Here is a 144,179-nt window from a genome sequence, read left to right as displayed (position 1 = left end):
CAATCTGAAGATGAGGAAGTACAAGCTCCTGCATCTAAAGACTCCAAGAAAAACAGAAATTGGGCTCAGGCCATGACAGAGCTCAAAAAAGACTTTGAAAATCAAGTGAGGGGAGATAGAGGGAAAATGGGGAAAAGAAATGAGAAAGATGCAGGAAAAGCATGAAAATGAAATCAGCAGTTTGGTCAAGGAAATCCAAAAAAATGCTGAAGAAAATAACATGTTAAAAACCAGCATAGGTCAAATGGATAAAACAGTTCAAAAAGTTACTGAGGAAGACTCAGTTCATATACACTCATTTGTACATCAACATTTTCTTTGCAACCTTCTGCTTTAGTTTTCTTCAGTCTCCTTTGCAATCATGTTCATTCCTCAACTGTTTCCAGAATAGTATTTATATAGTCCACTGTGGAAGAGGCTACAAAAGATCTCCTAATGTTTGTAGGCCAACTCACTCATCTTGCCTACTGGAAAAGATAAACAAATGAAGATAGAAAAATGTGGCAAAAGATGCTAGGATACATTCATTTCAGAAACTAAACATTCAGTTTCCTTGGTGACATGCCCATCATGAAGTTTCAAAGCTAGAATTAGTCATTAATATTTCTTACATTTTTTATTTTTGTTTGCTTTGTAGAGATACTTGACCATGTAAAAATTTACAAATAATGTTTCTCTGAAAACTGTGAAATGATGGCTTTTTGTCTTCTACTTAAAACTATTCTCAATTTTTTTCCCCTAAGAAAATTTAAGGGAACTGCCTTTTTCTCCTTCCACCCCTTCTGAGTATACTCAGTAACAAGTAAGTGCTAGTAATTTGAAACAAGATCTGTTGTCTGGCCCCAGCAATTTGTATGTGACCTGCCTCTCTGACTGATACTTTGCCAAACTAAATTCTCAATATAAACTACAGTTATTGAGGAGAAGAATGCTTTAAAAAGCAGAATTGGCCAGATGGAAAAGGAGTTAAGAAAGCTCTCAGAGGAAAACAAATCTTTCAGACAAAGAATAGAACTCAGGGAGATTGATGATTTTACGAGAAATCAGGATTCAATACTTCAAAACCAAAAGAATGAAAAATTAGAAGAAAATGTTGAAAAAACAACTGATATGGAAAACAGATTTAGGAAAGATAATTTACAAATTATTGGAATACCTGAAAGTCATGACAAGGAAAAAGAGCCTTGACATCATTTTCAAAGAATTATTACAGGAAAATTGCCCTGATATCCTACAAGCAGAGGGAAAAATAGAAATAGAGAGAATCCACAGATCTCCCCAAGAAAGAGATCCAAAAAAAAAAACAACCCAGGAATATTATAGCCAAGTTCCAGAACTCCCAAGTCAAAGAGAAAATATTGCAAGCATCCAGAAGGACACAACTCAAATATCGTGGAGCTGCAGTCAGGATCTCCCAGGACATAGCAGCAACTACATTAAAAGCTTGTAGGTCTTGGAATATAATATGCTGGAAGGCAAAAGAGGTTAGAATGCAACTGAGAATCAACTACTTAGCAAAACTGAAGTCCTCTTCCAGGGAAAAAGATTGACTTTCAATGAACCAGGGGAATTTCAAAGGTTCCTGTTGGAATGTCCAGAGCTGCACAGAAGGTTTCATCTTCAAATACAGGATTCAGGTGAAGCATAGAGAGTGGAGGAGAAGGGGAAAATATGAGGGACTTAATGATGATGAACTGCATGTATTCCTGTAGAGAAAAATGACACTGATAATGCTCATATGAACCTTCTCAGTTAATAGAGCAGGTAGAGGGAGCTTTTATAGTTGAAGCACAGGAGGAAACTGAATTTGAAGATATATTGTGGTGTAAAAATGGAATCAATAGATAAAAGGGAAATGTAATGGGAGAAAGAAAAAGGAGAGGAGGAATAGGCTATTTCATATAATAAGATTTTTCTTTATTACAATGAGCTATTGCAATGAAATGGAAGGGAGGCAGGCAAGGGGGAATGAGGGAATCTTTGCCCTCATCAGAGGTGGCTAGGAAAGGAAACAGCATGTATACTCAATGGGGTATAGACATCTGTAGTAAGGAGAGAAGGGGGACAGGGGGAAGGGGGGGATGTGAGTGATGGAGGAGAGAATGGACCATGGGGGGAGAGTGGTCAGATATAACACATCTTTTTTACTTCTTGCAAGGAGCTGGGATTGGATTGCCTGTCTGGGACCATAGGGCTGGGTGGATGCTGGGTAAGGGGTGGTATGTGGGTTCAGGGCCTCTTGGCCCCAGGGCTGGGGATCTGTCTGCTGTGCCACTCAGCTACCCTACAGCAGAGTCAGAATGAAAGGAGAGAGAAAATATAGTTCATGGTAGTAGAGAAGTATGAATGGAGGGAGGTACAATCAGCAATGTCAATGGTGGAAAAATATGGAAGTAATTTTTGTGATGGACTTATCCTAAAGAATGTGATCCACCCGCGCCAGAGCTGGCAGTGTTGGAACACAGACTGAAGCACATTTTTTTATTATTATTATCACCCAGCTGTGTGACTGTTGGGTGTCTGGGGCGGGATTTAGGCTTGGGTGCTCCTGGCTCCAGGGTGGTCAGTGCTCCATCCACTGTGCCACCTGGTCATACCTACTATTATTATAATTATTATAATAATTATTATTATAATTATAATTATTATTATTATTTCTCTCCCTTTTACTTTATTGCTTATACAGGTCTATATTTTCTTGGAGGGAGGGGTATTATGTTTACTCTTAAATAAGAATATTTTAGTACTGTATAAAAAACATTATTTGTACAAAATAAGAATTAATAAATAAAATAAATAAATGTGCTATTATTACAACTAATATTACTGCTACTCATCATCCTCTACTTCCTCCATCCTTCATCATCATAATTGTTATTACCCTCCACACATACTTTTGAGTAGATACTTCTGGTTCCTCAAGTCTCCATGGAACTGATTCCAGTGAGACACAGTGATACAATCTATTCTGAGACCAGGGTTGCATACCTATACAAAAGCTAAGATTCTTTTTTTAAAAGTTTTATTTATTTAAGGCAATGGGATTAAGTGACATGTCCAAAGTCACACAGCTAGATAATTATTAAGTGTCTGAAACCAGTTTTGAACTTAAGTCCTACTGACGCCAGGGCTGGTGCTCTAACCACTGAACCACCCAGCTGCCCCCAAAGCTAAAATTCTTAAAGTGAATAGGTTTTAAGTAGAAGTGCTCAGACACCAGTCAGAGTTATTGATCTCAATTAACCTCATTTCTGAAACTCTTTTTATTTACTTTCTTTTTTGGGGTTAATTTATTTTATATTATTACAATAATCTTGTGAAAATAATTATAACCCCCTCCCTGCTAAAATAAGATAAGAAACCTCAAGAATAGTGAGAGAGAAAAAAAAAGTGTACTTCAGTCTGTGTTTAGATCCCAATGGCTCTACCTCTGGGATGAGTTGCCTTCCCCATCATAGACACCAGAGAAGTTGCTTCATATTTTTCCCACAGTTGCTATCACTAACTGTATTTTCCTCCACTCTATTCCTCCCCACTCTCATCTATTCCATTCTCCCTCTCTCCTTTCATCCTGTCCCTGTTCAGAAGTGTCTTGTATCTGAATACTCTCTTTTATCACCTACTCCCCTCCCCCCAATTCTCCCTTATCCCATCCCTTTCCTCTTACTTTGCTCTAGGGTAAGATAGATTTCTAATACTCTATTAAGTGTGCATGTTATTTCCTCTCTGAGCCATTTCTGATCAGAATGAAGCCTCACTCATTCCCCTCACCTTCCCCCATTCCACTCTATTGTAAAAGCTTTTTCTTGATTCTTATGTGAACTAAAGTAGCCCCTTCTTCCTCTCCTTTCTCTTCCTCCCAGTACTTTGCTTTATCACCACACTGACTCCATCTTTTTACTATGGTATATCATTATATTAAGCTCATCCTATGCCCTGTTTATTTATACTCCTCCTAACTGCTCTTATAAATAAGAAAGTTCATATGAGCTATCAGTGTCTTCTTCCCATACAGGAATACGAGCAGTTCAACATCATTAAGTTCCTCCATGGTTAATCCATCTCGTACTCCCTCCTATGGTTCCCCTGAGTCTTGTATTTAGAGATCAAATTTTCTGTTCAACTCTGGGTATTTCAATAGAAAAGTTTGAAAGTCCCCTGTTTTACTGAAAGTCCATTTTTTTCCCCTGAAAGAGGATGTTCAGTTTTGCTGGGTAGTTGATTCTAGTTGTAAAACAAGATCTTTTGGCTTCTGGAATATAATACTCCAAGTCTTATGTGCCCCTAATGTAGATGCTGCCAAATCCTGTGTAATCCTGGCTATAGAGCCATGGTATTTGAATTGCTTGTTTCTAGTAGGTTTTAGTATTTTCTCTTTGACTTGGGAGTTTTGAAGTTTGGCTATAATCCTGGAATTTTTCTTTTGGGATTCCTTTCAGGGGATGATCAGTGAATTCTCTCAATTTCTATTTTATCCTGTCCTCCTAGGATCTCAAGGAAATTTTGTAGTATTATTTTTTTTAATATTTATTTATTTTTTGTACAAATAATGTTTTTTATACATTAATAAAATATTCTTGTTTAAGAGTAAACAGAATACCCCCTTCCCCCACAAAATATAGACTCACTTGAGCAATAAAGTAAAGGGGAGAGAAAAAAATTAAAATTTAAAAAATAGTAATAATTGTAGGTATGGCCAGGTGGCACAATGGACAGAGCCCCAGCCCTGGAGCCAGGAGCACCCGAGCCCATATCTGGCCCCATACACTCAACAATCACCCAGCTGTGTGACATGCAAGTCACCCCAACCCCAATGCCCTGCAAAAACCAAAAAAAAGGAAAAAAAAAGACCCAAAATAAAATAAAATAGTAATAATAGTAGGGGTGGCTGGGTGGTGGACAGAGCATTGGCCCTTGAGCCAGGAGCACCCAGGTCCAAATCTGGCCTCAGACACCCAAAGATCACCCTGCTATGCAGCTCCAGGCAGGCCACCCAGCCCCATTTGCCCTGCACCCCCCCAAATAATAATAATAATAATAATAATAATAATAATAATAATAATAATAAATGTGCTTCAGTCTTTGTTCCAACACCAACAACTCTGTCACGGGTGGATCACATTCTTTATGGTAAGTCCATCACAAAAGTTACTTCCATATTTTTCCACCATTGCCATTGCTGATCACAACTCCCTCCTTTTACTCTAACTCTGCTGTAGGGTAGCTGAGTGGCTCAGCAGACAGATCCCTGGTCCTGGGGCCAAAAGGCCCTGAGCCCCCCTACCACCCGTTAGGCCCAGCATCCACCTGGCCCTATGGTCCCGGACAGGCTATCCAATCCCAGCCCCTTGCTAGAAGTAAAAAGGAAAATGTGTTATATCTGACCACTCTCCCCCCCATGGTCCATCCTCTCCTCCATCACTCACATCCCCCCCTTCCCCCTGTCCCCTCCCTCCTTCTTACTCCAGATGCCTATTTCCCATTGAGTATATATGCTGTTTCCTCTCCTAGCCACCTCTGATGAGAGCAAAGATTCCCTTATTCCCCCTTGCCTTCCTCTCTTCCATGTTATTGCAATAGCTCATTGTAATAAAGAAAAAACTTATTATATGAGATATCTTGACCTATTCCCCCCTCTCCTTTTTCTTTCTCCCATATTTCCCTTTTTTCCTATTGACTCCATTTTTACACCATATTTTATCTTCAAATTCAGCTTTCTCCTGTGCTTCAACTATAAAAGCTCCTTCTACCTGCTCTAATACTGAGAAGGTTCATATGAGTATTATCAGTGTCATTTTTCTATGCAGGAATACATGCAGTTCATCATCGTCACTAAGTCCCTTATATTTTCCACTTCTCCTCCAATCTCCATGCTTCATCTGAGTCCTGTATTTGAAGATGAAACCTTCTGTTCAGCTCTGGCCATTCCAACAGAAACATTTGAAATTCCCCTGGTTCATTGAAAATCCATCTTTTTCCCTGGAAGAGAACATTCAGCCTTGCTGGGTAGTTGATTCTCAGTTGCATTCAAAGGTCTTTTGCCTTCCAGAATATTATATTCCAAGCCCTACGAGCTTCCAGTCTAGTTGCTGCTAAGTACTGTGTGATCCTGACTGTAGCTCCATGATATTTGAATTGAGTCCTTCTGGCTGCTTGTAATATTTTCTCTTTGACTTGGGAGTTTTGGAACTTGGCTATAATATTTCTAGGGGTTGGGTTTTTTTGGGCTCTCTTTCTTGGGGGGATCGGTGGATTCTCTCCATTTCTATTTTGCCCCCTGCTTCTAGAATATCAGGGCAATTTTCCTGTAGTAATTCTTTGAAAATGATGTCAAGGCTCTTTTCCTGATCATGACTTTCAGATATTCCAATAATTTTTAAATTATCTTTTCTAAGTCTGTTTTCCATATCAGCTGTTTTTTCAATGAGATATTTCACATTTTCTTCTAATTTTTCATTTTTTTGGTTTCAAAGTAATGAATACTGGTTTCTTGTAAATTCATCAATCTTCCTCAGTGCCATTCTTTGTCTGAAGGATTTGTTCTCCTCAGAGAGTTTTTCTTATTTCTTTTTCCATCAGGCCAATTTTGCTTTTTAAAGCATTCTTCTCCTCAGTAACTTTTTGAACTGTTTTATCCATTTGACCTAAGCTGGTTTTTAGCATGCTATTTTCTTCAGCATTTTTTTTGGATAGCTCAGGAGACTCCCCCATTGATGTGAGCAGTGGCTCCCAGCGCCCTGGGGCTGCCTCTCATAGGCTGAAGTTCTTTCCCTCTGGCAGGCCACCCCTATGGTGGGCCGCCCCTCCGACCCCAGGGAGTAGAGCCTTTCTGCTCTTTTCCAGGTTACCTTGAGTAGGAGAACTGCCTCACTGGGTCCCTCTGTGGGTTCTGTCTCTCGAAAGTTTAGTTAGAGTCCTTAGCTTATAAGTTTTATGAGAGTGCTTCTAAGAGATGTTGCTCTATTGTCACCATCTTGGCTCCGCCCCCATAGTATTATTTCTTGAAAAATGAAGTCTAGGCTCTTTTCCTAGTCATGACTTTCAGGTAGCCCAATAATTTTTAAACTACCCCTCCTGGATCTGTTTTCCAGGTCAGTTGTTTTTTTCAATGAGATATTTCACATTTTCTTCTAATTTTTGTAGGTTTTTTGGTATAGTTTTATTTCTTCCTGAATTCTCATAAGGTTCTCAGTTTCCTTTAGTTCTATTCTGTAGTTGAAGGAGGTTTTTTTTTGCAAGGCAGTGGGGCTAAGTGACTTGCCTAAGGTCACATAGCTAGGTAATTATTTGAACTCAGGTCCTCCTGACTCCAGAGCCTGTGCTCCATCCACTGCATCATCTAGCTGCCCCAGGAATTATTTTCTTCAGAGAGCTTATCTCCTTTTCCTGCTGACTAATTCTGCTTTTTAAGGCATTCTCACTTGCCTTTTGTGTTACCTTTTCCATTTAGCCTAAACTGGTTTTTAATATGTTCTTTTCTCCAGAATTTTTATGTATTTCTTTCATCAAGGTGCTGACTTGGTTTTCATGATTTATCTGCAATGCTCTCATTTCTCCTCCCAATTTTTCCTCTACCTCCTTTAATTGCCTTTCAAAGTCTTTTTTGAGCTCATCCATAACCCAAGCCCACTTTCTATTTCTCTTGGAAGTTTTGGATACAGAAGCTTCAACTTTGTCATCTTCTAAATCTTCCATGGGACCACAGTAATTTTCTATGGTCAGATTCTTCTTTTTCTATTGTTTGCTCATTTCCTCAGTCTAAGACCAATTTACCATACTTCCAAGGCTTTGGGGGGGGGGTTGGGACAACCCATAGGGACTTTAATTCCTCCAAGGTCTTATGAGAGGCTCTGACTGTTCTCTTGCCTGTGTTCAAGCCCTCTAATCTGCCCTGGAGCTGTGAGGATGGTTCCCGCTTGGCTATAGTGGTATTGTGGGGGCCCAGACTGCAATCTGGATCTAAGTGTGGGCAAACAGCTGACTCTGGTCCTAGGGAGAGTAAAGAGACCTCTGCAGCCTCCCCCATCCCCCTTACCATCCGTGAGCTGAGAGCTCTGGACATGCTAGATGGCCCTGCTAACTCTCACTGCAGGTTCTCATCGCAGGGCTGCTCTGAGGCTGGACCTCCACTCCACACTCACTCTGGTGTGACAGAGTTCTCTCATCAACCCTTCCAGCTGTTCCTGATGATTAAACCACCCTCTGCCATGGACCCAGGCATCTGACCTAGCTGTGCTGCACTGTGGCTATGCTGCAACTTTTCCTAACTCCTGGTCCTGGTGGAATAGACCTTTCCTGCAGAACTTCTAAATGGTCTTAGACTTGGAAATTGTGTCACTCAGTCTTTCTGTGGATTCTGCCCTCTAAATTTTGACTAGAGTCATAATTTGATGATTTTTGGAATTTTGGGGGGAATGAGTTTCTGGGAATTCCTGCCTTCACACAGCCATCTTGGGTCATGCCCCCTTTTACTTTCTTCAGTCTGTATGTCCAGATCACCTGCCTTTGAATAACTATTTGAATCTTCAAGTATGAGAGTTTGCAATACATTGGTAGGTGCGTGAGTCATTGGAAAGAGGGAAAGCTAGAAACTTATAGTCTGGTAATAGGCAATCAATAATAAAGGACTGAACTCCTAGGGTTCTGGCTTTAGGGATAAGATGTAAGGAATGAATAGAAGAGATGTTATTTCTATTAAAGCAGTGTGTCAGGCACTGCTTAGCCCTGGCAATACAAAAAGAGGCAAAAGATAGTTCCTACCCTCTAGGATCTTACAATCTACCCGGAAAGACAAAATACAAAGAAATTTATACAGATTGACCTATACGCAAGGTAAATAAGAGATAATTAACAGACTGGAAATATATTGGAATTAAGAAGATTGGGAAAGGATTCTGGGAAGATGGTGGAGTAGGTCAGAAAACTTTCAGCTCTCCAAATTTCCTAGATAAGAAAAGACAGAATTTTGCCTCAGAAAAGATGTAGAGCAACAAAAATAAAATAAACAAAGAAACAAAACTTTTAAGACAACTTGAGGAGACCCCCCGCCCTCCACAAAAGACCTGATGACCTCTAGAGGCAGAAATTTAGCCTGAATGAAATGCAAATGCCTACAGGCTTACCCCATAGAATCAACAAACAACAATCTCTAAGGGTAATTGAGTTCGGAAGTAGCCTCAGCCTTAGAAACAGTCATCTCCCAGTTAGTGTGGGGGATCTGGTGGCTGAGTAGAAGACTGAAGTACCACTTCCAAGGGACACCAAACAGAGCTGTGTTGGTCAATCTCATAGCTATTGCTGTGGGAGAGAAGGAGCTAATACATACCTGGTGAGTTCAGTAGCAGAAGGGCAGGGACCTTGCTGACCATGGGCACTTACAGGAGACCAGAGTCCCTGATTTCAGTTCCATGGCAGGAGGGCAGCTGTAGTTTGCAGTCATTTGAAGAACTGGAGCAAGATCATTTGTGGGATAGAGTGGCTAGGGGCCCTAAATTTGCCTTAGGAGTGGAGAGGAGAACCCAAGTTTGATCTCCCTCCCTCCCCATGACAGACCTCAAAAAAATAACAGTAAGAAGGACCTGAGACTGGGGGCATCATTCCCTATACCTCAGGGGTATAATTCGATTATACTAATAGCTGCTAAAAACAAAAATAAATTAAAATTAATAAACTAAAGAGAAAGAACTTAACCATAGATAGATACTATGGGGATAGAGGAGATCTGGGTTCAGATTCAGAGGAAGCTGACAGAGGCCAAAAAAAAAGCCAATTCTTTTAAAAAAAAAATAGGTTTTTGCAAGGCAATGGGGTTAAGTAACTTGCCCAAGGTCATACAGGTGTCTGAAGCCAATTTTGAATTCAGGTCCTGCTGACTCCAGGGTAGATGCTCTGTCCACTACCACCTAGCTGCCCCTCCCACTTTTTTTCAATGAGAAACATCAAATAGTTGCAGATTTTTAAAAAAGTCCTTGTATTTCCACTGGTTTCTTGGGTTTGGTTCTGCCTGTGATGAATCACCACTCAGACCAGGGAATGCAAGAGTGAGAAAGAAGTTTAACACATAAGAAAAACGATAGAAAAGTTAAGAGTTTAAAGAGAAATCCATGTGGGTTGCTGATTAAATTGGTCAGGCCAGCTGACCAAGGTAGTTGAAAAAAAAAGGCTTGGGCTTAACTATGTATGCTGAGGTGATTTTAATAAAAAAAAACTGTGTATAAAGAAATATAAAAGTGATTATGTCATACAATTGAGGCACAAAAGGAAAAACTGATGTAGAAGAAGTTGGGGGGGGAGGGCAGGAAATGATAAAACCTTACTTTGGGAATGGGTTAAAGGGGGAACCACACATATATCTAGACAGGTATAAAAGTCTTCTACAGAGAGAAATAAGAGGACAAGGAGTTAAGGCAAGGGGAGCTTACTAGGAAGAGACTTGGAGGGGTGGGTTAGGTTAAGGAATAGGAGGGCAAAGTAGTGGGCTGAAGTAAAGGAGAAGAGTAAGGAGGGACAAGAATAGGGTGAGAAGGAAAATGAAGAAAAATAGGAATAAATAATTATAGCTTAAAATGTGAATGGTATGAATGTACCCATAAAATGGAACCTGATGGCAGATTCAAAACTTGGATTCATTACATTGCTTTCAGGAAATGCTATTAAAAATGAAAGATACAAAGAGAAATAAAATAAAGGTCAGAATAGAATGTATTATATAAAAAAGCATGAGTAATAATCATGATTTCAAAGTTAAAGCTAAAATATATTTACTCAAGAGAAAAAGGGAAACTGAAGCATGTGTCAGCAATATTATTATAATATTATTTTAGACCATTTACAATAACTAGACAATAGAAAATACTTGATAGTATATTTGCCAGAACAGTCACAGCAACTATATGAACATAAACATAACTTTTTTTTAAGAGAAAGATTTTAGGGGTGGCTAGGTGGCACAGTGGATAAAATACCAGCCTTCGAGTCAGGAGTACCTGGGTTCAAATCCTGTCTCAGACACTTAATAATTACCTATCTGTGTAGCCTTGGGCAAGCCATTTAACCCCATTTGACTTGCAAAAACCTAAAAAAATTTTTTTTAATTTATTTTTAGTTTTACGATTATTCCCCTCTTCTTGCTTCCCCATCCCCCACCCCCACAGAAGGCAGTCTGTTAGTCTTTACATTGTTTCCATGGTATACATTGATCTAAGCTGAATGTGATAAGAGAGAAATCATATCCTTAAGGAAGAAAAATAAAGTATAAGAGATAACAAAATTACATAAGATAAGGGGTTTTTTCCCTAAATTGAAGGGTGAGTTTTTGGTCTTTGTTCTAACTCCACAATTCTTTCTCTGGATACAGATGGTATTCTCCATTCCAGATAGCCCAAAACTGTTCCTGATTCTTGCACTGATGGAAAGAGGGAGTCCATCAAGGTTGAACATCACCCCCATGTTGCTGTTAGGGTGTACAATGTTTTTCTAGTTCTGCTCATCTCACTCAGCATCAGTTCATGCAAATCCCTCCAGGCTTCTCTGAATTCCCATCCCTCCTGGTTTCTAATAGAATAATAATTAAACATAATATTTTTTATATAAAGTCAGTTCTAAATAATTGAAGTAATATAATTGTACTTGATTTATTCAATGCCTTCCAAATTAGATAATTAAAAATTATTTTACTGAGTTATAAAAAGTAATATCAAAGTTTATATAGAAGAACAAAAGATCAGGGACTCCAAAGAAACCAGGAGAAAAAAGATGTAAAAGATCTTAAACTGTATATAATTAGGAAATTAGTAAGAGAGGGAAGACCCTAGAATTTTTTTAAAACAGGGATAATTATATTTTATTTCCCTCTGTAAATACATGTAAATTTTTTTTAAGTTTGTTTTTTTTAAATTCTAAGTTCCAAATTCTCTCCTATACTTCTCCCTCACTAAAAAGACAAGCAACTTAGGGGTGGCTAGGTGGTGCAGTGAATAGAGCACCGGCCCTGGAGTCAGGGGTACCTGAGTTAAAATCCGGTTTCAGACATTTAATAATTACCTAGCTGTGTGGCTTTGGGCAAGCCACTTAACCTCATTGCCTTGCAAAACAAAAAAATTGTTTACAAAAAAAAAGACAAGCTACTTTGATAGAGGTTTCAACCATCATTTCCCTTTGGCTAAAATGAAACAACAAAGTTACTTTTATAAATGAAGTTTAATTCTCTAGGATCTTACCAAAACCCATGGGTGAATGGCATCCTTACAAATGCCAACATTGACCCAACATTTTGGGGAATTTTTATACAATTTAGACAAAGAGAAGTAAAATTTTAGGTAGCCAACCTACGAGATTTCATATAGATGACATGGGGTATTACAATTATAATTCTCTCAAATCTTACAATATTTACTGAAAATTCCTATTGACAAGAATTTCACTTATGCTGAAGAGTAACTGTTTACAAACAACAATAGGATTTTCTCTCAGCTCATCCAGGACTTCCCTTATCTTAAAGTTTGTTGAACAAGGTGATAACCAGATAGAATTGACACAGGTATAGTTAACTTGGAGGAGACAGGCCTTACATAGCTGCATTTTATACTCCATAGTTAAAGGTTAAGAGACAAACTTCAAATTAGAAATATATTACTCAAGAAATATTGATTCCATCTTAAAGAATATCAGGTTAGACAAATGGTATACATGGAAAGGCACTAGGATTAAAATGGGTTGGGAAAGGATCCTTGCCTTCCTTCAATATATTCAATATTCCTTTTAGAATATTGCTGTGATGAAAGAAATGAGTTGGTTTATTTAGAAAAACATGGGAAGACTTGGATTCGTAAAGGAAGATACTACCCACCTTCAGAGAAACAAATGACAAGAGGAAATAAATATAGTATGGTCTTTATTTTTGGTGGGGGTGGGGCAGATTTGCAAGACAAAAAGGTCACACAGGTAGGTAATTATTAAGTGTCTGAGGGCTGGTGCTTTATCCATTGTGTCATCTGGTTGACCCTATATGTATGTTTCAGAATAGGTGTGTGTGTGTGTGTGTGTGTGTGTGTGTGTGTGTGTTTATAGATATATATGAATTAAATATACATTTATATATGCAACTATATCTATGTGTGTGTGTATATATATATATATATATATATATACATATATATATATACATATATATATATATATATACTGTAGTCTTCTTTAGGAAGTGGATGGAGGGGAGGAGGAGAAAAATAAAGTAAGAGATCAAAAGAAAACAGAGAAAAAGAAAAATTGGGCAACTTTGAAAACAAAGTATAGTATTATATATAGGTTTTCTTGACATGGAAATTTATTGCTTTAACATTGAATCCGGGGCAGCTAGGTGGTGCAGGGAACAAAGCACCAGCCTTGGAGTCAGGAGTACCTGGGTTCAAATCCGGTCTCAGACACTTAATAATTCCCTAGCTGTGTGGCCTTGGGCAAGCCACTTAACCCCATTTGCCTGGCAAAAAAAAAAAACACCTATAAAAGATATTGAATCCTCTTTTACCTTCTGCTATATAAATAGTAATTTTTTTCTTTTCTCATTTTATATTTAAGTTAAAAAAAAAAACTTTAACCCCAAAAAATGGAATTAAGGGAGACTGGGGAAGGTTTCCTATAGAAGGTGATATTTTAGTTGGTAATTGAAGGAAACCAGGGAGGTCAGTAGACTAAATGGAGTAGAGAAAGCATTCTAGGCATGAGGAGAGCTAGAGAAAATTCCTGGAGCTGAGATATATAGTATCTTGTCTGTAGAATGTCCAGGAGACCATTGTCATTGGATTAAAGAGTATGTAATGGGGAGTAAGGTATAAGAAGCAGGGAAAGAAGGAGACTAGGTTGTACAGGACTTTGAATGACAAATGAAGCATTTTGTATTTATTCCTGGAAGTGATAGGAAGCTACTGAAATTTATTAAGTAGGTGGGTGATATGATAAAATCTGTGCTATAGTAAAATCACTTTAGTGATTGAATGGTGGATATATTGGAATAATAAAAGACTTGATGCAGAGATATTTCATTTTCACCAACAACCCATTGCAATAATGAAGATATGAGGTGATGGGGGCCTATACCAGAGTGGGGCAATGTCAAAGAAAGGAAGCAACCATATTTGAGAGTTGTTCTAAAGGTGAAATCATCAGGTCTTTGCAACAGATTGGATATGATGAGTGAGAGATAGTGAGGAATCCAGAATGATTCCTAGATTGGGAGTCTGAGAGACTAAGAGGATAATCTTAGCCTCAGCTATAATAGGAAAGGAAGGAAAGGGGAAGTGTTTAGATAATGAATTCCATTGTGGACATATTTATTTATTTGTTTATTTATTTATTTTTAGGTTTTTGCGAGGCAAATGGGCTTAAGTGGCTTGCCCAAGGCCACACAGCTAGGTAATTATTAAGTGTCTGAGAACGGATTTGAACCCAGGTACTCCTGACTCCAAGGCCGGTGCTTTATCCACTACACCACCTAGCCACCCTGGACATATTTATTTTAAGTTATCTCTTGGACATCCATTTTGAGAAGTCTGAAAGGCAGTAGGAGATTGGAGAGCAGCAGAGTCTGGGGTAGGATAGATATGTTAGAGGATCCAGTCAATAAGCCTGAGAAGCATTGATCAGATGAGTAGGAGGAGAACCAGGAGAGAGTGGGGTTCCAAGAAATTAAAAGGAAGAGAGTATCAAGAGGTGTCAAAGTCTGCAGAGAAGTCAGTCAGTTAGGACTGAGAAAAGACCATTAGATTTGGTAACTAAAAGATCATTAACAACTTTGAAGAGAGTAGTTTTGGTGGAATAAGATCAGAAACCAGAATGTAAGTTAAGAAGAGAGTGAGAGAAGAGAAACTGAAGACATGGCTGACTTTTTGAGAAGTTTAGCTGCAAAAGGCAGGAGAGATATAGAATAATCATTAGTTGGGAATGGAAGGATTAAGTGAGAATTTTTCCAAGGTAGGGGAGAAATGAGTGTTTATAGTAAGTAGAAAATGAACTGGTAAATAGGAAGAGACTGAAAATAAATGAAAGAGGAAGGATGACAGAAAAGGCAATATATTGGAGGAGATGGGATGGAATGGGATGACTTGAACAAAAGTAGAAGAGTTGGCCTTGATAAAGAAGAGGAGTGGCAGAAAGTGATAAGATAGAAGGAAAAGGACTTTGTGGGAAATGGTCTCTATCTCCCCCACCAAAAAATATGAGATAGAATTTACAAGCCTTGGCAGTTGGGTAGATCTGGGGATAGCAGGGAAGGAGAGAAAAGAGTTGAGGACAATGTAAGATTGCAAACTTAGGTTACTGGAAGGATCTGATCATTTCATTTAGGGAAGTCTCTCTTGATTCCTTTAGGTTTTAGTGTTTACTCCCAAGAGGGGGAGGGGAATTCAACAAGTCAATTTGAAGAAAAAAGGTTTCCTGGTCATAGGAAAGAATATGAGCAAGCATGCAGAAAATGGGGAAATGGTAGATATCTTGCAGAAGCAGAATTTACTGGATTTGGTAACTGATTGGATGTTCGAGAAATGTAACTCATTAATTTCCACCCTAAATTCTCTTTCAAATTTCCATATTTTGAATGAGGTCACCACCATCCTTCCAGTCACCCAGTTTTGCAACCTCAGCAGCAAAACATGCTTTACTCTTCCCTAACCTTCATTCTTTCCCTATAATCCAATTACTTGACATGTTTTGTCCACCTTACTTCTACAACATCTCAAGTATTTTTTTTCTTTTCTCTTTACTTACATAGTCAACCCACTATTTCAGTTTCTCACTGAGCCCTCTTGTCTGAATTATTACAAATAAATTCCTAAATGGATTTCCTGCTTCCGGTCTCTTTTTCTACCTACATATGCTTGCAAGATTAATATATTTTTTAAGGTTTTTGCAAGGCAATGGGGTTAAGTGGCTTGCCCAAGGCCACACAGCTAAGTAACTATTAAGTGACTGAGGCCGAATTTGAACTCAGGTACTCCTGACTCCAGGGTCAGAGCTCTATCCACTGCGCCACCTAGCTGCCCCAGATTAATATTTCTAAAATATAGAATTGACTGCGATATTCCTCTTCTCAAGGATCTTCAGGAACTCCCTATTTCCTCAAAAATTAAGTGTAAACTCTTTTACTTGCTATTTAAGATCCCTCAGAGTGTGGCCCCAGCCAACTGTAGGCTGTATTCAACCCAAACTAGTCAGCTTACTGTTTTTTCATTTCAGCATTCCATCTATTTCATATTTTTAATTTTAAAATTCAGTCAATAAACAATTATTAAGCACTTATTACATACCATAAAGTAAGATACTAAAAGAGACAAAAGGCAATTCTTGTTTTCAAGAAGCTTACAATCTAATGGGGGAAACAATAAGTAAATATATACAAATAAGTTATGTTTAGGATAAATAGGAAATAAGTAAGAGAAGAAAGACACTAAATTTTTTTTAAACAACAGGGATAATTATATTTTATTTTTATCCCTAATTACATTTTTTTAACATTTACTTTTTAAAATTCTGAGTTCCAAAGTCTACCCCATACTCCCCCCCCCATCCCCTTACTGAAAAGGTAAAAAGGGGGTTGGGAAAAGATCCTTGCCTTCCTTCAAATGCAACTCATTTGCTTCCCTTATTTACTGTTCACTCCCTTCTCCAGGAATGAGGGCAGATAAAGAGAGAAGATAACCGTAACTTGGAACACATTTAAGAGGGAGGATGCTGTTGCTGCTAATAGAAACACTGAAGTCAAAAAGAGAAGCAAGTTTAGAGAACAAAATGATATTCTCTGCTTTGGATATATTTCAGTTAAGATGTCTAAAAGAAGAGAATGGAACCTCCAGCTTGAGACATCCTGTAGACTAAGGAAGGTGCTGTTTGGGAGCTCAAAAGAGAGATCCTGGCTATAGAAGATCTATGTTCCAGATATTCTTGTCTTCAACTATTGGGATGGATGAATCTTCATTGCAGAAATACAGTGTTACTCTATTGTGTGCAGCCTATAGATAAAACAGTACAGAGTGTACCATGAAGTCAAAGTTAGTCATTTCAAGATGTGGATACTAATAGCCTTCAACCAGCTTTTAGGAAATGGTATGTGTGTGTGTGTGTGTGTCACTTTGTATTTTTATTCAGAAATCATTCCAGCAAAATAAGATATATTTGTAGGTCTGCAATTTGGGATGGGATCACAGATTCAGAGACCTTCAAGGTCATCAAGTCCAATCTCTTCATTTTATAGATGGGACCACTGGGGCCCAGAGAAGCTTAGTAACTTGACCCAGGTCTTTCAGTTAGTAAGTATTACATAGCTAGGGCTTGAATTCTGAGGCCAGATCCTTTGCTGGAAAATAATTACAGTGTTCAAAATAACAAGAATTTGATATTTGTACAGTTTTATCATCACAATTATCAGAGATTCAGAGCTTGAAAGGCAGTTAGAGGTCATCTAGATCAACCCCCCTCATCTTGCAGATGAGAAATTAAGACTTGTCTAAGACCATGGAGGTGGCTGAGACTAATTTAAATCCAGCTCTGCTGATTTCAAATTCCATGTTCTCTATGAAAGAAAAGCCTTGAGAATTACAGATTTGAATTCTTAAAATCTAAGCTGAATTTCAAAAATCACAGGAACCACAATTAATAAGGGATTCCCCACCATACGAGTTGGGGTAGGATTAAATGACTTCTAGGTTTCTTTCCAGAGATTCTGTTGGTCTGTCATTCAATTACTGTGTATTCATGCAGTCTTTTGTTCTGTTTCATTGTGGTACATATCAGCCACTAAATAAATGCTTGTTAAGTTAAGTTGACTGTACGTTATTCAGAAAAAATTCCTATTGGAAGGCACTTTCTAAGGGTTACATGTCATTCCCAAAAAAGATACTAGTCATTGATGATACTTGCTACTATAAGAGGAAAACTGTCTGGTCTGGCTTTAACATCTTGCTTCATCATTGGGATTGTGGGTTATTGATGCTTTATAATCCAGGAGCAATTTAAATTGTACAGAAGGAAGCAAAAGGTACCTCCAGTGAGGGATATATTGCCACATGGACTTTTGTGTTCTATTGAGTTCAGTTTTGTGTTAAATGAATATCAGCTAGGATCAGAAAGAATTCATCAGTGCCAAGTCTTAAGAGGGAGGGAGGGAGAGAGCCAAATGAGGGAATGTAATCTAAATGACAAATGAAGACAAGTGAAATCACCAGAGTGTTTTAAAGCATATTCCACAAGCCATGTATATTTGATATGAAATTTTCAGACTCTGCCCTGACTTACTTTAGTTGCCTTGAGAGCCCTGTTGGCACCATGGGGAAGGAGATGTGCCTTGTGTTACCTCAGTGAAAAGGAAACTTGAGGGAGTTATGATCTGTTGTCTTCGAGTATTTAAAAAGTTGTCAACAGAAAAGGGATGAGATCTGTATTTCTAGACCCCAGAGAGTAGAACTAGGAGCAATAGAGAGAAGATAGAAAGAGGTATATTTAGGCTTGAGGTAAGGAAAAACTGCTTAATAATTCCTACCCCCCACCCAATGGAATAGGCTACCTCATCTCCCTCACTGCAAATTTTTTAGCAATGTTGAAATCACCATTTGGACTAATTTCTTCATTCTAATTGCCCTATTTTCAGGAGTGTGCTGGTAAATATTTAATAACTGATTCCCCCTCCCCCTAGTGTATGTACAATGTGCTTTTAAATTTGATCTTTATTAATATATTCTCCACCACTGTGTTGTCTAGAAAATTAACATAACAATAAATCAAGCCCTGATTTGTGGCATTTGCTGATTTTTTATCACACTGAAAAAATCTAACTATCAGCTCTTGAGAAAACAGTTTGAGCTGGCCCCATCACACTTCTGCTTACTTTTGGCCATTCACTCCTCTAACAGGATGGTGGAAGAGGGGGAAAAGAGAAATTCAATCTTTTTCTATTTGTGGCTGGGCAGCTAGACAGCACAGTGGTTATAATGCTGGGCCTGGAGTCAGGAAGCTCTGAGTTCAAATTTGACCTCAGATACTTGCTGGCTATGTGACTCTGGGCAAGTCATTTAACTTTGCCTCAGTTTCCTCATTTGTAGAATGAGCTGGAGAAGGAAATAGTAAACCATTACAGTATCCAAACAGTATCCGAAGAGCTCATAAAGGATCAGATACAGCTGTAAACAGTTAAACAACACAATCATAAACAGCTAAACAGCAACAACAACAAAGAATGGGGGGGGAGTTTGATGAGGAAGAATCATAGAATAATAGAAGAACTGAAAGCACCTTAAAAATAATTTAGTCCATTGCTTCATTTTGTGGGGGGAAACTGATATCTACATTCTTAGGCCATTTCCAAGGGTTACTTTTTGAGTCATAGAGTAGCAATCAGAGAACTGAAAGGAACTTGAGAAGTTTGAGCCCAGTCTCCCTTTAACGAATTCCCTCTAGAAGCCCCCTAGAGATATGCTTCACTGCATACTCCATCAGATGTCTGTTCTCCTGGATATGATCCATATAAGTTCCTCCATGTTGTGGTCGACTATTAATCTTGTGAGAGATTTTCTGTATTCTTGTTATTCTGAGAATGTTAAACTCTGGGTAAGGGCTGTGAGAACGGGTCATTAGACTCAGATGAATTGGACACAGAAATTGAAGCATGGGGTTAAATTATTCTCTTAATGCTACATAGATGATAAATCTTTTCAGGTTTGCTTAACAAGCCTGGGGAATCAGACTAAAGGTCAAGAAGTCTTGGACAGCTAAACAGAACTTTTGACTTCTAGACTCAAGTCTGCTTCTAACTCGTTCTCTCTCTCTCCCCCTCTCTGGGACTCAATTTCTATCTATGTAAAATGAAGGGGGAAAAGTTGAATTAACTATCATTTGAAGGGTTTTTTTTAGGCAAGGCAAATGGGGTTAAGTGGCCACACAGCTAAGTAATTATTAAGTGTCTGAGACCGGATTTGAACCCAGGTGTTCCTGACTCCAAGGCCAGTGCTTTATCCACTATGCCACCTAGCCACCCCTTGAAGTACCTTTTTGCTGTGACATTCTCATGGTGTCTATAATTTTGTTGTCTAATCCAATATTTTTTTAAATTATACTAATGCCTTTTTTAAAAAAAATGTATTCCAGTCATTTCTGGATATTCCCTGTACCTCCATTCTTTACAATACCCTTATAAAAAAAAAGAAAACAGCTAAGAAAAACAACCCATATGCATAGTTTCCCAACTTTTGCTGAGAGGAGGGGAATATGTTTAATTATCTGTTCTTTTAGATCAAGATTGAATATTACAGTTACTGAAATGTTTGGTTTTGTTTAATAATTCTTTTATTTTTATTATTATTATTAATTATTATTATAGTCAGGTAATATTCTAATTGTGTCAATTTGTACAAATCTTTCTGTAGTTCTCTGAACTCATCATAGTCCTCATTTAAAAAATAATATTCCATTATATTCATATAGCAAAGATCATATGGTCATTTTCCAATTCATGCACACTTAATTTGTCTCCAGTTCTTAACTACTAAATTAGAGTTGCTATAACTCTTTCCATGTATGCTTATTATTTCTCTCTTGTATTTGATAAGTAATCACTGGTTTAGGACAAAAGTTTTTCTCCTTTTCTACCTCCTCATCCAGAAATCAACCAGTGTTGGAAATCCTGGTCAAAAGCTTATTCAACCACGATGGCTAATATCCAGTCAAAGACAGGAAAAATTCTAAATTTAGGCCAATACATGGATTCTTGCTCATCGTGTTTACTCAGACAGGTCTAGAAAAATGTGGATTCTCTCTTTTGTCGGATGTATGATTAGGGAAATTAAAAAATCTCTTTTATCAAGATTTGGGTGCTCAGTATTGTACCTAAAGATCCTCATTGAATTAAGCTCACCTCACTTTATAATGTTCATTCTTTCTTTAATCATTACCAATCAGAGCTGATTCTCACCCTCAGGTGCACCCCCCTCTTCAAATTACAGATTTATAAATATTGAAGGCTGGACAGGTGCTGTCTCTTTGCTACTGAGCAGACTATGAGCAAGTTTGTTGCTGCTTTATAGATGTATCAATAAAATTGATTTTAATTTACTAGGAAGTTCTGTCCTTAGGAAATTTTCAATGATCACAGACCTCTTTCTGTCATTGACCTTATCAGTACCTTCCTATATACATACTGACCACATCTTCAGAACCAAAAATTAAGGCACATTACTGACATAGGATACTACTCTGCAAAGTTTCATGGGAAATGTATTGTTTTCTTAACACCTAGGCTGTCCTTGCATATTGATACATATTGTTCATTAAGAACAGAGACAGCAGAAGAGAGAGGATAGAAGATTGGCATTGGACTTGGGAAATCCTGGATTCAAGTTCTGTCTTTTACAGTTACTTATTGTTTTGACTCTGGTACATCACTTAACTTCTCCATGAGCCAATAAATTCTCCAAGACTAGAAGTTATATAGAGTCTATCTGCATGGGAACAAGAACTTCTACACTTGCAGTTCCACACAAATGATATATGATCCTATATGTTGTACCTCAGCTAGCCTGAGGACTTTTGGCCACATCCATACATAATACCTGACTCAGGAGCAGAGTTGAGAATCCCAGGATATATGGTTCCATGTAGACATGATATCTCACTTAGAGGACCTTGAATGAATAGTTCTAGGTATCTAAAGCCTCAACTAAGGAATCCCACCCCAAACACTCACACATATACTATCAGACAAGAGAATTTGAGTGGTTTCACCAGGAATGTTCTGGTAGATATTTAACAACTGGCTATCTAAAAATGCTTGACTTACCTTTAAATTTAATTTGCATTCTTAACATTTCCCCCACTACCTTTTAACTTGCCCAGTTACTTATTAAGTGTAGACCAAATTTGAACTCAGATCCTCCTGACTCCAAAGTCAATGCTCTATCTATTGTACCACCCAGTTGCCCATAGACACTCGCCCTCCCCCATCACTTTCATAATTCTGAGGTGTATGGGTGGTCAGGGAGAACTAGCCCCTCTGGGGTGAGGGCTTGCTGGGGCCTTTTCAGGACTGCTTTCAGGACAAAGGTAGATAGCTTTGGTGTCTACCTGATTCACTAAACTTTCATCTGGGGCTCCAAGGAGCCACAGATCATAGTGATCTGTGATCCTACCCTGGTAAAACCATTTGGGCAGTCTGACTTATTCAAGTTTAGGGTAGCTTTCAGATCTCCAACCTATCAATGAATTAAGGGTCTCACAAGTGAAGATTTTCCCCAGAAGAACTGGCAGATGAGAACAATTTGTTCCAATGTCCATGAAGGAGGCTGTAGCAGGCAACATAAAAGGCTTAAAGACTGATTGGATATTGAAGATACCGTACTGCATCCTGGGTCATTGCCAATCATCTTGACTTTTAGCATGCCACTGGATTTCAAGATTCAGGAGAAAGCAAGGCTGATAGCTTTATGCAACTGCTCATTTAAATCTAATTGCTGTATAAGTCTAGACATTACCATGTGATGTCATTGATCCTCTTTGAAAACAAAGGACAAACAACAATATTCTTAAGTCTAGACAATCAACAAAATAATAAATCAAGCCCTGATTTATAGGATTTGCTGATTTCGGAGGTGCAAATGCTCACACAGAAAACTTGACTATCTGTAGCCAGTTCAAACTGACTCATGCAACTCTTTGAGGTACAATCTGAGATATAAAGAAACACTTCATATCATCTCAAATTAGAGGATGTGGTCATTTGTTACCATTTTGACACAGTACTTCATACATCCTCAAAATGTAGGATCCAAAATCTATCCTAAAGAATTTGGATTCTGTGTATCACAGACTGAAAGGATATGGAATATGTTATTTCTCACACGTACCTCATAACCTTTGCATTTGGGGGTGGTAGTGGTAAATTTGTAAAAGTGAACCTAATAATGAACAAATATGAACAATTCAGTTTGCAAAACTAAAAACGTGTATCAGAAGCAACCAGATTAGTAAGTCAATTTCTAATTTTTTTGTTTCTTAAAATGTTTTCAAATTTAACATGTAATAATATTACCATATTTATGTCCTCTTTTGAACTTCTTGTTTTCTATATAACTTTAAACTGTTTTGTTGATTTTTCTTTCTTTTTTAAAATCTCTTTTACTTCTACCCTTACCAGCAGAAACCTTCCCTTATAACAAAATAAGAATAGTCAAACAAAATAATTCAGTATATTGGTCTTATCCAAAAGTGTATGCATCAATTTCTATACCTAGAGGTGACTGGCATAGGCACAGATTTTCAATACATATTTTCAATTCAATTCAACCAATATTTATCCAGAGCCTGGTATGTGTAATGCTTTGAGATATAAAAACAGAAAAATGATATAGTTTCTGCCATCAGGGAGGGCAAAGGTGGGAAAGCATGTATATAACTGTCATTAAGAGAGACAATGAAAGGGACATGGGGGGGGGGGGAAATAGAGCACCGGCCCTGGAGTCAGGAGTACCTGAGTTCAAATCCAGGCTCAGTCACTTAATAATTACCTAGCTGTGTGGCCTTGGGCAAGCCACTTAACCACACTGCCTTGCAAAAAAAAAAAAAAGAAAAAAGAAAGGGACATCAGACAGGTCTAGTTGTTTTAGGGGGAGGTTTTTTTGGGAAAGTTTCCAAGAGGAGATGGCACCAGAGTCTTGAAGAAAGAGAAGGGACTTCCCTGGAGAGGTGGTTAGAGTAAGGACAGCTGTTTATTACAAGTGTAAACAGTCTTAGCAAAAGCAGGAGACAAAAAATGGACAAAAAAGGGTGTTTCATTTTGATGGAAAAAGATCATGTGAAGGAGAATAGTATGAGATCAATCTGGATAAATGATATTGGTTTCAGTGTCAAAGAACTCAAAAGGCAGTATCCCAAGTGTATTTATTCTTCAGTCACTGAGATGCCGCAGAGAAGCACCTTGGTCAGAGCAAGAACATTAGGAAGATGACCTGGGTAACAATGTCCAAGATGGTTTTTGAGGGGGCCAGAGTCAAATCAATGTGGCAAGACCATTAGCATAGTCAAAGTGGGACTAGATGAGGGCCTGATTTAGGAATGGGTGAGAGTGAAGAGAAGACAAACCTCTATCAAGTTGCTTGTCTGTTTTTTGTAAACAATTTTTTTTTTTGCAAGGCAATGGGGTTAAGTGGCTTCCCCAAGGCCACACAGCTAGGTAATTATTAAGTGTCTGAGGCCAGATTTGAACTCAGGTACTCCTGACTCCAGGGCCAGTGCTCTATCCACTGTGCCACCTAGCCACCCAAAACATATCAATTGCTTAAAAAATACTTCTTGATTAATTGTTTAACAATGTCTTACTCCGGTCTTAATGTCATCAACATCCTATCAACACAAGACTTGCATATAGATGGTCCCTAATCAATACTTCTGGATTGGTTCTAGGAAGAAAATAACATTGCATAAAAAGTGCATATATGAATTAATTGGTCACAACCCCTTAGTTCCATATGTATATACACATGTGTTTGCATATCCATGCATCTGTCTATCATCTATCATCTCTATCTATCTACTTTTGTTCATGAAAGAAGAAAATATACAAAGGCTGTCAGCTAAAGACTCAGTTGTCTGATAGACTGTTTTCTAGACAGACCTGAATGCATGCTAGTCTTATCAAGTAAGTGTCCCCTGTTAGGAAAATGACCAGTGAAACAGTGATTACATCAAAATAACTCTATCCAGACAAGAGGGAAGAAAACCTCAAGCAGAAGTGGGCAGCAAAATAGGGACTTTTTTGGGTTAAATATACAGAATTAATCTTCTGATTCATGACCAATTGGAGAAAAATATCACAAGATCAGAAAAAAACAAGCAAAGCAATTTTCTTCATATTTTACTCTAGGAAAGACATAGAAAGAGTGGGAATCACTTAAGATCTTCCTCGCTGTTAATAACAATCCAAAACAATCATAATCCTTACCCTCACATTTATAAAGCTCTTTGAGATTTGTAAAATGCTTTCCTCACAGCACTCTTGGGAGGTAAATAGTAGAAGTCCATATGGGGTTTTCTTGGCAAAGACACTGGAATGGTTTTCCATTTCCTTCTCTTGCTCATTTTAGAGATGAGGAAACTAAAGCAGACAAGGTAAATGTTTTGTCCATGCTCTCACAGTTTGTAAGTGTCTGAGACCAGATTTGAACTCAGAAGGATGAGTCTGACATTCTATCCACTGTGCTACCAAACTGCCTTTATCTTCATCTCACAGAGGAGGTAACTGAAGTTCCACAAGGTTAAATGATTTACCTATCCCCTTCCTACTAAGTATACAATGGGAGATTTGAACCTATGGCTGCAGACTCTCATGTACAGCTGTCTGCTATATTATCCTGTCTTTCATAGCAAAGAAGTCTAGGTTAGTCCAAATGATGAACAAGTATTAATTAATTGCAGAGGGAAGTTTTAAGTGTCACATGTTCCTACTGCAGAACCAAATCAACTAGCTGAGAGAGTTGGGGACTACCAGAAATTCAAACTACAAAGAGAATTGTAAATTAAGCTGGGTGAACACCAGTACTTTAATTATATAATGTTTTCAAAATTGGGGAATTATAAGTAGGAGACCCCAGTGAGGCATTGTTTCTTTTATGTATTAGATATTTGGATGGATCCATGATATTCTTTGCTCCGGTGTAATTCACAGTTACTTTGAGTCTTCCCATCTTGGGCAAAACTTGCCCATGTCCTCCAGTAAAACCTCTACAAAGGATTCATTTAATTCATTGAACACCATCTCACAGTTCTCAGTCAACATATAGAGATTAGATGAGATGTGGCTCCTGTCTTTACTGAACTGAAAGTTTACAATTTACTGAAATGAACCAGCTTTAGAGATTGAGCAACTATGTGTTCCTGGGCAAGCTATTTTACTTTTGTCCACCTCGGGATCTTCATTTGTAAAAATGGGGATAAAGATGGCACCTGCCTCCCAGGATTGTCATGAGAATCAAATGAAATAATATACATAAAGTTCTTTGTAAATCTAAAAGTGTTATAGAAATGCCAGTGATTATTATAATTAGAAAGACAAAAACACAGAACTTTTTAATATTTTTACTGTCTACCTCAGAACTTTTTTAAAGTACTTTGAAAAACCTTGAAGTAATTTAAGAAATGGGAGTTTTTGAAAAAGGTGATGAGATGAAATGCAAAGAGTAATAGCTTTGGCAGTAGAAGAGCTGAGTTCCAGTCATCTACCTGCAGGACACATTTGTTCTCTCTGGGCCTCTTTTCTCTTCTGTAAAATGAGGACATCTGACCAAAGCAGAGGGTCTTTTTTACCTTACAGTAAGTGGTATCTATTTTTTCCAATTACATAAAAAGATAGTTTTCAACATTCAGTTTTTCAAGATTTTGAGTTCCATATTTTCATACTTCTCTTCCTTCTTTCCCTCCTCCCCAAGTCAACAAGTTATCTCATATAGATTATACATTTACAATCCTGTAAATATATTTCCATATTAATCATGATGTGAAAGAAGAATCAGAACAAAAGGGGAAAACCATGAGAAATAAAAAAATAGAAAACAAAATTTTAAAAGTGGAAATAGTATGCTTTGATCTAAATTCAGACATGATGGTTTTTTTCTCTGTATGTGAATGTTATTTTCTGCCACAAGTCTTTTAGAATTGTCTTTGATCGCTCTGTTGCTGTGAAGAGCTAAGTCTATCATAGTTGATCATGACACAGTGTTGCTATGAATGTGTATAATGTTCTCTTCATCAAAGCAGAGGGTCTTACCATGGTTTTTACAGATCCCTCAAGAGATGTTCGGATATAATTCAAGGAGTCTGTGAATCTAGATGGGGAAAAAAATTTTATCTTTACTTACTCTCACTGACCTCTAACAAAAATTTAGCATTTCCTTCAATTATTAATTTAAAAAATATATGTGGGGTGGCTAGGTCCTGGAATCAGGAGGACCTGAGTTCAAATGCGGCCTCAGACACATAATAATTACCTAGCTGTGTGGCCTTGGGCAAATCACTTAACCCCATTGCCTTGCAAAAAAAAAAAAAAACCCTAATATATATATTCTGAGGAAGAAGCTCTAGGCTTCACCAGGTCTTCAAAGGTGTCAATGACAAAGCTAAAACCTCATGATTAGATTATCTTTAAGACCCCTTCCCAATCTATAGTCTATGAATCTGTATTACATAATGTAGTAGAGTGTTGTAAAACTAAATTCTATATGAGATCCAAAGGGCCAGGTTATTACTGAGTTTGAGAAATATCAGAAAAGATGTTCTGGAGGAGATGGCATTTTGAATTATGATTTAAAGTATTGTTAGGTATTCAGCAAATGAAGACAGGAAGGGAGAACATTCCAAATATAGGCAAAATTCAAGCAAATGAATGAAGACAAAATGGTTAAGCAGATAACATTATTAGATAGCAGAGAATATTCCTCTAGGGCATTTGGGTGGTCCAGGGGATAGAGCAGCAAACCTGGATGGAATCAGGAAGATCTGAATTCAAATCTGTCCTCAGACACTTACTACCTGTATGATCCTGAGCAAGTCACTTCCTTCTGTTTGCCTCAGTTTCTTCATCTGTAAAATGAGCTAGAGAAGGAAATAACAAACCATTTTAGTATCTTTATCAAGAAAACCCCAGATGGGGTGATGAAGAGTTGGACGTGACTGAATTGACTGGAAAGGGAAAGACAGAGAGGGCCTATTCCAGTTCAGTATGGAGTAGCATGAAAGTAGATTAATATGAGATAGGGTGTTTAAAAAAAGAGAAAGTAGCCAGATTGTGCAGAGTCTTTAAAAAATAAAAGAAAAAAGTCTAAGTTTTCCTCAAGGAACAATGGGGAATTATGGAAGACTTTTTGGGCAGAAAATTGATATGATCAGCTCTATGTATAAAAATGATTATTCCATTAATGATATGAAGGATAGATTAGATGAGACAGAGAAGCATTAATAATGAAGGTCTCTCTTAGGATAGCCAAGAGTGAAAACAAAGAGGTAAGGAATGACAGAAGAAAAGAAAGTAATAATGTTGGTGTTGATGAAGTAAAATTGACAGGAATTGTAATGTGATTGGATATGACAGATAAGGGAGAGAGGCAAACCCAAAGATAAACTCAAAGTTTGACCATGGTGCCACAGACAAAAATAATGAAGTTAGAAGGAAGAGTATATTTAAGGTAGAAAACAATGAGTTCAATTTTAGACAAAGTGAGTTTGAGGGACTGGTAGGACAGATGGGTTTACTTTTTTAAATTTTATTTATTTTGAACTTAAATAAAACAAACATTTCCATAACATAGCAGAACAGAAAAAAAAAAAAAAGATGATCATAGGGGTGGCTAGGTGGCGTAGTGAATAAAGCACCAGCCTTGGAGTCAGGAGTACCTGAGTTCAAATCCGACCTCAGACACTTAATAATTACCTATCTGTGTGGCCTTGGGAAAGCCACTTAACCCCATTTGCCTTGCTAAAACCTAAAAAAAAAAAAAAGATGATCATACATGAAACTGGTAATAATTATGTATAACTTGCTATTCTTTTTAAATACATAATGAAGTTATCATATAGTTTTCTTTTTTCTTTTTTCTTCCATTCCTCTCCTGCCCTAGAGATGGCCACCATTAGACACAAATATGTATAAGTATATGTAAAACCATTCTATTCATAGCTGTATAGGTTTAGAGTTCCAGTAAATATATATAGGTTCCAGTAAACAAGATCTGAATCTCATTGTGGTACAATGCAAAGTCCTACATTTGGAAGGAGACAAATAAGAAATTCTGGATACTGTGGACTGAATAGACTTGTGATATCAAAGAGCCTTAAGGAAGATATAAAGTGAGAACAATGAGGAAAACCACCACATTTTCATAGGAAATTAAAAATTATGCATGCTTTAAAGGTTGAGAAGATTGTTGCTTGTCCTTTGTTCTCAAAGAGGATCATAATATTAGGGATGTGATACCATGACCTTTAGGTGAATTGGACTTAAGTAAGGGAGGGCTGTGAAAAGTCACCAGCCTCACTTTCTCTTCTAGAGTCATCTGGGTCCACTGGCCAGATAAGAGAATGTGAAAGAATGGCTAAGAAAGCAATCAGAAGAATATGGTATCTCTGAATCGAGGGAAGAGAGACTATTGAACCAATAGCAATGGAGTGGATGATAGCTCCCCCTAATACAGCTGGCTACATCTCCCCTAAGGATTCTAATAAATCTGAGGCGCCCTGGAGTTCCCCTTATGTTATAGGCTGCAGTTTCCATTCTCAAACCTAGGGTCATTTTCATTCATACTGATCTTTATCTGGCCAATGGACCCAGATGACTCTAAAAGAGAAAATTTTAAGAAAGAGGGAAACATAAAAAGACAACAAATTTGATTAGGAGAGCATTATAAGTTTTTTGGGGGGGGAAATACACCATCCCCAGATGCAGATCTTCACCTTATCTAGAATTTAGTGTTTTGGAGAGTTTTCTGAAACACTGAGAGGGTAAATGATGTGCCAATGGTCACACACTTGGTATGTGTTAGAATCAAGACTTGAATCCAGTTTTCCCTGCCTCCAAGGATAGCCATCTCCTTGATAACCTTAGAGACAACAGAGTTTCAGTAGAATGGTAGGACTAGAAATATACAGAGCTGAGACATAAGTAGGTAATAAGGAAGAAGAGGCATCAAATGCAGGAAGCTTTTTCAAGCAAATCTGTTGTTTTAAATTCTTGCTACATTTCCAACCCACTTCCCTTTTTCAATTATATATGTCCTTAATGATGTCTTTTATATCACTTCCGTAGGCAAGTCATCTTTAATAATATGCTATAGTCTACTTATACCTTCCATTTAATCTTCTCAACCTAGGGTCATTTTCATTCATACTGATCTATATCTGGCCAGTAGACCCAGATGACTCTGGAAGAGAAAGTAAGGCTGGTGACTTTGCACAACCCTCACTTACTTAAATCCAATTCACTTAAATGTCATGGTATCACATGCTTTATATCATCATCCTCTTTGAGAACAAAGGACAAGCAACAATCTTCTCAACCATTAAAGCAGGCACAATTTTGATTTCCTGTGAAAATGTGATATTTTCCTCATTGTTCTCTCTTGATCTTTTCCTTAAAGCTCTTTGATATCACAAGTCTATTCAGTCCACAGTATCCAGAATTTCTCTCATTTTTCCATCTATGAGTCTATAAAAATCTCACCTCTCTTCTCAGAGCAAAAATTCTGATGATGAGAGTGAGAATTGGGGCAGGGTCTAGAGCACCAGCCCTGGAGTCAGGAGGACCTGAGTTTAAATCCACCCTCAGACACTTAATAATTACCTAGCTGTGTGACCCTGGACAAGTCCCTTAACCCCATTGCCTTACCAAAAAAAAAAGAGAGAGAGACAGTCAGCCCCCTTCTCATCTCTGACACTGCTATCACTCTGGTACAGGCCCTCATTTTTTCTGTCTCTTCATGGTTTCTGGGCAAGCATTTGATTTTTGTTTCCTACACTGCCACAACAGAATGTTAATGGTGGCACTCATATTCTTCTTGCCTATTTGATAATTCAGTCACACATTTTCACCTTACTGCTATATCGAGACTCTAGATTTATTCTCCCAAACTATACATACATTAGCATGATAGCTCCACCTAATACAGCTGGCTACATCTCCCCTAAGGATTCTAAAAAGTCTGAGGGGCCTTGGAGTTCTTACGTTATAGGCTGCAGTTTCCATTCTCAATGTCCGTCATCAATGCTCAGAATCATTTGCTAGTGCCAATTAGAATCACCCTAGTATCATTCAACCAGTAAGAATCACCCTAGTATCATTCAACCAGCTAATATTTCCCCAATTTCATCAGTGAGCAATTAATGTCAATCAACCTTTTTAAAGTACATTTATTAACACACTCTTCACTCTTGGTTTTCATGACACTACTCTTCCTTGGCTCTCCTTTTATCTGTAGAACTGCTCCTTCTAAGTCTCCTTAGACTTAATCTTCATCTTAGATCTTAGATCCTCATCCTAGTCACACTCCCAAGTGTGGGTTTCCCACATGGCTCTGTTAGGTGTCCTCTTTTCCCTCTATAGTATTTCACTTGGTAATCTCATCAGTTCCCATGGATTCAATTATCATTTCCATGCTGATGATTCTCAAATCTACTTATTCAACCCTAACTTCTCTGATGATCTCTAGTCTTTAATTGCTTATTGGACATCTCAAATTGTATGCTCTATGGACATCTTAAACTCATCATATCCAAAACTGAATCATTATTTGTCCCATTCCCATCCCACCACTTTTCCCAATTTACCTATTACTGTTGAGGAGTACCACCATTTTCCTAGGCACCCATGCACACAGCTTAAATGTCCTTCTTGAGTTTTCATTCTCTTTCAACACATATCTAATCTATTGTCAAAGCCTGATCGTGTTTATTTTCTTTTTTTTTAAATTTCATTTAAGTTTAAGAACAATAGAACTCGCATTCATATATCACAGTTTGTTCAGTCATTCCCCAATTGATGGGCATCTCCTTGATTTCCAATTCTTTGCCACTACAAAAAGAGCTGCTATAAATATTTTTGCACAGAACAAGTTTATTTTCATAATATTTCTAGTAGATGCCCCTTTCTCATCTCTGACACTGCTATCACTCTGGTACAGGCCTTCATCACTTCACACTTGGATCATTGCAATAACTTGGTTTTCTTCCTTCCTCAAGTATTTTCCCACATCCAGTACATTCTCTACTCAGCCACCAAAGTATCTCCTTCCTACTCAATAAACTCCATTACTATGTATCATCTCCAGGACCAATTGCCCCCTTGAACCTTTCCAGTTTTCTTACATCCTACTCCTCAAGCATTCCAACATTACTATAGAATATACAACTATAGTGAGCTGGGAACGTTTTTAGAATGCCAGAAGTAAGCTTGCCAAAAAGACTATTTTATGGAGAACTCATACAGGGCAAGCACTCTCAAGGGGATCAGAAGAAGCAATACTAAGATACCTTAAAGATCTCTCTTAAGGGGGCAGCTAAGTGGCATAGTGGATAAAGCACCAGCCTTGGAGTCAGGAGTACCTGGGTTCAAATCCGGTCTCAGACACTTAATAATTACCTAGCTGTGTGGCCTTGGGCAAGCCACTTAACCCCATTGCCTTGCAAAAACCTAAAAAATTAAAAAAATTTAAAAAAGAATTGATTGTACAGCATGGGAGACACTGGCACAGGACTGCCCAATATAGCATGCCCTTATCAGAGAGAGTGCCCAGCTCTATGAGGAAGGCAGAACTGAAGCAGCTCAAAGGAAATGTGACAAACATAAGTTCAGAGTAAATACCCAGATGTTCACATGTTCAAATGTGGTAGAGTATTCTGAGCCTGCAATGGTCTGTTCAGCCACAATCAGTCACACTGTAATTTGTCTTAAACATAGTGATGTCATTTTGGTCTTCTTTAATAATGAAAGACAAGAACTAACCAAAGAACCAATCAATCCTATTCCCCACCTTCACATACTCTTTGAACAAGTGACTTTGGATTCCTTGATGTTACTTCAATAAAAAACTCCATTTTCCTCCTCTGGGCATTTTTATTGACTTTCTCCTATGCCTAGAGGGCTCTCTCCCCCACCCCCAAACCCCATCTCTACCTCCTGACTTCCTTGGCTTCTTTGAGTCCCAGTTAAAATTTCACCATTTGTAGGAAGTCTTTTCCAATTCTCCTTAATTACAATTCCCTCTCTTTGTTGATTATTTCCAATTCAACTTGTATAAAGCTCCTAGAGGGCAGGGATTATTTTTTTCCTTTCTTTGTATACAGTGCCTAGTGCATAGTATGTTTTATTAACTCTTTATTAAAGATATAGCAAGAACAGAAGAACAACTATATTTCCCTTAAGTAAGATACCTTCTCCTCTCTACCTCTTCAGTCTCTAGGGAGACCAGACTCAAGCTTAAAGCATCTGCCAGTTTGATCTACTGCTGGCTCCTTTCCAGGCTCACCTACTAGAAAACTCTGCTGACAGATTCTTTCCTAGCCTATATGGCCATTCCATTTATAATACTCCTTCCTCTAAGAAAAGGAAAGAACAATCATAAGAGGAACAAAAGAACCATCAGGGCCATGGTCAATATGACAGTATGAGTATTAGGATAAGGATCTGAAGCCTCATTTCCTACCCAAAAGACTCACAGTCTTTCTTTTCATTCATACCTGGAAAAACAGAAATATTAATTCTGATGGGGCCTTTTGCATGTATTCTTAGATGTAGAAACCAATTAAAAGATTTTCTGTCATCACAAAATAAACAGACAGAACATGGTCACAAAATATTTCTATAAGCTCTGCATCATGGGCAGGGTCCCTCTATTAAATGTTATCATGGACTTGTAGAATTAGGTTGTCCAAACCACCTATATGCAATATGCAGAACTTTCTATTTGTGCCCTGAAAATCGACTCTCTGTTGCCCAGTGCTCTGTAGCTGCCTTCACATTAGATATAATAGGTAGTTTCTACATCAACAGCTCTTTCATCACTACCTTTTCTCTGATCATATAACTTATACATAACTATGAGTAAGGCCCTCTTCTTACCTAAAATACTTCTTCAAGCTCCCAATTACTCTCTCTGCCTCAGTCTCTCCTGCTCCAGAATATTAGTTCCTTAGGAGACAGGATTATTTCATTCTTTCTACTTATATCCCAAATGCCCAGCACAATTTTTGGCACATGATAAGCAACTAATAGATAGATAGATAGATAGATTGATTAATCCTCTCCCCAGCTGCCAAAGTGATTTTCATTAAGTACAAATCTTACCAGATCACTCTGCTACTACTCAATCAGTTCCCATAGCTTCTCATTGCTTGTACGTTAAAACATCAATCCCTCTTTCTAGCTTTTAAAACCCTTCACAATCTGTCCCTGATCTATCTTTCCAACCTCACTGGACCTTCTTTCCCAACCCCCCACTATGTGACTCAGTCACACTAGCCTTCTCTCTAATATCTTACTCAGAGTATTTCATTTCTCATTTCCATATTTTTATCATGAGCAGGTCTGCAATGTGTTCCCTCTTTACTTTTACCTTAAAGAATCCCCCTCTTTCTTCAAGGTGTAGTTCAAGTAATACCTCCTATAGGAAGTGTTTCTACCCCTCCCTAGTTGCTTATACTGTACCTTCCTTCTAAAGTCATCTGTATTCACCTAGCTTATTTTGATATATTTATCTATTTTATCCATATTCTCTATATATTTATATGTATACTTGTTATCTTTCCTATTACAGTACAGATTCTGAGAATAGGGATGGATTTTTGTTTTTTATATCTCAGGATATATATGTCTACTTAATATATGCTTTTTTTTTAGGTTTTTGCAAAGCAATGGGGTTAAGTGGCTTGCCCAAGGCCACACAGCTAGGTAATTATTAAGTATCTGAGGTCAAATTTGAACTCAGGTCCTCCTGACTCCAGGGCTGGTGCTCTATCCACTTTGCCACCTAGCCGCCCCTTAATATATACTTTTTATCCATCTAGTTTAAAAAAATGTTCTGAATTGTGAATCAGAAGACCTGTTTAATAGGAATTAAAGCTGAAAGGAAACTTAGAGATCACTCAGTCTAGCCCCTTTATTTTACAAATAAGGCAACTGAGGCACTGAGAGGTCAAGTGGCATAAACAAAATCATAAGCTTAGAGCTGGAAGAGACTTCTTGCTATGTTGTCCAAATTCCTTGTTTTACAGATGAGAACACTGAATCGCATAGACAGCTCAAGGGAAACAGGGAGGATCATGGATTTTGAGATGGAGTGGACTAAATGTTTTACAATTCAATGAACTTCATTTTCGGCCCGGACAGGTAAAGTCCTAGTGCCCAAAGTCACATAGATAATAAGTCATAGATCTGGAATTTGAGAACAGGTCCCCAGTTTTCTTTCCTCTGTATTATTGTTGCAGGACACAGGAAATGACTTATGTTAAACTTGAAGGACAGGAAATGAACAATGAGTACCGTCTTAACCACTCCTTGGAGGGCTGCCCCTGTGGCATATGTATTGGAGAATACTGGAGCCAGGTGCTAAACCACTCCTCAAGAGCCACCCTTGTCCAACCCACTATGGAAATGTATTTAAATAAAGCCTCTGGGAGGATGGTCACTTTCTCTCTCTAATCTAGAACCACATGCTCCTGGCCTAGACCACTGGAGAACCATGGCCTCTGCTCCACGTGGCTGGACTCACTCAAGTCTAAGCTACCCAGCTTTTATAACTACTTTCCTTTCTCCTTTTCCCTCAGATACTCTTGCCTAGAACTTTGTTATTCAGTCTGTCCTCAAGCTGCTAGGAAAAAGTTTTGATCTGAGAAATTTGCAGGCTTGTGGAAAAAAAAAATTATGAACTCTCTCCTTCATGGGCCAGTGTGAATTTTTCACTTTCAACAGCTCTCATCTTTATGATAGCAAGATCAATTTCTCCCATAATATCATTACCCTCTTCAGTAATTCATGCTTTCAAAACACTTTAAGATTTTACAAACCCTTGCTGTTTCACAACAAAAATCTTGTAATTTAATTAGTACGAATATGATTAAGTATTATCCTCATGTAATTTCGAGTTTTTCCTACCAATAGAACATATACCCTATAAAAATAGGGACCACATCTTCCCTAAACTCTCCATCATCAGCCTGAGGGTTGATTTATATCCTGCCTTTCCCAGTCATTAAGTCTCTAAAGTTGGGAGTTGGGCTTCCTGAAATCTAAGGTCCCTCCTAGTCTTGAAGTTAGGGCCATTTTTTGAAAAGTTTTTAGACAAAGAAGCTCCCTGCCCCAAACCCAGGTCTCATTATCTGTCTAGTGCCTGAGGCTTAGCACTGTTTCAAAACTGTGTCATATGTCCTTAAGCAGGTATTTGGCCAGCAGTGCCTTGGCCTGGAAACCCTGCAACCTAAATATTCATTGATTTCCCCCAGTGCTGGCATTCACTTCCTAAGGGCGTCAGTGCTGGGCATGCTCATATTTGCATAGACCTTTATGATTACAAAGTGTTTTTACCCTCATCATTTCATTTGATCTTTGCAGTACCTCTCTGGGAAAAATGCAGAGGGAAGTGATGACAGCTTAGGGTTTGTATAATAATCATCATTAGCTTCGCAAAGGTGAGTTTCAAATCAGTGGGACTTTTTTTTCCTACACTTTTATGAGAAAGACAAGAAATGACAGGAAAACCAGTTGGGATTTGGAATATTTAGGAGGTTTTGTATTGTTTTGTTTTGCCTACTCTAGCAAATATTTTAAAAGAGTATATCCCAGAACTTTGTGTGGCTGCATGTTTAGAGATAGGATTGTAAAACTACAAAGGTTTCTACTTAAGGCAAAAACAGTTAGAGAGGAGTGCTATGGAATCTGATAATGTTTGTCCTTCATTTTCTTTTTTTATTTTAAATTTATTTATTTATTCTCATTTTGTACAAATAATGTTTTTTATACATTAATAAAATATTCTTATTTAAGAGTAAACAAAATACCCCCTCTGCCCCCAAAAATATAGACTTGCTTGAGCAATAAAGTAAAGGGGAGAGAAAAAATTAAAATTAAAATAATAATAGTAATAAGTGTAGGTATGGTCAGGTGGCTCAGTGGACAGAGTACCAGCCCTAGAGCCAGGAGCACCTGAGCCCATATCCAGCCCTGTACACCCAACAATCACCCAGCTGTGTGACATGCAAGCCACCCCAACCCCACTGCCCACCAAAAACCAAAAAAATAAAAAAAAGACCCAAAATAAAATAAAATAGTAATAATAGTAGGGGCAGTTGGGTGGCAGACAGAGTACTGGCCCTTGAGCCCAGAGCACCTGGGTCCAAATCCTGCCTCAGACACTCAATGGTTACCCTGCTATGCGGCCCCAGGCAGGCCACCCAGCCCCATTTGCCCTGTACCCCCCCCAAAATAATAATAATAATAATAAATGTGCTTCAGTCTGTGTTCCAACACCACCAACTCTGTCATGGGTGGATCAAATTCTTTATGATAAGTCCATCACAAAAGTTACTTCCATATTTTTCTACCATTGACATTGCTGATCACAACTCCCTCCTTTCATATTTCTCCACTACCATGTACTATATTTTCTCTCTCCTTTCACTCTGACTCTGCTGTAGGGTAGCTAAGTGGCACAGCAGACAGAACCCTGGCCCTGGGGCCAAGAGGCCCCGAGTCCCCATACCACCCCTTAGACCCAGCATCTCCCTGGCCCTGTGGTCCCAGACAGGCTATCCAATCCCAGTCCCTTGCAAGAAGAAAAAAAATGTGTTATATCTGACCACTCTCCCCCCATGGTCCATGCTCTCCTCCATCACTCACATTCCCCCCTTTCACCTGTCCCCCCTGCTTCTTACTCCAGATGTCTATACCCCATTGAGTATATATGCTGTTTCCTCTCCTAGCCACCTCTGATGAGAGCAAAGATTCCCTCTTTCCCCCCTTGCCTTCCCCCCTTCCATTTCATTGCAATAGCTCATTGTAATAAAGAAAAAATGTTATTATATGAAATATCTTAGCCTATTCCTCCTCTCCTTTTTCTTTTTCCCATTACATTTTCCTTTTATCTATTGATTCCATTTTTACACCACAATATATCTTCAAATTCAGTTTTCTCCTGTGCTTCATCTATAAAAGCTCCTTCTACCTGCTCTGTTAATTGAGAAGGTTCATATGAGTATTATCAGTATCATTTTTCTATGCAGGAATACATGCAGTTCATTATCATTAAGTCCCTCATATTTTCCCCTTCTCCTCCAATCTCCTCCATGCTTCACCTGAGTCCTGTATCTGAAGATCAAACCTTCTGTTCAGCTCTGGCCATTCCAACAGGAACCTTTGAAATTCCCCTGGTTCATTCAAAGTCCATCTTTTTCCCTGGAAGAGGACATTCAGTTTTGCTGGATTGTTGATTCTCGGTTGCATTCTAAGCTCTTTTGCCTTCCGATATATTATATTCCAAGCCCTACGAGCTTTTAATGTAGTTGCTGCTAAGTCCTGTGAGATCCTGACTGCAGCTCCATGATATTTGAATTGTGTCCTTCCGGCTGCTTGTAATATTTTCTCTTTGGCTTGGAAGTTCTGGAGCTTGGCTATAATATTCCTGGGGGTTGTTTTTTTTTAATCTCTTTCTCGGGGAGATCAGTGGATTCTTTCCATTTCTATTTTGCCCTCTACTTCTAGGATATCAGGGCAATTTTCCTGTAGTAATTCTTTGAAAATGATGTCAAGGCTCTTTTCCTGATCATGACTTTCAGGTATTCCAATAATTTTTAAATTATCTTTCCTAAGTCTGTTTTCCATATCAGTTGTTTTTTCAATGAGATGTTTCACATTTTCTTCTAATTTTTCATTCTTTTGGTTTTGAAGTATTGAGTCCTGATTTCTCATAAATTCATCAATCTCCCTGAGTTCTATTCTTTATCTGAAGGATTTGTTTTCCTCAGAGAGCTTTCTTATCTCTTTTTCCATCTGGCCAATTCTGCTTTTTAAAGCATTCTTCTCCTCAATAACTTTTTGAATTGTTGACCTAAGCTGGTTTTTAGCATGCTATTTTCTTCAGCATTTTTTTGGATTTCCTGCTGACTTTATCTTCATGTTTTTCCTGCATCTCTCTCATTTCTTTTCCAAGATTTTCTTTTATCTCCCTCATTTGATTTTCAAAGTCTTTTTTGAGCTCTGTCATAGCCTGAGCCCAGTTCCTGTTTTTCTTGGAGTCTTTAGATGCAGGAGCTTGTGCTTCCTCATCTTCAGACTGAGTATTTTGATCCTTCTTGGGCTCACAGGGAAAATATTTCTCAATGGTGTTCCTCTTGTTTCTCTGCTTGCTCATTTTCTCAGCCTAAGCCTATTTGGGGGGTGCTTCCTGAGCTTTTGGGACACTACCACAAGGATCTCAGTATGTGAGACTCTGTCCTCCCTCCTGGTCTGTGAATGACCATATGTGGCCCCCTCTGCCATGGGGCTGAGGTGGGGGGTGCCTGCTGTTCTATTGGGGGGGGGGCTAGACTATGATCAGGATCTGAATGTGGTCAGAACCCCAGAGTCCCATTCCAGGGATAGAGCTCTGCAGTATCTCTTTCTCTTCACTCCCCTCCCTAGGTTCAATGGGCTCATGCCCTGGGAGCACCTGCTTATGGGCTCGCCTGCTTCTGTTTCCTGGATCTGGGCTGCAGCAAGACCATACTGTGTGCCCTGAGGGCTGGGCTTCACCGTGCTCTCTCTGGCAGAGGTCCTCCTGCTGTTCCCCCAGGTTGTGCCTGGTGCTCCCCAAGGTATAGCTCAGGAGACTCCCCCCGCTGCTGTGAGCTGGGGCTCCCAGTGCCCTGGGACTGCCTCTGAGTGGCTGAAGTTCTTTCACTCTAGCGGGCCACCCCTCTGGCAGGCTGCCTCTCCACCCCCGGGGGAGTAGAACCTTTCTGCTCTTTTCCAGGTTACCTTGAGTAGGAGAACTGCCTCACTGGGTCCTTCTGTGGGTTCTGTCTCTCAAAAATTTAGTTAGAGTCCTTAGTTTATAAGTTTTATGAGAGAGTGCCTAAGAGATGTTCCTCTCTTGTCACCATCTTGGCTCTGCCCCTCTCTGTCCTTCATCTTCAAAGAAGACCATGACATCAAGGAGATACCATGATAAGCACATGAATTGGATTTGAGTGAGAGGGGGCTGTGCTACATCACCAACCTCACTTTCTCCTCCAGTGTCATCTAGGTCTAATGGTCAGATATGAATCAGGATGACTGGAAATCACCCTGGATGCAAGGCAATCAGGCTTTGTCTTGGTAATAGGATCTGAGAAGTGAGAGCTCCAGGATTTGGTAGTACCATGTGGTGGCATCTTGAGTTTGAGGAGAGAACCAATCCATCAACAAGTATTTTTTTTTATTTTAGGGTGGGGGTTTTTTTAGGTTTTTTTGCAAGGCAATGGAGTTAAGTAGCTTGCCCAAGGCCACACAGCTAGGCAATCATTAAGTATCTGAGGCTGGATTTGAACCCAGGTATTCCTGACTCCAGGGCCAGTGCTCTATCCACTGTGCTACTTAGCCACCTTCAACAAGTAATTTTATTTATTTTAATGTTATTTTATTTCTTCCATTACATGCAAAGATAATTTCCAACATTTGTCTTTTTGTAACCTTTTGAATTCTACCTTTTCCTACCATCCCCCTCCCTATGATTGAAAATAGTCTGATATTTATTTAACATATCTCTCTATTAGTCATGTTGTGAAAGAAGAATCAGAACTAATGGGATAAACTATGAGAAAGGAAAAACATAAAGCAAATTTTAAAAAGTAAAAATAGCACATTTTGGTCTTCATTCAAACTCCATAATTTTTTCCTCTGGGTGTGGCCATTTTCTTTTTTTTTGTTTGTTTGTTTTTTTGCAAGGCAATGGGGCTAAGTGACTTGCCCAAAGTCATCCAACTATTAAGTCTGAGGCTGGATTTTAACTCAGGTTCTCCTGACTCCAGGGCTGGTGTTCTATCCACTTCGACACTAGCTGCCCCTAGATATGGCCATTTTCAATTACAAGTCTTTTAGAATTGTTTTTAAAACATCACTTGTATAAAAACATTCATACCCACTCTGTTTGTGATGACAAAGAACTGGAAATTGAGTGAATGTCCATCAGTTGGGGAATGGCTGAACAAATGGTGGTATAGGTATGTTATGGAACACTATTGTTCTATTAGAAACCAGAAGTGATGTGAATTCAGAGAAACCTGAAAGGATTTGCATGAACTGATGCTGAGTGAGATGAGCAGAACCAGAAGAACACTGTATACCCTAACAGCAACATGGGGTTGATGATCAATCTTTTTTTTTTGCAAGGCAGTGGGGTTAAGTGGCTTGGCCAAGGCCACACAGCTAGGTAATTATTAAGTGTCTGAGACCAGATTTGAACTCAGGTCCTCCTGACTCCGGGGCCAGTGCTCTATCCACTGCACCACCTAGCTGCCTGGATGGGATCATCAATCTTAATAGACTTCCTCATTCTATCAGTGTAACAATCATGGATAATTTTAGGGTATCTGCAATGGAGAATAACATATATATCCAAAGTAAGAATTATGGAGTTTTAACAAGAGCAAAGATGATTAACTTCAATTTTTTTTTAAAAAAAGGTATCTTATTATGTAATTTTGCTATCTCTCTTATATTTTATTTTTTTCCTTAAGGATATAATTTCTCTCTCAGCACATTCAGTTTTAATCAATGTATAGCATGGAAACAATGTAAAGACTATCAGACTGCCTTCTGGGGGGTTTGGGGTGAGGGAAGTAAGATGGGGGAAAATAGTAAAATTTAAAAAAATTTTTTTTAAAAAGAATTGGTTTTGATCTTGAACTGCTGAGAGGAGCTGATCATGGTTGGTCATTTGTCAAACTTTAGGTCCTTTGATAAAAAAAAATTCAATAAACACAAAAAGGAGCAATATGGGAGACATGGAAAGAGAGGCCTTTCTATTCTATGTCTTATCTCCAAGGTGCAGAAAGATAGAGTGGAAATAGACCAGGATTAGAGTCTCAGAGTACCTTACATTCAAATTTCTATTTTGCTGCATTGTGCTACACACACACACACACACACACACCCAACCCAGATGTGACCCTAGTGTTATAACTTTATCTCTAGTAGACAACTTCATCTTTGAAAGAGGAGAGAAAGTCTTTGCACTGACTTCCACAAAAAGTAAGGTTGTAAGGAAAATGAAGTGTACCATATTTTCCCATGTATTAAGATGCACCTTAATTTTGGGGCCTGGAATTTGAAAAAAATTGTTTTCCAGAAAGTTATTGAATTTAAGTTTTATTCATCATAAAATTCATACAACTCATCACTGTCAAAACTCCCATCTATTAGCTTGTCCTCATCTGTATTTGATGATGAATCACTGTCTTTGGGAGAGGCTCTGACTGCTCTCCTGCTGTGCTCTAGTCTGTGGTTGACCACAAGCACTCCTGGGCAAGTTTTGTGCATGGATGAATGCTTAGTTCATTCTGTTTCATGAACCTGAAGCTCCAGTTGTGTCCTCCTTTGAAATCAGTCACTTCTTTTCCAGCAGCAATTCTTCTGGCCTCCTGCTAAACCATCTTTGTGGTTTCCACTTGCTCTTTGCTCTTCCCTCTCTAACTTAGGCCATTTGGCTAACTTGCCTCTCATAACCTTCTTCTGCAGTATTATTTTCAGTAAGGTTTCTTTTTCCCATAGCTAGTCTGGGATTGTTTTCTCAGTTGAAGGAGGATCAAACTGATGTTCAGCAGCACGATTTCCATTCATTTTTGTCAAATGGATCACTTTGAACTTGAATTCAGTATGGTAAGAAAATCTTTTCTGAACCATTTCTGGGCAGAATGTGGCAAAACATAACCTAATATACTAGTAACCAATGCACAAAAACAACAAGTTTGAAAAACAGGAAATGCAAGTAAAAAATCTTCAACCACTGTCTAAGATATTCCCAGCTTTTAGACCCCAAATTTTTTCAAAAAGGGTGTGTCTTATATATGGGAAAATATGGTCATCTCTCTTTTCTGTATATATATATATATATATATATATATGTAAGCATAACCCTGGGAAAGTCACTTAATAATATTTGCCCCAGTTTCCTCATCTGTAAAATGAACTAGAGAAGGAAATGGCAAACCACTCCAGTATCTTGATCACCTAGAATCAATGAGGACTGAAAAAAGTGAACAACAATTATACGTTAAATGTCTTGAAGGCAAGGATGTCTTTCTTTTTATCGACATTTATATCCTCAGTATCTAACACTACTTGGCAAGTAGAAGGCACAAAAAAATGTTATTGACTATGATTATGGCTGTGACTTTCCTTTTTTTTCTTCCCCCTTTCCAATTTCCTCTTTTCCTTACTTCTTCCTGCCTTTTTTCTTTTCCCTCATCTTTTCACCTCTCTCATCTTCTCTTTGTTCTCTTTCTCCCCTCCTCTTTTATTTCTCTCCTTTCAAGTTCATCCTGTCCTCTCTCCCTCTCTTTCTCCCCAAGTCCAGCAAGGGCTAACATTTATCACATTTAAGATGGATCTCCAGCCCACCTGGCCCTAATTCTAGTCAAACACCTACCCTGAGGCTGATTGTTTTCTTTTACAGATAACTCAGGCTAATCCTTCTGAAGCTGACTTTTTAGCATTCTATTTAAATAAATTATTAACACAAATTTAGTGGCTTTTGAAGTAGAAGCCAGTCTATAAGAAAAGTAAGAAATACCCCTGTGATGGAAAGGATCAAAGTGGCTTCCTCAGGATTCTCAGGGTATGCAATATCATGAGCAGACCAGCCCCTTTCCTCAAGATCTCTGGTTGCAGGTTCCCAGGGTTTCAGAATTACTTATCAGTCACTGCCTCCAACTTGATGTAACAATTTCCCTATGTGACAAGGAGAGAGTTACTTGTAATACTGTTTTTCAACCTTGGAATGATTGAGGGAGAGGCTGGATCCCAAGTGCAGTGTGACCTTGGACAAGTCCTGTCCCTTCTCTGACCTAGATTGTACAATGGGGGTGTTGAACTGGATCAGAGGTGTCAACCAAACGAACTCCCTAGTGCTACTGAACCAGTTTAACATTTGGTTTTATTGAACAAAATCTATAAAAATTCAATGGAAAATAGATAATGTTAACATATGATTTCCTGAATAGATCTGATAGTGGCTCCATTTCTATTTGAGATTGACCTCAAATGATTTCCCAAATCTGTGTTCCAGTCTGAACCTAATCCAGATATGGGGATTCTTAGGTCATAGGATCATAGACCAAGAGCTGGAAGTCATTTAAACCAAGCCCTTCATTTTTCAAAGAAGAAAACTGAGTCTGCCCAAAGCATTTAAGGAACGTTGTCCAGGAACACTCAAAGAATGTGGTAGACTCCAATATTTCAAATTTGTACTCTTTTTCAAAGGAACCACTCTGCCTCATAGTCCCTTTTTCTTTTTTAATATTAATATTTTATTTATGTATTTTTCCAACTACATGCAATGGTAGTTTTCAATTATCATTTTTTTTTGGTAAAGTTTTGAGTTTCATATTATTCTCCCTCCCACCCTTCCCTTCTTCCTCCCCTGACAGAAGGCAATATAATAGAGGCTGTACTCGTATAACCATGCTAAACATAGATCCATATTGTTTCTTTTTATTTTAAATCAGCATCACAAAACCCATTTCAAACAATAGTGAAATAGTGAACACTCAGAGTTGGGAAATTTGGATTCTACTTCCAATCCTATAAGAATGGAATGGGGGCAGAGTTGGGAAATTTGGATTCTAGTTCCAGCCCTACAAACTAAAAGGATGGAATGGAGGCAGCTAAGTGGTTCAGTGGCTAGAGCACTGACCCTGCAGTCAGGAGGACTTGAGTTCAAATCCAGCCTCAGACACTTAATAATTGCCTAACTGTGTGACCTTGGGTAAAAGAGCAACAAAAATCTGTTTAAAAAAGAAGAAAGTGATTACTTTCCCTATCCTTGCCCAGTCTTTGTGGCACTCTCACATAGAAGACCCACAGAATATCAAAGAAGGAAGGTCCCTTAGAGACCATGGAATCCATCTCCCTCATAAATAGATTAGAAAATTTAGAACAAGGGAAAGGCCTGACCAAGCTTACTCAGTCTTCTATTGGGTATTTTTGTTTGTTTGTTTTTTGTTTTTGCAAGGCAATGGGGTTAAGTAACTTGCCCGATATCACATAGCTAGATATTTCTTAAATATCTGAGGTCACTTTTGAACTCAGCCTAACTCCAGGGCTGGTACTTTATCTACTGCACCACCTAGCTGCCCCTCCTATTGTGTATTGACTTTAAAACCCATCTTTCCCAAAGTTTAAATGCATCTATTTTTCATGTACATGATATTAAGCCATATATTGACCAAGGTAGGGGAAATAGGGAAGATTGGTCTACATTATAAATCTATAGCAGTGTATCTGTGGCAACATATACATTGCAGGCAGATGCAAGTTGATAAGGAATGAGATTTGGAGTCAGGAGGTCCCTGAGTTCAAACTTGACTTCAGATTCTCACTAGCTGTGTGATCCTAAGCAAGTCTCTTAATCTCTATCTGCCTTAATTTCCTCAACTATAAAATGATGATAATAATAGCAATTATATCCCAAGGTTCTTATGAGAATAAAATGAGATGATATTTGTAAAGAGATATGCACAGTGAGGGCAAATAGAAGGTCTTAATAAATTACTTAAAACTTGTTCCCTTCCTCAGAGAGCAAGGACTATATCTAGATACTTTTCTGTGTATGCCACCCAGCATCATTACACCCATTTTATACATTACATTTTATTTTTTTGGTGGTTTTTTTTTGCAAGGCAAGTGACTTGCCCAAGGTCACAGGTCACGCTCTATCCAATGCACCACCTAGCTGCCCCCCTGAGTACTAATTTTTTTGACTGCTTCATTTTGCATCAGTTTAAGTCTTTTCTTGCATCTCTGTATTCATCATTTTTGTTGATTCTTATAGCATAACAATATCTCATTACATTCACATACCACAATTTGGTCAGCCATTCCCCAATTGATAAGCATTCACTTTGTTCCCAATTTTTTGCTGCCACATATTTGATGAGAATGAAGTCTTTCTTTTTGTCAGTAATTTGAAGAGGGGGCAGAGGAATTCTGAGTCACAGGACTGTTTAGTCATTTTATTTGCATAATTCCAAATAAACAGTCAATTTAGATAAATCTGAAAAGATGTCTTGGAAATTGCTTGGGACTTTCAGGAGCTTCTTTGCAAATCAGAGAAAAGGGTTGGGAGGGTTCAGTTGTTCTAGATAGTAAAAACAGGATAGCCTGATTCCATTTATTACATGTTCTCTCCTTCTGGAAACCACTTTTTTACTCTTTACACATTTTGATCTATGGAGATGTTACTTTCCCCCAAGGAGAATGTAAGTTCTTTACTACTTGGTTGCTTTCCTGGTTTTTATGATCTTCAGAAAATTCTTAGTTGATTTAGAAAAACATGAGAAACCTGGACTTGTGGTCGTTATTTTTTTGCAAGGCAGTGGGGTTGTGATTTGCCCAAGGTCACACAGCTAGGTAATTATTAAGTGTCTGAATCTGAATTTGAACTCAGGTCCTCCTAACTCCAGGGCTGTATTCATTGTACTACCTAGCTGCCCTGAAACCTGGACTTATGAAGGAATATGCTATCCACCATCTTTACCAAAGTTTCTGAGCTATGATAGTCAACCCTGCCAAACATTTTTGCTAGCCAGGATTTCTAAGAGCTTGGAAGCATCATTTTGTACCTATTTCTCTCATGGTCCAGGTAAAGATGAGAGAGGACAGAGGTAGATGATAGAAGGAGATAAGCATTTCATTTTTTTTTTAGGTTTTTGCAAGGCAAATGGGGTTAAGTGGCTTGCCCAAGGCCACACAGCTAGGTAATTATTAAGTGTCTGAGGCCAGATTTGAACCCAGGTACTCCTGACTCCAGGGCTGGTGCTTTATCTACTGCGCCACCTAGCCACCCCCTAGAAGGAGATAAGCAGAAGACAATCTTGCATATTTGTGTTGAGTATATGTGTGTATATAAATATCTATGTATATGTATATAAATCCATACTTGATTGTGACCTAACAATTATTCTATTTCTGGGAATATACTCTAATGAGGTCAAAAGGCAGGAGGGAAAGTCTCAGCAATTAAAGTAATGGCAAAGCACTGAAACAAGAATAGATGCCCATTCATAATGGGATGGTTAAATAAATGGTGACTGAATCTGAAGATGTTGAAATATTGTGCATACAAAATAGTGAATGTGAAGAGTTCAGATTTGAGTTTGAATGAGTTCACATTTGAATGTGAAGAGTTCAAATTTGAGAAGGCTTGTGTGAACTGATACAGAATGAAATCAACTGAACCAGAGAAACAGTTATCCACAAGGAACACCATAAAGGTAAATTGGATCCATGTAATGTACAATCTTGATTTCAGACTACCAATGGTGAATCATGTTCCCCATCTCTCTTTATAGGGTGGAAGGGTGTTTTGTGTGGAACTGGTCATGAGATATAGAAAATATGTCAAGATGTTTTATTTGACTATACATATTACAAGGGAAGGTTCTACTGGAAGGCATTATTGCCAAGCAAGTGATGTATTTAAAAAGAGCATTCATAAATTATTTTAAAGGGAAAAGTATGCACTATACAAATATAATGAACAAACATAATACAAACATAAGATACATGCATATATTTGTGTGTCAGATACATTATATCTACACAAGGAAATAAGTATTTTGTTTTCTTCTTATTCATCTCCTTAAGAAAGATCTTGAGTCAGCTAGGTGGCACAGTGAATAGAGCACCAACCCTGGAAGTCAGGAGGACCTGAGTTCAAATTTGACCTCAGACACTTAATTACCTAGCTGTGTGACCTTGGACAAGTCACTTGACCCCACTGCCTTGCAAAAATCAAAAATTAAAAATTTAAAAAAAAAGAAAGATCTTACACTGGCCATTGCTTTTCCTTCCTTGACTATAAATTCAAGCTCAGGCTGCCTGCATGCAAGTCCTAATCTCACCTTTAGCTCTGACCCCTACATCATTAGCAGAAGAGTACCTGAAGTGTGTTGCCTATTTCCTTTCTCATCTCTACCTTGGCCATGAGAGAAGTAGGTACAAGGTAATACTTCCGAGTTCTAAGAAGTCCTGGCTAGCAAAACTTTGCCAAAACTTGTCTATTGTAGCTCAGAAACTTTGGTAAAGATGGAGATGAACTATAAGGAAAGGAGAGAAGGAGACAAGTATTGAAGGGCCAAGTTTGGCTCTTGTAGCCTGATTCTGAAATTCCTAGTATCCATCATTAGTAGTATTCGTTCCTATTTCAGAAGAGAACAGCTTTAGTTTTCTTCAGTGTGGAAAGAAAGTTGTTGAGAAGGATTATGATTTTTAAAAAATATCATAAGGCTGATAGAAGGCTTAGCCAAATCATGGATACTAGAACTAAGTGTATGCCTTCTCTGCCCTCTAAACACCCTTGAAGTTTAGGGCAATGCAAATTCTTGCTTCACACAGTAGGACCTCCTTGCTCCAGACAAAGTAGTTAGGCTGAAATGTAAACAGGTTGTCAAAAAAAAGTTTAGATAAATTTATGGATGACAGTTCTATAATGTTTAATTATAGGAGGTGAGGGATAATAATGACCGAAGACTTTATAGGATATAGTCACTTTAAGATTTTACAAAACATTATATCTGTCCTCATTTGATCCTCAAAACCTCTTGATGAGTAAATATTCTCATACCCGTTTTACAGATGGGGAAACTGAAGTTAGTTAAGGTCATATAGCTAATAAGAATTGAGCTCCAGTTTCTTGGTTCCAAATCCAACATTCTTCCTACTATCACAGCTGCCTGCATATTGCTTGATGAAGACTTAAATTCTAGTTGAGGTTCTGCCACTCTGTGGTCTCAAACAAGTTCTTTCCCCTCTTGGAGTGCTCAGTTTTCTCATCTGTAAAATGGAGGGAAGGGGTTACAATTAGATGTCTAAGATTTTTTTTTTTTACAATACAGAAATCTGTAAGATTGAATTTGCTGAGAGGAAGTGTCCTAACCCTGGGTTTGAACCTTATTTTCTGGACCTTGTGTGTGTCCCCCCCCCAGGGAATGAGGTTAAGTGACCGGCCCAAGATCACCCAGCTAGTAAATATCAAATGTCTGAGTGCCTATTTGAACTCAGGTCTCACTGACTACAAGGTGAGCTCTTGTTCTATCCACTGTGCCTCTGAGCTGCCCCTCCGGACCTTGGGGAAGTCACTTCCGGTAGTCGGAGTTTCAATTTTCCCAGCTGAAAATGAGAGTACTTCTCACACCTGCACCTAAAGGTGGTTTTGAGAAAAGTACTTGGTAAACCTGAAAAGCCAGGGGAAATGTGAGCTCTTATTTTGGAGGGCAGTCCTGCTCTGAGTCTGTGTGCCCGCACAAGAGGCCGGGAGATCTCGGTCGGGGGTCTCCTTTGCATGCACCTGCTTAGACCTTAATCTGGAATGAATGGCATCCGTGGGAATATTGCTTCTCTCCTCCGCAGCTCTGTGCCTCACCTTCCTCCCGGTCTTTAGGGCCTTCATGGCCACGGTCACCTTACCTGCACAAGCCCCCTCCCCTGAGCGCCCCGCCCTCTGGAGGCAGCTCCTCATTTCTCAGGCCGCCCCTCCTAGGGCCCCAGAAGCCGCTGCTGCAGGGAGGCTGGGGCTGGGCTGGGCGAGGGGAGGGGTGGGGGCTGGGGAGAAAGGGCGGGGCGGCGGGAGAAGGAAAACTGAGCTCCCAGCTCGGGCCGCAGAAGCCGGCTGGAGCTCCGGCGCCGGTGCCTCAGCCTCGGCCCGGCTCCCGCCGGAGGGGCTGCGCGGGGCTGGCACCACCTGGGACTGGGCTCTAGGGAGGCGGGCGGGTGGGCAGGGAAGGGGCCGAGCTGTGCCCTCCCTCCTCCTCCTCTTCCTCCTCCCTGCTCGTCCCGCTCCTTCCCCTCACTTACTTGGGGCTCCTGCCCGAGCCTGGTGCCCCCGGCGGAGGGGCGCGGAGCCATGCCCGCAGCCACGGCCGCCTCGGGCCTCGATGTGTCCCGGACAGCGGTGCTGGCGGACGACAGCGAGGATCGGGTCCCCAAGAACCGCACAGGTGAGCCGGCTTGGGGGTGGGGTCGGGCCGGCCGGGCTGGCGCCGCGCAGGTGCTGACTGCCCCGGCTAGCCCTAAGTGAGAGAGTGAAGGGGGGGCGCAAATGGTGCGGGATGGAGCCCCGGTCCTGGAGTCGGGAGCCCCTGAGTTCAAACGCGGCCTCAGACACGCGATTCTTAACCCCATTGCCCTGCAAAAAGCCAAAACAGGCTAAACACCCCCCACCCCCCCAAAAGTGAAGGAGGGCGCAGTTACAGGGTGCAGGACAGAGCCCGGCCCGAGAGGCGGAGCACCAGAGTTCCAATTGCACCCTCCGACGCTTGATACTTACTTGGCCCCCATTGCCCTGCAAAAACAAAACCCCAAACCCTCAAAACAAACAAACACCTCCCCCAAAAGTGAACGCCGCTAGGTGGTGCAGGACAGAGCTCTGGAGCGCCTGAGTTCAAGTCCGGCTTCAGACTCTTGAGATTTAACCCCCTTGCCTGCAAAACCAAAATTATAAAAAAAAAAAAGAATGAAGGATGGGGGAGAAAGCAGCTCAGGCAGGTGCAGGAGCCGGGGTTTCGCCCGCCCCCTCTCGGGGGTACTGTGCCCTTGGGTGTCTGTCGGCCCTGGGGAGCTGCGGGCGGGGCGGCCCGAGAGGGGAAGGAAACACCTGGATTTGACCGAGGCGGCCTTTCGGGGAGACTTCACGCCTCCTCTGAAAGGAAAGCTTCGACGTTTGATAGCGAATCCCAGAGAATAAGGGGGGAAGCGATGGCAGAGGTGCCAGGGAAAGCATCTCCCCCTTCAGTTCCGATCATTGGTGGGCCTTTCAGCCCAGCCCTGCCGAAAAGGGCCGGCCTGCGGGACAAGCTCGCTGGAGGCATCTCCCAGGCCAGACTGGGGTCGACACCCGCGGCTCTGGAGGACTGCGGGAGAACCGCTTTGCAGACCCCTCAGAAGCCGACGTTGGGGTGTGCTGAACTTTGTTTTTCAGGCTCGGGCCGGCTCACCGCTCAGGGCTGACAGATCTCTTGGTGGGCGGGAGGAGGTGCGGATGTGTTCGCTTCTGTAACTCTTCCTTTGAGCAGTTTTGAAATAGGAACTTAACCACTCAGTCCCTGTCAAAGCTGGCAAGCCCCAGCCCGAGTGTTAGCGATAGAGCTCCAACGAGAGCCATAGATGCCAATCTCCAGAAATGGCCTTTAGACTGACTTCCAGGACCGTGTCCGATTTTGTTTTGAAACAAGATTTGGTGACAGAACCATTATAATAGTTAAATAGATGTGATTTATCTTAGAAGGGAGTCAAGACAGCCTTCTAAATGACCATTTTTTCCCTTGGGGCTTTATTTCCTACCCAATATTCATTTGTTTTTCCAACTACATGTTTGCCTCAGTTTCCTCATCTGCAAAAAGAGCCGGAAAAGAAAATGGCAAATCACTCCAATATCTTTGCCAAGAAAACCTCAAATGGGTCATACATGACTATCAGACTAAACCACAACAAAAACTGAGAATACCAATATAAGAGAAAAGATAGTTCCAAACTCAAGCAACCAATCATCTTGAGGCAAGGTTTTGAGTTTGACATTTTTCTCCCTCCCTCCCTTTGCCTTCCCCCTCCCCCTGCCAGAGAGCAGTCTAATATTGGCTCTACATGTATAACCATGCTAAACAGAGATCCCTAAATGACCATTTATGAGGGCTGTGACCGGATTCCTAGACTTCCTTACAAAAAGAAAAGGCAAGTTGATTGGAGCCATGAATTTAGAATCATAGGGAGGGAAAAGATCATAAGGTGCATCCATTATAAGGTGACTTGTCTACTGTGGCACAGATAATAAGGGGTAGAGATTCTGACCCTTTTCTCCATATCCAGTACTCTTATTTACTGCACCAGACTTGGAACCTTTTTTTGGGGGAGAGGTCCTGAAATGGATTTCTTTGGTATAGGGAGGCTCTTTAAAAAGTGGTGATTTTTAAAAAAAAAATTATGGAAATCTCCCTCTCAGTCTTAAAATTCTGTGCCTCAGCTCCCATCTCTTAGCAGTGCCAGTGACAGCTGCAGAAGATATTTGAGTCTTTGCTCAGGAAACAGTGACATTCAGAAATCACTCATTCATGTTGCCCTGTCTGTTTTTATTGGTCTTGGTGGCAGTGTTCTGAGAAACAAATGTCTCTTTTCAGAAATTTGTTTTGGGGGACACTTAAATGGATGGAGGCAAGTTACAGTGATACAATTAAATTATTTCTGCTCACTTGATGGGATTTGCCAGAGGACAGTGACTTTAAAAACCACAAAACATAATGCATTCCTGCAAGTCAACTTTACCAAGTAATCTCTGTAAGCAGGAATTCTTCCTCCCACAAAAGAACATAGAATGACTGGAAAGGACTGAAGATAGTTTTTAGTTCTAGGAACATCGAATTAAATGCAGTGCCTGTAAAAAGCACATTGAAAATTTCCAGGGAAAGTGCTCTTCACCGAAATGGCATATTCACTCCCAGCCTTATGCTAGGAAGAGAAATGATACTCTCCTGACAAGTGTGCCACTTGTCTCAAAGGATATGAAGCCAGGACGTTGTTCCTGCCCATTAAAATGGACAGGGTAGAAGGTATGTGAGCATTTTTAAAAAGAAGATTGAAACAAGGGATAGAAACATATTTGGAGATTTTGATTGTTTCATGTCTCCCATTCTCTTGAGAGAATTATCCATTATATGGGTAAAGTGGATATTGTCCTGGGCAGAGAGCCAGGAAGATTCAGGTCCTACCTTTGACACTTAGTAGCTGAGGGACCAAGCACAACTTCTTTGCATCACTGTTTCTTTTTCTGTAAAACGGGGATTGGCTAACTAGCTGAGTTTATTGTGAGGTTCAAATGAGATACAAAACATGCCAGTGCTTTGCAAACTTTATTTGCTATATTCATCAAAGAATTTATTAAACACCTACAAACTTTGTAGATAACTCCAACTGGATTATAAAGAGAAAAGGCAAATGGATTGGAGAGTTTTCATACTAACTGGGGAGACAACCTGTAATTATATGCATGTGAACATACATGTTCTAATTAGCAGTCACATAAATGTTAGCTATTATTAATTGTATTCGCTCTCTTGTGAATTCCTTTCACTCCTAGTCTGTGCCATATAATCCAACACTTTTTATAGATACTCTTACATGTCATGAACAGACTAATTGGGGTCAAACATTAGTATTTTCTTTAAAAATAGGCCATCAGCTAGCTATGCTATTTTCAGGATGAAGACTAATGTCTGTGTTTGTTTTGTATTCCTCATGGCACCTATCTTAACCAAGACTGACCACCACTATAGCGCCTCACTAAAAGCTTATTAATTGTGATTATTTTTGATAACATGATCATTTAAAAAAAAAGAGAGTGACTGGTGAGAAGCTAATGGTGGACCAGATCTCTTGGATCCTTTTCCATTGAATGGAATCCTAGCACTTAGCATTGGATAGGAGTTTTCAAGATTATCTAGTGCAGCTGTCTCATGTTATGCAGGTGTGTTGTCTTTGCACTGACCTAAACAATCATTAAAGATCTCTACACTTTGTAGATGTCTAGAAATTGTTGCTGCTGCTGATTACTCCTATTGGAAATGCAAACTCTACTAACTGGGAGTCTTCTTGGTTAAAGACATAATAATAGCAAAGCAAAGAAAAAAATATAACCATTACTGTTTGGGATCATGATATTAAGAGCTGAAAGAGATCTTAGAGACCAACTGTTCCAATCTCCTCATTTTAAAAATGAGGAAACTGAGCCTCACAGAGCAGAAGGGACTTATAGAAGATCACATAAATCGTATAAGGGAGCTGGAAGGAAAATCGAGCCCCTCTGAAATCAAATCCAATCTGCTCTCCACTATTTCTCATTTTTTGTCCTATATTCAATGTTGAAGTAAATGAAACAGTCTGAACCCCTTTAATATCTGTACTAGAAATGTATTTCATCTCATATAATCCTAAAATTTATATAGCTTATATAGAAGCTAGAAGCTTTTCTCATTTTTTTCCTTCCCCTGTCATCCAATTTTTATTTACTGCCTTATATCCTGAGACCTTTATCTTGATTGACTATGTCTATTCCATATAAATTGAGGGTATATGGAGCAATATGGACAGTGATAAAAGAGCTCCCTGTGATCACTGACCATCCTTTCTCCATCACTTATGAATATTCTTTTTAAGTTACTAAACCAATTTAACATCTGTGCCCCAGACTCTTTGGAATAATGATGGGCCAGCATCAGGAAAGTCAGGAAACTAATGTCCTAAGCAATTCATGCTTCCAGAACTTATTTGTTTCCTCTTCTACTCCTGCTGATTGCACCACTCTTGGGCTCTTGTCAGTTTAGGATGTATAATTACAAATGTGGGGTGTTTTAATTTGCTTTTTTTCCTATCAGTACTTCCTTAAAGGCTTCATGCTTTGGGAAAATGTACAGTGTGTGTGTCATACAAGATGATACTCCTGGTGGCTATTTTTCTATTGGTGGGGATGGATTCCTGGATTTCATTAGCTCATCCCCACTCTGTTTCTTATCCCTCTTCTGAGATACAGCATGGTGTAATGGAAAGAATGCTGGACTTGGCTCCAGGAAACACTTAGGCTTAAATCTTGCACTTAACACTTATAGTTGAACCTTGTGACCCTGAGCAAATTACCCAACCTCCCCAAGTCTCAGATTCCTCATCTGTAAAATGGGTGTAGTAATACTTCCAGTAATTATTGCATCGTTGTATTGTGGGGATCAAAGAATTAAGACATGAACTATATATACATATATTATAATATATATAATGTATGCATTTTAAATATATGTGTATATAATACATATATTTTAGAAATGTAAGCCATTATTGTATAAAGTGCTTTTAAAGCCTTGTATAGTATATAAATGTGAACTTTTATTATTTTTCTTCTTAATTTTTTGTAGAATTCAGATATAAATAATGTTGGAGCAAGTCTTCATTCTGCCATTTTTCTTTTAAATTTAATCTTCTGAAGATTGCATAGATGAATAAATAGCTGCTTTTTTAATTGAATAAAATTATCTGGATATAAACTCACGTTTCATAGACTCACTGAAAGCATCTTCCAATAGGAGACAGGATAATGGGGGTTATTTATCCCCTCATCCTCTTCCTTTATCTCTGATTTCTTCTGCTAGGTTCTTTATATATCAAAAAGTTTTTGGTATCATATAACTTGGAGGTGCTGAGTATTTGGTACAGTGGCATCTATTATTTAAAATGTTGATCTCAATTTTTTATGGAGCAGTGATGTGTTTGGGCAATTTTGGGCAACAATTTGTGGTGATGTTCCAGATCCTATACTGTTTATTTGTTGACCTTTCAAGGATGTTTTGAGGTCTGTGTTTTGGTTTTTTTTTTTTTTGTCATCTGGAAATATGACACATCTCTAGCTTCTGAAATATAATTCTAACCACTTGCCACTACTAGGTATTTGGCAGATAACTATTTTTTTCCAAGCTAATAGTAATACATTGCATGGTTTCTACAATTTCCCATATTGTTCCATTCCTCTCAGATTTTTAGGTGAGGTTTTTAGATAGTCTTGGAATGAGTTGCTATCCTGTTATTCCTTTATATTTTGTATTCTTAGAACTGTTGAACAGATGGATTAAAATGACTGCTTTTTATCATTGAATAAAAGTATTAAAAGAGAAGGGTATCTGTAGATTCATTGAAAGTGTCCTTAAGACAGGAAAAGACAGGAAAATAGAGATGATATAAATAAACTTCATCTTGTTAGATGGTTAAAGAATTTATTAAGTAATATGACATAATGAACAGAGTGCTGGGCCTAGAGTTAGTACCTGAGTTCAAATCTGACCTCAGATACTTACTAGCTGTATGTATCCCTGGGCAAGTCATTTGCCTCAGTTTCCTTATCTATAAAAAGCTGGAGAAGAAAATGGCAAATCACTCCAGTATCTTTTCCAAGAAAACCTCAAATGGGTCACACATGACAACAACAAAAATGGTCCGGTCACTTTGTTGAACACTGAGAATACAAATATAAGGAAAAAGATAGTTCTTACCCTCAAGGAGCTTCTGATGAGAGGTGAAGGTAGAGCTGGAAATCACAGGGGATATATAAAAAAAAAAACTAGATAGTTTCAGATCCAGGAGAGAATTGAACATGATAGGCCTGGGCATATCATTAAATGGAAGTTTTGGACAAGAATTCACCAACTGAGGACAGGGGAATAGGGCCAGAGCAATCTCTAGGGTAAGAAGCCTTGCTGACATGGAAGTAGAAAAGTTTAGAGAATCAGGAGCAAAACTTTCAGAAGAGTTTCCATGCGGTTTTGATTTCTTCCTTTAGGTCACCAGTTTGAAAGTTTTTCATTCAACTTAATTTGGAAATTAAGGCTATATGATATAATTACATATATTAAAAACCATTATTCTTACAGTTTTATGGATAGAGTGTATACCCTGACAACTGTTGGCCATGTTTTATACGTGATAATGGTCTGGATCCAGTGTAGCTTATTAAGTTCTCGAGGATATATAGGGGTCTGTATTTTGTTAAATAAGAATGTGTCATCTGTCCATTGATGTGAGATCACAAACTTCTTATGTATAATTCTTGGCTACTTATTTTATCTTTGTGGCATTGGTTGATGTGAATTTTTTGTAACCTGCAGTGATATGTCACACCATTTCTGCTTTTGCTTTCGTAGTCTTCGCAAGCTGACTTCTGACCTCATCTCTCAGTGGAAGTTGCTCATTCCAAGATTGCCAATAATTTCTTAGTTGCCAAAACAAATTTTTTCTCAGTTCCCCTTTTAAAAAAAAACACATCTGTGCATTTGACACTTTTGACTCCCCTTTCTTTTTTGGGTACTGTCCTCTCTGAATTTTTGTGACACCATTCTTTCCTATTTCTTTTGCCTGTCCATTTGCTCCTGCAGCTCTTTTCCTGGTTGATCATGTAACAACTCCACCCCCCCCAACTGTAGGCATACCTTATCGTTCTGTCCTCGACCCTCTTTTTCTTTGCCCCTAATTAAATTCTCTCAGTTATCTTTTCAGCTCACAAGGGTCTAAGTTCTCCATGCAGATTCACAGATCCATATATCTAACCCTATTCTTTCTTGACCTTCAGTTCATTGTGAATAGTTACCCATTTGATATTTCAAACCAAATGTTCCAGAGACTTCTCAGATTCAATATATCTAAAACTGAGCTCATTATCTTCCAAACCTCCTCTCTTCCAAAATCCACTTTCTGTCAATGATACTAGTTGCCAAATATTTCCATTTCTGTCTCTATGATACCTTTCTCATTCAAACCTTTCTCCCTACTCAGTTACTAGTACCTTAGTTCAGACCCTCCTCATCTTTTACCTGAATCATTTTTCTATTTCTTTTTGTTTTTCTATTAGTTTCCCTGGCTTAAGTCTCCACTCCCTACAGTCTCTTACAGAATTTTCTGTAAATGCTAATTTTCTGTAAATGTTAATCTGACCATGTCATTTCTTCACATTCATGAACTCTGCTTTTAGGGAAAATTGTCTTTCTTGCCTCAGTGGACAAGACTCTTTTCTTCCTCAGGTACTTATAACTCTGAAATCCAGATAAACTGGCCTCTCTTTTTCCCACTAGACATACCACTCCTCCATCACCTGAGGCTATACCTTTGTATCACCTACCTGACCTCCTGCTTGGAATGCCTTCTTTTTTCACTTCTGCCAAATGGAATCTTTTTCTTCCTTTAAGTTACAGTTTAATCACCTAGTTCTAGAGGAAGTCTTTCCTAATTTCCTCTTCTCCAGCTCTGCTTCTCCCTCTTCCCCCACATGCTAATGCCTTTCTCGCAAATAATCTTAGAATTATTCATTCTGTATTTAAGTAGCTTTGTATTTCTATATGTAAACTTGTTATGTATAGGTTTTTCTTACTTATATGTATACTTAGCACCTTATACATTGCCTGAAACATAAACATTTAAATTTAACTCAAGGAAAAAGAGTTTGCTTTTATTGATAGGCAATGGGGAACTTGTTGGTTCTTATGATCCTTAGCCCCACTGTGTCATATATTTGCGAGAGGGACAATTGGAACTGAAATGCAGTTTGTGGTCATGGGATAATTTGTCTTTACCTCTGAACCCTGCAGCTGCTTCACAGGTTGTAGACAGCACAGTGAATAGAGTCTAGTGGAGTCTTGAAAGTTTGAGTTCGAATGGAACCTTAGTTATTTAGCTGTAGGAAAATCACTTAACTTCTCTGTGCCTATTTCCTCTTGCATAAAATAGGGATGAGGGCAGTTAGGTGGCAAAGTGGATAGAGCACTGGCCCTGGAGTCAGGAGTACCTGAGTTCAAATGTGGCCTCAGACACTTAATAATTACCTAGCTGTGTAGCCTTGGGCAAGCCACTTAACCCTTAACCCTTAAGCCTTGCAAAAAAAAAAAAAAGACATCTTAATTAAATATAAAATAGGGATGATAGCACCTGCCTCACAAGGTTGTTTTAAGGATCAAAAGAATTCATTTTGCAAATCCTAAAGTGTTATATAAATGTTAGCCATTATTGTTATTTTTAACCACTATTATAAAAAAAAAAAACTATATCTTAACAAATGGGAAGTTCCTGGTTACTGAAATGGAAGTCCTATCAGATGGACATGAGTCTTTGAGGTCATTCCAGGTTGAAATCTTTGTAATTGTTCTCAGTGACTTCTTTTCTTTAGCTTCTCTTCAAATTTGATTTTGGGTTTGAATCTTGCTCAAATTCTAACAATTACAAAGATTTCAACCTGATCTATTCAAATGAGCTATTGATAACAAGTAAGTTGGAAATAAGCAACAATATTCATCTTAATCTTCACTCTTTCCTTTAAAAACTGAAATGATATGAAGACGTCATCAGAAGTGGAAGAACAAAGGTACCCAGAAACCATTTGCCCTCTTTGCCAAGCAAAAATAAATTACTACTGAGAATAACACTGGCTTAGATTACAAATGGCAACTGAGGGCAACACTAAGACAACTATAAATTCTTTCATGATGGAGAATAGTAAAAGGCTGTGAAAACAGTACCCCTCTTGGGATGGTATGGAATTGTACCTGAAATATCATTGGTACTGAAGACTGGAACCTGTTCCCCAGTTTGGTCTTTTAGAGTTGTCTGAGACATTCAGAGGTTAGGTGACTTTGCCCATAAGACTTCTTGACCTTAAGATCAGGGACCTCTACTCCCCTCTGCCAAGGTTTTTTGTTTTGTTTTGTTTTTTTCTCAGAAGTCTATAAAAAGAAGTGAAGGATAAAGTAAGTCTAAAGAAAGTTTGATGTAAGATTCATCTGAGCAAGTTTTTCTAAGAGATTTCACAAATATATGGATTGAGGAAGTCAAGAAATAGACACATGGAGCAAATTTGTTAACATTTTTAGAACAATCTCTTTTTGGTGTGATTGCCCTGGTCAGTCCTTATCTAGGATACTGTGTACAGTTCTGGTAGAATGCTGATAAATTGAAAAGTGTCCAGAGGAGTGAAACCAGGATAATGAAGAATCTCTTTCATACTATATAGGTTTTGTTGAAGGAACTGGAAATTTTTAGCCCTGAGAAGAGGGAAGTGAAAAAAAAAGGGATGGCTTCTCAGCTATGTTTAAGTACTTAAAGAACTTATATGTGGAAGAGCAAGGGGAATTTTGTTCTTGGAGTTGTTAGTAGTAGTTGAGTGGATACTTACTAGCTATACAAATGTGGGACTGCCTGCTTTAGGACAATTATGGAATCTCTTCCACTTGAGGTTTTGAACCAAAGGTTTAATGGTCATTTATTGACAGAGTAGCAAGCATACTTGAAATTTACTGCTTCAGTCCCTTATGTATCACACAGGGCAGTTGAAATGTTACTTTAAGATGAAGTTGGAAAAAGCAGTTGGACTGGAGCAGAAATACAGTAAAAAGATCCATGTTGGAGATGACACAATCTTGGAACTATTGAGGGATTGTTTTTGTAATCATTAATTAATTCATTAATTAATTTTGCAATCTTATAATTTTTCTCCTAATCTCGCTTCCTTCTCCCAACCCCCAATGAATGCAGTCTGTTAGTTTTTATATTGTTTCCATGCTATACATTGATCTAAGTTGAAGGTGTTGAGAGAGATATCGTATCCTTAAGGGGAAAAAATATGAGATAGCAAAATTACATAATAAGATAATTTTTTAAAATTAAAGGTAACAAAATAAATTAATTAATTAAAGGTAACAGTTTTTGTTCAAACTCCACAATTCTTTCTCTAGATAAAGATGGTATTCTCCATCACAGATACCCCCAAATTATCCCTGATTGTTGCATTGAATGAAATGCAATGAAAATCCATTAAGATTGATCAACTCAGGAGTGGCTAGGTGATGTAGTGGATAGAGTACCAGCCCTGGAATCAGGAGTACCTGAGTTCAAATTTGGCCTGAGACACTCAATAATTACCTAACTGTGTGGCCTTGGGCACACTTAACCCCACTACCTTGCAAAAACTAATGACAACAACAAAAAAAAGATCAATTCCATGTTGCTTTTAGGGTGTACAATGTTCTTCTGCTCATCTCGCTCAGCATCAGTTCATGCAAATACTTTGAGGCTTCTCTGAATTCCCATCCCTCCTAGTTTCTAATAGAACAATAGTATTCCATGACATACATAGACCACAGTTTGCTAAGCCATTCCCCAACTGAAGGACATTTACTTAATTTCCAATTCTTTGCCACCACAAACAAGGCTGCTATGAATATTTTTGTACAAGTGATGTTTTTACCCTTTTGTCTTGATCTCTTCAGGGTATAAACCCAGTAGTGGTATTGATGGATCAAAGGGTAAACATATTTTTATTGTCCTTTGGGCATTATTCCAAATTTCTCTCCAGAAAGGCTGGGTGAGTTCACAGCTCCACCAACAAAGTATTAGTGTCCCAGATTTCCCACATCCCCTCCAACACTGATCATTGTTCTTTCTGGTCATATTGACAAGTCTTAGAGGTTCGAAGTGATCCCTCAGAGATGCTTTAATTTACATTTCTCTAATAAGTAATGATTTAGAGCAATTTTTCATATGACTATGTATCACTTTGATTTCCTCATCTGTAAATTGCCTCCACATATCTTGAAGGATTAATTTTATAAGTTATTTCAATGAAGAGAAAATATCAAAAGAATGGAAAAAACAATGAACAGATTAAACTATTAAAAAGGCTATCAAGAGAATATCAAGGGTTTTTTTTTACCATCTTTTGAAATGTTTACAGGAATGAGCTACATGAATATCCTTGATGAAAATGTGACAAAGGAATTGGCAGATTTCTATAACAGATTATGCACCTTTATAGTTACATAAAATGACAAAAAAATACATAAAATACAAGATCCTGTGGTATTTATTGTTTTTTAATTACTAAAAAAATTTTTTTACTTGGTTAAAGGAGTCTTCAAGTCTCTCCCTTAAGAAAGGATTTTTGCATATAATAAGATTTTGTAAGATTCCTTTATAATTGCAAGCATAGAAAGAACTCTTCAGTGACTTTGATTATCATCTAGTTAGGCATAAAAAGTAAATAAATGCTCTCTAAAGATGTTTTACCTCATGGAGGAAATCCAATGTAAGAATCAATGATTCTGAAATTCCCTATAACTGTGGCTTAAAATGTTCATGCTTGCAGATGACGTTATGCTAATTGCATCATGTCTCAGAACATTAAATGTGCTCCTCAAGAGATAAACACAACTGGCCATATAGGGAGAACTAAGTGGATGAAAATTATATCTAAAAAAAATGGCATATGGTTGGATCACCAGTTCATTTGAGTTGATCAGGAAGACCTGAGTTCAAATTCAGCCTCAGATCGCCTGATACATAGCTGTGTGACCTCGGGTCAAGTCACTTAACCCCGTTGCCTTGAAAAAAATTATTTTTTAAGTGAATCATCTATCTTACTAGAGGAGTCTCCGGAGCAGAACACATAATTACCTCCCACTGGAAACCAACTGGCTCTCACAACTAGCAGGGAAAGAAGAGGGCAATGGCAACATAAACCAATCAACAAGCATTTATAAATACCTATCTATATACCAGGCTAAATACTGAACACTGAGGTTGCAAATACAAAAGTGAGATAAATTCTTGACTTCAAAGAGTTTGCTTTTTATTTTTTGCATTTACCTTCAAGTCAAATACAATCAATTAAGAAGCATCCAGGATCCTTTCCAAGGCTGTATCTACTAGATGTTCTGATCTCCCTGAACCCAGATTGATTTATGCTGCTGCCATTGTCCTCTTCTTTCCCTGCTAGTTGTGAGAGCCATTTGGTTTCCAGTGGGAGGTAATTATGTGTTCTGCTCCGGAGACTCCTCTAGTAAGATAGATGATTCACTTAAAAAATAATTTTTTCCAAGGCAACGGGGTTAAGTGACTTGACCCGAGGTCACACAGCTATGTATCAGGCGATCTGAGGCTGAATTTGAACTCAGGTCTTCCTGATTCCAGGACTGGTGTTCTATCCACTGTACCACCTAACTGCCGCAATGACTATCTCTTTTTAAAAGTTCCTCTGTCTTTTAGAAAATCTGTTTCACATTTCACTGACTTACTTCCTATCCAGTAAAGCTATCCTTTGGAGTTAATTTTTGTTGTTGTTTAGTCATCTTCAATCATATCTAGCTCTTTGTGACCCCTTTTGGGATTTTCTAGGAGAAATTACTGGAAAGGTTTGCCATTTTCTTCTCCAGTTTATTTTCCAGATGAGGAAACTGAGACAAACAGAGGGTTAAGTGACTTGCCCAGAGTCACACAGTTAGTGAATGATTGAGGCTGGATTTGAACTCAAATCTTCCTGACTCCAGGGCCAGTACTTTATCCACTGAACAATCTATTTTTTTAGAAAGATTTTATTTGAGTTTTACAATTTTACCCCCATTCTTGCTTCCCTCCCCAATCCCCCACAGAAGGCATTCTGTTAGTCTTTACATTGTTTCCATGGTATACACTGATCTCAGCTAAATGCAATGAGAGAGAAATCATATCCTTAAGGAAGAAAAATAAAGTATGAAATAGCAAAATTACATAATAAGATAATGGGTTTTTTCACCTAATTTGAAGGTAATAGTCTTTGGTCTTTGTTCAAAAGTCCACAATTCTTTCTCTAGATACCGATGGTATTCTCCATAACAGAAAGCCCTAAATTGTCCCTGGTTGTTGGACTGATAGAATGAGCAAGTCCATCAAGGTTGATCATCACCCCCCCCTGTTGCTGTTAGGGTATACAATGTTTTTTTGGTTCTGCTCATCTCACTCAGCATCAGTTCATGCAAATCCCTCCAGGCTTCTCTGAATTCCCATCCCTCCTGGTTTCTAATAGAACAATAGTGTTCCATGACATACATACACCACAGTTTGTTAAGCCATTCCCCAATCGAAGGACATTCACTTGATTTCCAGTTCTTTGCCACCACAAACTGGGCTGCTATGAATATTTTGTACAAGTGATGTTTTTACTCTTCTTCATGATCTCTTCAGGGTATAGACCCAGTAGTGGTATTGCTGGATCAAAGGGTATGCACATTTTTGTTGCCCTTTGGGCGTAGTTCCAAATTTCTCTCCAGAAAGATTGGATGAGTTCACAGCTCCACCAACAATGTATCAGTGTCCCAGATTTCCCATATCCCTTCCAACATTGATCATTGTCCTTTCTGGTCATATTGACAAGTCTTAGAGGTCCCTCAGAGACGCTTTAATTTACATTTCTCTAATAAGTAATGATTTGGAGCAATTTTTCATATGACTATGGATTGCTTCGATTTCCTAGCTGTAAATTGCCTTTGCATATCTTTTGCCCATTTGTCAATTGGGGAATAGCTTTTTTTTTGAAAATTTTACTCAGTTTTCTATATATTTTAGAAATGAGTCCTTTGTCAGAAATACTAATTGCAAAAATTGTTTCCCAATTGTCTTCCACTGAACAATCTAGCTGTCCTTGTGGCAAATTAGTCAAGCAATACAATCAACATATTTACTGAGTCTGAAAACATGCCCCATTCTTTACTTCTTGGCTACTGCTTCTCTTCTAAGACTTGACCTGCCTTTATCTCTTTTTTCCTCAATCTCTTGACCATCAGTCTTCTGAATTAATGATTGGTCACTACCTTGATCAGAGTTCTCAATCAGTCAATAAACATTAATTCAGCATCTATTATGTACCAGAAACCATGTTAAGAGTAGGACTTACAAAAAAAGGCAAAAGGCAGTCCCTGCCCTCAAGGAGCTTAACAATGTAATGGGGAAAGTCACTCAGTATTATTTGCCTTTAAGTTATTGTGATTATGGGGGCGGCTAGGTAGCCCAGTGGATAAAGCACCGGCCCTGGAATCAGGAGTACCTGGGTTCAAATCCAATCTCAGACACTTAATAATTACCTAGCTGTATGGCCTTGGGCAAGCTACTTAACCCCATTTGCCTTGCAAAAAAAACCTAAAAAAAAAGTTATTGTGATTATGTACATTGTTCTCATTGTTCTGCTTATTTTTCTGTGTTTCAGATCATACAAATCTTCCCAAGTTTTTTGAATTCTTCTTATTCATCATTTCTTGTGGTACAGTAATATCTCATTGCATTCACACATCACAAAAATCTGTTCAGCTATTCCCTAGTTTTCCTTCCAGTTCTTTGCTTCAACGCCCTCCCCCCCCCCATGCTGCTATAAATACTGTAGTACATATGGGCCATTTCCTTCTTTCTTTGTCCTCTTTTAGGTCTGGATGCCTTTGGCTCTATTCCAGGAGTCTGTGGTCCTTGCTTCGGGCCATGTCAAACTTGACTATGCAACTCAGGGCAGCCAGGTTGTATAGTAAATACCTTGTTGGACTTGGAATCAGGAGACTGATTTTGAGATAGACCCCAGACACTTATTAGTTGTATGACCCTGGACAAATCACTTAATCTCTGTTTCTGGTTCCTCATCTGTAAAATGGAGATAAACAGTAGAACCCATCTCCCAGGTTCTTGTGAAGATTAAATGAGATCATATTTGTGAATTGTATAGTATAGGGTGTGGGACACAATACTTATTCCCTTCCCTTCCTCCTTGTCATATTACTCCAGCCTGGACTTCTCCTTTCTTTCCATTCTTGTTTTCCCTTCTCTCATCTCTGTCTTTGCTTGTTGTTCTTTATTCCTAGAATGAACCCATCCTCATCTACCAAGCTTTGTCTATTTTGAAATTATTCTCTTCCTAGGGGCAGCTAGGTGGTGCAGTGAATAAAGCATCCATCCTGTAGTTGCGAAGACCTAAGTTCAAATCCAGCCTCAGACACTTGACTAGTTACTAGCTGAACCTGGGCAAATGTTTTAATTTTGATTTACCCCACACACACACATACATACACACTATTCCCTTCATTCAAGGCTTACCTTAGTTATATGAGGTATTTCTGAGAGGCAGAGACATTATTCCCTTTTTTCCAGGCTTACTTTAGTTGTATGGAGTGTTAAAGGAGAACTAGAACCTGTAGAATGAAGGTTTGTTTGCCCTATTAAGGGCTATTCATCTTCCTCTGGTACCTTACCTGGCATTCAACTCTACTGTGACTCCTAGAAGTTATAGCTCATTCATTTTTCTTGTGGCATGGACTTCTTTGACTGGTGAGTGCAACCTATGGCCCTATCCTCAGAATAATATTCTTAAATGGATAAAATAAAATATACACAATTATAAAAGAAACCAACTTAATTGAAATTCAGTAATCAAATAGCATTTAAAAAAAAAAGTTCATGGACTTAAGGTTAAGAACCCCTGAACTACACTATCTCTTAGGATGATTTACAGATATAACTAAATTTGTCCCTCAAGATAATATACTGGGAAGATTGAATAGTATAGTCAAATATATGCCCTTTGATTCAGTATAAACACCAAGTCTAGAGTGCTTAGATGATATTATGAAACAATAAACCAAAGAGAAATGGAAAAATATGGTGGGAGTAAAGATGCCTCCACTTGAAAAGTGGCCTATGTAACCTGGGAACAAAAGACTCGAGTCATGGGCACTGGTTTCAAATATCTGTCCATCATGTGGAAACTGTGTGTCTTCAGGGGACAAAACTGGAAGATCAGGGCAGATTAGGGCTTGTTTGAGACAGGGAGAGAAAAACGTTGCTGGGATTATGACTTCACTCATGGGGAGTTCTCTGTGTGGAAGCTCCTTTCACCACAAAAACATGCACATAACGCCACAACTTAAAGTCTAAGAGAATGGCCTTGAACACTGACCAATTAAGTGAATTGTCAAGATCCACAGAGCAGTAGGTCTTAGAGGCAGAACCAAAATTTAAGTCCTCCAGACTCTAAAGCTGGCTCTGTCTACTAGACAACACTAGCTCCTTGATGTAAAGAAGAATTTTCCCATGTAAAACATTGCACCGTATAGCAGTGAACTCCCTGTTACTGGAAATCTTCAAGCGAGGGTGTCTGAGTAGAGATGATATAGGGATGCTCTTATGGAATGTGATTTGGCTAGATTCCATCTGCATTTCTTTTGATGAGATAACCTTTAAGTTATTTGATAACCTTCCAATTCTGAGATTCTATCATCTTAAACCTCATCTAAACTCTCCATTTTAGCTTCTGATCTTTTTCAAGAGAATAACTGAAACTTTTCTCTCCAGTTACCAATGATCTTTTTATCAACCAACATAATGGTATTTCTTTAGTCCTTAAGACAATATTTGACATTATCATTCTCCCTCTTCTTCAGGATACCCTCCCTCTAGAGGTTTTCATTGCACTGTTGTCTTCTGGTTCTCCCTCATTTGCTTGTAATGTCATTAATTCTCTTCTAAAATGGACAAATAACACCTTAGGTGCAACCTCCATAAAATCCCCAAGTTATCTGCTACCTTTAGCAGAATACAGTTGCTCAGTCACTCAAAACCCTTGCTTGGGACCTACCTCTTTTTTGCATTATCCTTTGTATCACATATAATTTTATACAAACCTTTACAATATTATATGATAAGTACTTTAAAAGCAGGGTCTGAGAAGGAACAGTCCTTTAGGCCTTGTCCTCTGCACAAAAATACTTTGATTGCTTGAGCTCTTTGATATGCTTCTTTCCTTCTCTTGGGCAGAGTGTAGCTCCTTCATGCTTTTTCCCAGTGCCATTCTTTTTGTTTGTTTGTTTTGTTTTTTGCAAGGCAATGGGGTTAAATGACTTGCCAAGGTCACACAACTAAGTAAGTGTAAAATGTCTGAGGCTGGATTTGAACTCAGGTCCTTCTGACTCCAGGGCCAGTGCTCTATTCACTGTGCCATCTAACTGTCCCTAGTTCAGAATTCTTAACCTGGGGTCCATGAATTTGATTATTGAAATGCTATTTTGTAACTGAATTTCAATATAACTGATTTCTTTTATTATCCTAAGGATTTTATGGTTTTTGCAAGGCAATGGATTAAGTGACTTGCCAAGGTCACACAGTATACTTAAATATTAAGTATCTGAGGTTGGATTTGAACTTGGGCCCTCCAGACTCCAGGGCCAGTGTATCTTATACATTTAAAAAACATTCTGAGATCAGTTCCATAGGCTTCACTCAACAACCACATAGGCCCATGACACAAGAATGGGTTTGGAATCAAGAGAACTAATTTCAAATTCTGCCTTATACCCTTACTGGTTGGGTGGTCATGGGCAAGTCATTTATGCTTTATGGGTCTTTGTTTGGGGATAATAAAATTTAAACATCCACTTTACCTGGTTTTTGCACTTTGTAAAATTATGACCCTATAGAAATATGAGTTGTCCAAATGGTAGTAATCCCTCAGCACCATTTATTTATTCAAAGGCTTATGACTAAATCATTACATCCCCCAAAAGGAGGAGAGATGGCTAAATCTGAAAATAATAATGAATAGCTTCACAATTCCATCAGGTTAAGATTTTTTTTGTTTTTCTTTTGAATTTTTTACAATTTTTCCCTCCTTCCCCCCCACCCCCTACAGAAGGCAATTTGTTAGTCTTTACATTGTTTCCATGGTATACATTGATCTAAGTTGAATGTGATGAGAAAGAAATCATATCCTTAAGGAAGAAAAATAAAGTATTGTGTCTGGTTGTTGGAATGAGCAAGTCCATAAAGGTGGGTCATCCACCCCCATGTTGCTGCTAGGGGTGCACAATGTTCCTCTGGTTCTGCTCATCTCACTCAGCATCAGTCCATGCAAATCTTTCTGGGCTTCCCTGGATTCCCATCCCTCCTGGCTTCTAATAGAACGTAGTGTTCCATCACATACATATATCACATTAAATTCTTTGCCACCACAAACAGAGCTGCTATGGATATTTTTGTACAAATAGATGGGGTTTTTATACATTACTAAAATATTCTTGAGTAAACATAATACCCTCTCCCCCAAAAAATATAGACCCTCATGAGAAATAAAGTAAGAGAAAGAGAAAAAAAATGTGTTTCAGTCTGTGTTCTGATACTATCAGTTCTGTCTCAGGTGGATCACTTTCTATTTTTTGTTTTGTTTTTATTGTTTTGTTTTTTTGCAAGGCAAATGGGGTTAAGTGGCTTGCCCAAGGCCACACAGTTAGGTAATCATTAAGTGTCTGAGGTTGGATGTGAACTCAGGTACTCCTGACTCCAGGGCTGGTGTTCTATCCACTGCGCCGCCTAGCCACCCCAAGGATCACATTCTTTATAAGTCCATCATAAAAGTTACTTCCACATTTTTCCACTGTTGCTGTTGCTGATTGTAATTCCCTTCATCCATTCCTCCCCACTACCATATATTATATTTTCTCTCTCCTTTCACTCTGTCCCTCTTCTAAAATGTTCTGTAGGGTAGCTAAGTGGACTGATCACTAGCCCTGGTACCAAGAGGCCCCAAACCCTTATACTACCCCTGAGACCCAGCAACCACCTGGCCCCATGGTCCTGGACAGGCCACCCAATCCCAGCCCTTTGCAAGAAGTAAAAAAAGAGAATGTGTTATATCTGACTATTCTCTCCTATGATCTGCCCTCTCCTCTATCACCCACATATGCCCCCTCCCCCTTCCCCCCTTCTCTCCTTTTTACTCTTGATGTCTATACACTACTGAGTGTGTGTGTGTGTGTGTGTGTGTGTGTGTGTGTGTGTTGTTTCCTGTCTGAGTGAGGTTAAGATTTACTGACATAAGAGTTCCCTTTCCCCATTTTAGAGATATGGAAACTGAGTCTCAGAAAGATTAGATGGCTTCCCCCCAGGGTCAGACAAATTGCACAAAGTAGGAACTGAACCCAGATCTCCTAAGTTAAATTCTATACTTTCTCATTCTCTAGACTTACCCTATTTCAACCTTTACTAAAATTCATCCTGTTTGTGGGGAGCTCTGAAGGAGGGGAGCAAACCCTTGCTCCATTCTGAGCTCCCAGCATGACCAGATGGTCTCACCAACTGCTCCTGCAGAGGAGTCCCCCTTAGCAAGCATACAGCATTTGCTTCTGTTACCTCTCAGGCAGATTGTGGTTTGGATTGGAGTACCCCCAAAAGCTCTTTTTCCTCCTTGAGCATCTCTTCTTGCCTGTGCTTACCCTGGTGGAAACTAGAAAACTCTGTTGGAGTCATGTGAGTCAACATTAAGCCTAAGCAAATCCTCCCTGAGCTATGGCAAACTGAAATTAGGTCTGTCTTTCTTTTTTTTTTTTCCATCTTTCTGATTGTTTCATGATAACTTTTGAAGAAATTGATTCATTATAGACCAAACTCTATGCTTCAACAAAGGCTACCCATATATACCTTCGACTTATATGGTCAGGTCACCATCTGAAAAGAAAAAAAGAGGCTGATGAGTTTTCCAGTGGGCAAAGGATGAGGATTACCCTGAATGAAAGTGACCCTTTCCAGGGAGAAGGGTCTGTGGTCTGGCACAGTTTCACAGCTGTCTATTGTAGCCTAGTTTAAAAGGGCTGATTCTCACTAGCTGCAGTCTCGATTTCCCAGAAGTGAAGGCAGCCCCAGGTGTGGGTTTGATTGGGCGGGTCTAGGGGAAGCTGTGGACCTGTTTAAAGAAACTTCTCCCACAGCTTGTTTACTCAGGTTTCAAGGTCAATTCTCCCTAACCCCTTCTCCCTTCCCATTGTGAATATTTTTTAACTTTTCTAAATGTTTAATTTTTCACCCAAATATTTGCTACAGGTCAACATCCTTTATTTTGTTCATTTACCCAGTAAGGAAAACAATCCAAGGTACTGCTATGGTTCAGTTAAAAGAAATTTAAAAAAAAAATTTTTTAAATAAATTTCTCTTTAGGGAGTAGAGTGAGTGGAGTGAGTGGAGTGCAGGACCTGGAGAAAGGAAGACCTAAGCTCAAATACAGTCTCAAATATTTACTAACTGTGTAACCTTGGGTAAGTCACTTAATCTTGTTTGCCTCAGTTGCCTCATCTATAAAATGAGCAAGGGAAGGAAATAGCAAACCACCAAAGTATCTTTGCCAAGAAAAACCCTAAATGGAATCATGAAGAGTCAATCATGATTAAAATGATTGAACAACAGACATGCTCAGGTCTGTCCCCTTTCTATCTTGCCTTTCCTTTCCTTATTCCCCAGTCATGCTGCCTACCTCTAATCTTCCACTATCAGATTCCTTCCCTTCATCATCTAACTCTTAAGGGAACTGTCTGTGATCACCTTAATTTCTTCACATTCCTCCACTAATTTAAGTCTGATTTCTGTTCCTAAAGTTCAAGTTTTTGTTTATCCATTCCTGAAGAGGTCCATAATATCAGGGAGGTGATAGGGTGACAAGCAAGTGAATTGCATATAAGTGAAGGGGTGTTGTGCTAAGTCACCATCCTTACTTTCTCCCCTGGAGCCATCTGGTTCCAAAGATCAGATATGAATCAGGACAACTGGAGGTGATTCCAGATGAGAACCAATCATAGTTAAATGACTTGCCCAAGTTACCACAGTTAAGTAAATGTCAAATGTCTGAGATCAGATTTGAACTCAAGTCCTCCTGATTCCAGGGCTGGTGCTCTATCCCCCATTACCACCTAGCTGCCCTTCCTACATTGGAGAGGGGTTGGGCACCACAGCTCAGCTACTGACCATCAGTGTGAACCTAGGCAAGTTATTTTTCCTTATAACAAGGATTCTTTTTTTTTTGTATATAGAAATATTTTATTTGTTTTCCAATTATATACAATAGTAGTTTCTAGCTATCATTTTTTGTAAGGTTTTGAATTTTACAATTTTTTCCCCACTCTCCCTTCCCTCCCCCCCAGAAGGCAGTCTGATAATCTTTCCATTGTTTCCACACTATACATTGATCAAAATTGAATGTGTTGAGAAAAAGCATATCCTTGAGGAGCAAATAAATATTAGAGATAGCAAAATTATGTAGTATATAAGACAATTTTTTCCTTTTTAAAAAAATTGAAGGTAATAGTCTTTGGTCTTTGTTCAAACCTCAGATACCCTAAAATTGTCCCTGATTGTTGCATTGATGGAATGAGCAAGTCCATTAAGGTTGATCATCACCCTCATGTTGCTGTTATAGCGTACAATGTTCTCCTGGTTCTATAGCAAGGATTCTTAATCTGGGGTCCATGAACCTGTTTTAAAAAAATTTTCATAACCATTTCAGTGTAATTGGTTTCCTTTGTAATCCTCAGTATTTTCTTTTGTATATCTAAAGACATTATTTTGCTCTTAAACAAGAATATTTTATTAATGTATAAAAAATTATTTGTACAAAATGAGAATAAATAAATATTAAATTAAAAAATAAATAAAATTTAAAAAACATTATTTTGGAAGGCATCCATAAGCTTTTTCCTATCAAAAAGAGGCCTATGATATAGAAAAAGATCAAAACCCCCTGACTTAATGGATCATGGATACAGTGCTGGGAGGAATCTTAGAAACAAACTCTTTCAAACCCCCTATTTTATAGATGAGAAAACTGAGACCCATATAGGTTTGATTGAACCATGCTGACTCTTTTTGAACTCAGCTGCCCTGTTTTAAAAATTAATTAGTTTGGCTAGATGATCTCTAAAGTTCTTTGCAGTTTTAAAAGATGGGTTCCTTTGTGGGAGCTACTGAAACTACTGCCTCAAAGGTCATCATGTCCAATGGCCTTTTCTGAGACTTTGCCTTCTTTGGCCTTTTTATAACATTTGAAACTGTTTACTGACCCTCTTCTTTCTTCTTTTTTTTTTTTAGCATTTTATTTTTTCCTATTTATATCTAAGGCTAGTTTTCAACATTAACTTCTGTAAGATTTTCTTCCTTCATCCCTTCCCTCTCCCCTCTCTAAGACAGCAAACAATTTGATATAGGTTATATATTCACAGTATATTAAACTTATTTATATTTTAGTTATATATGAAAAAACAATCAGAATAAAAGGGGAGGGGTGGCTAGGTGGCGCAGTGAATACAGCACTGGCCTTGGAGTCAGGAGTACCTGGGTTCAAATCGACCTCAGACACTTAATAATTACCTAGCCACTTAATAATTACCTAGCCGTGTGGCCTTGGGCAAGCCACTTAACCCCATTGCCTTGAAAAAAAATCTAAAAAGAAAAGAAAAAAAAAAGAATAAAAGGGGAAAACCAGGAGAAAATAACAAATAAGAAAAAGTGAAAATATTTTGCTCTGATATGCATTTAGATTCCACAGTTCTTTCTCTGGATGTAGATGAGCCTCTTCTTTTTTTTTTTTTTCAGTTTTTGCCAGGCAATGGGGTTAAGTGGCTTGCCCAAGGCCACACGGCTAGGTAATTATTAAGTGTCTGAGGCTGTATCTGCCTGTTCACTTAGTACTGGCATTTCTTCCCACTTGCTAAGATTCCTTCCTTGTCTCTATGTCCTTCATTCTACATTCTTTTTCTAAGAAAAGTAGTGTGGTTCAAGAGAGAGAACTCAGAAACTGGAGTTAGAACATTAGGCTATGGATACAGATCTGCCCGGTTTACCAGTTGAATGACTCTTGGCAAATTACCACTAAGGTTTAGTTTCATCATCTCTAAGATGGGTTTAATAATATTTATACCACTTACTCCACAGAAGTATGTAAAACTACAGAAATCCATATTGTTGCTATTCCAATTCATTTCCACATCTCCATGCAGATGACTCCTAACTGATTAGTGAAATACTGAAGGTTGTTCAATCTTGGATGATCAGTTGCAGACTCAATTCTAGAGCTGGGTTGTTTGAGCATTATCAACAGGTTTTTCCCTATTTCCCCTTTTGCATTGTTGAGTTACTGTGTATAAGCATAGTGCCAAGAGCTCTATGAAGATAAAGGCTTGAGTTCAAATTCAGTCTCTGACATTCATTATTTATATGACCTTGGGTAAATTACTTCATCTTTTTAGTCATGTAGTCCAACTCTCATTTTATTAAGCTTTAGGAATTATTAATACCTTTTGCTTTTATATCACCTTTTTTTTTTTAACATTTTAACATTTTGTTTTCCAATTATATACAATAGTAATATGTTATGTCACTTTTTTTCATGGAGATATCCCTGCATTCATACCCTTTTCAAATGTTCTTCCTCATCATTATCTTCCCTCAATAAACTTCAATAGCTCCCTTTCACGTCCAGGATCAAATATAAATCTTCCATTTACTGCTTAAAGTCTTTTATAATCTGCTACCCTTCCCATTCCTCTATCTTTCTAGGCTTCTTAACCTTACATCCTATATTCAGTCCAGTGACATTGATCTCCTTGCTGTTCCTCCATTTGTGATTCTGGGCATAGAATTCTCTCCTTCCTTTTTTATCTCTGCCTCCTGATTTTCTTCCAATCATAAAATTTCACTTTCTACTAGAAGCCTTTTCTGATGCCCCTTAATTCTAGAGCCAACATTCTGTGGTTTATTTACTAGTGTATCCTAACTTGCCATGTTTGTAATGTAGGCATATTGTCTCTACTATTAAACTGTGAACTTCTAGAGATCAGGGCTTCTTTTGACTTACTCTATGACCGTAACACTTAGTATAGTCCTAGCATATAGAAGATACTTAATAAATGTTTATGGAATGATTTCTTTTTTTGTTGTTGTTGGAGTCATTTTAGTCACATCCAGCTCTATGAGTCCATTTGGGGATTTCTTGGCAGAGATACTGGTTTGCCTTTTCCTTTTCTAGTTCACGTTACAGAAACATAGTTAAAAAGGTTTAAGTAATAGGGGTGACTAGGTGGTACAGTGGATAAAGCACTGGCCCTGGAGTCAGGAGTACCTGGGTTCAAATCCAGTCTCAGACACTTAATAATTACCTAGCTGTGTGGCCTTGGGCAAGCCACTTAACCCTATTTGCCTTACAAAAACCTAAAAAAAAAGGGTTAAGTGACTTGGCCAGGGTCACATAGCTAGGCAATTATTAAGTGTCTGAGGTCAAATTTGAATTCAGGACTCAGTCTTCCTGACTACAGGTCCAGCATTCTATCCCCTACACCATCTAGGTGCTCAATTGATTCCCCAACCTAAAAAAAAAAGTTAAGTAGAATTAACACAATGCCACCTTTATATGAAATGTGCTGAACCTGTGATCCTCTACTCCTTTACTGAAAGGAGTTATTTCTTCATCTCTTTGCCAAGTCAAGATTGAGCATTATAATTATTCATCAATCAATTTCCTTTTCTATTCCCCTAATAAATGAGGAAATTGAGACCAGAAATATGAAGTGACTTGTTCAAAGTCACTCAGAAAGAAGTAGACCTGGATTTCAAACTCAGGTCCCCTGAATTCTAGTGCTCTTTCCAGTTAACCACTCAATCACTATTTTGTTTTACTCAACAAATATTTATTTTACTTTTAAAAATTTCAACAACCACTATTTATAAAGCATCTACTATATGCAAAGTTTTGGGCTAGTTACTAGAGATTTAAAGACAAAAAAAAAGTCCCCACCCTCAAGACTATATTCTCTGGAAGGAGATGGGTTTGAGCTCCACATTTCTGAATGTCCAGTATATATTTCTACTTGGATATCTCACAAAAACCTACAGAGGCAGTAAAACAGGGATGGATCTGGGGTCAAAGGGCCAGCATTTGAATCCTAGGCCTCAATTTCTTTTGTAAAACAAGGGGGAGGGCAAACTAGTTGACTTGTAAAGTTCCTTTCAAATCTAAAGCTAGGATTCTCTGTCTAAAACTGAAGTCTCTTTCCCTGCCCTAACAGCATCTCCTTAAGATTTCTATTTCTATTGATGACATCACCATCTAATACCTTAGAGTCATCTTTCTTTCATTATTCATTCTTTTAAAAATATTTTTAAAATTATTATTGACATCTTTTCCTTTTGCATCCACTTAATTTCTAAATATATACCTAAGCCACCCCTGAAAACAAAAAAGATTTTAAAAGAGAGAAAGGTAGTTCAGGAAAGTTAACCAACACATCAATTTAGTCGAAACAGTTCATGCAATAATTCATACCCATAGCTGTCCCCCACTGACACCCTCTCTACCTTTACCCACTTTCCCCATTACCCAGCCTCCTCCCCAAAGAATGGAGAGTAGGCATTTTCTCATCTCTTCATTTGGGTCATGTTTGATCATTATAATTACAATTTCAGTTTATTTTTTGAGTTCTCTTAGTTCTTTCTCTTTGTTGTTGTGATTATATAAAGATTCAGTGTCAAGAACACTTTCTTCAAGAGTCAAAAGACTGGGGCTCAAATCCCACTTCTGATATTTATGACCTGTGTGATCTTAGGCAAGTTACTTAATTCACCACTTTGGACCTCAGTTTCCTTTTCTGTAAAATAATGGCATTGAACTTAAGGTCTCTTCCAACTCTGAATCAATGTTTCTATTTCTCTTCCATCACTATGTGATGTCATTTTGTCTTCGATAATGAAGGACAAGAACAGCCATTCTCTTACAACTTCTCATTTCATTCTGTGTATATCTTCTCATGCTTTTCTGAATTCTTCATATTCATTGTTTTATAATACATAGGACTATGCTTGAAATCACCTTTCACTTTCCATTTCATTTCTATCCCATATCCAGTCTGCTTTGTGACTTTTGAATCTATCCCCTTATTTTCATTCCTTCCTCTTTGGCATCCTAGAATCCAAGCCTTAGCTGTTTCTCCCCTATACCCCCAGTCAGTTGTTCTGCACATTTCTTTCTGGTCAGATTAATTTTCCTCTTCCATGGTTCTGATCATGTCATTTCCCATGACTCTCCTGAATCTTACTATAAATAGTTATTCGCCTCTCAACTCTCATCTTCTAATGCTTTTACCTTTCAGATTACCTTCATATATATTGTATTATCTTGGATATACCTAGATATTTACATGCTATCTCCTCTATTAGGGAGCAGGGACTGCTTTATTTATTCATTTCTGTTCTTAGGGCTTAACAGTGCTTACTTATATGGTAAGCCTTAATAATTGTTTACTCACTAACAAGGCATTCAAAGACCTCTCAAATATAAACCAAGTCTACCTATTCAGTGTTACCTCTCACAATTTTGGTACTATTTGGTGTTTCTTCACATGCTTCAAGTATTTTTATTCACCAAAACTTTCTTTTAAAAAGGCAAAAGATATATGAACAAATACGTTCTTTATATATATGTGTGTGTGTGTGTGTGTGTGTGTGTATGCATGTATATATGCAGAGTAGATGGAAGGTAACCTTAGAAAATAGCAGTTGGGGGAAGAAGGTTGAGGGGATAGGAAATTAGGTGGAAATCTCAAAGGAAATCACTGATTTCTACACAAAAGTCAGAGAAGCAGCTGGAGATGGGGGTGTGGGTTATGTTTTCTTTATCTAAAACATCCTTCCTCTTCTTTAAATTTCCACATTCTATTTATCCATCAAGCCCTTCCTGCTTGATGCCTTCTCTACCTACAAATTGAAGTGCTATCTCGCTCCTCTAGACCTTTATGAAGCTTTGTTTTTATGATATCTTGTGCCAAAGTATTATACCTTACTAGACCACAAGCTCCCAAGGGCACGAACTATGTATTTCACTCACATTTTTATTCTTCACTGAGCATATGGTGGACTCCCAATAACTATTTGTGGAATGGAACTGACCATTGTGAATCCTTTTTTAGCCCATATGGTTGCTACCTTGTCATTGTTTTTCTCTCCTCAGAGAGTAGAAGAAAAATATTCTGAAATTGGAGGAACAAAAACAAGGTAACTTATCCTCCCTCATGTGACCAGAGTTTCAAAAGCTCAATTGTGTTGCTATTGTTTAAATTTTATTTTGACATCTTTTGGATTTTCTATTATCTTTCTTTCCAAATATATTCCTTCAATGATCCATGCTTCATAATAGATTTTTAAAAAGCAAGACAGTTTGGCAAAACCAGTCAGCTGCCTTAATAGTGTGTGATAGTATAAGTAATATCAAATGTGTTATTGAAGCAGTGTTTCAAATTATGTTCTTTATGAAATCAAAGAATTGCCTAGAAACCATGACATCTGGACCACCAAGAAAACTTTTTAAGAAATGGCCCTTTGGGAATGGTTTCATCTTCCTAGGAGGTGTAAATAACTATCAACATTTCTTGCCTACCTCCCACCCCTGTCCTGATGCACAAAACTTGTCCAGGCTAATTAAGTGAAGCTGGATCTGTATAGCCGGGGATGGGAAAGATGGACTCTTCTCCCCTCTCCCCTCAGTCCGCCTGTTTTCAGAATCTGTGACTGCTATCCTTCAGTTTTTCCATATTTTATTCTTGATCCATTTTCTCCTAAAGGCTTCAGATTCCAATCTTAGAGTTTTCTTTAGTAAGAGGTTTCCTGGGAGTGAAACAAAGAGCCATGGCATCACAGAGATTGCTTATGTGAAAGGCATTTGTCTAATATTTGTTTAATACCCTATTTTGAGTAGAATTTGGACAGGAGAGTGTGTAAACAAAGCCCTCTCCCCCTTTCCATCTGAAGCCAGCTAGACTATGGGGACAGTGTGAGATTTTATAATCCCCAGAAATCAAAGTGCAATATTAAATTCAATCCGTATTGTTAAATGTAGACCATAAAACTCTTTAACCTAAGGACAAATTGCAGCCCAAAGGAAGTAATTTCCAGAGAAACCCCTTGGATGTTGTTTCCATGGGAACAAACACAGGGCTTACTTCTAGTGCCAGATGTGTACAAGATTTATGAATGTTTCAATCATGTTATCCCAACTGTCCCAGATGTATGAGCATATTTGGGCTGGGTCATCCTAAAGCCAAAATTGTCATGAGACTTAAAAAGAAAGCCTTGTTAGAACTCTTCTCACTCCCCCTTCTTCTTGTTAAGCTTAGAGAAGACTTTGTAACTAGTTGATCCATGTTAGAAGAGAGATTACTCTTCTGAAAAACTGAGATCTATCTAAGCTTGCTAATGCAGAAGCAGTGAAATTCACTGATTGTCTTTTCCCTCCCATCTCTAAAAAAGTTGATTAATCTGCTAGGTGGAAATAAAATTATGTAAATACCAGCTGGGGAAATTTGGTGACTCTTCAGGAAGAACTGGAGCTATGGACCCCACTGAGTAGGTGTTTTTGCTTTCACATGACTGAAACTTTCCCTTGGAGATGAGAACTGATAGTTATTTATTGCTAAGAAAAGCACTGTAATAGAGCAGAACCCTATGGTCTGGAAGTGCTGAAGAATTTTAGATTCCAAAACTCTGCTCTCTAAATCTCAGTCCTCTTTCTCCTTCTGGGCCCTGTCCTCTGAAAGGGGATGTAAAATAAAAGTTTGTCATTTTTTGAGGTCATTGACTTCTCTCCTGGGTTTGACTTTTTAAAAAAATCACATCTTAGGGAACCATTTCCACCATTTCCACACTATTTCCAGAATTTAACTCTGTGTGTTAACTGCATTTTTTTCCCCTGACACATTTGTCATTAACCAGCCAAATCTACTCAGGATGAAAGGTGATGGTGATATTGATTTGCATTTTGCAGCTTTGCAAGGTGCTTTTCTTCACAACTATTTGGTGGTGTGGTATGAGTATTATTATCCCTATTTTTATGGATGAGGAAATTGAATTGAAGATTGTGCAGCAGCAAGCATTGGAGCTAGGGTCACATCTTGGGTGTCCTGACTCTAAACCCTACATTTCCACTGTTGAATGCTGTCTGTTTAGGAACTATTGAATTCCAGTAACAATTTTCACTTAAAGAGGGCTTTCAAATTAAGTGCCCTTACATATTTCTCATTTGATTGTTAAAATAATCCTGTGAAGTAAAGAATGCAGATGTTACAGAAAATTTTATGTCACCTATATGTTACCTGGATTATGCTCTGAAATTCTCTTGGAATCTTTGATGTTTCAACAGATCTGAAGTCTGATTTACAATAGGTTCTCTCTCCAACAGGGCAGATAGTAAATCACCCATGCCCTCTCATCCAGTGTCTCTTGTCCATGTCCTTCAATAAATCATCTTCAGCGTGTCTGTCCAACATGATGGGTGTCTTCATCTAAATCTCATGACATTGCATGGATAATTGATAACAGTGGAGTACATGGGCTATCTATTTATTGACTGTCCCTAGATTCTCCCAGTTTTCCAATCATGTATCTCTCTAGTGACATCCTTGAAGCCCCTTCTTACATGATTGATCATTGGCAAGGTGTTGTAGCCTACTTATACCTACTATGAGTTTCTCTGTTGCCTTTTGGAGGTCTCTGAATCTTGAATCTTTGGAAACTTATATTCAGAGACCAAAGTGGCCAAATTATTTCTTTTTAAAAAAAACACTACCACAATATTTTATTTTCATAATGGACTATACATATCACATCAATCTAAACTATTCCATTATGAAAATTTCTTCATTGAAAAGACCATTTCTTCAAACATTATAGCAAGCATGGCTTTAGCCAGTCAATGTAGCAATAATTTATGTAGCAATAATTTTGAGGTATTTAATCCTTCCTTTTATATTATTTCCTCTTTAAAAACTTGCTTTGAATGATTGAATTTATGAGATGCAAGGCACGTAGTGCTACAGAAAAATTTTACAAAGATAATATAATGTATGTAGTGCAAGTGAACAAAAGCTCCTGTTTCAAAGATTTATTTTTTAAATTTCAGACCAAATATTTCTTTTAACATCTATTCTTTTCTCATTAGTGTCCTTATCTAATTTTTCATAAAATCCAATTTCACAGAAATTCAATAAGACAAAAGTATAGCTAGTACCTTGAGGTGATATTTGATTTGTAAAGACTCTATATCAGTCCTCCTGATTCCAGAACTGGTGCTCCATCCACTGTATCACTTAGTTACCCCATCTATACATACATATATATATATATATATATATATATATATATGTATATATATATATATATATATATATACCATAAATATAAATAGAATAAATACAAATATATTCAAAATAAAACAAAAAAAATATTTGGAGGAGGGGAGATCAGGAAAAGCTTAAGGCAGAAAATGATGCCTGACCTTTTATCATTATGAGATTGAATATTAGATTATTGGCCTTCCTACCTCTAGTCCTCTACTCTAGTCTGTCTTATATACTGCTGCCAATGTAATTTTTCTTCAACACAGATCTGACTATATGACTCCACTACTAAATTAATTCAAGTAGCTTCTTATTGCCTTTAGAATAAAATAGAAACTCCTGGGTTTAGCTGTAGATGCCCTTCCCAACCTATTCCCAAACTTTCTTTGCAGTGTCATTGGAAATTGTGTAAAAATTTTATTTTGATTAACAAAAACTCTTATCTCCTCTTCTGCCCTCTGACTTCAGGGGGGAAGAAAGAAGAAAAACAAACTCCCTCTCTGTGAGAGGTAGATGAGATGTTTCATCATAAGTCTCCTGAGATCAAGGTTAATCATTGAATTGATCAAAATTCCTAAGTTTGCCATAATTGTTTATCTTTACAATATTACATTGTTCTCCATGTTCTACTCTGGGTCAATTCATACAGCAACCTATCAAAAATTACTCCCCCTCCTACATTCCACAATCCAGCCAATCTGGCCTTCTCTCTGTTTTTCATCTATAGTACTCCAGCTCTTCTGAGCCCACCATATCTTTATACTTTCATGGGGGCCAATTATATGATAATGAAAATTATCTGTCTGCCTATATAATATATTTACATATATATGTATATACATATACTTATATAAAAATCAGCTTTGCAGAACCCAGGTTAAGGACCTCTGCTTTAGAGGAAACAACTTACCTCAGAAGAGATCCTGGGAAATGAGATTACTGGTAATGTACTTTAGAAACTTTTTTTTTTTAGGTTTTTTCCAAGGCAAATGGTGTAAGGCAAATGGGGTTAAGTGGCTTGCCCAAGGCCACACAGCTAGGTAATTATTAAGTGTCTAAGGTCGGATTTGAACTCAGGTACTCCTGACTCCAGGGTCAGTGCTCTATCCACTGCACCACCTAGCTGCCCGGTAATGTACTTTAGATAGATTCTTGTTAGTGCTATTCCTTTACTAAAGTCCTGTTCTGAATCCTGAGCTTGGTCTGAAGGTGGTTCTCACTTCCTCAAGGCTGATTTAGCGAAGTTTCATCTCTGGCAGCTCTATGGGTCCATTATCTGAGAGCCTCCCTAATTTCAGCATCATGAAGTCACTGGCTTCCTTTAAGAGGCAGGCCAGGCATCATTTTCTACTTGAAGCTTTTCCTGATCTCCCTTCCCTCCAATTATTTTGTTTTATTTTGAATATATTTGTATTCATTGTATTTATATTTCTGGTGTATATGGATGGGGACACTAGGTGGTACAGTGGATGGAGCATCAGTTCTGGAGACAGGAGGACCTGAGTTCAAATTTGGCCTCAGATAATTGGCACTTGTGTGTGATCTTAGACAAGTCACTTAACCCAACCATCTGCAGCCGATCTGATTCATATCTGGACACTGAACCCAGATGGCTCTGGAGGAAAAAGTGAGGCTGGTAACTTAGTACAAACTCTCCCCTCTGCCACCCCCCCCATCCCCAGTCATGGCATCACCTCCCTGAAACCATGGTCTTTTTGAGAACAAAGGTCAATGGTCATCAAGGTCAATGGTCATCATGGAGTTTATGTTAATGTTTCCTTCACTGTTGGAACAATAGCTACTCCCATTCTTTTAGTTGTTTCTCATAAAGCCCAGGTGCTGATACTAGTGGACACTTATTTAAAAGGGCAATTAAGTGGTGCAGTGAACAGAGTACTGGGCCTGGAGTCAGGAAGACTCATCATCCTGAGTTCAGATCTTGACCTCAGATACTTACTAGCTATATAACTCTGGAAAAATCACTTTACATTACTTGTCTTAGTTTCCTCATCTATAAAATGAGCTGGAGAAGGAAAAGGCATATCTTTGCCAAGAAAACATTAAATGAACTGAAATGACTCAACAACAAATAAATACTTGATTGAAGCTTTTCACCAGTAGAAAGCCCTGATCACTAGAATTAATAACTTGATCCCCTCCTGTGGTTGTTCCTTGCTTTCCAGATGAGACTTGGTTGAAGAGGTTCTAATTTGGTTCTGAAAAATATTTGGCTAATTTGGGAGGTAGTAGAAAGTAATAATGGTCATTGCTGGCATTTATGTAGTGACTTATAGTAATAAGAAAAGCGTGTGCCTCAGGCAGGTGAGGAGATAGGCCTAATAAAATCTTTTCCATTGGGATCTGCGTGTCCCGGAAAAGATCATTATGATTCTGAACTTAGTTTGAATAAACCAAGTGATGCCTGGGCTCATAAGATCATAAATTTAGAGCTAGAAAAGGATTCCATCTAGACTTACCCCTTTGTTTCCCAGATAGGTGAGTGGCTTACCCATAGTCACACAGGTAATATGGTTGCAGGACCAAAATTTAAAAAACCCAGATCTTCTAGTTCCAGATCCAGCCCTCTTTTGTAACACATTAATTCTACTACCTCAGCTACTGAATGACCCTAAGAAAAGTAGATAGCTTCTCTGTGCCTTAGTTACCTCTGCTGCTAAGTAGAGATGATATTACTTGTATTGCCCAGCATCCCATAATTGTGGTGAACCTCCAAAGAGTAGCATGGAAATGGGCTTTGAAAAAGCATAAATTACTCTATGAATGACTGGATACCTTATTACATATTAAAAAATCTTATTTAGTTATTGTAAATGCTCTGTGTCTAGAACAAGTCAGTGGAGCTAGAGATCACAGAATTAAAACTTACTTAAAATGTTTTACAGAAAAATTAAAGAGTTGAGGTTTTTGCATTTAGATCTAAGAAATGGAAGGGAATTATTTGATAGTACAATTTTTATCAAACTTTGCTAGGGTTTGATAAAAAACAAAAGGTTTTGCTGAGTCCCAAGTCTTTAGCAGTTTACTCACCTGCAGGAAATTAGCTCAACTAGGCCCTCATTTCCTGGCTCCTCAGTACAGACATTTGCATGCTTAAAAACCACTGGGTCTTGCACATTTGTGGGCACCTAATAAATATTTTAGTGGCTAGATATGAATCAATTTTAATGCACTTCGACTGTAAATATCCACTTATCTCAGGTTCTATTGAAAAGCCTTGTGTCCAAAGCAGATAACGATGATTTAAAATGTGGACAAAATTATAAAAATGTAAACTTGGTTTTTGATCTTTTTGATGTTGGTCCTCTAACATGTTTGATGTTGATCTCCAAAGATTAAGGAGAAACATTAAAGCAGGGAAACCTTTTTTTTTAAAGAAAGATTTTATTTATTTTTAATTTACACATTACTAAAAATATTCTTGTTTAAGAGTAAACATAATACCCCTCCCCCACAAAAATATAAAACCTCATGAGAAATAAAGTAAAAGAAAGAGGGGAAAAAAATGTGTTTCAGTCTGTATTCTGATATCACCAGCTCTGTCTCAGGTAGATGACATTCTTTATCATAAGTCTATCATAAAAGTTACTTCCATATTTTTCCACAGTTGCTGTTGCTGATTGTAATGCTCTCCATCCATTCCTCCCCACTACCATCTATTATATTTTCTCTCTCCTTTCACTCTGTCCCTCTTCAAAAATGTGCTGTGGAGCCACTGAGTAGTGCAGCAGACAGAGCACCAGCCCTGGGGCCAAGAGACCCCAAGCCTACATCTCACCCCAGAGACCCAGCAACTACCCAACCCCATGGCCCAAACAGACCACCCAATCCCAGCACCTTGCAAAAAGTAAAAAAAAAGAAAATGTTATATCTGACTATCCTCTCCTATGATTTACGCTTTCCTCTATCACCCACATCCCCCTCCCCCTCCCCATCTCCCTTCTCTCCTTTTTCCTCTAGATGTCTATACCTTATTAAGTGTATGCTTTCCTCTCCAAGCCATTTCTGACAAGAAAGAAGGTTCCCTCATTCCCCCTCGCCTTGACCCTTTCCATACCATTGCGAAAGCTACAAGAAATATCTTTTATATGAAATATCTTAGCCTATTTTACCTTTCCTTTCTCTTACCCCTAGCCTATTTTACCTTTCCTTTCTCTTACCCCTAGTACATTTTCCTTTCACCCCTTGACTCCATTTTTTACAATATATTTTCAAATTCAGCTCTCTCTCCTTTGCTTCTACCTGCTCTATTAAATGAGAAGGTTCATATGAGTATTATCAATATCATCTTTCCATGCAGGAATACATGCAGTTCATTATCATTAAGTCCCTCATAATTTGCCCCTCTCCTCCACTCTCTATGCTTCACCTGAGTCCTGTACTTGAATGTCAGACTTTCTGTTCAGCTCTGGTCATTTCAACAGGAACATTTGAAATTCCCCTGTTTATTGAAAGTCCATCTTTTCCTTTGGAAGAGGATGTTCAGTTTTGCTGGGTAGTTGATTCTTGGTTGCATTACAAGCTCTTTTGCCTTCTGGAATATCATATTCCAAATGCTACACACCCTTAGTTGCTGCTAAGTCCTGTGTGATCTTAACTGCAGCTCCACGATATTTGAATTCTGACTGCTTGTAATATTTTCTCTTTGATTTGAGAGTTCTGGAACTTGGCTCTAATAGTCTTGGGAGTTGTTATTTTGGATATCTTTCTGGGGAGATCAGTAGATTCTCTCAATTTCTATTTTACCCTCTGCTTCTAGGATATCAGGGCAATTTTCCTGTAGGAATTCTTTAAAAATGAGGTCAAGGCTCTTTTCCTGATCATGACTTTCAGGTATCCCAATAATTTTTCAATCATCTTTCCTGAATCTGTTTTCCAGATCAGTTGTTTTTTCAATGAGATATTTCACATTTTCTTCTAATTTTTCATTCTTTTGGTGTTGAAATATTATGTCTTGATTTCTTGCAAAGTCATCAACTTCCTTTAGCTCCATTCTATATCTGAAGGATTTGTTTTCCTCAGAGAGTTTTCTTATCTCCTTTTCCATCTGGCCAGTTCTACTTTTTATTTATTTATTTTTTTAGGTTTTTTTGCAAGGCAAATGGGGTTAAGTGGCTTGCCCAAGGCCACACAGCTAGGTAATTATTAAGTGTCTGAGACCAGATTTGAACCCAGGTACTCCTGACTCCAAGGCTGGTGCTTTATCCACTATACCACCTAGCCCCCCCCCCAATAACTTTTTGAACTGTTTTATTCATTTGACCTAAGCAGGTTTTTACCATGTAATTTTCTTCAGCATTTTTTTGGATCTCCTTGACCAAGCTGCTGACTTCATTTTCATGTCTTTCCTTCATCTCTCATTTCTTTTCCCAATTTTTCTTCCATCTCCCTTACTTGATTTTCAAAATCTTTTTTGATCTCATCTTCAGATTGAGTATTCTGGTCCTCCATGGGACCAAAGTAATTATCTATGGTCAGGTTCCCATTTTTTTTTCTGTTTATTCATTTCCCCGGTCTGTGCCTGGTTTTAGGGTGCTTCCTGAGCTTTTGAGTATTATTGGGACATCCCCACAAGGACCTCAGTGTGTGAGGCTCTGACTGCTCTCCTGGTCTGTGAATGATCACAAGCTCACCCCTCTGCCATGGGGCTGTGTGTGTGTTTGGGGTGGGGTCCCAGCTCTATGGGGGGCCTAGACTTTGACCAGGGTCTAAATGTGGTCAGAGTCCTGTTCCAGGGACAGAGGATAGACCTGGGCAGTCTCCCTCTACTCCCTTGCCTTCAGTGGACTGAGCACTCAGGGCACAGCTGCCTGGGGGCTCCTGCTGGGTGTCCACAGGCCTGCTTCCATTTCCTGGATCTGGGCTGCCCCAGTTGCCCTGAGTGCCAAGACTGCACTAAAGTCCTGGGCTTCATGCTCACTCTGGCAGAGGTCTCCCTGCTGATCTTCCAAGTTGTGCTTGGTGCTCCCTGGGGTGCAGGTCTGGAAACTGTTTCAGCTGCCTGGCACCTTCTTCCTGGGGTTGTTCCTGGGAAGTTGGAGGTGCAGCCGCCCTTCCAACCCCATGGAACATAGTTTTCCCACTATTTTCCAAGTTGCCTTGGGCTGGAGAATTGCCTCACTGGATTTTTCTGTTGGTTCTATCTCTCGAGTCATAATTTTAAGGTTTTTGAAATATTTTGGAGAGAGCCTAAGAGAGGCTCTTCTGCCACCATCTTGACTCCTCCCCCAGGGAAGCCTTCTTAATGGGCTTTATATTATGGACCCTCTTGGCAACCTGGTGGAGCCTACAGACTTTTCTCATAATCATATTTTTAAACACAAAAATAATCAGAATTGCCAAGAAAATCAATTATATGGAGATGGTTAAACTGATAATGCCTAGTTATTAAAATAAAGATACAGATAAATGAACCAGCTTCACAGGCCTCAAGTTAAGAACCCTCTTTCATTAGAAACTCAGATTGAGGGGAGGAAATTACTTAGTGTTGAAAGGGAGTTAGGAATATAGATGGGAAGTATGGTTCCGGATAATGAACTATGAGGAAGCTGCTCGTTACTGTTATTCCTTCACTAAAGTCATATTTTGAATCCTATATTTGGTCTGCTGGGTAGTCTTGGCTTCTCCAAGACTGTCCCAGCCAAGTTTCAACTCTGGCAGCTCTATAGGTCTACTGTCTGAGGCTAGATACAGAGTGACAATCTTATCACCAGGATGACTACAAGATAATGAATTTTGCAGCAAGTCTACTAAATTAGTTCTATTCAAACCATACCCTTTGCACAGTAACCCTCTTCTTCTCATTGGAAATGGCACTCTGCCTTCTGGAATTGTGGACTCTAATAGGTAAAATAGCCTGATTTTGAACAAATCCAGGCTACTGTGACACTTATGAGTCATTTCCATCCATGTTGTCTATACTCTAGTCCAATTTCTCCTTCCACTGCCCTTGGGAATGTGCATTCCCTTAGGATGGAAGGATTGGAGGAAAGATTAACCTAATAATGTAAAATTAAGTGACTAAACTCTTGAATAAACTCCAAATGGATTAGAAAACAGAACACAGCATGAACTTCGACAATATATTCACTCTCCTCTCTCTCTCTCTCTCTCTCTCTCTCTCTCTCTCTGTTTAAATAACTTATAAATGAATGTGAAGAGTGTCCTAAAATTGACTATGGTATTAAATTGACTACATCACAAAATGTGGTAATATCATCAGTGATGTTAAAGGTGAATTCAAACGAGAAGTCATTAAAAAATAAATAGATGGTATATTATCCTGAAGGTTCTATTACAAAAGTGAAGTGCCCCTGCAGCCCTGAGTTCTGAGCAGGGATCTTAGACTTTATTTTTCTGCCACAAAAGCACTTCCCAGCCATTTCTAGACAATGTCACTGTAGCTGATGGCTACTTGGGTTCAGTTCTGCCTATGAGGAATCATTATTCAGACTCGAGAAAGCATGGGTGGAAGTAAAACAAAAATTTATTAAAATGTTACAAGACATAGGAAGGGCTAGGGAGAGAGAGAGAGAGAGAGAGAGAGAGAGAGAACGAGAACAGTTAAGCAGTGTTGTCTGGGCCATTGTCAGAGAAGACTGAGGCTGCCCTGAACTGGAGTCCAGCTCACGTTTTTATGTCTTGCCTCTAATCCAGAGGGCAAGAGTTGAACTCCCTTTCTCTTACTAGACTGGGAATTAAGGAGAGGGTAAAACTGAAGGAGATCAGTGTACAAATTTTACATCAAACAATGAATCAATGGTACTTTAAGAATGGGGAGGGTCAGGGGCGGCTAGGTGGCACAGTGGATAGAGCACCAGCCCTGGAGTCAGGAGTACCTGAGTTCAAATCCGGCATCAGACATTTAATAATTACCTAGCCATGTGGCCTTGGGCAAGCCACTTAATCCCATTGCCTTGCAAAAACTAAAAAAAAAAAAAAAAGAAAAAAAGGGAATGGGGAGGGTCTCCTCCCAGGATTATAATTACAGTTGTGTCTGTTACCATCATAATTCTCTACTTCAAGTCAATTTACATCTCAAGAGTAAATTTACAACTATACCCAAATTCTTTCTGTTACATTCAAATTCTCATCTTCTTTCCCCTGCATCACCACCCCACCCCCACTCCAAACTCTCATTTCCCTCCTCTTGCCAACTGTAGGTACCCTTAGATCTCAAGTTCATTGAGGGCAAAAGCTACTTGGACTTGTTGCCTAGACCAAAGACTGGAGAGAGACTCTTGGTACTTATTCATTCTTTCATTCAAACTACTAGAAAGAGTGCTCACTGAAAAATTAGATAATCAATTGTACAGACTTTTTTCTGATAGGAAAAAGAATTACCAATCAGATATTTTTGAGGTATGAATTTATAATATCTCAATTCATAGAGCATTTTAAAATTTATTTGAAGATATAGCTTGCTTTTTGTTCATTTTAAATTTTTTAGGCATTTTAGGATTATAAAATACTTTCCTCTCAATACCCCTGAAAAGTAGGTCATGCAACAATTATTCTCCCCATTTTACAAATATAGGAACTAAGGCTCAGAGATGTTCTGTAACTTTCCCTTAGTTGATCATGGCAGCAAAACCTGGATTCAACTAAGGGTCTCCTGATTCCACAGCCAGCATTTTCCCCCAGGGGAGTAGGGCTGCCTCTCCAAAGAGCTTATAAAGTACTTTTCTCACCAGATGCCCCAAGGGGTAAGTTGTGCATTCAGGTAATAGCCTCATTTTAATAACTGAATCAGCTAAAATGTGAGAATGATGAAGATGAATAAAGGAGGGAAGATGTCTTGAGACTTGGGTAAATGGCTGTGAAAGAACTTAAATGAGAATTAGTAAGGAAATAATAAAGAATTAAGTAAGGAAATAAGACCAAATAAGCAATGAACTTAACATTTTTAAAAATCAAGGAGTTATGGAAACAAGAATTAAGATAAAGGAGATGGAATAATAAAGAAAATTACCAACAAGAATGAATGTAAAGAAATTTAAAAAATTATTTTTCTACTACTATACTAGGCATTGGGCTAACAGGAGCTTCAAATAGAAAAAAAAAAAATAATCCTTATCTTTGAAATTTACTTTTTTTTTTGGGGGGGGGAGACAATTCAATTTAGTGACCTGACCTAAATCCACTGTGTCATCTGGTTGTCCAGAGGAACTTATAGAAGCTAACAAGGAAAGTTAACATTTATGATAAAAGATAAACATTTAAAACAATTTACATGTCTCAAAGGAAGATAGATTAGAGGATTATAAAGCATCAGTCATCAAAACTATCTGGTTTTGGCTAAGAAATACAGTGGTGGACCAGTGGAATAGACTAGATGCAATAGCAGGAAATGATTACAATAATCTACTGTTTGATAAACCAAAGAGTCCAGCTATTGGGATAAAAACTCTCTTTGATAAAAACTGCTGGTAAAGTTGGAAGTTAGTATGGAAGAAACTTAGATTTGACCAACACCTAACACCCTATACCAAATGGATACAGGATTTAGATGTAAAAAGCAATACTATAAGCAGACTAGAAGATCATGGATTAGTTTACCTGTCAGATCTATGGAAAGGGAAGTAGTTTATGACTAAGGAAGAGATGGAGAACATCACTAAAAACAAACTAGATGATTTCGATTACATTAAATTAAAAAGCTTTTGCACAGACAAAACCACTGTAACCAAGATCAAAAGAAATGTAGTAAACTGGGAAACAATTTTTACAACTAATGATTCTGACAAAGGACTCATTTCTAAAATATACAGAGAACTGAGTCAAATTAAAAAAAAAAGTCATTCCCCAATTGACAAATGGTCAAAGGATATGCAAAGGCAATTTATTGATGAGGAGATCAAAGCAATCCATAGTCATATGAAAAATTGCTCTAAATCATTGCTTATTAGAGAAATGCAAATTAAAGCTTCTCTGAGGTACCACCTCACACCTCTCAGACTGGCCAATATGACCAGAAAGGATAATGATCATTGTTGGAAGGGTTGTGGGAAATCTGGGACACTATTACATTGTTGGTGGAGCTGTGAACTCATCCAGCTTTTCTGGAGAGAAATTTGGAACTATACCCAAAGGGCAACAAAAATGTGCATACCCTTTGATCCAGCAATACCACTACTGGGTCTATACCTTGAAGAGATGATGAAAAAGTGTAAAAACATCACTTGTACAAAAATATTCATAGCAGCCCTGTTTATGGTGACAAATAATTGGAAATCAAGTAAATGTCCTTCAATTGGGGAATGGCTTAGCAAACTGGTCTATGTATATCATGGAACACTATCGTTCTATTAGAAACCAGGAGGGATGAGAATTCAAGGAGTCCTGGAGGGATTTGCATGAACTGATGTTGAGTGAGATGAGCAGAACCAGAAAAACACTGCACACCCTAACAGCAACATGGGGTGAGGATCAGCCTTGATGGACTTACTCATTCCTTTAGTGCAACAATCAGGGACAATTTGGGGCTGTCTGCAATGGAAAATACATCTGTATCCAGAGAAAGAACTGTGGAGTTTGAACAAAGATAAAAAACTATTACCTTTAATTTAGGGGAAAAGCCTGATATCTTATTGTCTGATCTTGCTATCTTTTATACTTTATGTTTCTTCCTTAAGGATATGATTTCTCTCTTATCATATTCAATTTGGATCAATGTATACCATGGAAACAAGGTAAAGACTGGCAAATTGCCTTCTGTAGGGGGTGGGGGTAGGGAAGTAAGATTAGGAGAAATGTTGTAAAATCAAAATAAATAAAATCTTTAATAAAAAAAAAAAATGGGGGCAGCTAGGTGGCACAGTGGATAGAGCGCACCGGCCCTGGAGTCAGGAGTACCTGAGTTCAAATCCGGCCTCAGACACTTAATAATTACCTAGTTGTGTTGCCTTGGGCAAGCCACTTAACCTTATTGCCTTGTAAAAATAAAACCCTAAAAAATAAAGAAATGAACTGTGGAAGGAAATGGCAAATTACTATAGTATCTTTATCAATATACTTTACCAAATAAGTCACAGAGAGTTGGACATGACTGAATTAATTTAAAAATAGCAGTATCAAAGTAGTACACCCTATAGATGAAAATATAGACTGGTGCAAATAATTTATTTCTATCATTATTTTTTCAGTGAACAAAAAGTTGGTTTATTTCCATCCCACCTCCCATTAAACCTTCCATTAAAACCCCTTAAAACAAATATGTATAATCAAGGAAAACAAGTTCTCATATTTGCTATGCCCAAAAATATATATTTCATTCTGTACTTTCAATCCATCACCTTCTATCAAAAGGTGGTCATCATAGTTGATCATCAGTCCTTCAGAATCATAGTGGGTCATCCTGTTGATTAGAATTCTTATCCTTCAAAATTGTTTGATTTACTGTTGTCATATATATTATCCTCTGCATTAGTTCATTCTTGTCTTCCCAGGTTTCTCTGAAACCAGTCTCTTCATCATTTTTAAGCAGAGTAGTATTCTATTATACTCCTATGTAATTAATATATTTAGTCATTCTTCAAGAGATAGCTATCCCCTAAATTATTTGCTGTTATAAATATTCTATTACACTTGGATCTTTTCCCTTTTACTTTGATCTTTTTTTGACTAGAACACTAGTAGTGGTATCTTTGGGCCAAAAGTTATGAACAGTTTTGGGGTAAATTGGGGTAAATTGATTTACAGAATGGCTGGACCAATTCACAACTCTAAACAGTGTGCTAATGTGGGTGTAAACTTTTTAGAAAAGCAGTATGGTAAGGTATATTGGTACCAATATGATGCTGTGATGGCTAGAAGAAGGACGCAAGTTGTGTAGTCCCCTTATGGAGGACTTATAGGCCAGGGATTAGAGTCCCACAGTTTGAAAAAATATGTTTTGGCTGTGATCTGCATCATTAATAGGACTACATAGCAGGAATATCAAAGTCTTCTGGCTTTGAATCATAGTCCATCATGATCTAATCCCCCCCAAAACATCAAGTGATCAAAGTTTATAGAAAAGTCTTGGTGGGAAAAATGATGACAACTTGAATATGAGAAGTAGCATAAAGCATTGAGGACAAACACTTGGGTAATTGAGTAAGAATTCAAGAAAATTTAAAAAAGTTAGCTACAGTGATCCTCTCTAGGATTTTTTAAAAAAAAACACTACAAATAAACCTAGAGAATATCTTTCAGAACTCTGAAAGGATCAATCCTCTGTGGATATGGCCATATTGGATAAGAAGACACTGAGAATGGAAGCAAATGCCCATGCTGATGAATCATGTGAGCATTCTGAAAGAGAAAGATGATAGTTCAGCAGCTAGGTGCTACAGTGAAGAACACTAGGCTTGGGGTAAGGAAGACCTGAATTCAAATCTAACCTCAGATACTTACTAGCTGGGTAACCCTATTAAGGCAAGTTGTTTAACCTTTCTCTGCCTCAGCTTCTTCATCTCTAAAATGGTTTAATAATACTACCTATCTTCATGGGTTGTTGTGAGAATAAAATGAGATAACACCTGTAAAGCATATATAAATAAATGCTAGCTCTTTACAGAAAATCATTCTACAGTTGATTGTTTCATTCTGAACATAGCTGTGATACTGAGGCCATTTTGCAACCTAACTGAGATGTTAGCAAAGTGCATACCCTTCAGAAAAGGATGAACAGAATGGCAAAGGGGCCTAGAAGTCATGACATAATGACAAAGCTGCAACAACATTATCTCAGGGCTTATAAGTCTTTTCTGAGATAAACATTCTCTGACCCTTCATAGTGTATAGTCTCCATTCCTCTTACCATCATGGTTGTCCTTATGGGTACGATTTGACTTAGCAATGTACTTCCTAAAATGTGACCAAAATTGAACCACAAGCCTCCAGATGTGGTTTGTCCATGTCAGAAGACTCATGTGCTCCCCTCCCCCCAGCCATGCTTCTATTAGGACATTCTATTCTATCCTCTATAATTAGGTTTTTGGGCTACCTCGTCCTGTTGACTCATTGAGGTTGCAGTCCACTACACCTGTGGATCTTTTCCCATAGGGACTCCTCTAACTATATATATAACACCTTCACCTTATTAGGCAATTTATTTTTAACAAAAGTGTAGGATTTTTCTACTTTATCTTGTTAGATTGTGTCCCTTGGACTAGCTTGTCAAGGTCCTTTGGATTTCTATTAAACTGCCGACTCTATGAGGTAGGGTCTGCATCCTAGATTATTTCCCTTCATGTTCAAGAAAAACAGGTTTTCAGAAAAACCTGGAAAGACTTACACGAACTGATGCAGAGTGAAGTGAGCAGAATCTGTGTACATGGTAACAGTAACATTGTATGATGAGTAATGGAGAATGACTTAGCTATCCTCAGCAATATAACAATCCAAGACAATCCCAAAGGACTTGTGATGAAAAATGCTATCTACCTCCAAAGAAAGAACTGATGATATTTGAATATAAACCAAAATATATTGTTTCTTAACTTTATTTTTTCCCCTTTTGTTTCAAATTCCCTGTCACAAAATGACTAAGATGGAAATATATTTTACATGTTTGCATACATATAACCCATAATAGATTACCATCTCAGAAAAGAATGATGAGCAAGGAGGGAGGGATAGAATTTGGAACTCAAAACTTAAAAAAAAACTCATGTTGAAATTTGTTTTCATAGTTAATTGAAGGAAAATGTATATATGTCTTAAAACAATGTTGTCTTTATATTAAGTGCTTAATAATCATTTATTAAATAAATGATTCAAATGTTTAGCTTTGATTTAGCTGGGGCATAATAACTACCTTCCAGTATATAAAAGGGTGTTACATGAGGAAATGGGATTAGGTTTATTCTTTATCACTGTAGAAAGGAGAACTAAGATCAGTGGTCCAGAGTTCTAGGTCATGTTTCAGATCATTACAAAGAGCATCTTCCTGCTAATTGGAGCTGTCCAGCGGTAGAACAGGCAACCTCATTATTGCTGACAGTGTTCAAGCCCATGCTGGTGATCACTTGTTAGTGATGCTTTAGACAGGATTCATCCATTAAACAGAGAAGAGATGTGACCTAAGGTCGACTCCAGATAGAACCTTCTAGAATTCCATCACTTCCTATGACCAAGGATGGCTCCATCACAGTAATGAATAATTATGCTTTCAATGGGCTCAGGAAATGATCTTCTGATGATTACCTAATCTAAATCTGGCCCTGTGAGCAAATATAAAGCATTGAGTAGCAAGGACAGGAGGATTTTCTAATGAGATCATCTACTTAATTTGGGGGTATGGGGTTATCATGATTTTGATTTTTTTTTGTTATGGTAGGGAAAAAATGGTTAAGTGCCAAACAAATTTCTTCACAGAAATCATTAGGGAATACTTTTGAAATGTGGGCAATTAGCTAGCCTAATTATATCTCTGCATTTGTTGCCTTTCAGGCAACATTTTTCCCCTCAGTATTTACAGTTTCATATCTCATTCTGACATGGTAAATGGAGGGGGCGGTCCTATTTGTATTAGAATAAAGGATGAGTCAGATCCAGATATTGATGCTATCAACATAGTGGGGAAACTGAGTCTTGTATGAAAAGTCAATTCATTATTAATACTAATTCAATTTCACAGATATCAATAAGTGTTTAATATAGATAAGTGTTTAATATAGACTGTACTGAGGGAAGATCTGACATTTTTATTCTTTATACTTAATTACATCTGATCATAAGACAAAAGTCTTATGAAATACATAATGAAGAGACTGGATGGCACAGTGGACAGAGCATTAAGCCTAAATTTAGGAAGACCTGATTTCAAATCTTGTTTCAGACACTTCCTAGATGTATGACCCTGGGCAAGTCTCTTAACTTGCATCTGTCTTGGGGCGGCTAGGTGGCGCAGTGGATAGAGTACTGGCCCTGGAGTCAGGAGTACCTGAGTTCAAATCCAGTCTCAGACACTTAATGATTACCTAGCCGTGTGGCCTTAGGCAAGCCACTTAACCCCATTGCCTTGCCAAAAAAAAAAAAAAACTAAAAAAAACTTTCATCTGCCTCTACTTTATCAACTAAAAAATGGAGATAATAATGGTTATCTCCCTGGTTATTGTGAGGATCAAATGAGAGAATATTTATAGAGTGCTTTAGCCAGAGACATTTAATAAGTATTTATTTGCTTTCTTCTGTTCCCTATTTACTGATAAGGAAACTGAATTATAGAGAGGTTGTAACTTGCTTGCCCCAAGGTCACACAACTAGTAATATGTAAAGTCAGAAAATGAGGGATTTTAGGATTTAGGGCTAGAAGGGATATCTGAGATTATTTAACCCAATCCTTTCATTTCAAAGATGAGGGTAACTGAGACTGGAGAAGTTAAGGGACCAGCCTTAGATCACACAATCAAAAAGTTGCAGCTTTGATATTTTGACTCCAAACCTCTTTCTCTTTAAGTCTCACAGCTAACTTCTAATATGTTTGTCCCAGTCTAAATGGACAGAATGGAACCAGGGGACTTAAGACATGGGCCATCCACAGATCAATCTAATACAAAGTAATAAAGGCATTAGGTGTGAACAAAAGGCTATATGACATGGGGAGAGATAAAATTGGAAAGTTGGCTTCTTATAGAAGATAACATTTGATTTGAGCCTCAATAGACAGGTAGGAATTCAACAAAGAGTGAAGGAGGAAGGCCCTTCCAAGGAAAATCAATATTAAAGGCAAAGGCATAGATAGAGGTAGGAAAGCTCTGGGTTTGAGGTTGGGGAAGAATAACAAAAAAGTCCAGTTTGGCTTGAAAGTAAAGTAAATACAGGGATACTGGTATGAAATAAGGTTGGGAAGCTAGATTGCAAATTTTTTTTTTTTTTTTTTAGGTTTTTGCTAGGCAATGGGATTGAGTGGCTTGCCCAAGGTCACACGGCTAGGTAGTTATTAAGTGTCTAAGACCGATTTGAACCCAGGTACTCCTGACTCCAGGGCCAGTGCTTTATCCACTGCGCCACCTAGCCGCCCCCAAAATGAGTTTTTATTGATATTCTTTGTTTCTTTTCTTTTTTTTTTTTAGATTTTTTGCAAGGCAATGGGGTTAAGTGGCTTGCCCAAGGCCACACGGCTAGGTAATCATTAAATATCTGAAGTCGGATTTGAACTCAGGTACTCCTGACTCCAAGGGCAGTGCTCTATCCACTTCGCCACCTAGCCTCCCTAGATTGCAAATCTATCTTTGTTCATCCTTCATTTTTTCAGAGGACCAGTGACATCATGGGGTGTTATCTTGTCTGTGAAGTGGATTTAAGCGAGGCAGAGTTGCTCAAAGTCCTCAGCTTCACTCTTTCAGAGCCATCAAAATCCAGTGGCAAAATAAAAGTATACACAACTGCAGGTGTCTGATATTGTACAAAGTTACAGAAGTTTAATCCTTATTCCAGAGGCAATAGGGAACCATTGAAGGGTTTTGAGAACAGGAGTATTCTGGTTGTGACCTGAAAGATGGCATTAGGAGTGGGCCTGACTCAGACTAGTAGTGTGTTCAGATTTGATGTGGGAACACTTGTAAGTCATTGAATAATTTATAAAAAGAATTTACTTAACCTTAACTCAGGAAGGATATTAAATAACTACAGTATGGAAATTCTTATTTTAAAGAGATCTAGGAACTCTCATTTTCCATATAGAAATATAATTATTCTGTAGGCAAGGGTGTAATGATTCTCTAGGCCTTGGAACATCCATCAATTCTTTTTTTTTATTTTTTAAAAAATTTTTATTAAAGATATTATTTGAGTTTTACAATTTTCCCCCAATCTTGCTTCCCTCCCCCCACCCCCACCCCACAGATAGCACTCTGTCAGTCTTTACTTTGTTTCCATGTTGTACCTTGATCCAAATTGGGTGTGATGAGAGAGAAATCATATCCTTAAAGAGAACAGAATTCTCAGAGGTAACCAGATCAAACAATAAGACATCTGGGTTTTTTTTTCCCGAATTAAAGGGAATAGTCCTTGTATTTTGTTCAAACTCCACAGCTCCTTATCTGGATACAGCTGGTACTCTCCTTCGCAGACAGCCTAAAATTGTTCCCAATTGTTGCGCTGATGGAATGAGCAAGTCCTTCAAGGTTGAACATCACTCCCATGTTGCTGTTAGGGTGTACAGTGTTTTTCTGGTTCTGCTCATCTCACTCAGCATCAGTTCATCCAAATCCCTCCAGGTTTCCCTGAAATCCCGTCCCTCCTGGTTTCTAATAGAACAATAGTGTTCCATGACATACATACACCACAGTTTGCTAAACCATTCCCCAATTGAAGGACATTTACTGGATTTCCAATTCTTTGCCACCACAAACAGGGCTGCTATAAATATTTTTGCACAAGTAATGTTTTTACCCTTTTTTCTCATCTCTTCAGGGTATAGACACAGTAGTAGTATTGCCGGATCAAAGGGTATGCACATTTTTGTTGCCCTTTGGGCATAGTTCCAAATAGCTCTCCAGAAGGGTTGGATGAGTTCACAGCTCCACCAACAGTATAATAGTGTCCCAGATTTCCCACATCCCTTCCAACAATGATCATTATCCTTCCTGGTCATATTGGCCAGTCTGAGAGGTGTGAGGTGGTACCTCTGCGTAGCTTTAATTTGCATTTCTCTAATAATGAATGATTTAGAGCATTTTTTCATATGGCTATGGATTGCTTTGATCTCCTCATCTATAAATTGCCTTTGCATATCCTTTGACCATTTGTCAATTGGGGAATGGCTTTTTGTTTTAAAAATATGACTCAGTTCTCTGTATATTTTAGAAATGAGTCCTTTGTCAGAATCATTAGTTGTAAAGATTGTTTCCCAATTTACTACTTTTCTTTTGATCTTGATTACATTGGTTTTATCTGTGCAAAACCTTTTTAATTTAATGTAATCGACATCTAATTGGTTTTTAGTGATGTTCTCCAACTCTTCCTTAGTCATAAACTGTTCCCCTTTCCATAGATCTGACAGGTAGACTAGTCCTTGATCTTCTAATTTGCTTATAGTATTGTTTTTTATGTCTATGTCCTGTAACCATTTGGATCTTATCTTGGTAAAGGGTGTTAGGTGTTGGTCTAATCTAAGTTTCTTCCATACTAACTTCCAATTATCCCAGCAGTTTTTATCAAAGAGGGAGTTTTTATCCCGGTGGCCTGACTCTTTGGGTTTATCAAACAGCAGATTACTATAATCCTCTCCTGCTTTTACACCTAGTCTATTCCACTGGTCCACCACTCTATTTCTTAGCCAATACCAAACAGTTTTGATGACTGATGCTTTATAATATAATTTTAGATCAGGTAGTGCTAAGCCACCTTCGTTTGCATTTTTTTTTCATTAAACTCCTGGCAATTCTTGACTTTTTATTTCTCCATATGAATTTACTTACAATTTTTTCTAACTCATTAAAGTAATTTTTTGGAATTTTGATTGGTAGGGCACTAAACAGATAGTTTAGTTTTGGTAGAATTGTAATTTTTATTATATTAGCTCTACCTATCCATGAGCAGTTGATATTTGCCCAGTTATTTAAATCTGATTTAATTTGTGTGAGAAGTGTTTTATAATTGTTTTCAAAAAGAAGATCCATCAATTCTAATGGACTCTAACCTCACATGGATGAGTACCTATTTTTGGTAACCCTTAGGTAATCAGAAAGTCACATCAATATGTCCAAAGCCCAAAAGAAAGTCCTATCATGGTAGGTATAGCTTGAGCCTTCCTCTACCCCCACGTTAAGCAAGTCCTAGCTTTGTTGACTTTTAGGGGGAAAAAACAATCCTCAACCCTGGAAATTATTGGTCAGAGCATAGACGGCTGGCAATTGTGAACAAGTACAGGCAGACTGAGTAAATCATAATGAGTAGCTGTAGGTAGTAACAGAGAAAAGGGAATTGTTGGGGGGAGAAGCAATACTTGTGGATTGTATAGCCTGACACATATTTAATACCTAATGAATGTTTGTTAATTAATTGAATCTTTGACTATCTGACCCAAGACCACTTCTGACTTTGAGATTCTCTGATTGTATTTACCTGAGGTTAAAATGGTCATAGCTTTGTTTTTAATTAGGTATGAGATTTAGGGAAAGGAAGAATCAAAGATAATTATAAGATTTTAAACATGAGGGGTTGAGTGAATAGGAGTACCTTTGAGAAAAAGTGGGAAATCAGACAGTGCAGGTTTGGAAAAAATACCAGTATCACACATCCTTCTTGTTTGGTTAGTTCAATTTTATTTTCAGTTACAAATGCTCTCCCTCTTCCCTCCTCCTCAAACAAATTTCATAACAAGCAAAACAAATTTCTCTTTTAATCATGTTCTAAGAAAAAGAAAGAAATAGAAAATGTTATTCAGTTTATACTCTCTAAGTATGTAAGTTTTCCTTCTGGAAGTAAATAACATGATTCATCACAGTTCTTCTGGAGTTATAGTTGGTCATTATATTGATCAGTTCATTACTAAGTCTTTCAGAGTTGATTGTCTTTACAATATTGTTGTCAGTGTATAAATTATTCTCCACTATCTGCTCAATTTACTTTGCATCAATTCCTACAAGTCTAAGTTTTTCTAAAACTCTTATAGCACAATAGTATTCATTCATATTCACAAACCATAATTTTTCTAACCCCAGTGAATGAGCATCCTCTCAATTTTTAATTTTTTTCTTACTACAGAAAGAGTCATCACATACAAGAGATTGTCTAGTACATTTAATCTAATCTCCTCACACCATTCTTTTAGCAGAATATCTGCTAAGTATTGGAAACCTTCCTTGAACAGTGACTTCTTAGAAAGTCCATCCTGATTGAATAGGTTAGATGATTATAAAGTTCTTCACATGGCTCACTATTTCAGACAGTCATCTTCATACATACTTCACTACCTACTCCAGGACCATCTTGATATCCATTTGACTTCTCCATCAATTCTCCACTCCTCCCACTCCCCCTCCCCAATTCTGTAACTATTGATCAAATCAACTGCTATTGTGCCTGGATAGGATGTGTCAATCTACTTTCCTATGACTTCCACTCATCACCCTTTAATTTTAAGATAAATCGACCTTTCCCTGACTTCCAGTTCCCCTTTTAGAATATATATTTTTTCAAGGGCAAAGACTCTCTTTGCTTTTGTATTTTTATCCTTCAGGCTTAGTGTCTAGTAAGTACTTAATAAAAGAAATTTTATGTTAAACATGATTGTCCATGTATAAGCTTTATCAGATGACTTACTGTTGTGGAGGGGAGGGAAGAGAGGGAGGTAGAAGAATGTGGAGCACAAAAGCTTACAAAAAATGATTGTTGAAAATGATCTTTGCATGCAGTTAGAAAAAATTAAAAAATTAATTAATTTAATTTCATTCATTCATATGTTAAGTTGAATTCTCCTTTGAGGGGGGAGTCTCTCTTTATGCCCAGACCCTACTGGTTCTAGTTCTCTCTGGGGTCACTTCTTGCTTCTCTGGAATTCTCTCTAATTATTCAATTCAATTCAATTAGTATGTAATAAGTGTCTGTCATGTATAAGATGTTGTGGTAAGCCTGGGTTATAAGGTAAAAGGGTCCTTACCCTCACAGAACTTAATTCTACTTTGGGGTGTCAATACAAGAACATATGAGGATATGTCTTTGTTACCTGTGATATTAAAATAATGCATGTGAAAACTCCTTATAAAGTTTTTTTAAAAGCCTTTGAATTGTTATAATAGTAGGAATTCTTGACCAAAACTTCAGATATTAGGTTATTGTTGAACCCACTCAATCACAACAGATTATTCTTATTGATTCATGGTAAAGTTTCTCTTTTAGTAATAAATTATACCTGAGTTTATTGCTAATTAAGGGCAAAATTCTGGTTTGTTCCTGTACAATTTACTTATGTCTTGTGGAATATTGTTGTACACCCCAATGACATCCTTTCCCCATCATAGAACAAAGAGATATAACCAATTTGACCATGTCTGAAAAGTGTATCTAATTCTGCCCCTGTAATTGCCCACCTGTCTGCTGAGAGGAGGGAATGTACTTCACTGCTGAACTCTTGTCTCCAGAAAGCTAAGTCCAGAAATTCTTCTGTTGAAGTAGTATGACTGCATAGATAAGCAGTTTCCCCAACCCCTCCCCCAATGCAAGTCTACCCTCTTTGGGAATATCTGGCCCCTCTGCCATTTTATTTCTTAGTTCTGGTCTCTTTCTTTATTGAGATCATATTGAGAGGGGAGGCTGGAAATATGTAGGGTGAAGTCTTTCACTTTTTAAATTGATTTATAGGGGCGGCTAGGTGGCGTAGTGGATAAAGCACCAGCCTTGGAGTCAGGGTTCAAATCCAGTCTCAGACACTTAATGATTACCTAGCTGTGTGGCCCTGGGCAAGCCACTTAACCCCATTTGTCTTGCAAAAACCTAAAAAAAAAAATTGATTTCTAAACTGGATTAGTGTCAAGCATAGGCTCCAGGTAGTCTTTGCTTAAAATGTAGAATTTGTAAGATGCTGGGCCCCAACACTTCTCCTTAGTGAATTCTAACACTAACAGTTTCTTCCTATGTGTTAAATGCTATGCCTCCTCTCTCTGGGCACACCTGGAAGGAGATGATTAATACAGGAAGCCCTTAACACCTCTGATGTTCATTATACTGATCTTTTCTGACCTGGCAGAAGAAACCCAGAGCTACATGAAAGGCTATGGACATTTATGTAGGAGGCTTAAGCAATATTTTACATGAAACTGGTACTCAGAGAGTAAATGCATGGATTTTCCAGTTTTGCCCTGACAGGTGGGTTCCATTATAATTTAGTAGAAAAAGTACCATTAATCCTGGAATCAGATGAGACCTGGGTTCAAATGCCAACAGTTATGGTATGCCATAGACATGTCACTTAACCTGAATCTGAGTTTCCTCATCAGTAAAATAAACATACTATCTACAGTATTTATAATTTGTTGTAGGACTAAATGAAGTTAGGTTTTGTGTGAAGTTTAAGATATAAATGCTATAATTATTATTGTCATCCCCCAGTCCATCCTCCATTCAGCAACCAAAATGAATTTCCTAAAGTGTGGATGTGACCAGATTACCCCGATATTCAATAAACTCCAGTGGTTTTTCTTTTTTTTTTTAACAAGACAGTGGGATTAAGTGATTTGCCCAAGTTCACACAGCTGGGTAATTATTATGTGTCTGAAATTGGATTTGAACTCAGGTCCTCCTGACTCCAGGACCAGTACACTATCTACTGTGCCACCTATCTGCCCCTCCAGTGGTTTTCTATCACCTCTAGGATCAAATATAAAGTCTTCCCTTTAATTTTAAAAGCTCTTCATAATCTGCTCCCCTTTATTTTTCTAGTCTCCTTAAACCTTGCACAGGGTGGCAGGATGGCTCAGTGGATAGACTGCTGGACCTGAAATCAAAAGGGGTCATCTTCCTGCTTTCAAATCCAGCCTCAGATACTTAGTAGCTGTGTAACACTGGACAAGTCATTTAACCTCATCTATACAGTTATAGATGAGTTTTCTCATCTATAAAATGAGCTGGAAGGAAATGGCAAACCACTCCAGTAACTTTTTCAGGAAAACCCCAAAATGGGGTCATAGAGAATCAAATACAACTGAAAAACAACGGAACAATGGAAACCTTATACCACCCCCACATACTCTTGATACAGAAACCTCACTGCCTTCCTAGAACAAGACACTCTATCTCTTGATTCCCTGCATTCTCTCTGACTGTGTTCTTTCTCTTCATCTATAACTCCCTGGCTTCCTTTAAGTTCCAGTTAAAATCCCTTCTTCCATGAAAAGTATTTTCCAATCCTTTTTTTTTTAATACTTTAGTACTTTTTTAGTACTTTAATCCTATACTATAGTTTGTGCATACTAGTTTGCTTGCTTCCTTCTTGTGAACTTGAGGACAGGGATATTTTTTTTTGTCTTTATCTCCAAGTTGGGGCTTAATATGGAATGACTGCTTATTGACTGACTGACATCATTTATTGTTATTTAGTACTTAGTAACTGGTCTGTTGCTGGGATGGGGAAAAGAGGTAATAGATGAGATGGTGTCAAAGCATTATTAGAGACTATTCATTAAGAAGTTTTACATTTTAGGGATTAACTGAAGACACCAAAGGGGAAACTGAGTATAGATGTAAAGATAAATAAGGGAAGAGCAAGATCCAAGCCCCCAAACAGGTACAGCAACAGACATTCCCAAAACTGGGGCAGCACATGAATCTCCCAACACACATGGGGGTGCAATTGATACCCCTAACTAAAGATGTCTGCAGGGAGCCTCAAGCTTTAAGTTCTTCACACCCCACTAAGAGGAGGAAATTCAGGATGGTTTTAGTAAGAAGGTTGCTAACAGGTTGACATGTTGTTTTCCCTATTCATTGCATTATGGCACCAAGGTGAAAGGAACTTCTTTGTGGAGAAGGGTTAAATGTTCAATCAAATTAGTCTGTCTGATCTCTTTGATACCTGGGACATATGTTCATATACCTTGTACCTTTGAAAGTGAAAACTGGAAGCTGGAAGATATGATGACATCCTGCAGAGTTTGAAGTGTTGAGAGAATTAGTCACCTTTAAGGGCATTTTCTCCTGAAAAAGCAGCAGCAACATCCCTGTCCAATCTGTCCCTTTGCCCAAAGGGTCCCATAAGTCACTGGACTTCAATTCAGCAAATATTTATTAAGCTCCTAGTTTGATGGATATGATAGAACTGAGACCACAGAGGTTGAAGAAAGAGTCCCCATGGTATATAATCTGGGAAGGTCACTGATAAAAAGATAGACCAATTAGAGCTGTACTTTTTTTGTGTGGCAACAAGTAACTGGAAACAAAATTAGGTATCCATTGATTGGAGAATGGCCAAATGAACTGAAGCATAAAAATGTAATGGGATATTACTCTGTTGTAAGAAACTAATTATGAATACAAAGAACTTCAGAAAGTCTTAAGAACTAAGCAGAGCCAAAGAAACAAAATGCAAGTTGCAGAAGTACAAAGAACATGGTCTCAAAGAATTGATATTAGAAGATACTTCCACTCATTCCTTTGCAGTAGAAGGTCTATGGGCAAAAAATATTTCATATATTTTCAGACTTTTTCAAATCCTAATTATTATTTCTAAAGGTTTTATTTATTTTGAGTTTTACAATTTTCCCCCTAATCTTACTTCCCTCCCCCACCCCCCCACATAAGGCAATTTGCCAGTTTCCATGGTATACACATTGTTTCCATGGTATACATATACCACAGTTTGCTAAACCATTCCCCAAATGAAGAACATTTATTTGATTTCCAATTCTTTGCCACCACAAACGGGGCTGCTATGAATATTTTTGTACAAATAATAAATCCTAATTATTTTTGCTGATTTTTTTCTCTTCCTCTTTTGGGGGGTGTATATAGTTGTATGTACTTTGTTATATGGGATTGCTTTTAGAGGGGAGAAGAAATACATAAAAAATTTAGGTGATGTAAAAAATAAAATAATCTTTTTTTTTTTTTAACAATCCTTGCTCTCAAGGAATTTACAATCCACTGGAATATATTGTGACTTTAAAAAATAAAACTTTAAAATGTCAGTTTGAGGTCTTTGTTAGATAGTCTAACAGTCATGGATCATACTAGATCATGCCTAGTTAAAAGAAGGTTATCTCCTCCAGTTGTCCTGACTTTTTCTGACCACTGGATCCAGATGGCACTGGAGGAGAAATTAAGACTGCTGCCTTTGTACAACCTTCCCTCACTTAAATCCAGGTTATTTGCATGTCAGGGGGACATCACTTTCCTGATGTCATGGTCTTTTTTGAAAACATTCAAAATATCCAACTTAACCTCTGCTATAAAACATGTCAGTGGTTATTCATGTTCTCCCTTCTCTTCCAAGTGGGAAAATAAATACTTAGGACAGAACAGTAGGTAAGAGACCTTGACTTTACATGAATGAATTCTGCCTCTTCCTCCCAGCCTTCATATCATAGTCTGGGCCCCTCTTACTCTTATCTCTAGTTGGATTTTCCTGTTTCTTTTCCACCCTGGAGAAGAATTGTTGTGGAGGGGAATAATAGCAGACTGCCAAGGGGTGGGACAGGATGGAGAAGACCATCTTAACTGTCTATTCTTTGATAGAAAGCCTAGGACCTGAAAGAGGACACTAGTAACAAACAAAAAGGTAGATAAGGTTTCACCCCTCTGTCTGATTTTTGTAATTTGTATTTAGTAAAGAAATAAACAGCTTCCCTGGGCCTCCAGGAATGAGGAACTGGAAACCCCAAATGAGGAACTGGGAGCCACATCTGCTTATTTTAGCCAACTTGACCAATCCATGTCTGAGTTCTCCATGTCTGAGATAGCAGCCAACTAAAATCTTCCTCCAGCTTTTCTCTGCTCCAAGAACTTTCTTACTGCGCTTTGCTCCATGGAATGAGGACAACATAATGTGATACTCCAAAGAATCACAGGGGCAGATCTGGATGATTTTAGTTCAATGCAACAAACTTAGATTCCCCACTAAGACCTAGCTCCTCTAGAGAGGAGTATGGCTTAGGTTTTAGTCATCTCTTTTCAACTCAGTAGATAAGATGGTAAAGGAACACATTTTTTGCCCTCAAGGACCTTACAATTTTTTCTGGTTGGGAAATGGAGATAAGATATGTACATAGATAAGGGAAGGAATCCTGAGGACAAAGAGTGATTATTTAGCTGTTTGTATGGGCCAACAGGCCCATTTCTATGTGTGCTCACCTAAAAAAAAGTAAAAACCCAGATACTTTGCTCAAGGGGCTCACATTTTTATGAACTTTTTTTAGAAAGGTTTTATTTATTTTGAGTTTTACAATTTTTTCCCTAATCTTGCTTCCCTCCCCCCACGCCCCACAGAAAGCAGTCTGTTAGTCTTTACATTGTTTCCCCAGTATACATTGATTTAAGTTGAATGTAATGAGAGAGAAATCATATCCCTAAGGAAGAAAAATAAAGTATAAGAGATAGTAAAAATTACATAATAAGATAATGGTTTTTTTCCTAAATTAAAGGTAATAAATAGTCTTTGGTCTTTGTTCAAATTCCACAATTCTTTCTCTGGATACAGATGGTATTCTCCATTGCAGACAGCCCAAAATTGTCCCTGATTGTTGAACTGATGGAATGAGCAAGTCCATCAAGGTTGATCTTCAGCCCCATGTTGCTGTTAGAGTGTACAGTGTTTTTCTGGTTCTGCTCATCTTGTTCAGCATCAATTCATGCAAATTATTCCAGGCTTCCCAGAATTCCCCTCCCTCCTGGTTTCTAATAGAACAATAATGTTCCAAGACATAGGAATACCACAGTTTGCTAAACTATTCCCCAATTGAAGGACATTTACTTAATTTCCAATTCTTTGCCACCACAAACAGGGCTGCTATGAATATTTTTGTACAAGTGATGATTTGCCCTTTTTCATAATCTCTTCAGGGTTTAGACCCAGTAGTGATATTGCTGGATCAAAGGGTACGCACATTTTTTGTTGCCCTTGGGCTTAATTCCAGATGGCTCTCCAGTAGCTCACTTTTTTTTTTTTTTGCAAGACAATGGGGTTAAGTGCCTTGCCCAAGGCCACACTGTGTCTGAGTGTCTGAGTCCAAATTTGAACTCCAGTACTTCTGACTCCAGGGCCAGTGTTCTATTCACTGTGCCACCTAGCTGCCCCAGGAGCTCACATTTAAAAAAAAAAATACATTTTTAAAATTTATCTTTCCAACTACAGCTATGATAATTTTCAACAATTATTTTTTGGCAGGATTTTGAGTTTCACAGTTTTCTCTGTATCTTCCCCCTCCTCTTGACAGAAAGTAATCTAATAGAGGTTATACATGTATAACTATGTTAAACATAAATCACTTATTCATATTGTGAAAGAAGAATCAAATTGAAATGGGAAAAAATAATGAATAAGACAACTTTTTAAAAAATGAAAATAAGCTTTGGCCTAGTTTTAAACTCCAGTTCCTTTTCTGGTAATGGATGATTTTTTTTCTATCACTAGTTCTTTAGAACTGTCTTTGATTATTGTCCTGGTTGAAATGAAGATGACCATCATAGTTGATCATCACCCTGTGTACATACCTCGTATACAATGTTCTTCTGGTTCTGAGGAACTCACATTTTAACAAGAAATACTCTGGGCAAGCAGCTCTGCCCAGGACATAAAAGCTTGGTAAATGTTTGAATGAATGAATGTCAGCTGAATTACACAAATAATTTATTAACTGGAGCCTGAAAATTAGTTTCCCTTCCCTAGAGAACTAGGTTTCTGATGTCTTGGAGATGAAATACCTTTATCTGAGAATCCTTTCCATAGTAATACTCAATATGGTACAAGGGCACTGTTTTGTACTAGGATCAGCTTTGCATTAGTAAGAAAAGTTGATGGAGTATTTTATTTCCCATTCTTCCTCCCCCCCCATTTTTAAAAAAACTTTTATTAGTATATTTTGTTTTAATGTTACAAACATTATAGATTATCCTCACTCTGAAGTCTCTTGGTACCAAAATAAAACCATTAAGTACAAAGAACAATACAGGTAAATAATTATAATACATATTAAAATAATGTTAAATGCATATGAAAGTGTTTGTAACATTCCACATCTGTAGCATAGTTTCTAGTTTTCAAAATTGTCTCATAGAAATTGTTCTCATTCTACTTATTTCATTTTTTTGCCAGTTTATAGAAGTCCTCAGAAATGTTCACTTTTGTAGTTGATATTATAGTATAAATTATCTTGTTTAGTATGTTCATCTATACAAGTCTTTCTACATCTTTTTGAAATAATCTTTTTCCTTCTCTCTTTTGCACAGAAGCATCACATTACTGTCATAGTTTACTCAGCTATTGATTTATAGGCACCTCTTTGGTTTCCACTGTGGTGTTGTAGCTTTTTTTTTTACTAACAAGAGCTGCTATTAATATTTTTCACATATATGATTTGTACTTTTCATGGCTTGTACATATAAAATTTACAAATTTTTTGCTGTATCTTTTCTTCTTTCAATAACAATTTTTTTTTCCTCATGAAAAAGGCTCCAAAACACTATTGATCAGAAATGGAATGTAAAGCAATTCTGTGATTCTACCTTATACCTATCAGAATGGCAAAGATGCCCCTCCCTCCAAATGAAGGAAAATTATAAATGTTGGAGGGGCTATGGGACTATGGGAAAGCAGGTATATTGATGTGCTAGTGGTGAATACTAAATTAGGTATTTCCTTTGACCCAGATTTGTTGTTCATTTTCGGTCATGTTTGACTCTTGGTGACCTCATTTGGGGTTTTCCTGGCAAAGAGACTTAAGTGGTTTGCCATTTCCTTTACAACTCATTTTCCAGATAAGGAAATTGAAGCAAACAGGGTTAAATGACTTACCTAAGGTCATTCAGCTAGTATGCATCCTAGCCCAGATTTGATTTTAGGAACATGAGTCTTATGGACTCTATGTCCAGTACTATTCACTGAGTCACCTACCTGTCCCCTATACACCAAAGGGAAATTTCAGTTTCTAAGCCGTCCTTGGTGATGGTTGCTGTTGATTTACCCACATTATAAGCCAAAGGTGAGGATAAAATGAAACAAATTACAGCACTTTATTGAGTCATACAGGTCCATTCCTTTGAAGACCTGGAGATCTTAGCTGATGAGGAAGGACAATCCCAAACTCTCCTGAATTGGGTCAGAGAGTACAACAGAGCTGGAATTTGGGTTCAGATCTCACTATCTTTGTGACCTTAGGCAAGTCACTTGATTTTATTCTTTTAATTTTTTTTTGACAAGGAGTTTGATTATTTTCTTTCCAGAAAGACATAGTGTGGGCTAATTTTCATGAAAATGGAAAAATGTAGAGAAAGAGTAACTATTTAATTTTTTTCAGTTTCATTTCTTTCTTCCGCCAAATGAGGGGGATTAAATTCAATGACCTAGCTGTGATCTTATCTCTCCTAGAGATTAAAGGATAATCAAAAGTGGGATAGACTGTTAGAAACTGGGAGATCTAGAGAGGCAAGACAGGTAGGAAATGAAAATAAACTTGGGAAACTAGTTGATTTAGTGGGTTAACAGGTTAACCCAGGGGTGGTATGGACAGAATGGGGTGGAGAGGAGGAGGGGAAGTGTTTGACAACCAAATTTCTGACTTCTAATTACAGCCAAGAAACATGGTAGGTTTTGCCCCACCTTCCCCTCCAGCCCATCCCTTATTCTGTTTTTGTCTGATTTCTAGGGGCCGGGCTTGAATTTGTGATGACTCATCATGAACTTGCCACAGCCTCATTTGTATCCTCTTATCACAGACACCAAACCAGTAAAATTCTTTCTATCAGTTTTATGAGTTTCCAAGTGAAGAATTGATCTCTGAAGTAATCATATTGTGTACTTAGTGACTGGTCATGGTTAGAGAAGAGTACTTGGGTTAGTGCCTAAATCTTCACATTTTCTCTCTTAAAAGTTATTAGAAAGGTGATGTTCCAATGGAAGCCTAGGAACTATCGTTCAAATGATAACCCAGACAATTTGTCATTTTGGTGACTCACATAAAAAAGTTGGGAAGCAATCTAAGCAGTTAGCAAACTACATCCCTCTTGGGGTTTGAATTTCAATTTCATCATTGCTAAGATTCATATAATGTCAGAAGCTTTACAATGCATGTTATCTCATTTGATCCTCTTAAGTTAAGGTATTTTCATTATTCCTATTTTCAGATTTTAAAAAAACTGAAGCCGATAGATGTTAAGTGAATTATACAGGGTCACTCAAAGCATCAGAGATAGAATTTGAATTTGGATCTTCCTGACTCCAAGACCATCATGCTATTCACAGGACCATGTCGTTCAGTTATTTTCTTGACAAAGATACTGGAGTGGTTTGCCATTTCCTTCTCATTTTCCAGATAAGGAAATTGAGGCAAACAGGGTTAAGTGACTTGACCAGGATCACACAGCTAGAAAGTATCTGAGGTCAGATTTGAACTTAGGAAGATAAGTCTGTAAATTATGGTATCACCTAGCTACCTTCCTTGCAGTTAGGAAGACCAGGGTTCAAGTCCACAAATATGGTAGGTGACCCTGGGTAATTCACTAAAACCTCTCTGGTCCTCTTAAAGACCTAAATTACAGAATTACTGACAATCTGTATCTATGGAGGCAGTTTCATCTATCTCTGCTAGTTCTCTATTTAGATGAAATAAGATTTGGTCCAAAATCTTATTTTTTTCCCCCAAATTTTTCCTTAACCTTAAAGATAAGGAACTGGACATGTTTGGGAATTCCACCTCTCTTCCCAAAGTATTTAATTCATAGGAGATTGACTATGCATGGAAATATGCTGAATGATCTGCCACTCCCCTAGGTTTGAAAGACCCCCCCCCAAATATCTTGATATTTTGGTTTTTTGCCTGTGAAGTTATGAAAGCAGTTATGGCCCAGTATTACTGGCAGAAGACTAGTCCAGCTCTAAAATTTACTGCCCTTTCACAGGACACTTTGTCTCCTCAGGCCTTTATTTTCTGATCCATAAAATGAATACTGTCAACTTTGTTCTGAATATAAAAAGTTTACAGTGACAAAATTTTTAATAAGTGGTGTGTAGTTTTTATAGGAATAGTAATTATGTGGGGAAGAGGCAATATGATATAACTAGCTAGATAGATAGCTAACTGACCTTAAAATCAAAAAGATCTGGGTTCAAGTTCCATCTCAACTTATATTGGCTTCATGACCCTGGACAAAACACAAACTTTTAGTGCTCTAGAACACCCTCCTCAGACTATAAATTGAAAAGAAGAGAATGATGTTCTGCCTTGATAAGAGCTCCCTCACCTAGGAGCTTCTGATACCAGTGAAATCACAAGCCTGGTTCCTAACTTTCATAATTCTGCAGCTAAGGTAATTTGGTATCTGGCCAGGCCTGGAGAAATGATACAGGTTAAGTATTAAAAATAAAAAAAAAAAATAGGTATTGCCTATGGGTCTTGTACCTTTTAATTTTTAAACTTCTTAAAAAGCATAATAAATATTTTATTTTTACATATCAAATATAAAGTTTCTATGTATGATAATAAGAGCTTAGATGTCTTGAGGGAGTTGGAAGAGTAGAGGAAAGAGGGAAGCCCAGGAATTCCTAATTCCTAGAATCTCAAACAGAAAGGGACCTTAGGGTACATATGGTCCTCATCAGAACTTCAGAAAGAAAGCTCAGGTGACTGCACAAAGTTACACAATGAGTAAGTAGTAGAATGGAGCTTGGACCCTGATCTAGGTATGTCCTACTTTGCCACAACTGCATTCTGGGACATCTGGCATAAAAACCTGCATAATATTATGTGGGTCCTGTAAATTGGTTTCTAGTGAAGCAGAGATGAAATAGCAGGAGTTTTCTAAGATGATAATAGACTAAGAAACAATATGTAGTCCAGATTGTCAGAGACACTCTCAGATAGCCAAGCTCCATCTTCTCCACAGTGGGGCCATTCTCCAGTGCATTGCATTAGAAACTGTATATCTTTCTTTCTTTCCTTCTTTGCTTCCTTCCTTCTGGCAACAAGGGTTAAGTGATGACTTGTTCAGGTTCACACAGTTAGTGTCTAAGATTGTATTCGAACTCAGGTCTTTCTGACTATAGGAGATTCTCTATTTACTTATGTACTACCCAGCTACCACCCAGCTGCTGGCAAGGCAGTATTTCTTAAACTTTCTTTTATATAATGTCTGTAAAGGAGTAATTGTTGGTTTTTATTTGCATTTGCCATTTCAAAGTCATTAAGTATCTATAAATTCCTCTCTGCCCTCAGATTTGTGCTCTTCTCTCTGATTTTACACAGATCCTGATCTGGAACATTTACTTATTTTCTTTTCTTTTTTTCCAATTACATGCAAAGGTAGTTTAAAGCATTCATCTTTTTTTTTCCAATATAGCTTTTATTTCATTTTTTCCAATTACATGCATAGATAGTTTTCAACATTCATTCTTTTGCAAGCTTTTGAGTTCCACATTTTTCTACCATCCTCCTTTCCCCTCCCTCTTCCTCATGGCACCTGATATAGGTTGAATATGTACAATTCTTGTTTGACATATTTCCATATTAGTCATATTGTGAAAGAAAAATTAAAACTAAGGGGAAAAAAAGAGGGAAAAACATAAAAGAAATTTTTAAAAGTAAACATTGTATGCTTTACTTTGCATTCAGACTCCATAGTTTTTTCTCTAGATGTGAATGGCATTTTCCATAACAGGTATCTCAGAATCATCCTTGGAAATCTAGAACATTTAATTAGATAGTGCACTAAGTAGATCTGGGTCTAAAATTAATCCCTAGAACTTGGAGAAAATATAAATTCATGAGTTAAAACTCTATTTTTGTGGGGCAGTGGAATTAAGTGACTTGCCCAAGGTCACATAACTATTAAGTATTAAGTGACTGAGGCTGGATTTGAACTCAGGTCTTCCTGTCTCTAGAGTTGGTCCTCTGCCACTGCACCACCTAGCTGCCCCCATGAGTTAAAACTTAATAACAAGGACATCATTTGCTTCTAGGGAGGAGGAAGCTGTGGAAATTAAAAAAAGGTGAAACTCATTAATTTTCTAGACCCTTCCACCCCTTTTAAAGGCAGTTACTTTCATTTTTAAAAAATTTTTAAAAATTAGAAAGCTAGCCTAAGAGTTGTAAAGACATCTGTCACATGCCTTTGTGACCTTGTTCAAATCTTTTAACTTGAAACCTCTTTACTGATTAAAGGAAATATCTCATTGGTAGCTCCTTACAATGATAAAATGACAGGTTATTCATATTTTTAAAAATACAGGAAATAATTTCGTTTTGATTCAACAGACACTTTTCCCACAAAAACCCAATCCCTTTTTTACTAAGTACATTTCCTGAAAATTTAAGGAACGTTTCTTTCTTTTAATAATTGATAAATGTACTAGGCTCTCAGGAAATATATTTTATAAGAGAGGAATAACTATTCCTCTCATTTGTCAGTTCCCTATAGTTGTTGGAAAGTCAGGCATCAAAGATTTGATTCAAAGCTCTCCTCTCTCCATATCTTTTATGATTCAAGATGCCTTGGTTGGGGCAAAAGGTTATTTTAAATTTGATATAGTTAAGATTGTCTATTCCCTATGTTGTTTGATTTCCAAATTTTTTCTTACCTATAATTGTAAATGTATTTAAAACCTTTAATTAATTTTACTGTAATTATTTTCTGTTTCTTCCAAGGTTTACTGAAGCTATTGTTCTATTTATTCACTGATACTCTAAATCATCATACATACTATCTTCACATAGAGCTCATTTGGGCTCCTCTTTGCCTATGCTTATTCCTTCGATTTCTTTATCTTGTCTTCTTGCTTCACCATGTACAATAAAAGTAGAGACAATGGGCATCCTTTGGGGAAGCTTTTGGCTCTCATTTCAATGGGGGTAGAGATAATACCAATAACAATGAATGACCCCATCACTGGGGTTAGGCTCTTAATGGGTTTGTTAGAAGCTGTTATTCAGAGACTGAGAAGCAGTAAGACTGATGGAGATCAGAAGTCTGTTTTTTCCCAAATGAAAAGAGAAATCTTCTATGCTTTCCTCTAACATTAAAAAAAAAAAAGGATGAGGGTGTGTAGTATATCATAGGATGGCCCTCGAAAGGAAAACAGGAACTGAAGTCACTGTTTTGTACAGACTTAAAAAATGTAAAACTTGGAGACCTCAAAGATTATCTAGCCCAACCTAATATTTTATAGATAAGGAAACTGAGGCCCATAGATGAAAAGGGACTTGTTCAGTCACAAGCATAACAAATCTCTTTAGCAATGGAATTGGAACCCTGATCCTGGGACTGTAGGACCAATGTGCTTCTCAATCTGAAATCTTGCTCCACATACACATGGTCCCTCTCTCTAATTGGGGTTCCATATTCTTACATATGGGTGTTCTATTCATAGGAATGTAATTTTTATTTGTGTAAATGCTATAAGGTAAAATACCTTACAGGCTAGCTCACAGGCTAGATTTTTGGGGGAACAATTTACTTTTCCTGTTTAGTTTTCACTTAGGATTTTTTTGGAAATATAGCTCTGAAAAAGCAGACTTCTAAAAAATTAATTTTAAAAGCAGTTCAGTGGTTCTCTGTACTAGCGCATTGTGTTTTAGATGGAACTATTTGACTGTGCCTTTATGATATAGGAGGTGAAAGCCCCGAGTTGGGAGTAGACTTGGATTCTAGTCTTGGATTTTTCAATGATTCACTGTGTGATCTTGAGCAAGTCTCTTCTCTATAGTCCATTGGTGTAAGACTAGATTGTCTTAAAGAAGGTATGTGTCAGGGGTGGCTAGGTAGAACAGTGGATAGAGCACTGGCCCTGGAGTCAGGAGTACCTGAGTTCAAATCCAGCCTCAGACACTTATTAATTACCTAGCTGTGTGGCCTTGGGCAAGCCACTTAACCCCATTTGCCTTGCAAAAAAAAAAAGAAAGAAAGAAGGTATGTGTCCAACCTGTGACCATGCAGGCCTCAAAGCCCATTCATGTGACATTATTACATTTTATTATATTCATTAGTTATATGGGTTACATTGTATCATATTAAAGTGGCCTTTGACAAGATTTTATTTGGCAATGCAGCCCAGAAGAGCTAAAAGGTTGGACAGTCATATCTTACAGCTCTGACAGTCTGTGATTCTACATCTCAGGATCTTTGGTAGTCCTTCCTGTCTATGATTATACACAGAAATCACCAGAAATAGAGCCAGACATCAAGAGCTCACTGGTGAAAATAAAAAAAAAAAGAGCTCATTGGTGGAAGGCAACATATTTCTAACCATGTTGTGTTTTCTTATCTGTTGGATGAGGATGAAAATTGTAGACACCAACCTTGTCCCAGTCTCTGGGCTCAGTCCCACAAAATATGAATTTCTACATCTAATCTCCTCATTCTCCATCTGCAAGATTCTTTGCATTTGTATTCAGTCTTCACAATAGTTCTTTCTGATTAAATTCACAGGCCAGTGTAGCCAAGCCTTTCCACCTCAAGGGGGTACCTTTCAAGTCATCTATGGCAATGGCACCGCCATTGGGACAGTGCTGATGTTCCAGTGTCCTATAGGTCACCAGATGCTGGGACAAGGCATTATCAGCTGCGTATGGAGAGAAAATGGCACTGAATGGACAAATAAAACACCAACATGCAAGGGTAAGGACATACTCCTCCCCCCCATGAGCCTTCCCCTAACTTTGTCTTCTGCCTCTGCACCTGGTTGGGGGTTTTACAAGCAGCCTTCTGAAAAAAATCTTAAGATAACTAACCTCCATAGGAAAAAAAAATAGTTTGTATATTCTATATTGTGCTTCTGCTTAGCTTTCTGTTTCTAGACTACTTATCTGTTTAGGAAAGATCTTTGGGTTCTGTTAGAATTTAGCACATGAAAATAAATTTATTAAGTATGGGTTCCCAAGAGAAAGTACGAGATTTGTAGAAATGCAAATACGTTTATGGAAACATTAAGTCACTTTCTTAAAGAACAGTTAAAATTAAGGCAGAAATGACTATTTATGCTTGAGAGCTTTAGACTTCCATAATCTTCTGGAGTCATGGGATGAAGATTGTTAATCATACTTTGTAAATGAAGATGTGAAGCCAGGATTATCTGCTAGCAAAAAGAAGTCCAAACAGATACAATGCAGGAACTTGCTGATTATTCTTCTCCTCCCTGTATTTTCTACTACATTTTCCTCTTAAATAAAGGTAGGCTCCCATCTGATGTAGTAAATGGATAGTAGGCTATAAAGTATAAACTTGTCTCTGCAGACAGTCAAGAAGTGCTACTCTCTGAAGTGGATGGGTATAAGGATCATGAAATCAAAAATTTGTTAACAGTAGGGTCCCTTAGGGATTATCTAGTCTAGGGTAAGGAATAGACATTAGATCTCTGATTTTCTTAGTAAATATCCAGTTTTGGAGATTCATTCTACCAATGCAGGTCAGCACCTTCCCTTAGAGCACTGAGAAATTAAGCATTTACCTAGAGTCACACAGTTAGTATGTGTCAGAAGCTAGATGTGAATTCTGAACTTCCTACCTTCAGGTTAAGTACTCTACCTACTATATCCTGCTTCTTCCCTTCTGATTTAAGACTCATATTTTGTTGAAGAGGAAACTGAGACCTAGAGAGAAGAGGAGGTTTGTCCATGGTCACAGAGCACTCTAAATTAGATAGTCATAGTTGACAGATTCATCTCAGAATAAAATAGAGTGTACTGAAGTAAGCTCATACTGGTTCATGAAAACTAGTTGTTAAATTTCCAGTATGACATTTATACTTTGGAAATCCAACAAACGCCACACATCAGGATTTGAGTTTTTGTTTTGTTGACTATCTAAACTTTAATGGTAAAGGAAGTTTTAATACAGAGTGAATTTTTTAAAAGTATGTTGTATGTACATTTTCCCTCCAGAGAGTCACTTGTTAAACACATATGAGGACACCGATAGAAGTAACCCACTCTGAGTGATTATTGCTGATAAAACTGACTTCAAAACCTCAAGAAGCGGTGATTTCATTACAATGGCACTGACATAGATTGTAACCACCACTCACCTTAGGACATAGTCATTATGAATTACTAGCGCTAAAAAATTCCTTACCTAGTGTTCAAACTGGAAATGAGTTTTCTCTAAACCTTGTATTCAAACTGAAATGATCTTCCCTAAACCTAGTTAGGCTAACTCTCAGGTAACTCAGTCCATTACCTAGTATTTGCTCAAAAACCTTTCCAACTTGAAAGGGCTTCTGGTTTTCTTCTGATCCATATCTCCTTTAAATTTCTGGAGGCCTTCATTGTTTCAGCTACTGGAAGTTTAAATTAGTATGAAATCATGATGCTCTCTTCTAAGTAAGGGATAGTGAAGCACATTCACCAGCTATCAGTTCATTGGTTCTGAGTTTTAGAGGAACCTTGAAGACTGATACCTTAGTCCTTTTCCAAAATCATATGGCCAATGAATAGTGGGCTTAGATCATTTTCTTTAAGTCAAAGGTTTCAGGGTGTCACAGCTTCTAATAACAATAAGGATAGTCTCAGAAGATGCCTCAAGAATTGAGTTGTTGGAGAGGCAGTTAGGTGGCACTGTGGATAGAGCACCGGCCCTGGAGTCAGGAGGACTTGAGTTCAAATCTGACCTCAGACACTACCTAGCTGTGTGGCCTTGGGCAGCCACTTAACCCCACTGACTAGCAAAAACTAAAAAAAAATAAAATTGAGTTGTCAATGATCTTGTCATTAGCATCATTATTACCCTGCCCTCTGCTGGTATGCCATGACTTCAGAGAGTTAGCAGCTTGTAGTGACACCCGTCGACAAGCCTTTTTATGAGAATGAACACAAATCATAGGGAAAGTTAACCAAGTAACCATATTGCTTGGCTCTTTCACTCTGCTTCCAGTGGTAGAAAAGAAAGATACTGGAACTGGATTCACATTCTACCTTTGACATTATCTCTGTGGCCCTTGACAGGTCATTTCTGTGGTGTTGGACTAAGATCATCTCTACTATCTTTAGGTCTAAATGTGATTCTGTGAACAGCAATCACCTCTCTAGCTTAGAGGAATGGGCTAGCTTATTTTGGACTAAACTGGTTCCAGGTACCCTCACAAGGGATATTGATTGGTGCCCTTGTTGAGGTTATTGGCATCAGCTGTGACTTTCCCTAAAAAAAATCAATTGTCCAACCTTCTGGACTGAGATAACAAAACATCTCCAACATACTAAATGGAATTTTTCTGTGTAAAATTCTTGTTTCTTATTAGATCTAAATCCTATTTTGGCATGCCCTTTTCCCCAGTTCTTTAGCAGTATTGGAATAACCAATATACTGTGGAAGTAATGATGAATATACATCTTTCCCTGACCCAGCTTTTAGCTCTACCTGCCCTTTACCAATTTTCTCAGATTGATGATTTGGTTAGTCTCAAATGAGACATCTTCACCTTTACTCCCAAACAGGGTGCTTCTAGGACCTGCTTCTTTATAGGGGAATACTTCCTCTAGATATATGTGATTTATTCTCTTCACCAACAAAGGTCACAAACCCTCTGTGATTTGATAAACAGACAATCTTCAGTTATTGCTAATGCAGATAAAGTCATCACTCTGTAGCCAACCAGGTGATCAGCTTCTCTGAGCTTGGTTAGATTGGCTTTCAGGTGACAGGCTTGTACCTTCTGTGTGGTTAACATCTCCCAGAGTTTATGTCTTGCTGGCCACCCTTCAAGAACTCAAGGTCACCTTCAAAGCAGAAGAGGAAGACTTAAATAGAAAATATTCAAAACAACAATGGCTTATATGTATAAAATTTTTTTTAATGATGCGACTGTTATGATTCCTGATGTTAAAAAGTCACCATGCAAAATGTAGCTCATGTCTAAAAGGTGTGGATGTTAATGACCCACATAGGGTGGATAGTTCTTTGCTTCTGGACTCTAGGTGAGGAGGGGAGTATCCTGTATTTTGGACATATTTTTTTCTTTTTTTAATTAATCTGTTTTCCCAAATATATGCTTTTAATATTCATTTTTGTAAAGTTTTCTCCTTCCTACCCTTCCTTCCCCCCACCCAAAGATAGCAAGTAAACTGATATAGGTTATACATGCACAATCATGTCCATGTTTTAGACATATTTCTAAATAGAAACAGGCCATTCATCAAGGTATTACAGTCTGATAAATATGTCCCTTAAGAATATTTATCTCCCCATGTGTTAATTCTGTGCTCAGGAAGCAACCTTCACAACCTGGTTTGTTGTACCCAACAGGTGGTACCCTATGAAAATGAAACATCTTTGTATAGGTACATCTTCCAAGGTGAGAATAGTAAAAACTCATGTCTGTATTGTGTTTTGCAACACATAAAGGTCCTTTATCTTACTTGACTGTCACAGTACATCTGCATCGAGCAGCATCATTATTAACATTTTATAGATTGAGTATCTCAATATCAAGGGTACATATATAGGTAGCAAGTTGCATAGTTCATTGGTCTCTCAATTGTCAGTCTACTCCAACTTTGGTTTATATAAATTATTTTTTTAAAGACTGATTACTTCTGGGTGAGCTTAGATAACTGAGATCTTAAAGTGAAGACTAAACTGTAGACTGGAGGTAAAAGTATACTCTCACCTTAGGAGGTCCAGGCTAGATCAAAACAGTGTTGATATCTGTTCATGGAGCAGCTGGCAGTCAAACAGCTGCTCAATCTGGAAATAGCTCCATTTCTGATAGACTCACAGGACCAATGGGCTTTCCTGGTATGGGCTTATGCCAGTGGAAGGGGAGGGGAGGGCACTGGTATTTGATCTGGTGGTGCTTTCCAGCAAGGGGCCCCAGAGAAACTGTGATGACAAATTGCCATAAGCACATGAGCAAAGCAACATCTGCTTTGCAAGATGCCTCTACTGGAAACCAAAGCAAAGCCTTCCAGGAGTCTTTGTGGCTGGCAGTCTTCTATTCCCTTTTAATAGGAAAGCTTCTCTAGTGGGAAACAGGGCTCTGTGGGAAGTCGAAAGCTGAGTTCATTTTTATCAGGCCTGTGGCACCTTGTAAATTGTTTCCATGTCCATTCTTCATCTGAACAGCTCTGCCAGTGTATGAAACCTTTGGGTTTAAGGTCGCTGTGATTGCCTCCATTATAAGCTGTGCCATCATCCTGCTGATGTCCGTCGCATTTTTAACCTGTTGTCTCCTCAAATGTGTGAAGAAGAAAGAACGGCGTCAAACTGAAAGGTACATCTTGTATAACTTAGGAGTCAGAGCTGGTATCTTAGAGATCCTCTCCTTCAAACTCCTCTTTTTATATGATGATTTTGTAAAAACAAACAAACAAAAAAAAAAAAAACCTGAGGCCCACTGAAGGGGAAGTGATTGGCTGCAGGTCCTTTGGGTAATAAGGAGCAGAGATGGAATTCCATTCTGACTCCAGATCTTGCCATTACACCCTTCTTGATCCATCACCCCTAAGGGGCTACAAAGTTTGCAACATTTCTGAGATTTAGGGGAAAAATATTTCCCCATGATTTTGATTTCATCTTTTTAATCTTAAAAAGTCCTGTAGAAAGCTATTGCCCAGTCTTTAGGGGTTTTTTTTAAGAATAAACCTAAGAAATTACTGAGGAAGAAGAGAGTCATACTAAAAGATACATAAATTTGCATGTGTATGAAAAAAGACCTAATTCTGGGAGGCTGGTCTGTTCTTCTACAAGGGTCATTGAAATTTGGCAGGATGGAATCCCTCCCTGCCATATCTGGAATAAAGTTTTTGAAAGAGTATGCCAATCAGGTGTGGTGATGCACCTCTTTCCCAGAGAGTTCCAGGATTTTGGATCTCTTGAATTTCAGGGCTACTATGGACTAAGCTGATTGGGTGTCTAAATTGAGTTCAGCAATAATATGGTGAGTTCCTGAGTGCAGAGGGGCAACAAGTCTTATCTGAGGAGAAGCAAACCAGCTCAGGTTGGAAATGCAGCAGGTCAAAGTCCCTTTGCCAATCAAAGCAAGACCATGTGTAGCCTTTGTATTTCTACTTAACTGAGATATGGAGACAAGAAAGGTAAAAAGGAAGGATGCCTATTTCAAATGAAAAAATTAAGGAAAAGATAACTGAATATCATGATATATTAAGAAGATATAATCTTATAGAGAAATCCAAGAACCAGAAAGAGAAATGCATGGTTGGAAGAGCATTTGGGTGAAGACTATCTATAGTCAGAAACAGAAGGCATCCCATCACAAGGTGAAGGAACCATTGACCTAATTCCCACCAACAGAGGAAGGACAGGTTTTTTAAGTAAATATGATGGGGAACCTTGAGGGGAAATTATGATAGTGAAGAATAAGCTGAGTATAACCTGACAAAGAATTTCAAAGAGAGACACCTTTAAAAGGTTTAGAACAAGGATGAGTAAGACCTCATGGACTAAAATTCTAAGAGGAAGTCAGCCCCAGAGGGCATAGGAAGCTCTCATGAGTAAAATTCCCAATACTCTAAGCAGAAATTATTCTGAAGAGGAAAAAGAGGAGTAATATAAGTGTATGTGTACAGGGAACTTATTTACCAATTTAGATTTTAAAATGAAATGTGAAGGTGGACACTAGTATCTAAGGACAGATGCAAAAGTCTCACACGCAAAATTGTGTCAGGGATAGTAGAGCCTTTGAAAGTGGTTCCCATTTACTGATCTGTGAACCCCTTGTGGGCCTTTGATGATGGTCCACAAGGTTTGTATAGTGTTGAGTTTAAGAAACTGACTCCTCCCTTCATCCCTCAAAATGTATCCATGATATACTTCAATTTAATCTGTATTATTAGCATCATCCTCAGCTCTTTAAGTCGTAGACAATCAATAAAACAACTCAAATCCTGATTTTTAGCATTTTCCAGTTTCTGAGATATAAATGTACACCCTGAAAATTTGAGCATTCAGCCCTATTCTGATCAAACTGACTCCAAAGCATAACCCTAAGTTCTTACTAAAAATTCTTTTATGTTGTCTTAATCAGTATATAATTGAAAAGAACATGAGTAGTGTGTTAAATTACCCCAGAGGATGACAACACATTTGTTGTTTTCCAAAGGGGCTCAGGGATAAAAATATGTTGAAAACCACAGTCCTATAATAAGCCAGGGCTAGTAATGAATGCTCAGAATATCACAAAGAATTGTGGGCTTTCTTTTTGTTTCAAAGCAATGATTCTCAAACTTTTTGGTCTCAATACCCCTTTATACTCTTTTGTTTGTTTTCTAATTGATACTTTATTTTTCCAATTACATGTTATGAAAGTTTTTCAACATTCATCCACATGTATATGCATATTTATAAGTTACATAATTTCCTTCAGTCCTCCCCTCTGGTAAATATTATATATATATAACACATTTGTGTTTAACATGTCTACAGATTACTTATTTTCTGTATAAGAAATTAGGACTAAGGGAAAAGAAAGAAAACCATGGGATAGGAAGGAAAAGCATAAGAGAAATTTTTAAAAAGTGAATGTAGTAGGGGACAGTTAGGAGGCCCAGTGCATAGAGCACCAGCCCTGGAGTCAGGAGGACCTGAGTTCAAAACCAGCCTTAGACACTTAATAATTACCTAGCCGTGTGACCTTGGGCAAGTCACTTAACTCCATTGCCTTGCAAAAAAGAAATGCCCAAACAAAAAAGTGAATGTAGGGTTCATTCAGATTCTGTAGGGTTTTTAAATTTTTGTTTTGTTTTTCTTCCTCTGGATATAGATAACATAGAGGGTAAAGATAGTCTTAAAAATATGATGATCTCTCCTCTTCCCATAGGGTTTTTGTTTTTTATATCTTTCAAAATTTACCATATTCAAAATTTAAACAAGTATTATTAGTATTAGTATTATTTTCAAAATAGTTTTGATCTTGCAGACCCTCTAAAATGGTCTCAAGGACCCTCAGGGGTTATGCAGGCCATGCTTGAAGAATCACTGTTTTAGAGTAATATGGGTGAAAACAGTAATAAAAATAATAATAAAGCTAACACATAGAACTAAGCCCTTCAAAAATGTTATTTCATTTGATCCTCACAGCAACTCTGAGAGATGAGTGCTATTATTATTCCCATATTACAGTTAAGGAGACTGATGAAAATAGAAGTTAAGTGATTTACCCAAGGTCACAAAACTAGTAAGTGTCTGAGGCTGGATTTGGACTCAGATTATCCTAACAGACTTGGCATTCTATCTACCCAGCAAAAAAAGTGTATAGGTTGGTGATGATAAAGGATGAACAAAAGAAGACTGAGCCGCTCACTTATTAATTTCCTACTCTTTTCACATTCTTTTTTTTTAGGTTTTTTTGCAAGGCAAATGGGGTTAAGTGGCTTGCCCAAGGCCACACGGCTAGGTAATTATTAAGTGTCTGAGCTCAAATTTGAACTCAGGTACTCCTGACTCCAGGGATGGTGCTCTCTATCCACTTTGCCACTTAGCTGCTCCTGCTTTCTTTTCACTTTCTTTTTTTTTTAATTTAATTTTTTTTTTTTGCATGGCAATGGGGTTAAGTGGCTTGCCCAAGGCCACATGGCTAGGTAATTATTAAGTGTCTGAGACCGGATTTGAACCCAGGTACTCCTGACTCCAGGGCCGGTGCTTTATCCACTGCGCCACCTAGCCACCCCCAACTCTTTACTTCTTTATGAATCATACATTCATAGCAATTTTAAGACCAGAAGACTTCTTAGTTTTATCCACTGCACCACCTAACCGCCCCCTCTCTTTTCACTTTCAATGAGAATAAACTTGTTCTCTGTTCACCAGAAAAAGTGAGAAGAGTTATCTGAGTTGGTAGGTAAGGATGAACCATTTCCTAGGATCCTGAAAGATATTTGATATGATCGCTGAGCTATTGTTGTTTTGGGGTGCCACTGAACCTGGGAAGGTCCAATATTGTCATATTTTCCAAAAAAATGGAGCAAGATGAAATATGCAAATAATCAACCAAGAAATATTTATTGCATATGCACTATGTGCTAGGTTATGGGGATACAGGGACAAAGAATGAAGTAACTCCTGTTCCCAAGAACCTTATGTCCTAACAGGGGAGAAAATAAATACAAATAAAAATATGCAGAACATCAATAAAGTTAATAAATATAAATATAGTGAGTGTTGTGAAATAAAAGGTACTTTGAGAGAGAGCCCTAGCAGTTGAAAGATAGGACAAACTTCATGCAAAAAGAAGATGGTGCTAGGGCTGCCTCTGAAAGTAAGAGAGAGAGGAACTCTGTGAGGCAGAGGTCAGGAGGGAGTAGTTTTAGACCCTGAGGGGTGAATAAGCATGGAGATGGGAGACGTGTACCTTGTGTAAAGAACAGAGAAGACCAGAGTGGCTGGTTTGAGGGTTGCATAGGAGAGTGATGGTGCCAAGTTGTGAAAAGGTTTAAAAACAGAGGACACAAAATAAGATGTTATGCAGTTGAGTAGGGTGACATAGTCAGAACTACGTCAGAGATGCTGCTGCTATAGGGGTGCCACTGGACCTGGGAAGGTCCAATATTGTCCTATTTTCCAAAAAAAATGGAACAGGGTGCCATATGCAAACAATCAACCAAGAAATATTTATTTTGTGTAGGATGAATTGAAGGCAAGGCGTGAAGCAGGGAGGCTGTTTTATAATTTAATTAAGAATTGATGAGAGTCTGAACTAAGGTAGTAGTTGTGTGAATAGAAAAAATAGGTCAGATTTAAAAGATTGTGAAGGTAGAACTGGTACAAATTGGCAACCAATTGAATGTGTGGGGTTAAGTAGATTGAGGATCATGCAGAAAGTAATAACTCAGGAAACTGGAAGGATGAGGTGACTTTGACAGAAAGAGGGAATATTTGAGGAGAGGGTTTAACAAAAAAATAAGCTCCATCTAGGAGAGATTTGAGTTTAAAGTATCTTCAGGACTTTGAGCTTGAAATGTAGGTCATAGGTGATAAGGAACTGGAAGTTCAGGAGAGAGACCAAGATTGGATTTGTAGATTTTGGAGTCATCTACATAAAGATGGTACTTAAATCCATGACCCTTGATGTGGTTATCAAAAGAGAAGGTAAGGGGTGGCTAGGTGGCGTAGGTGGCATAGTGGATAAAGCACCGTAGTGGATAAAGCACCGGCCCTGGAGTCAGGAGTACCTGGGTTCAAATCTGGTCTCAGACACTTAATAATTACCTAGCTGTGTGGCCTTGGGCAAGCCACTTAACCCCATTTGCCTGGCAAAAATTCCCCCCCCAAAAAAAAAAGAGAGAGAGAAGGTATATAGAGAAAAAGAGGTCCCAGTGTAGAACCTTGGGGAGCCTCCACAATTAGGGGACATAATGTAGGTGAAAAGTCAACAAAGGGAAAAAAAAAAAAGAAAAGCCAGAAAAGGAAATTGAGATGGTGAAGTCAGACAGGTAGGAAGAGAAACAGAAAAAAAAACTTATCATAAAGACCCAGAGAATCTAGAGTATCCAAGAGGAAAGATTACCCAAGAGGGTGATCAAGAACATGAAATGCAGCAAATAAATGGGGAAGAAGGGCATTTTTGAAGACTGTAGGGAAGGAACCAATGGATAGATTTGAGAGGAAGATTATTATTGAAAAAGCATATTATGGATCAGTAAGCTTGGCTTGTCATCTTTTTTATTTATTTTTTTTGCAAGGAAGTGGAATTATGGCCACTTAGCTGCCCCTTGACTTGAAGTCTTAACAAAGTTTTAAAATGCAATATTAAGAAGAGGATGTGTTAATAAAAAGGGAAGCAATTATCACTAACATTCAACATATTTTCATCAAAAACAAACTAATTTTTTTGACAAGCTGATAAGAATTTTAGATTAGAATGCAGACACAGAATAATTAAATAACAGAAAATCTTTTAAGATAGACAAAAGTGTGAGAGATTATTTTACAATGAGGAGAGATATTGGGTTAGATTATAGTATAATTAGGTTTATTTGAAACTTGTTGAGTGACTAGACCACAATATGTAGTCATTAGTCAGTTGATATCAGCTTGAAGGGAGGTCTCTAGCAAAACATTCTTGGGATTTTTCCTTGATCCTACAATGTCAACATTTTAATCAATTATTTGGATGAAGGTATAGATTAATCTAGTCAATGGATTGAAATAGAAAAGCTTTCATAATATGCCTAATATACAAATGGATAAGTCAGTGTCTCCTTTCAAGGAGCTCCTAGAAGGAGAGATACATAAAGGAAGGTTTCAGTCTCTTGGCAGATGAAAAGACCAGGTGGTATTTAGGCTCTGGCAGGCAAAGAAGCAAAGTAAATGTTAAGCTCCCGTGCCCCTTGGAACAATGGCATGGCAGATGGTTCTAGACGAGCAAATGTTGGGAAGGAATGGGGAAGGTGTGAAACTCAGGTATATCTGAAAGAGGTCAGAATGGGAATCAACTTGGTGCCATCTGGGCTATATGATTTGAAAACCAGCTGAGAAGGTTGCTACTCTTCCACCATAGTGCTTACTGGAGCACAGTAGGAGAAGGTAAGTATTAATCAATCACCATGCATTTATTAATCACAAAAAACTTAACAATCCTATCAAATGCAATTTTGTCACATGCAGGTGATACAAAACTTGGAGAGAAAGCTAGCAGCTTTCAGATAAAAAAATATCTTAATGGGTTAGAATAACGAACCAAATGAAACAAGATCAAATTTAATAGGAACAATTATGAAGTTCTACATTTGGATTCAAATCATCATTCTCATAAGTGTATAATGCATGAGCTGTGGCTTGACAATAATTTCTGTGAAAAACATCTAGGTTTTTTAGCAGACTGGTGCTCAATATTAGCAATGGTATAATACTCTGGTAGTAATGATTTTCTAGGCAAGAGGGTATAGTATCCAGAGGGGAGAAACTAATAATGTTTATCTGTCTTCTACTCTAGTCAGTTTTCATGTGACACACTAGGGTCAGTTATAGCACCACATTTCAGAGATATGTAGACAAGCTTTAATATGTGACCACAAGGGTGAAGCTGGGATAGTAAGAGTATTGGAAAATAAGAACTGATTGAAGGAAAGAGGATGTTTAGCCTGGAGAAGAGAAGACTCAGGGAGGATTTGATCATGGTGGTCTAAATGTATTTAAAAGGGTATCATGGGGAAAAGATCCTAGATTTCTTCTTTCTAGTTCCAGAGCACAGTACTAAGAGTAATAATTGTTGATTGCCAAGAGTCAAAGCTTGGAATGGGTTGTCTCAAGCAGATAGATCTCTGTTCATAGGAGGATTTCAAGCAGAGAATGGATGACCACTTCTATATTCTTTTGGAGTAGAAATTCTCAAACATGTGCAGGTCAGAGTAGATGCCCCCACTATACTTCATATTTTAGACTTTATGATTACAATGTACCTCAATACTTTGAGTAGTCTTTCCAGTTGACATAGTAGGGAACCATTCTATACTCTTGAACCCAGTAGTTCCATGCCCATATTTTTTAAGTGACTGACCAGGATGTATACCATATTCATGCCTTAAAGTTTAATTAGTTACCTCCTGACCCAGAGCAGAGCTGAGGGTATCCATGAACTGACCGGCTGTTGCAATATGCACTAGACCTATTTTGGTTTTGAGGATCACCACAAGAGGGAGTCTCAGCAGCTACTGATCTTGATGAAATCAAAGCCAGTAAGATCTAGGAAGAATAACATACCTTCCTACTTCCATATAGCATCAGATATTTTTAGCTACAGCCTCTGTCACAGCTTTTTATGTAAGGGCAATTGTTGAAACATACCTTTGTATTTTCTTGTGTGATTGAGGACCAAATTTTTCAAATTCCATCAAGTTTCTGTATTTACACTGAGTCAGCATTAGAAGGAACATGCTAGGTTGGGTGGATGGGTGGGATGGAGAAGGAGAGACATCATCCTTTGTAAGAAAGATTTTTTTTAATTTAAGGCAACGGGGTTAAGTGACTTGCCCAAGGTCATACAGTTAGGCAATTATTAAGTGTCTGAGGTCAGATTGTAAGATAGATTTTTAAAGAGAAGAAAAAGAAAGAATTCAGCAAAACCACCTGTGTCTGACACCATATTCAATATTCACAATCCCCATAGTCTTTACTTTTTCATCGAAGGAAGGATGGTACATTGTCAGCTCTTCTCTGGGGTCAAGCTTAGACATTATAATTATATAAAATACAAATTTATGTAATATTTTGAAGTGTTATGTAACACTTTGAAGTTTTCAAAATGCCACATAAATCTATCTATACATATGTATGTATACAAACACGCATATGTAACTTTGCTGGGTTCTATAGTGTGTATTCACTTACACAACTTTTAAAAGCTATCCTTTGACTTTCCAGAGATATGCAGTTGTGGTACCAGCTCAGGACTGAAGAACTGGAAGACATGCAGGCTGCTCACTTCGGTTTCAAGGGTCGGAACAACAGTAACAACAACAGGGCCAGGAATAGGTTAGCAAATGTTGAAGAGGATACTGTAGCATACGATAACCCAAGTTTTTCCAGGTGAGACCCTCTTGTGGCCATCTACTGCAGAGTGAGTGAACTATATGTTGACAGACCCATGGAGGACCAGGAACATGAAAGGGGGAGAAAACATGAAATCTTCATTTTCTCTAGTATTTAATTTCCTTTAAATTCCTACATATTTTTATATGTTTATTATTTTATGCTTTTATTTATTTTATATTATTATATAATGTTATAAAATAAATGGTAATATAACTAATATATTTATTTTACATATTTAAAAACATTCTTCCAAAGGATCCTTGTCTAGTGGCAAGAGTACTGGGTTAGGAATCAAGTGATATAGGTGAAATTTGCTTGAGCATTAACTCACTTGGTGATCATGGGCTTGTCCTGTCCCTTCTCTGGGCTTTAACATCATCCTTTGTAAGATGATGATTTTGGATCAGGGCAATTTCAACTCTGAATTCTATATTCTAAGGTCTCTCCTTGCCCTGAAGACATTCTGTGTTCTAATGTCCCTCCCTAATCTGACCCACTCTGACATTCTGTGTTCTAAAGCAGATGTATTAAGCCTAGCTAACACAATGGAAGCAGATAATGTTAATATATTCAGCATGAAAGGATGTTTACATATGGTTTAGAGGCCTCTGTCTCTATTTGGGGTTGATACCACCATTTTTAGAGTCCTCCCAGCTCTTATATTCTTTGTTCCTAAGGCCTTCCCAGCTCTAATATTTGACATTTCTAGGATTCTACTTTAAAAGCTTTAAAACTTAAATAAAACCATAACTCAGAAGATCTTGATTCTAAGTAGGGACCTCATTTTCAAGTGCATGGAAAACCATGTACTTGAAATGCTCTGGTTATAGATACATATGCACTTAGTTCTGATTTGTCTGTTCCATTAGCAATTGTTCCTTCACCAAAAAGAAGACTTGGTAATTCTATATTTCTCCCTTGACATTTGACAATGCTTTATAGAAGCCCAAAGTAATTCACCTGTCAGCCAACACTTAATGTTAATTTGCTGTGGACCTTTAATGGCCTAAGCCCCTCAGGGGGTATTGATCAGAGTTGTATAACATGCTGATCAAAACACCTTTTGTGTTTTATAGTGCCTTTGGACACAGTGTGATATGACCAAAATCTGTGGGTTGCATTTTTAGCTTTTAAGATTTCAGAAAATTGATAAAGTTAATGATACATGATTACCTTCTAAACTGGTTTTACAGAAAGATTAGGATCCATTTAGAATAACTGCAGGTCTTGAAATGTTGACATTAACAAAAAAAAAGGAACATTTTGTTGGAATTTCTTTTCTCCTGTTCCAAAAATACCTCATTAAACCATAGTTTTTGAAGAAAATGAAGAAGTTAGCCAGAGGCTTATACCTTCTCATATTGGAGAGGATCAGAGTTTGTAAAACAAAAGTAGAGTTGGGTGCATTCAAGTCTTTTGAGAGACAATTCAATTGAATCAATTGCATTAATCCTACACTACTTTTTGTATTTCTTGTCCTTCCAAAGTCAATCACTATCTCCAAAATATGGCAATCTAGTTCTTTCAAAGCTTTGTTATTTCTGTTCAATCTGTTACAAGGTGCTATCGAATTCCTACAAGTCAAGTGAATTAAACTTGACTAAGGAGACAAATTACTTAAGGACTTCTTCATGAGGGATGATAATTCCTAGCTTTAGCAGACCCTTGGTCAAAAGACAACATCACCACCAAAGATGATGATGAGTGGCCTGTCCTTTCCAGCTGAAATCTACAATCCTTTTTTTTTTTAAGATTTTATTTATTTTGAGTTTTAGATTTTTTCCCCCAATCCTACTTCCCTCCCCCCCCCACAGAAAGCAATCCGTCAGTCTTTACATTGTTTCTATGTTGTACATTGATCCAAATTGAGTGTGATGAGAGAAAAATTATATCCTTAAAGAAGAAACACAAAGTATAAGAGATAACAAGATCAGACAATAAGACAGCAGATTTTTTCCCCCTAAATTAAAGGGAATAGTCCCTGAACTTTGTTCAAACTCCACGGTTCTTTATCTGGATACAGATGGTATTCTTCATTGCAGACAGCCCAAAATTGTCCCTGATTGTTGCACTGATGGAATGAGCGAGTTCATCAAGGTTGATCATCACCCCCATGTTGCTATTAGGGTGTACAATGTTTTTTATGGTTCTGCTCATCTCACTCAGCATCAGTTCATGCAAATTCCTCCAGGCCTCCCTGAATTCCAGTCCCTCCTAGTTTCTAATAGAACAATAGTGTTTCATGACATACATAGACCATAGATTGCTAAGCCATTCCCCAATTGAAGGACATTTACTTGATTTCTAATTTTTTGCCACCACAAACAGGGCTGCTATGAATATTTTTGTACAAGTGATGTTTTTACCCTTTTCCATCATCTCTTCAGGGTATAGACCCAGTAGTGGTATTGCTGGATCAAAGTGTATGCACATTTTTGTTGCCCTTTGGGCTTAGTTCCAAATTTCTCTCCAGAAAAGTTGGATGAGTTCACAGCTCCACCAGCAATATAATAGTGTCCCAGATTTCCCACAACCCTTCCAACAATGATCATTATGCTTTCTGGTCATATTGGTCAGTCTGAGAGGTGTGAGGTGGTACCTCAGAGAAGCTTTAATTTGCATGAAATCTACAATCCTGAGGACTCCAACCCTCCCCTCCATGCATTCCATCCTCCCTTGCACAATGACCAAGTTGAAAGGGACATCAGAATAATCTCATTTAGTCTGACTGACATCCCCAATAAACATCATTCATCTACTTTCTACTTTCTACAGCAAAAGTCAATCCTTTACCTTCCAGAGCAGTATGTCCAGCCTTCAGACTGTAAAAGGTTCTCTGTATGTGTGCATGCATGCATGCATGTGCATTTTTATTTATTTCAAAATAAATAACATTGTTTTTGGCAACCATGTATGAAGATTTGTGTCTTCTCTTTCCTCCAGTCTTCTCACCAACCTAGCTACCCTCTTGGACAGACTCTGGCTTATTAACATCATTCCTAAAATTTGAACTGAATACAGATTCAGAAATGATTTGATCAGGGCAGGATACAGTGAGATTTATCACCTCTCTCATTCTGGATGCTTTACCATCAATGCTACTCAACCTTTTTGGTATCCTCTGAATCTGGGTGGAAAGTAGGCAATACCAAAATTCTGAAGTATTTGTGCTCCTTCTACTTCCTAAACTGTCCAGGGATAAATCACACTGGGTCTCACCCCTACTTTTTTTCTTAATCAAGACCAATTACAATGATTACAATGAGTATCTTAGATGGTCTGGAGGAGAGGGGAAATGGGACAGTCTGAGATGATGGGGATAGAGATGATGCCCCTCTAGGCATTTTTCTGATCTCTTGGAGACTCTTCCTCGATCCTCCCCTCCCCAAAGAATTCAGGATCTCATACTACACAGAGCAGACTGTTATAGAACTCCTTAGAAACCCTGATCCAAAACCTTTCCTTAACTCTTCTGCCTCCCTTGCATTCACTCATATCAGAGTTTTTCTATCCTTCAACCCAAAATTTAAGCTAAATTCTTAATGCGCAATGATAACTTCATGTATCACCCTCCCAGGCAACATTTGACTCAGAGTCCTAAACTTGAAAACTGCAAGAGATTTGAAATATCTGTTCCAATCTCGCCCATCTTATAAATGAAGAAACTAAGGGGAAGTGACTCTCCCCAGGCCACAAACTAATTAGGGAGTAAGGAGCAAGTCCCAAGGAAATGTATATGTTCCTATAGGTTCTGTGTTCTCACAACATTGCCTGAGATGGTCATTGTAATGTGTAGTTTTCTAAAGGTTTCTAAATAAGTTGCCAGGATACTTTAGTCCAGGCCTGAGGATGAGATATTTTGGGAGAAGTCTAGGACTTTGCTTCTAAGTAGCCACCATCATTGGAGGCTGCTTCCATGAAGCTCAGTTGAAGCTGCTGCTTTGAGGGAAGGAACTATCCTCAGTTTGATTCTGGGCTTCATATACAGTAGAAGCAGAGAGGGTGGAGAAGCTTGGGGAACAATTCCAGGAAACCATGCTTGGGTTTTTGTTTACCTCCGTTCAAGTGTTCCAAGTTTCTTGATGCCTGGAAGATGGCCAAGGCAATTATGGAACAAGTGTCCCACCCACACCCTTAACTTTTTTTTTTTTGGTCTTAAAAGGGCCGTCAAAAAGGGGTGGACCTTTTGGTGGCTCATTTAGAGCCAATGGGTCTAAATTTACTCCTTGGTGATCTCCCCACTGTTTAGTGGCAATACCAAATTAAAATCATTATAGGATCTTCCCCAAATAGAAACAGTTCACAATGATAACACTATTTTTTTTAATTACAAAGCAACTTCATGTATTTCTTCTAACTTAACACATCCAACAGCTCTATGAGGTGGTAATGTCAATATGCCCTTTTATAGATGAAGGAATTAAAACTCGGAAAAGCAAAATGATTCACCACAGTCACATAATAAATGGAAAGGTTGGACTTGGAGTAAGAGCTTTCTGACCCCAAGGGCCCTGGTTCTTGAGATCAGAAAGACCTAGGTTCAAATTCTTGTTTAGATACTAAATAGCTTTATGTGACCACTGGGCTCATCTGGAAAATGATGTGATTAGTCTCAATAGTCTCTAAAGTCCCATTTAGTTCTAAATCTACGGTCCCATAATCCTGCAGGACACACAAGAGAATCTTAACTCTTTGTGTTACTTAACTTTTTGTGTATTCTTCACACATTATGTCATAAACTGTTTTTTTTTCCTTTCCAGAAACCAGGAAGACCGTGCAGAATGGATGGGAAATAATGTTGTCACTCATCATCTAAGAGAAAATGACTTGTGGTCCATAGAACAAGTAGGCCATATGTCACATGGCAGGCTTCTCCTTCCACGAGTCAGTGTTGGTATGCCAGTAGTGAGCACAATCCACCTGTCTGAAGTTTCTGGAGAAGATGTGAGGTTTCCTAAGAAGCCTACTTCCTTTATCCCTGGTTAACCAAAAAAAGACAAAACCTGACTATGGGACCCAGACCAGGACACTGCTAGGAGACCTTGCTCTATGTGCCTTAAAAACTCCATTGACAGGACAATGTGGGCATCTGTTGGGAAAATTAATCATTCTAAAGATTTTATTCAAACATGCTTCTAGGGTTAACCTGAGTAATATAACCATTGTTGATAATGAACTGGGATGCTGGCTGTTAGCTAGCTAATCAATCGAATCAGCTGTCACCAAAAAAAAAATCATGTTGTGATCTTACATAAAAATGGAAATAATAGCAACCTGTCAATTTTCCTGCTTTGAATGTCACCAAGGAGAGTTACATCTTTCAGCTGCTGAATTCCTTTAAAAAGAATTTCTTTTGTAAACCTGCAAATGTGGAAACATTTTTAAAACATATTTTTGCACAGTAGAATAAGAAAATTACAATAAAATATTTCTTTCTAAAGATGATGTATATATACATATATATATATATATATTATTTTTTGCACCATACTAACTTTTGTATCTTTGGTTATACTCTGTTAATGAAAATAACAGGGTTAGTACTTCATCCAACTGAAATCTTAAAGTTCTGTTATATAATTTCATTTTCCCTCCACATAATTTTTTGATCCTTGGTCTCCAAAGGGACCATGAAGGAACAGAGGCAACCACTCTGGCCTGAGTCAGTCAGTCTTTCCCAGTGTGAGAACCTGCCAATAGTTAAGATTCCTATCTGTCTCCTGAATTTCAGTGCTAACCAGTTTTTAGGCTACATCTTTGCAATAGGATTGTCTATAATTAGCTCCTCTATTTTTATTCTGGACTTTTTTCCATGCAGTCTCATTTTAACCAGGATAGGACCAATGTTCCCCATTTCCCCAAAACAATATTCTCTTTTCTAGAAGGCAAAAAAAGAATTGATCCCTGCCTTCTTTGAAGCAATTTTCTGGTCACCCAAGGGGATAAAAAAGATATAGTGCTGTGGAAACAGGGGTACCTCTGATTTGGTGAATATCATACCCTTCCCTAATAACCAGAATTATTGAGGGGTCATTTATAGAAGCTAAGCACCATGATTTCCTTATTGCATATATTTTTCTATATTAAGACAAAATTTACATTTTCTGTGGCCAGTGACTCATTTTATCCCAAAATCATATCTGTCCTAACAAGTTATTGGTATCAGGTTCACTCCTAACATTATCTTAGTACACTTACTATATCTTCTATACTTTGTACATCCTCAAGATGGAGTTCTCTCCAAGTAGAGCTGGATACAGCTACATAGTGAAAAGGGTCAAATATTCCCAGGGAAATAAATTCTGGCTCCGCCTCTTCACCAAGGTACTTCACTGGACTTGGGCTGTCCCCAGAGCTTGTCTCCTTGGGCCTCTACAAAGCCCATACTCTGTACTTACTCTCTTCTAATTTCCACCAAACTTACCTGACCTGAATCCAGAACCCTGAGCCAAGCTAAGCAAACTCTAGAAGCCTTATGAAATCTTACAACAATTGAATACATTTACTAATGTGTATAAAAGTTCTTGTGTTGTGGGATAATTAGGTGTAAAGGGTAAGTGTCATATGCAAATGTACAGAATTGAGTTGATAAAATCAATAACTATAGGGAATTTAAGCATGTTTTTAAAATGTCTTTTTTCTCAGAAATATAAAAAATGTGATCAACTTTCTATTGCAGAGACTTTGAGTATATAATAAGATTTAGTAATGAGGGTCTATAGTACAAATAATGTCTGTGAAATATGAAATATTGACATCCAACTCTCATGACATTATTTTTACATGTCCAAAATATTTTTGTGGTCAGCCAGAGGAAGGAAGAAATGTGTACAGTAAGAAAGGAAGTTATAATAGAACCAAACACTGTCTCTGGGACAAGTTCAAAACCTGCCTTTCATGTTTATTTCTATGACCTTGGGTAAATCACTTAATCTGGGGGTGGGTGGAGGAGTTGCAACATGGTTTTGTCATTGGGTTTAGAATCATGAATACCCAGGTTCAAATCCTGCCTCAGATGGGTACTTGATATGTGATTTTGAGCAAGTTACTTAACCACTCTAGGTCTCAGTTTGTTCATCTGCAAAATGAAGGTGTTGGATTTGGCTTTTAACTTCTAAATCTTTCATCCCTATGATCTGAAAAATGAGGTTTGACTCTAGATAATATCTGAGGTCCCTTCTAGTTCTAAATCTGACACATTTGAGGTTTCTCTGGAGATGGTTTCAGTCTCCCCCCACCCCACCCCAGCCACTATCTAAAACCCAGGAAACCCATTCCAGGGAAAGCAATTCTTTTCAAGAATGCTGGGACTAGGGGCGGCTAGGTGGCGCAGTGGATAAAGCACCGGCCTTGGAGTCAGGAGTACCTGGGTTCAAATCCGGTCTCAGACACTTCATAATTACTTAGCTGTGTGGCCTTGGGCAAGCCCCTTGACCCCATTTGCCTTGCAAAAAACTTGAAAAAAAAAAAAGAATGCTGGGACTACTAATGGAAAGACTCCCCAGAAACAGGTGTTAAGAGCCAGGTTGGCACCCCAAAAGACCAACAGCTTCTTCCCCTCAGTGTAGGAGAATCATTCCAGAGACTTGAAGACTGGATAGGAAAACCCAGGAGGCTTCAGAAAGATGAAGAATGGGAAGAAGTTGTCTACCACTCCCAACTCCTTGAGCAGAGAAGATTGGATGAGACATCTCCAGACTTCAAGTTTTGCTTTCCTTCTTAGTGGATAGAATGTTGGGCTTGGAATTGTGAAGATGAATTCAAATTCTTCATTCAAATCCTGCAACCCTGACCAGGTTACTTAACCTCTGTGTGCCTCAGTTTCCTCAATTGTAATGTGATAATAATAGTAATGTCTTTCTTCCAGTTTTGTTGTGAGGAAGAAATGAGGTAATATTTGTAAAGTATATTGCCCATTTCTGACTCTTCTTCATGTTTTTTTCCCTTGGCAAAGACTCTAGAGGGATGTGCCATTTCCTTCTTCAGTGGATTATGACAAACAAGTGATTTGCCCAAGGTTGCATAGTTAGTGAGGCTCTGAGGTTGGATTTGAACTCAGGTCTTCCTGACTTCAGTCCGTGGATGTAGCCACTGAGCCACTTAGTATATCTTAGGTGCTTATTAAATGCCTGCTCTCTTCCTGACTCCAGTGCTCTATCCACTGTACCACTATTATTCAACCTAGAATCAGTCATGAATGAAATGACTGAATAGCAGCAACAATAAGTGTGGAGTTGCATTTCCTTCCTGTGTTTGTCACAGGGGAACTCCAAGAGTCCCTACCCTTCTCTAACCCACTGCTATTTCTACAATTTGCTCTCTACCCCAACCTGTTTCCCTTCTCCATATTTGGGAGGGTCCCCAGAACCTGGGCAAGGAAAACCCCTGAACTCCAGGAAATGGGTTACCTGCTCTCACACCCAACCTATATGAACTTTCTTCCTAAGATCGGACTAGCATCATAAACAAACTTTTCAAATCAAATCAGGCAGTTGATTTTATTGCAATATTCTCGATAGCTGTGAGTATTAGGTGATCCATCTCTTGGTAAATATTTAGGCAGGGAAGGAAAAAACATAATAATCTCACCTTAATTTTATTCAGGTCTTATAGGGCTACACTTGTAGCTTTGTCTTGGATAACTATAGTTCATGTATTGCCAAGAAAATCAAGATGCTGGAGATATGTGTTCTACATCTATCCAAAATCTCTTTACCTTTTTTCCCCAATTCCCTCCCTTCAGAATTTTGCCCTGCCATTGGGACTAATGAAGGGTTGCACAGGATCACCTACCTCTCTACCCTTCACATTTTGGGGAAGAAGAGAAGTCAGGAAGTATAGCTGTCAGGAGCAGCAGATCTGAAGGGAAGCAGCAGGGAATCTGAAGCTAAAGTGCTGTGGACAAGACCCATCTGAAAGGAATTAGAACAATTCTACATTGCAAAAACCTATTTGAACTACAGACCAAGCTGGTGATTCATCATTTCCTTTTCTTCTCTTTGAGGCAGCTAAATAGGCCTGGAGTCAGGAATATCTGAGTTCAAATTTGGCCTCAGATCTGTCTCAGTTACCCCAACTATATAATTAGGGTGCTTGTATGTTTGTGTTTATCTATATATGTGCATATGTGTATACACCCTTTCTCATAGAGTTGTTTGTGAAGATTGAATGAGAATTTTTTTAAGCACTTAGGCTGGCACATTAGTGGATGTCTGTTGCCTTACTTCCTTCTCTCTATCTCTGAAGAGATTGGGTATATACTTCTGGGTCTATTTCCTTCCTCCTGGTTTATTTTTGATTTTATTCTTTGTATATTTAAAAGTCACTGATTTTTAGGAAAATGTGGTTAAAGGTAGTATGAAAGCTTATTAAGAAAGACCCAGAAGGGGAGATAGATTGAAAACTTTAGTATTTTGTTAGAGAATGATTTCTGGCTAAGAACTTGGTTAGGTTTTACAAAATCCCAAAGCAGAGAAATTACTTTTACCAGGGTTTCTCTGGGTAAATGAATGAGTCACAGAGGCCAGGCAGTTAGCTGATCAGGATCCAATATCATTGGCCTGGTTGGAAAGAAAAAAACACTCATCCAGGGAGGGAAGGACTAAGGGTATGGCTAGAGAAAAAGTCACACCCCAAGGTAAGCAGTAGCCTAGTCCACAGAAATCACATGGTAGAGGGAGCAAGAAGGAGCTAGCTACTTATCTGCTAGCTTACTACATCCTTTACATGTTTCATTGACTTCTGGTAGATAGCAGGTCTAAAACAGCCAGACCTTCAAAGAGGGCATTTGCTGTCTTTTAGATTCCCAGTCTATTTTTCAACTGGGAACAGATCAAGTGTGTTCCAAACTTCTGCTCTGATTATCCTTCAAGAAATTTCTCTACTTCTCTCCAATTGGCCAGCTGGTAATGCTTAATCACAAAAACATTTTTCAGGAAACATTCCCATAACTAGAAATGGGAGAGACAGACTGAGACAGAGGACAGAGAGAAAGAGGAGACAGAGATAGAGAAAAGAGAAAAAGGAGACAGAAAGAAAGAGGAGGGAGAAAGAAAAGAGAAAGGAAAGAATAAATTTACATATGCATAGATATACATGTCTACTATGTGTTTGTGTCTAGAAATACATGTATGTAAATTTGCACATTGGTATGTATATAGACTTATCATATTTCTCCATGTATAAGACACACCCTTTTTCAAAAAATTTGGGGTCTAAAAACTGGAAGCGTCTTATACAGTGGTTGTAGATTTTTTTACTTGCATTTCCTCCTTTTTCTATACTTTTTGGCTTTGCATTTGTCACCAGTATATTAGGTTACATTATGCCCTGTTCTGCCCAGAAATAGCTCAGAAAAGATTTTCGTAATATACTGAATTCAAGTGAAAAGTGATCCAGTTTGCAAAAGTGAATGGAAATCGTGCTGCTGAACATCAGTTTGATCCTCCTCTAACTGAGAAAACAATCAGAAACTGGCTACAGGAAGAAGAAACCCCACTGAAAACACCTTGGCAAAAGGCCATGAGAGGCAAGTCAGCCAAATGGCCTGAGTTAGAGAAGGAATTGAAGAGATGGATTGAAGAGCAAAGGGCAAGTGGATTTCCTGTGTCCAAAAAGTTGGTTTAGCAGGAGGCCAGAAGAATTGCTGATGAAAAGAAGTGAGTGATTAACTATGCAATTTTTTTTCTAAATTTTCAAATTTTTCACTTTTTTTTCCTTTTTGGGGGGAGCCCCAAATTAAGGTGTGTCTTATACATGGGGGAAAAATGGTTTATGCATACATATGTGTGTGTATAAGGATATGTATACATATGTGCATATGTATACAATATAGTATATATGGTGTGTGCATATGTCTAACTGCACATGTTACATGGTATGCATATGTGTGTGGAGAGAGGTCATTCTCACCCAAAGCAAAGTCTCTCAAATCGGTCTAAAAATTCAGTTAATCATTCTCTAAGAATCAATTGACATGGAACTTTACTAGAAATTAGTCTCCAATGGTTACAGTCTTACCTATCAATTTATCATCTTATCAATTAAAGGTGAACAGATCTGGGGAACAACAGTCTATTAAGGTACATGAAAGCTAGTATGATATAAATTTCTCATTTGCCCAGTCTAAGAAAGATTTCTTATTGTTTTATCTTACAGGGGGGACAAAATCCATACTTTAGAGCCATCTATGATTCCCCAAGCCTTGTCTTCCCCCTCTGGATTGAAGAGAAAAAAATCCCAGAATAGTTTCAAAGGGGGTATAGTTAAGAGACCCCATTCTTAAGAAGGAGCCAGGCCTCCAAAGCCTCCCCTGCTTCTTCTGGTAGCATCCCATTCTTGGCAAGTTATAACAATACTCTATCCTGCCAACTAACTTCTGTAGCAAACAGCTTGCAAGTGTTCATAGCAATTCAAGACACCATAACAACCAGTGGGGGGGGGGGGGTTAGTCATGGGGCTAATCTGGACCACTGGGAAGGAGACTGAGCTTGTCCATTAGAAAGGGAGCTAACAGACTCAGAAACCTGGGGTAATAACTGAGGGAACCTTCCTTGGAGCTGATTATATTTCAGCCTTCCAGGGTCGGCCTGTGAAAAAACCTTTCCAGTTGACCAGATTGGCATTAATAAGGAAATCCTGTGAAGTTAGATCTTGAATGACTTTGACTCATTCATTCCCTCCTCCTCAACTGAATTTGTTCATCCATCAACCAGAACTCCTAATTATGACTATTGTCATTGCCATTGTGTACTTTCTTCTACTGTTTCTGCTTGCTTTGTTCTTGAGCAGTTCATATGTCTGCCCATAGTTCTTCTGAATTCCTTCTATCACTCCTTTCCTCCAACAACACAGTATTCAAATTACATTTGCTTGCAACGCTTTGTTCAGCCATTCCCATTCAAGGGATATCCTTCTTTGTTTTTAACTTAGGATTTTATTTTTCCCCAATTACATATAAAAACCAATTAACATTCATTTTTAACACTTTGAGTTCCAAATTTTCTCCCTCCCTCCCCACTTACCCCCTCACTTAGAAAGTAAGCAATTTGTTATAGGTTATTCATATGTAGACATGCAAAATATTTCCATAATAGTCATATTGTGAAAGATTACACCAAAACTCTCTAAAGTAAAATAAAGAAAGTTTTAAAAATGCTTCAGTCTGTGTTGAAACATCATCAATTCTTTCTCTGGGGATAAATAGCATTTTTTTCATCATCAGTGCTTCAGTTGTCTTGGATCATTGTATTGCTGAGAATAACTAAGTCATTCTCAACTGATCATCCTTCAATATTACTGTTACTTTGTACACACTATATTTCACTTTGCATCAACTCATGTGGATCTTTCCAGGTTTTTCTGAGAGTGTCATGCTCCTTAGAGCATCCCTCTTGGTATAGTGGGGAAAAAATGTTGGTTTTGGTGTCAGAAGATATCATTTCAAGTCCTGCATCTTTTGCTTTTTGTCTGTGTGAACTCGAACGAATCTCTTAACTTTCCTGGGCCTTACATATTAGTTTCTTCATCTAAAAATGAAGGGGTTGAGCTAGATGATCGCCAAGATGTCTCTTCCAACTTTAGATCTAAAACAACTTGGTTACACTTGGGAGAAGAGATGTTGCTATAAAAAAACATGCTTTACATGTTTTGGTTCTTTTCCCTCCAAATTCAATTAATCAGTCATTGAGTAAGCGTTTATTAAATTCTTGTTATCCATTAAGTACTATGTTGATGCGCTGAAGATATGGGGAAAGGGGGAAACAAAAATAGCTCCTGCCCTCAAGGAGATTATTTTCTAGTAGGGGAGACAGCATGAATGTAAATAGATACATACAAAACAGAGAATAGATGAAAAGTGAGTATAGAGGGAGCAGCACAAGCACCTGGGGGACCAGGAAAGGCTCCTTGCAGAGATAGTATTTAAACTGAGTTTAGAAGAGATTCAGGGATTCTAAGGGAAAAAAGAGAACATGTCAGACATGATACAGGGAATATCATATAGGAGGAAAAACAAGACTAGGACAGTTAGACGCCAAAGGAGATAAAGAAGAATGTGGGTAGGGGCGGCTAGGTGGTGCAGTGGGTAAAGCACTGGCCCTGGAGTCAGGAGTACCTGAGTTCAAATCTGGCCTCAGACACTTAATAATTACCGTGCTGTGTGGCCTTGGACAAGCCACTTAACCCCATTGCCCTGCAAAAAAAAAAAAAAAAACTAAAAAAAAAGAATGTGGGTAAAAAGGTTGGAAATAAAGGGGAGAATCAGGATGGTGCTTGAGTCATTAAATAAATCCTTACCCAAACAACTAGAGTGTTGTTGACTCTCTAGACCTGATCTCTCAACACAACCTAAAGACCTAATCCAGACTGATTATAAAAGGGAGTGAATAAATAATCTTGTGATTCCCATGATCTGAGCCTTTGACGTCTCAATCTTCCTTGGGCAACTCAGCATTCTCCTGACACAAATATATTTGTGGAACAAAGTAAATTTGTTCATTCAGCTACCATTTATCATATCATCATTATCTGAGTTTGTCATAATGTTGAAGTCATCTCCAGCTGGCCCATGTTCCCTCAAACTCTTTCACTGGGGTTTAATGACCAGCCTTCTATTCTATTCTCAAGCCTTCTCCAGGAAAACTATATGCTCAAGCATTCACCTGTCTGTTTCTAGCTTCCAGCTCAGAGTCTTACACACAGGTGGTGCTTAATAAATGTATGCTGGTTTGGATGGAATATTGTCTGAGTGAAAAGTGAAAAGCTGAATTAATTGTCCTGCTGAGTCCAAATATCCAAATATCATCAGGAAGAAATAAAAAACTAATAACTAGAGGGCTGATTGACTGGAATTCTAAATAAAAAACTAATAACTAGAGGGCTGATTGACTGGAATTCTCTTTTCATTGAATCCTTCCATTATGTAGTCATTGTTTTAAACTTCATTTTCTTTTGTTCTATTATTCGGTTTTTGGTGTGTTTGTTTTTGGGGGAAAATGAATGAACCAATTCATTATTTTGTGAGTTGTGATCTATAAAAAGTTCAAGAGAAACAGTTCCTGGGTGATTAATCATTTTACTAATCATGCTAGCATATAATTAATAAAAGAGGTCAGTGACACTTTCAAATGCCAAAGATTGTTCATAGAACTCATTAATACTTAATGCCTTTGGAAGAGGAATGGTCCCTGAGGATGGCAATGGACTCTGATTGGTCAACAGTTAATTAAGACAGAATATTATAATATTCTAATGAGGGCCTGGGGGTGGGGGTAGTACAATTTTGATTTTATCAATTACTTCCAAATCACCTCCAATTTTGGGCAATCTTGACAAAGGATCTACCCCAAGGATCTACCCAAACCTGTCTGAATAGAACACAGTGAGGCAGAATTCACCTTAAATTAAATTCTTTAAATGGTTTTCTAGTTAAGTGGGACAACAACTCCATCCAGATAAGATAGTCTACTGGGGTAAATTTTAAGGAGAGATCAGAGATCTCCCCAATAATTTGAAATTTAATAATTTCTCTCAGAGTATTTTAATCCTCATATAACAAAACATAAATGTGAGAGTGAACAAGTTATGCACCTACGTCATGACCTTTTGAGGGGCATTTGCTCCACTTTAATTCTGAACTTTGACACTGGATGGCAGCAAAATGGGAAAGGTAAGTCCAGGAAGGAACTCATGACATCTGGGCCAAAGTCTAGACTGCCATTTATTGGTGCATAACATTAGGAACAACTTCAATTTCCTTATCCCTAAAACAGAGATAATAGTATTTGCCTTGAAGTTAGGATATAAAAACAACAATAAAGACTACTTTAAATATTGTCAAAGTTTAGTAAATCTCTAAGACTTTATATTTCTGATAAAAGGGTAAAAACTGATTTCTCAGCTTCTAATGAAGAGTTATAAATTTGAATGATGTCTCTGTGTAAAAATGTCAGTTTGCCATATCAAGGCCTGCTCTTCTCCATTTCAATGTTAACTTGGCCTGGCATCAGTACTATCTCGTCAGTTTTATAAAAGTACCAATAAGTTCCTTTACTTGAGTCAGCAAATCACAAGATAAGAGACATCTTTGATGAGGAGAGAGAAATCCTATGTTTATTTGTAAACATTCCTTCTCCAAACTAAGTGGGATTTTTATCAATAAGAATTTGAAGCAAATATTGTAACTTGCAAGATCATAAAGTATAACTGTCACCTATAGAAAATATCAGTGGTTGCTTAACTGAGTTTTATGATGATTCTGTATAATTATGCCCCCAAAACTTTGTATCAGGGATGACATCTTTAATTATGTCTTCCATCTATGGGATTTCTGGTAATAGCTTAGAGAATAAAAGCTAATTTATAACCTAACTTTTTTTGTTATTTCATTTTCAGGCCAAAATAATTAGGTTTGATAGTATATTTTCTCAGATGATCCTCACATGAGTCTTATTGGCTTGTAGGCAAGGAAACTAAGTCTCAGGGAACTGAAATGAGTTGTCCATGTTCACACAATTAATGAGTACCTGAACTGAAGTTGGAATTTGGATCTATCCTGATTACAAGTCCAGTACTCTTTCCAATAGAAAGACACTTAGTAAGTGAGCAATTGTCATTTATAATTCAGTCTAACAAACATTTAGTAGTGGTTATTATGTATAAGACATGTTGAATACTGGAGATTAAACCATGACATATTTCCTAACCCCAACATAATCACATTCTATTGGGGAGGAGAGAGGATATATCTCTACTGGAGATATAACATATATGCAAATAAATATAATACAGTGTATGGAGTATAGAGATGTAAAGAAGAGAGTCAGAAAAAATATTTTAAGAATATTTGAGAGATGGAAGGGATAGTCTTGTCAATAATATATCCTTACTAAAACTCATATCAATGATATCCTTAATAATGATGGATGGGAGACTGAAGACCTGGGTTCAAATCCTGCATCTTATCATATGTTAGGTGATCATGGACCAGTCATTTA

General features: G+C 38.0%; 1 protein-coding gene across 1 annotated transcript; it reads left to right on the top strand.

The window, feature by feature from the left end:
- The first annotated feature begins 49,449 nt into the window (after positions 1-49,449).
- SUSD3 (sushi domain containing 3) lies at positions 49,450-133,620 on the top strand. The gene is made up of 5 exons (XM_074197688.1): positions 49,450-49,731; positions 115,135-115,323; positions 119,761-119,908; positions 128,014-128,178; positions 132,945-133,620. Exons 1-5 carry the CDS (start codon positions 49,638-49,640, stop codon positions 133,168-133,170), a joined length of 822 nt encoding a protein of 273 aa, XP_074053789.1. The 5' UTR covers positions 49,450-49,637; the 3' UTR covers positions 133,171-133,620.
- The last annotated feature ends 10,559 nt before the right edge of the window (positions 133,621-144,179 follow it).

The sequence above is a fragment of the Macrotis lagotis genome, chromosome 8, assembly GCF_037893015.1.
Source record: "Macrotis lagotis isolate mMagLag1 chromosome 8, bilby.v1.9.chrom.fasta, whole genome shotgun sequence".
In the NCBI taxonomy this organism is placed as follows: domain Eukaryota; kingdom Metazoa; phylum Chordata; class Mammalia; order Peramelemorphia; family Peramelidae; genus Macrotis; species Macrotis lagotis.
This window is presented reverse-complemented; position numbering and strand designations above follow the sequence as displayed.

Bases quoted from the DNA above. Each gene is read 5' to 3' on its own strand.
- SUSD3 (XM_074197688.1), top strand. From the start codon at position 49,638: ATGCCCGCAGCCACGGCCGCCTCGGGCCTCGATGTGTCCCGGACAGCG. The intron at 115,324-119,760 runs GTAAGGACATAC...TCATCTGAACAG, and splicing joins TAAAACACCAACATGCAAGG to CTCTGCCAGTGTATGAAACC. The intron at 119,909-128,013 runs GTACATCTTGTA...TTGACTTTCCAG, and splicing joins GAACGGCGTCAAACTGAAAG to AGATATGCAGTTGTGGTACC.